This window comes from Phaenicophaeus curvirostris, chromosome 20 (assembly GCF_032191515.1).
Source record: "Phaenicophaeus curvirostris isolate KB17595 chromosome 20, BPBGC_Pcur_1.0, whole genome shotgun sequence".
Lineage (NCBI taxonomy): Eukaryota > Metazoa > Chordata > Aves > Cuculiformes > Cuculidae > Phaenicophaeus > Phaenicophaeus curvirostris.
Window position 1 is genome coordinate 13,106,589 of NC_091411.1, and position 125,533 is coordinate 13,232,121.

Genomic DNA, 125,533 nt, shown 5'->3' on the forward strand with positions numbered 1-125,533 from the left:
TACCGTGCTGCAGCAATGCCATTAGTTATATTAACTACCCTCCACCCAGAAATGACAATCCAGCATATCTCCAAATTAGCCTTTTTATTGAAATCGATAAATGAGAAAACACATGACACTAAACTATTTGGTGGCAGCTTTGTTATAAACTCATTACTGGAAAAACAGCAGTTGGACAGACCTTTAACCACTGTCATTGATTCCAGCACAGCGAGAGTGATCTATTGAGTTAATCAGTGAAGTCACTGCGGTTAGCAGTGTCTGTGCACTGTCCTGCTCAGGACTCAGCCAGATGTATGGAGCAACTTCCCACCCACAGAACGGTTGTAGGTCAGGTACAAGTCTCACAAAAGCAAAAATTACACCACCACCATTCCCCAAACAGTGGTTTTAAAGGCAGTATTTCACATTCCAGGAAAACTAAAACCAAAATAAATAAAAGCTGCCATTCCAGTGCCTGAACGGCTGGCAAGACTCACTTCGGCTTCGATGTCTGTTCAGTCCTGCAGGTGACCTGCTCATCATTTCCCCAGCACCACGTCTGGCAGCACTGCAGGAGCAAGAGCTGCTCCCCTCACACCAGGGCGCCCAGCTGACACCCCTGCACAGCTCATGAGGTCCTGGAAGGCAGCACGCAGGCGTCAAGAGCCAGCCCCGCACAGGCAGCTCCTAGTATGCTCTGCAGTCTGCCCAATTCTGCCAAGATGTGCATTAAGAATCAAGCAGAAGTTTCAAAGGATGCATTCATACAGGTGAGTTTTGCAGGACTGTCCCTTTCTAACCCTTATTGCCAATGCCATGCCAATAATTCCAGCCCCTTGAACGCTGGTATTGCTCAGGGTTATGTATCTAAAGAAAGATTAACATGTTTTTTTTTCCTCCAGTGACTAGACATTTAAGTTCCATTTGTGTTCCTCAGAATTCCTTTTTCATCAAGGTTGCTGAAGGAAAAGAGACAGTGTCAGTATTAATACAATGCTCTATGTCTCATTCCTGACCTCATGACAGAATTTAGACAGTAAAACACTTAAAATAAGATTTGTTTCACAAGAAAGAATGAATTGCATTTTTACAAGTATCCAGTATCTACGAGATTTAAAGAACCAGCATCTGATAACAAATTATTCTTGTGGGACCCTGGTATCACTTTATTCCTGAATTCCTAAATACATATTTACTTGCAGGCATTTGGCATCAAGCTGGATTTTGATAATGCCAGGATACGGTATGTGATGCCAAATTGTTTTTTAACATTTTTTTTTGTCCATGGTGCCTCGAGATAAGCATCTTCTCATAAGCACCTGTGCGGTTTGAAGAAACCAACGAAAGAGACAGAAAGCAAACTCGTTCTGCAAAGAAGAAATGTCTGAGAATAAGGCACGTTTTTGACACCCATGACACAGAATTTTCTTTTTTCCCCCTCAGAAAATCTATAACAACAACCACAATTTATAACTGAATTTCAAAGTGCTTCCAGCTACATTTACAGTTTATGTGCAGCCACCTTTCACTTGCTACTGAAACAGAGTGGGACGGGAGAGCCTATATCCCCTTGGCTTCTCCACAGGCCCTCTGGCATCCCACAGACTCGCATGGCAGGTGGGTCTGGTGCCTGCCCAAGTCATGAGTTTTGTCCACCTCCAGGGACAGGCACGGCAATCATATATTTGCCAAAGACAACATGGCAAGAACAAAGATGCACAGCACCCCAGACTGCTGTACTAAAATAGAGCTAAAATGTTTTTCTGCATTATAGATTTTATTTAAATGCATTTTTCCATTGAGACAATAAGTTCTTTCTACAGAATTTTGTGAGGATACTCAAATTCACCCTAGGGAGAATTTATTCTATTGACTCGAATGAAAACTAAATATTACCCTTGGGAACTTTCTGCCAGTTTCTCCCTAGGATGAAATTCTCTATTTTTACATGAAAACATAGTTAACCGGTGCCAAAGTTGTTAGGTTTGTTTGTGTTTTACAAAATAACTATTTTACATGACAGTAATTAATAAAGACAATAAAAAATGTAAATTAAAGCAGATGTGAGAACACATAGAATCATAGAATCATAGAATAACCAGGTTGGAAGAGACCCACCGGATCATTGAGTCCAACCATTCCTATCAAACACTAAACCATGCCCCTTAGCACCTCGTCCACCCGTGCCATACTTGTAAAATCTCCCGAGACCGCAAGTATTTCAACTTTCTTACACAGGAATAAAGGCATATAACCACAGAACGCTCCTCTCAGGATGCCAGAGATATGGAAGCTAAATCAAGACAATTAATTACACCACATTTCTCCAGGAAGACTTCATCGATTTCATGGACCGACAAGGCACAGCCCAGCATCGTAGTAGTATCATCTTCTTCTCCCTGTAAGGTTTTTCACAGAATTCTAACTGCTGCCACATGGCTGAAATTTCCTACCCATTTGAAAACTCTCTAAACAACACCAGTTGCTTTGGCAAACCAACACACAACCCCAAAGCTACAGGTATTCATGCAGCCACACAAAATTGCCTCCAAAAAGAGACTGAAGCTGATATTGGTAGAATAGGAAAAGATGCAAATCTGGAAGCAACAACATAGTGATTTTCAGGTCCTGATACTTAAGTTAGTAGAAGGCATGTAGGAGAGCCCAGGTGCTGAACATGATAAGCATCCTCAGCTCATCGAGCTGCACTGCCACACTCAGGGAAACCAGATAAGCACGGCAGTGCTGCAGCCAGCTGCACACCTGTGGAAGATCAGCAGGAATTTGATTTTCACAAAGGCAACACTCAACAGTCTGGCAAGTTGTTCAGGGACCTATTTCTGGATAGATTTCAAAGAACCTCATTCAGAATATCCACCATATATGAAAGAGCTTTGTAGACTCTTTCTGTGTGAGCATTCAACCTGCCTCAGTTTCCCCATGGTAGAAGGTGTCCATCATCAAACCTGAACAAGTTTTTGGCTTTTCAATACCTTTCCTGGAGCCAAACTTTCAGCATTCATTTCAAGAATTCTGAAGGAGGGAGTGCCAGATTCCAAGGGCTCCACTAAAAACTGTTCACAATTTTTTTCACATCACCTTTTAATGGGAAATACATACATGGACAACCACAGCCCTACTACAAACTGAGCTCCTCCCCATTACCTGCACCTTAGCACTCTTCTTCCTCCTCTCCATGTTCAAAAGCATTCCTGCCAGTCACTAGGAGCGCCTCAGACCACTGTGGGCGAGAACTGCACCCCTGCCCTGGTCCCATGCACTTCCCGTGGTGCTAACTGGGCCCTGGGGAAGAGGAGAGCTCTGCTGGCTCCCATTGCAAAATGCCAAACAAGTGGTGACTAGGCAACACTTTAAAATTCTGTTTCTCTGGTTAAATTAATCGGATTTTTTTTTTTCATGTTTCAGACTGCAAACACTCGAATTTGCAAGGCTTCCGCTTATCATGCTGAATAGCATCCTCTTGCTATATGAGATAGACATGATGTTTTTTCTCTACAAAATTCAAGTTTTAATGGTCTTTACAAACATAATTTGGATAAAAAGATGACTCAGGATTTCCAGCACTCTCGATAGCAACAAGTTTATGACTCACAATCAGGTCTTATATTGACTGAAGAGCTTTTCAGCTTATGCTACAGGAAAATCTTGCTTCCAGGCCATTCCATACTTTATCATGCCTAAGGTACAGGTACTGCAGTTTTATGGTAGCATCAGCAACAGACAGTCTTACTTATATGTACTGTGCTGGGAAGAGGTCCTCTTCTCAGCCATTTGTGCTTAATACAGCTCCTTCTTCAAATGTTCTCCTTCAGAGGGCCTGGCATTCAAAACTTTCAGTGGACTCATTTTAGTTCTTGACTCTCTGTCCTGAAATATTATTAATTTATCAGTTTGATTTTGTATATCCTCCATTCCCAATGATCAAAACTGCAAGAACTTAGGTCCAAACTGTATTAGACTTTTAAACTCTGCAGTGCTTTAGGACCCTCCAGAATCAGAGCGGACAGACCAGATCTGATAATACCAGCTCCTGAACGACCTTCCCTCAGGCAAACTACCAAACTCACAATGGAAAGGAACTTTGTCTTCTTCCCTTGAACAGTTAAACTGACCTTGTTGCTGAACATCAGTATTTGGCAGCTAGGAGGTCAAATAATTGTTTCAGAGTTGTATTTCACTCCTGAAAGGATGTCACAAGCAACTAATCATATATTGGGCCAGTATTCCCTTGAATATCCAGGAAACTGGGGAAAGACTCACAGGGTTCCTGAGGCTGGAAACACAGCCAACAGCAGCATACTGTGCATCTTGTTGATGCATGCATTTTACTTTAAAGCTGCACATTTTACTTTAAAATTATACCCGAGTTTTCGAGTTCCAGGATACTGGCTTCTCTGGAGACAGTTCGATGGTTTCATGCTTTGATCCCTCATTCAGTTCAGAGGAAAGGAAACATAAGACAAGGAAAAGATTTTGTTGAATGGCCAAGTCCCCCTTACTCCCATTATGTTGCGGAATCAACCACATCCCATTTCAAAATGAAAGAAAGGAGAGACTGCTGTAAAGTGCACAGCCTCAAATCCTGATTTAATATTAGAACAGGCTAATGTACTTATTCTGGGAAATATATAAACACAAAGCTTAAAATAGCTCATACAGTGCACTGTAATGTGAAATGCGTTCAGATATAAATATAAAAAAAAATGTTTTGAAAATACTGTGCATTCCAAAAACTCCTGAATTTTGGTCATTGCGTGATTTTTTTATCATCGATCCCATATCCAGCAAAATTAGATTTACTGTCCTTGCTTCTCATGAAATTACACAGAGGCTGCTGCTTTATTCCTCTCCAGGAGAGTAAAAAGCAATAAAATTCTTGCAGATTTCGACAGCAGGCAATTCAATAAAAGGCTATGTATATTTTATAAGTACAATAAAGACAAGTCTATAGCTGAATCATAAAAGGGGTTTGGGTTGGTTGGTTTGTTTTCTGTAAGCATCCTAGTTGGAGTTTGTTTTCAACACAGGTTGGTCTTCTCAAAACACAGCCTTCCGTTTTTGGGGATAAGCAGAATTAAATTTATATCTTTATAATGTATTATTTAAGTTTTGCTTACGGGATTTTGCAATATGTGTCTGTTTAAAGTTTAAAGGTGTATGGAACTCAATACTTTCCTGTTCTTGATTAGTTCTATAAAATTTTACACGTACTTTTTTGTTACATGTTAAAGTGTATCTATCTTATCATTGTGGCATTCTCTTTTTTATGAGCAAACAATAAGTATTTGAAATATACACAATTATTTCCTGGACTTGCATCAATTCTCAGATCTTTTTTAATTCTGCAGTAATATAAATTGACATGGAGATTAATGAACTGGTGTGTTTCTGAACAATAGCACTACAATGGGTTTAGTGACAGTGACTGTCTGCTGAAATATAACATTTCATACAAATGTAAAACACGAACTTAATAACATGCAAATGAGCTACCTTGCATAATTACAGATATGTAATTTTTTCCTCCTCACTTGAAGAAAGAAATTTTAAAACTATGAAAAAAATGGGCTCAGATTAAGTTAAAAATATGCTCCCTATTTTGATTCTCTAGGATAAGTTCTCTGGCACTGAAAATCATTAAGAGGTTTATCTCAACATGGAGTGTGGCATCAAAGCACAAGTTCCCTGGAGAAGGAAACTTTTCTGTGCATCTACATGGAACCCACAGGTACCAGCAGTTGTCTTTCAGAGTACTTTGCTAGCTGAAGTCTGACACCTACATTGTCATCTTATTAGACAAAATGTAGATACAGGCTTTCAGAATATCTGAACACTATGGGACAAACCCAGCTACATTTTTTTCACCATCATTGTACAGCTAAAGCCATTTTGGTGCTTACTGCAAGGATTATAAATAAAGGTATTTTGTTTATCAACAGAAGGTGATGCAGAGTATCTGCATTTCAAAGTCAAAATAAGCATGCTTTGGAAAATCACCTACATCAGCCCATCAACTGTCAATGAAGAGTTCCCTTTCAGCTGGCTTATTAGAACATTAGATTTCTTGTTATAAAAGAAAAAACGTGAAACCACCTTGAAAAAGAATTATTTAAATGAATGACAGCAGGGACTATAGAGGAAGAAAAAAACCACATGATCACACAAAAGAAGTATTCAAGAGAGAAAAATTATGGTCTCTAAGCTTAGAATGATCAAGATAAGAGCAGATTTGAAAAAATATGAAAAAAAAGGGGGGGGGGGGAAGAAAAGAATGAGAGCTATGGACTCAGATTTGTTTCCAAATTGTTGGTTACTTGAAACCTACTTCTAGTTACCATTCCTATCAGTGCTGGTACTCAGAGCTTGGCATGTATGTGCTAAACTCTTCCTAAAATAATTGGAGCCTTCTGCTTTCTGCCAAAATCTAATGATAAAATTCTCCTTCAGCATTGTCATTTAGCTATTTGCAGTCCAGTGACTGTATATTTCTATATGTTTGAGAACTTGGTGGTTAAATGTTAGGGGGTTTTATATCAGAAGCATTAGACCCAATTGCTTTTCTCCTTTCCAGATACTTTTCATCTGTTCAAAGCAGATATATCAGTGGGAAAACATTGAGTCCCACTGGGTTTGCACTGGCACTTGCATTCCGTACAGGACAGCAGTTATTCAGGTCCAGATCCAGGGGTGTGGGCATTGTCAGAATGGCTCACTATCTTGCCTGAGGAAGCAAATAAAACAGAGCAATTGAACCTACGCCTTGATAATTGGAAGACTTTTTGCAACCTAATTAGATTTTAGAAGCATAGCAACTGATAAATGGCGTTTTGGCCCACAACTGATGCACTGGGGGAGAGGGGAAAGAGGAGCTAGTGAAAGAATGAAGAATGCTTTGAAATTGCTGTCCTAAACATTGCGCCGGGCACCAGGATGCACAGCATCTCCCCAGGGCAGGGGGCTCAGGAGTTCTATTTCCTCCCAAGGACAGTTTTTCTGCTCACCTCTGAGAGAGGACAGACTGACTGCTAGCACAGGGACTGGAACTCTATGGAGCGGAACTGGCTACAGCCATACACCATATGCCATCAAGTGCCACTGCAGACTTTCATACAAGTTACGAAAGTCCTGCAGACATAACAGCTTCTGTCTTTTCAGCTGTGCTAGTGCAAACTCACTTTTTCCAAAGATTTTCCTGCTAGAGATGCCATGGTACAATACATGCAGCCTGCTGCTTGAGAGACCTTCTTCCCAGCTAAAGTTTCCTCAAAAGAGCAAGATCTGACTTTTCCTAGAAGGTTAGTATAGAACACAACTCAAAGTGCTCTCAGTCCTCCCCAGTGACCCAGCAGTGGAATGAAGAAGTCTCAGTGGCACCTGGGGAGCCTCCCAAAGCCCTTTGCCCAGCCCCTGAAACACTGGTGCCCACACCAAAGCTTATGTATGGCATACAGAAGGTAAAATAAAACATTTCTTTAGCTATAGTGTTTTCAGCAGAGGAGTTTTAGGGCATATAAGTGCCCCATGAAATACCCGACCTCGCACCTCTTTGAACTGCAACTGCCATAACTTTGCCCTCTGCTAGTGAGCACCCAGCAAAGGCATCGTCTGAGCTGGGGAGGGCAGTGCGGATCTGCTGCAGTTCTGAAGTTATTCATTTTTACTGGACTGGCTCTTGCAATGACTGGTTCAAATTCATTCATAAGGTTTTTATAACCTCTTACAAGCGCACATTTCCAATACTTAGCCATGGGTATGGAAACAAGTTGAGACGAGCAGTGTTACACTAAACTTATCATCATCATCATAAAATTTACTTCTGCTGCCTGTAGAGGATTCCACTGATTTAAACAACTTGTACCCAGTGCACCTTAAAAAGCCAGACACGAGAGGAGTAGCTCTGAATAGGAAGAACAAATAAAATCATGTCCTAGCAAGAAAAGGTGGGGTAAATGGGGGAAGAGGGGGCAAATAAAAGTTCCTCTTCTATTAGTAACCACCAGAGCATCAGGAAGTACTGCAAATAAGCCATGAATTTATTTTCTTCAGGGTACTGATGTAAACACAGCAACACAGATCCCGTCTGCCAGCTTAATACACCTGCCCCAATACAAACAAAACCTTCCATGCCTCTAGCGAAGTGCAATGATACTGTCCCTTCCCCTTTTCATGTTTCATGAATTGCCTGTCTCTCCTTGAAAAATGGATCCTCTGAGATGAAGAACTGTCCATAATGAATGACACCTCATGCCAAAGGACACAGCTACACAGAAGCACACGATTTTTCCCTACCTGGAGTTCAGCCATGGGTCTAAATTCCACTAGTGAAAGATGGAGGTAACAGTGATTTTTAGCCCCAGTATTGTCCCTCAACACTAAAATGACATCAGTACAACCGCATGCCAGGACACAAAGCCCTAACTCACAACTCACAGAAAGTCCAACTTAGTCCAATAATGGGTGCCAAGCAAATAAGAATTTTAAATCAGACTTCCCTTCTGGGAAAATTAATTGGAGATGGGGACAATGAGAGATATTGAGTATTTCCTTTAAAGAGCTAAGCCGTTGGCAGCATTGTTACACAAAAGGAGTATTTGAAGTATTTGGCTTTGGAGATCACAAGCAACACAGTTCATTTCTGTTTTCCTGTAGTTAAAGGAAATGCTGTACATTATGGTTTAAAAGCAGCCAAAAGCCAAAGATTCCAACTGTTCAATTCATTGTCAAGAGTGGCCAGATGGTGCCACATGGGAATAAAATAAGGGTCCCTTCAACAAAATAAGCTTCTGGGATGGTGCAGCCAAAGCCCTAAGAATGACATCATCCCTGGCTTCCTGCTGACCTCAGTGGGCCCTAGAGACCTATGTCTTCATCAGGACTCAGCACAAGAGCAGCAACCAGGCAACAACCCCAAAGGCTGCTGATAGCAGGAACAGCCAACAAGCAAACATGCTTTTAAATTAAGTTCATTCTTCTTAAAAAAGCATGAAGAGAGATAAGCTTATGAACCACCTGCAGCCTCCATGCAATTGGTATCCAAGGAATAATCAGTCTGTAAGCTAGGCTAGTTATTTTATCTCTGCAGAAGATCCTTGGTAAGAGAGAGGCTGGCTGAGTCGCCAGCCAGCTTTTCAGTCAGCATTCCGCTTCTTGCCTTCTCAGTGTGTTCATTTAGTAAGAGAAAACAAAACCAGCTACCAAAATAATCCACAAAAAAAGGAACCTGAATGGGAATCGGACATGGTTATAAAACATCCAGCTTGCGAAAGATATGAACAGTATTACAATTACATCTGCCAAAATAAGGAGAAAGCAGGGAGACCAAATATGCACTGTCAAATCTGCAAGCCCCAGTGCCCCTAGCTATAAGGAAACCTCTTCAGTCGGGCCTCTTAACACAAACATCTCGCTAATTGTAGCTGCATTTTTGTGCAATACTTTACAATTCTTTTATTCCCATTTTAATGCTGGTTATAAAAACCACTAGTTATAACAACCACCAGCCTTAGGGGCCTTGCTTGTGCTGCAATTAAAATGTGAAATAAATTTGGACAAGCTAATAAAAGACAATAAAGTTCTAGCATTTGGTTTGGGATCCGCTAGGCTTATATACTTTTGTCACAGCCTTAGATCCCAAACTGAAGCTTCACTATTTACAGGTGTCTGGAAACACAAGGAAGTGCCAAAAATGGTAATATATTTACTTATATTCATGAGTTTGATCCAAACTTTTATAAACTCAGGAAAAAGTAAAGCATACAAAAAAGAGTTAATGCTGTTGCTATTTGTTTCCTTTATAAAACAGAAATTTTGTTTTAATAAAATATTCTTGACCCTGTGGCTCTGCTCCTGGAGCCAGTGTGACTACATGCTAACTATATAGAATGATTTTGTCTGTATTTCAAATCACTACCACATATTCCTCACACCCCAATGGCCTTCTCTCACTTACCAATCCACTGTGTGTTCTGTATCCAGATGCCATGGTTTGCATTCCCTTTTTCAACAAATATTTGGGCAGGTACATCCTTTGTTTATTCATTACTCTGCAGTATGGGATCCTGAATCTAACAGGGACTGCCAGTGCTTATTCAGTGTAAACGCTGAGTTAATATAATGTTCCAGATCTTTCTCTGATAGCATCATGCCAAAGAGAAATGTAGTACACATTCCTTGAACTTAACGAAAATGTGAGACTTCCTGACTGGCAAAGATTCAGGTGGGTCATAGGACAAGGTGTTTTTTTCCTTCGAATCATGTTTAAGAATCTCTATCTCATAAATGTGGAAATAGAGACTAAAAAAATCCACTTAAAGCAAAGCATTCAGTAGATTCCAAAATAATGAGGAAGAAAAAGAGACTTTGAGTTTATATTCTTCACAATGACCTTGGAATTCTGCTCATTAGATCAGAGCTCTCAGACGTGTCCCATTCCAGCTGGCTTCCATTAAGCTATGCTGAGTCAGAGCTCCTTTCAAGGAAAGGGTGGGAGAGGAGTCAGGCAGGTGAATAATCATCAGCACCTGACTAATTTGGCAGAGAGGGTAGCAGGAGCTTTTAAGAATCTCACTGATGTCTCCGTTTGCAGTAAGAGCCTGGCATTAGTTGGGATATCTTCTGTACTGTGGGATTTGCTGGTGTGGGCTTCCTGCTGGGGAATTAACAGTGCTGTTGTAATCAGAGGATGAAGCTTGTTGAGTCACATATCAACTGCATTTGCAATGTTGTCTCTTTACAGAAATCTGTCATTTAAAAAGTGGAGTATGTGGCTGTTTTCCTACCTAAACACTTAGCAAAGGTACCTTGAAGTCCAAGCAAGCTGCGGAGTGAATATTGTCATAGTCCAGAGAGAAATTCCAAAACGCAGCCCTACAAAGTGGTTTGTGCAGTTACAGTAGAAATCAGATCACCCTCAGAGTAACACTCTGAGGCCGTGCCTGAAAAGCTTGCTTACCAGCAGAGAGTACTTAATTCCCATTCCAGGAGCAAACTGAGTCCTCTCTCCATCTGTCTGTGTGCTGAACATGCAACAGAGACTGCCAGGGCAGCCCAGCCTACTGGGGTGTGGGCTGCTGAAGGTTGGGCTGAGTTCTGTTGTGAGTTTCTTTCACATCTGCTCTATGCATCGTTACTCACTTTCTGCAACACTTTGCTCTTCTAACTGTGGGATCACAGCATCCTCCATGAAGGCCAAGACACAGGCTGCAGTTAGCTGCTTGCCATTTCACCTCTCAACTACAGTTTATTCATCACCTAAATGGAAAACTACAGAAGGTGGCATAAACATGTTTTTTAACAAATTTAGCATTTTCTGGTTGCAAATGAGCAAAAAGGTTTTTTCTTCTGTCAACTTTTTGTATCAAAAGAGTTCTCAACGGGTGGTCTGAGCAGCAGAACAGTGCCTGGCACCACTTGCTTCAGAAGCATATATAAAAACACTTTTCAATAAACAATTCCTTTCCCCTCGCTTTGTTTCAGAGCTGAAGGCATTGGCATCTGCAGACAACATCTGGAATTTGGTCCAGAACAGGTGATTCACTAGCTGTTCTGCAAAACCATAAGATGGGATGTCTGGAGATAATCATCCCAGTTATCTGAAATAAGTTTTGGTCAAGCAAAGAGCAGAGCAGGTAACAAGGACAATTTTCAATAGAGATTACAAAAGAAGGTAGGAAGCTTCAATTAGAAGCCATTTAAAATGCTATTGATAGCTTGATAGCCCATCAAAGATGGAAGAACACTATTCCAATAACACAAAGGGCCTCCTTTCTTGATAGGAATTTTCTCTGACACACAAACTGTTACGCAAAACCTGTTAATCTGCTCTGTCAAAAGCCTCAAACCTCCCACCAGCTGTTAGCATGGAGATTTGGTCCACACAACCGCCACTGGCAGCGAGGAGCAGTTCAGAGCTATCAGCTGTCAGCTACGTGCTGCAAAAATCAAAAAAAATAACTGGGGGGCAGGCATGATACCTGCATACGGCCTTTCTGGGCCATCAGCGGAATGGACACACAGTACAAACGTGAAAGCTTTTAAGGCTTCTTCACGTTTACTTTCTGATTTTTAGAAATACTGTAAATCCCACATAAATTGGAAGGGGACTGTGATATTCCCCACGCGCCATCCTTGTGCTGGACAAAGGCAATGACAATAAAGCTCAAAGTGTAGGGTCACAGCGTCCAAGCCTTACGAGGTCCAAGTGCCAAGTTAGGAAGAATCCACCGAGCCGGTAACTCTCCGGAGTTTAACTGATCCAGGAACTCCTTTTTGAGCTATTTCTGATGGCAGCGTTAGCTGGGGCTGCCCGCGCGCGGCAAGGCTCTCTGAGGCCTCGGGAGAGGGACTGCGCCAGCCCCGAGCTCCCGCGCGGCCGCTTAGACGCGGGGCTCAGGGCGGGGCCGCCGCCCCGGGAAACCGGGCGCGTGGTAGGGAGGCCTCGCGCGAGGAGCGACACCTGCTGGGAGAACTAAGTAGCGCAAGTACCCGCCCCGCGCCCCCCGGCCCCGCCCCGCGCCCCAGCCCCGGCCCCCCCCCCCGCCCCGCCCCGCGCGTCCAGCCCACGCCCCGTCGCCCCGCCCCCTCCGCGCCCCCGGCTCCGGCCCCGCTCCCGCCGCCGTGCCGCGGCCCCGTGCGGGCCGTTCCGCGCGCTGGGAGGTGTCGGTGCCCGGGCGAGGCTTCGCCGGCTGCCAGTTTGCGTCCCGCGTTCCGGCGCCCCGGGCCCATTCCCGTGTGGCCGCCAGGCGCTTAGTGAGGGGGTGCGCGGTGCCGCCTCCGCTCCAGGGCGCTCGGATCCCCCTGATCCCCAGCAGCGCTCCCAGCCCCGCGGACCGGCGCGCGCCGTTCGTAGCGACACCGGGTTTGGGCCGGAACCACCCAGGGGAATTCGAATTGCGCGGCCAAACCCAGGAGGGGCGGAGCGGGGCCGCCCGCGGGCGCCCCCTGGCGGGAGGGAGGCGGCAGCGCCGGCCCGTTACGTCACGTGGCCGGGATGCGGAAGCGCCGCACAGGAAGCGGGAGGGGGGCGCTTCCGGCGCGGGCCGGGCTGGGCGCGGAGGCGGCGGCGGCACCGAGCGCGGAGGCCGGGGTCTGCCCCGCTATGCGAGAGACCCCGCGGCCCGCAGGTGAGTCGCTGCCTGCGCGGGGACCGGTCTCCCGGGGCCGCTCCGGAGCGCGGTGCGGCGGGGCCTGCGGTGCCCGGCGGGACGAGGCGCCCGAGAGCGGCCGCCGGGCCCCGGGCCGGGCCGGGCGGGAGGTGGCCCGCGGAACCGGCCGAACCGCGTCCCAGTGCCGCGTGCTTCGTGTGCTTCGCTCGGGGCCGCAGCGCGGAGACCGGTTTTATCAGTAATATCAATAGAAAGACTTTGTTCATGATGAATTGAGATAAACAAAACGGAAGGTCAGAACGAATTGTAAGTAAAAGGAAGTGAAACCTCTTGAAAAACTAACTTTTCCTGACGTGTGAAGGCTTTGGTAGTAAAAAGTATTTCACTTACGTTTTGATGGCTTTGATTTTCATGAGAGCCGAGATTATCTGCTATAATTGTGTCTGCGGTCGCGTGTGGAGTCCATGCTCAGGCTGGCAGTAATGATAAAAGGTCTGCAGACGTGGCTCTGAATCTCAGCTGAATGTGTTCTGTGGCTTGTCTTTTCTCTAGGCAAGTGTTGAAAAACAGAGTCTTAAACCTGAGAATACTCTGAAAGGAGACAGAAATCTGCATAGAAAATCTGTTTAAAAAGAGTGGATACTTGATAATGTAGATAAGGTGGGAGAGAACTATTTGAAATGCTTCAATAACATTGTACAGTAGAAAGAAAAATGAATGGCCAGACCGGCAGGTGTAGTGTTCTGTTACTCTCTGGAAAACATCTGTAGCTGGTCTGGCTTCCTGGAGCAGACGGGTTGTGTGAGTGTAGAGTGGATCTGGGGCTTTGCAGAACAAACTGTGAGTGGTGCTGAGGGCAGTAAATTTAAAGGTGGTCTGTTGCCAGTCTGTAGGCGACAGCATGAGGATCAGCTGAGCTACAGGCTTCGCGAAGATTCCTGTTGCAAGGAAGTCATTTAGAAGTCTACTGTTTCTCATATTCCATTGGATTTACTTAATTAAGAGCCATTTGGGCTACGGAATGGTTTATCTTGAGTCAGCTAAAAGTGGTTCTGTGACAGCTGAGTTAAAAATGTAGTAGTATTCAGTCTAAATTCTACATTTACACTCGAGGTGTGGCAATTTGTGGCAATTCACTCCTGTTGGTTACTGTCTCTGAGCTTCTTATTTCACATGAAGGGTGGGGAATGGTGCTGTTTGCTGGTTTGCACCTTTCTGTGAAAACTCCTGTGTGCTTTCAGGAATGTGTCACAAGAAGCTTGTTCAAGGATATGCGTAATCATTTCTATTCTAGCTTGTGAGATCCTCAAAGCAAGCTGTGAGGGCTGAAGGCTGGGTCACTCTGGGGAGCAGTGCTTTAATGTGAACAGGGCTTTCTTCTTCAAGAACACTGTTGGTCAAAGCTCTTGAAAGCAGCAGTGTGATAGACTGGCAAGTGTTGGGCTCTTTCCTCAGCCGATGCTTCTTGGCTACCCTCCCAACGGAATGTGACTGCTCAGCACGGTGCATGTGGGGCTGTGTGCGCAGGAAAGCTAAAACACCAAGTCATAAAAAAAAGTGAAATAAAATTATAACCAATTCTATTCTGAAATCTGGTTTCCCAAGGTGACCGGTAAACAGTTAAAGAATTGTTTCAGCCAGTAAAACAGTGAAGATTTATGAAACATGACAGCGTGTGTGGCTGTGTAGAGCACGTTACAGTGCTCAGCTCCAATATTGTAGTGGCTTGCCCATCCTCCAGTGGGAGCTTTATTCAGTCTCTTCAGTTCCTCCTGCTGCCCAGGATTAGAAATAAGTGTCAGAGTTGAGGAAAGGAGGAAACTGTGGTCCAAAAAAGATACTTTTTTCATCTTGACTCTATTACTGTGAATATTTTTGCTTACAGATGGGTTTCATAAATAGCAGGTGACTTCCCAGTCTTTTCTTCAGTCCTTCATAAGGAAGTTGGACTGAGACCGTGCTTCTAGTGGAAAGTTGGAAGAAATTTAGAAGTGTAATCACCACAGTTCTGCAGAAGATGCCAGTTTCAGTGTTTACAAGGAGTTTGGGCATGTATTTATGGAAAAGCCTTGATGGCTTTCTGCCTGCCGTGCTCCCTTCCCTGTGGAACCCTATCTGCTCTTGTGTATGTTAACTGGAATAGTCTGTGTTCACCTGTGCTCATCATCCTTTTCTAGTCAGAAACTTTGGAGATGGAATGCTGAGGTTTTGGAGAGCTGGGGAGTGTTGTTGGCAGTGTAAGTGGGGAAGCAGACCAGAATGGTAAGGAAGGGATTATGTAACCGTGAGCTGTTGATTAAACACAGAGTGATTTACATAATCCCTTCTGCGTAGCCTGCATTGTGTAAGCAAATGCTGCTGCGTGTTCTGCGCTGAGCAGTTGCAGGTTTGTGCCAACACTATAATACTATGCATCCACTAAACAGTTTTCAGCTGGGGGTTACCTTACTGTGGGAAGCCCTGTGGTGACTGCACAGGCTCTCTGCAGCAGACACTCACAGTCAGATTCCATATTTCCCTGGAAATACTATCACTTCAGAGTACCTCAACTGTTTGTAATGCAAATTCTATCTTTACATCGTATTAACAAAGTGCTTTAAATTCTGTATGTGTGCCCTGTCTGCAAATGACTAAGTCTTCCCTCTCAGGTGTGCGGCGCCAGCACTTAAACTTTTCACACCTTCCCCCTTACGAGAGACAGGACTTGACAGAGGAAACTGCTAGCTACTCCATGGCACTTCTGGGATTCCATTGTATTTGATTTGCACATTATTGAATTGAAAAATTGCATAAGTGTAACTTACTCAGGCAGTTCATGTTGGTCTTTTGCAGTTGTGTTTAAATTTCTGTCATTAGTGACAATAACGTGCAACTTTATCTCAAAAACAGTTTAAAATTTACAGTAGACTTTTTAAAAGAATTGTTTGACTGCTTAAAAGACTGTTAGCTTTATAATAAGACATCTGGACCATGTGGGAATACATACTCTAAAATGTGTGAGCTTTTATCTGACATTCCAGCACGTAATTGTTGTGTCCTTACAAATATACCAGGTAAACACAGAAAAAAAAAATCTGTGTAGCAGGGGTGTCAATTTCCTGATTAATATTTTAAATTCAGTAAGGCATTTCTTAAAGAGAAGAATGTTTAATGATATCCGGAAAAGCTCAGAGTTTAAAGATTAGATCATCATCCTGTACCAGATAGTTCTATTCCGCCTTTCAGTTAAGAAAATGAGAGGGAGATGCCATTTGAGGAGCTACGAGCCTGTTCTCGCTGAGATTCTGTGCTGCCTCTGTCACTGTAGCAGTCAGTGTGGTGGCTGCTGAAAACTTCGTCTGCAGTGGGATGTTTTGTGAGGGCACAGTCTGTCTTTACTGGGATCCATGAAGTGGTTGTGGTTGCAGTCAAAATGCAGAATCCTTCATGTGCTGTTATAAACTGTGGGATATCTGGGAGTCAGAACTGCACTACTGTAATTTCATCAAATAACTGTGTGTGTTATCCTAAACTCATGTTTAAAATGCTTCATCTGTTGCAGCTGGGTGACAGGCTGTTTGTAACTGATGAGTCCCTGTGGATAGAGGAAACAACAAAATGTGCTGGTTTAGGAATTTGTGGACTCAGTACAACTTTTAGAGAAGAGAGGAGTGAGGTGAAATAGGAGAGACAAGTATAGCAGTGACATAGGTGCCAGAAAACTGTGTTGAGCTCCATGTGAATCTGTTTGTGTTATTTGTTGATGTGCAGAAGGAAATGGAAAGATCAGATTAATACTTTACTAAGCAGAATTTCTGATGGATGTTTGTTTGTTTGTTTGTTTTTCCCCTTGCAGCTCAACACTAAATCTGTAATGAAATGGAGTCTGGGTCAAGCTCTTTTCGAGTGGAATTTCCAGATTTTTCTAGCACCATTCTGCAAAAGTTAAACCAGCAGCGCCAGCAAGGACAGTTATGTGATGTATCCATTGTAGTTCAGGGCCATCTCTTCAGAGCCCATAAAGCTGTTCTTGCAGCCAGTTCGCCTTACTTCTGTGATCAGGTTCTCCTCAAGAACAGCAGGCGAATCGTCCTGCCCGATGTGATGAACCCCAGAGTATTTGAAAACATCCTTCTGTCCACCTATACAGGGCGGCTGGTGATGCCTGCTCCAGAAATCGTTAGCTACCTGACAGCAGCAAGTTTCCTTCAGATGTGGCATGTGGTGGATAAATGCACTGAAGTGCTGGAGGGGAACCCAACAGTTCTGTGCCAGAAGATGAACCACGGCAGCGACCATCAGTCCCCCAGCAGCAGTAGTTACAATGGCCTCGTTGAGACCTTTGAGCTGGGCTCTGGAGGACAGACAGAATTTCACAAAGCACAGGAACTAAGGGATGGTGAAAATGAAGAAGAAGGCTCTAAAGACGAACTGTCGTGCCAGTTGACAGAACACGAGTACCTTCCCAGTAATTCTTCAACAGAACATGATAGACTCAGCACTGGAATGACAAGTCAGGATGGCGAGGAAGGGACTAGTGACAGTGCAGAGTACCAGTACACCAGGCCTTTGTACAGTAAGCCCAGTATCATGTCTCACAAGCGGTGGATCCATGTGAAGCCAGAAAGATTTGAGCAAGACTGTGAAGGTGTTGATAATCCTTACGATGAGCATCAAGTTTCTGAATCCATGAATGCTATCCAGGCAGATCATTCAATCCAGTCTTCGGGTGTTGAAGACTTTCATATAGGCGACAAGAAGATGGAAGCAGAATTTGATGAACAGGCAGATGAAAGTAATTATGATGAACAAGTTGACTTTTATGGCTCTTCTATGGAAGAATTTTCTGGTGAAAGGGCAGATGGAAATTTAAGTGCTCACAGACAGGATCTTATGATAGCAGCCGGCTATGGCGAAGGCATTGAAATGGCTACGGGAATTAAAGAAGAGACGTCCCTCACGGGATTCTCACATGCTGATAAGCTATATCCTTGTCAGTGTGGTAAAAGCTTTACGCACAAAAGTCAGAGAGATCGGCATATGAGTATGCACCTCGGTCTTCGACCTTATGGCTGTGGTGTCTGTGGTAAGAAATTCAAAATGAAACACCATCTCGTAGGCCATATGAAAATCCACACAGGCATAAAACCGTATGAGTGTAATATCTGTGGGAAAAGATTTATGTGGCGGGACAGTTTTCATCGGCATGTGACCTCTTGTACCAAGTCATATCAAGCTTCTAAAGCTGAGCAGAGTACTACTGAGATGAGCTAAGACATTAGTGCTTACGTTTGTTTAGCAGGGTAAGCAAAATAAACTAATTATGCAAATTGTGTCTGGTACTTGCTATTGTTCATGCTTTAAAAACCACAAGTTTTAATGATTATGCTGGTATAAGCAGACCAAACTTTCTTTTTCCACAGTATTACTATAGGTGTTCAGTGTGTGAAGTGCAAATGGTTAATCTGAAAGGTGCTTGCAAAATGAGGTCTGTAAGGTCTTTGTGAAGTTGACTGTTGTTACAGCAGTATTTAGAAGCCCTCTTGGTTTTGAGTCTTATAAGTTCACAGTAAAACACAGCTCTAAATTGACCCAAATCCTGCAAGTACTTAAATGAAGCAGGAATTGGAGTAGCCCTACTTAATGAAAAAGAGAACTAGGGTGCCCAGTCCAGGTCTTATTATTCATGTTTTAATGAAAAAAGTAAGAATTCCACCTCAAACTGGAGACTACCCACATACAGAACACACATTGTAACAGAGTCTGCACCATCAAACAGCCTTTGCTGCATTGCTTGAGGAACAGATGCATAAAAGATGGTTTGGTTTTCCTTTATCTGTCTTCCATTTCTTATCCATCTTCAGTAAAACAAATGTTGTCTAATATGTGCAAGTTCCTATTTGGAGCCTGGAAAGCACACACATGGTTGAGCACTCTGCAAACTTCAGTCTGTATCGCATGTAATTTGTCTTTCCTCCCCTGGGATCTAGTGCTGTGTGACTCTTGCCTTGACTCAATTTTAATTGCTGCATTGTGAGAGCTTCTAGAAGTGTGTGTGACCAGTACGTCTTGTCAAAAAACAGGACGAAAGATGTAACTTTTGGAACTTGGTCAAAATAATCATGCATTTCAGCTATAGTTTTCTGTTCAGATTGCTGTGACTTACTACAGTAGCAAGTACCAAACTGCAGATTCATTAATTGACCTTTTATTGGTACAAAGTCGTCTTTGAGAACTTCTATCTAGTTTTAGAAACCCGCTTTAGGAGAAAATAACTTAGTCATTGATAGGTATTTATACTTTTAATTCTTTTCTCTTTGGATAGTAAGAACTATAATACAGATTGTTGGTACTGAACTACTGTGACGGATTACAAGTAGCCAGAGTTGTCACCTCCTCAAGGGGAGCTGCTTGGGGAGAAAAAAAGTAGAAAGTATGGTATTTGGATCAGTTACCAGTACTGCAGAACATGATACCGTGCTCATGTCCGCAGCCTCGATTTTTGGTGGAAAGATGGCACTTTTGCTTTGTTAGGCTGAGGACCTTTATGCTGAGCTCTCATTCCTGGAGACAGGTGGAGGAGCGTTTGTAGTTCGGAGAGATGCTGCCAGCTCTGCAGGTAGAGTGGATGCATCATTTGTAAAGGTAGCAACAGAAACTGGGGGTAGAAAGCTTCATGCAGTCCTATGCAAAAGCAATCAACCCTTCTTTATAGTTTACTGATACATTGTAAAAAGGAAAGAGCCTTTAGAGTGTACAGAGATTGGAACAGAAAGAGGTGATGTCCAAGTACAGGGCTGCTGACTTGGGGAAAAACGCTAACCAGCATTGTGTAAGTGTAAGCCTGTCTGGCCCCAATTGGTGTATTGGAGACTGCAGTGTGCAGGATAATGGACTTAAACGGATGACCCTGTACGGTGAAGCAAAACCACACAAAAGAGAATTACTGTTAAGATGCTTTTTGAGCTCCCAGTTACAAATTGTTGTAAGACACCACCAAACTGTATCCTGACTACAGATGTCTGCTACAAGCTAGGGCCTTACTGCCCAGTGGGCTGTAGTTACTGTAACTTCTTTTCTGGCATTCTACTTACCAACTTTGGTTTTTTTAAAGAGGCTCTTAATTCCTAATCTTCTAATGCTTCAGATATTTTTCATATGGAATTTTGTTAAAACAGATATTCCCAAATAGGATGAACCCATTGCTGGCAATGGGCACAAATGGTCAGCACCACGGAGTTCCTGTGCTTAGTACTTCACCGAGCTCCACAGTATTCCATGGTGGCCATAGATAACCCTTGGAATCAAGGTAACTAAACAGGGATTTGCTCACTAGCACTGTAACCTGCTTAATGTATAGAAGCACTTTGTATTTAAAAAAAAAAAAGAAAAAAAAAGCGCAAACCATAAAACTTTATAGGTATGTTTTTTAAACTCAGAAATTCTATTCCCCTTTATGGTTTGTTTCCACACTGCTAACACTGTCTTTTGTAATACTGAAAAGAAATTATAACACTTGCTTGTTTACACGAGTGTAGAGGAAAGGGTTCTTGCACTCACTGGCCCTATTTTTCCATTCTCCAAGGCCTTACTACGCACAGGGTGTCATTTCTGCGGGTAACATCATCATGTTGAGAGGAGGTATTCTTGTATTTACTTCAGGAATGATCTTGTATATTACATTAGTGCTCAGCCCCCTTCAAACTGACGCTTTGGTGTTGCATGAAAAGGGTAAGGATGCCTCTTCCCATTCCACCATGAAAAGTCTGGTCAGAAACGCCAGGCTGAAAGCCACAGTTAAGCAAAAAAATTATTTCTGTTAAACCCAGACCACCCTACAGAGCTGCCAGCAAAGCTGTTTCTTTTGCCAGCTTCAAATGACTTTTATATGGGACATTTCTAAGTTAAATGTGACTCCTATTTGCAGTTAGATTACTTTGAAGTAAAGCTTTAAAATAAAATGTACTGCGAGAGACATTTTAAGGGTTTTATAACAGGTCCAGTAGATCATATTGTAGAACTGTGTCCTTTTGTAACGACTTAGCATGAATAGTAACTTTTTAATACTTGCTTATTGCTGTTCTACCCCATATTATGATGTCTTGAATATCCAACAAATGTTTCTCCACTGATTCTGTAGCACTTGGCTTTCTGATGTTACTGTACATGAAACCAGTTGATAGCAGGAAAATACTGGTATGGTGGTCATGAGATCTAGTTGAAAGGATCGATGATTTAAGGGAAGCTTGAGTGTCTGAAATCCTTACTTTGTTTTATCACAGGCAAACCAGTTGGCTTGTGGTGTTTTTCCTGAATTTAATTTATTGCCCTTTGACAAACTTCTAATCACTGATTCAGGTATTGTTGGGAAAAGATAACAAAAAATTACTTAAACACCTGAGGAAACATCTTTCTTTCCCCTTCCTCAGGCTCATTGTTAGGTCTTTAACACCTCTCCTCCCTGCCTCAGTGATCTCCATTTCCCTTGTTTTTACCAAGAGCTGGAGTCAGCCCAGTTCTGTTTCTGAGACCACCTCTAACCCAGGAGGTTGGGCTCTCATGCATGCTGGCTTGTCTGACACTCGCCATTTCTCCATGGTCATCCTCTGCTGCTCTGAGTTGGTCGGTGCCACAGTTCAGTGTGCTGGGCCACGGGTCCTTCAGGGATGTGCCTCTTCCAGCTTGGGTCTCCTGTGGTCTTTGGGCATGTTAGAGGTCTGCCTGCACTGGCATGGCTTAGCTGTAGGCCACAGTCTGCTCAGCGGGGAATCTCCTCGAGCATGAGAATATCCTTGTGAGTGTGGCTCTGTACACATTCTCAGTGTCTTCTCCATGTGTTTTCCCAGAGTATCGTTTCTCCACATACGTTTCTTCCCCAGGATCTTCTCCTTACGTGTCTCTCCATACCTCTTGCCAGCAGCTGCCAATCTTTCTTACATACGTATGCGCAGAGGTGCTGTGCGTGCCTCTGGATGAAGTTCTGGCATGCAGGGGGTGGTTGACATCAGTTTTGGCACAGGCTGGAGCCTGTTTTGACTGGCACAGGACTGCTGGCAACTGCTTGCCACATGTCACCTTGCAGTCCCCTGCTCCATGCCCCTGTGGTCTGTGGCCAGCACAGTCATGCACAGTGAGCCTGGATCTGCAGGGGCAGCAGACGCCAGGCTCTTCCGCTGTGCTGGTGGGGTGGACCTGTTCGAGAGACATCAGTTCTTGTTTCTGGGGAGGAGGGGAGAATCCGTATATATGTGTATATATAGTATGAGTGCACAGGTACACAATTAATTTCATTAATCTTCCCTTGAACTTCATCACCTTTAATAATACAGCTTAAAAATCTCTGCGTTCTGTGCTGCTTGCTGTTGGCTGTGGTGAAGTGAACATCTGCTGAAAACCAGAACCATTGTGTGCACAGGAGCAGGAGGGTTTTGGCATTTCCTGCTGCCGTGCAGCTGCTCACTGTCCTGTCAGTGGTTGGAACACTCAGTGACGCTACAGCAAAGTTCCTTTCCGTTCCATTTTGTAACTATGATGAGAATGGAATCTGTGTTACTGTCATTCTGAAGAACCCAGCTGGTAGCAGGGGGTTTTATGCATCTCTTTGGAGATGCATATCTGGCCCTTTAGAGGGAGAAGGCTCATATTTCGCACACCACTCTTAGGGGCCTTTGCCATTTTGTCTGGCTTTTTAAAGATGACCTGTGGGTGAGCAGGCAGACTGCAGAGGGTACTGCCAGGACAATGTTTGGTCTTGGCTTTTTTTCATCAGAGGTTTCTGGGGTTGAGAAACTTCGTCCTGTTGTATCAGAAGGAAGGTACATGACCAAAGGCTGGCATATTGGTTTTCTCACTATAAAAAGCATGATTGGTGTCCCTGTATTATTGAGCCTGAAAGGATAGAGGCACCTCAGGTCTTCTGCTTTGGGGTCAGGAAGGTGACATGTCTCTGAATCCTGAGGGCATACAGCAGAGCATTGGATGTTTTCCTTTAAGGGAATCAGAACTTTTCTCAAAACAACACAGGAAGGTTGGAGGGTTTTGTCATATTTAAATGCTTCACTGGATAGCTAGGCTTCTTCGGTTCCCTTGGGGAAGATGCTGGGAAACAAAATGGTATATTTTTAATGTGATTAAATTGTAAGTTTTGATTTTTGCTTGAAGCCTGTGTCTGTCGATTGCTGCTCCTTTTTTTTATTATTCACAAGATTCCATATTTCTTCCAGAAATGTAACTGTTTATGCAAGTTGAGTGAATCTTCCTTAATGAGCTATAAGTTTTTATTCTAAACAAGTCATTTATAATAGTAAATTTGCATATCTTGATATTTTGTGAGATGTTATGCCTGTATTGCAGAGGTTGGATAGTTTTGTCTATAAATATTGCTGTCCTCATTGTACAGCATGGTTTTAATTTAATGTTACCGTTCAATATTTTCTTCTTATAGAAGAGACCCATGCCCCTTTTTTGTATAACATGTTTTAATAAATGTTATCTGTCAACTTTGTAAATGTTTTCTTAAGCCTGAATGAAAGGAATGCATGTCTAGTGCTAGTATTTAATATTTCACTTCTGCCAAAATGATAAGTGCTCAAACAAAAGTACCAATCCAAAAGCTGTTGATATATAACTTTATTAAATATATGAAGAAAAAGCGTGTCTAGTAATGTGTCTTCTTGAAATACCGGGAGCGTGCCAGCCCAGCCTAAGAGAACACTGAACTAAAACACAGGTTTTATAACACAGTAAGTTGACGAATTTGCAGAATCACGCACATTTCTTTGTTGCTGAGTTCATTAGTTCCCATGTTAGTCCAGATTTATCAAACAAATATTTATTATTGTGACTTTTGTTTTTTGCAGAATAGCGATCTCCAAAAGTTACGGCCCAGCATGTGTGGGCGATGGGAGGATTCCAGAGCAGTCGCTACGTCCTCACTGCCCCCCTGGGGAAACCTGAAGCAGATGCAGAAACGTGTAGGGGTTTTTTTCTTGTCTTGAGTATGAAAGAAATTTCATACTGTGAAAAAGGATTAAAGATTAAGTTCCCAATTGGTTCCTGCGAGGAGTCCTCTCCGCGCCCGAGTTCGGGGGCTCTTCCTGAGCAGCCGGCTCTGCAGCCGCCCCGCGCCCGGCCCGGAGCTGCCGCGGCGATGCCCAGACCAGCGGAGCTGCTGCTCGGAGTCGCTCCGAGCAGACCCCGCCCGCCGGCAGGAACGAGCCCCCGCCGCTGCCTCCGCTCGGAACCGGCCCGCTGCGCCGTTACGCCCGCTCCCGTTATCCGTACGCTCCTTAGGGCTGCTGCTTTCCCACCCGTGCCCGGCGGGGCTCTTGCCGCTGCTCCGCCGGGGAAGGAGGCGAGGCAGACCCGAGGAGCTCCCGAAGCGCCGCGGCCCCGCCCCCCTCGCCGCGGGGTTCCCCGCCCCCGGCCCCGCCCGCGCGCGTCACGCGGGCCGGAAGCGGCGCGCGCTCAGTTCCGGGTGCGCGCGGCTGCGGGAGCGGCGGGAAGCGGCGGCGGGCCGGGCCGGGCCGGGCGGGCCCCGCCATGTGAGACAACCCGACACCGGGTGAGCGGCGCTCCCGCGGCTCCGGGCGGCCCGGCCCGCGCCGCCCCAGCCCCGGCCGTGCCCGCGGCGCCCAGGGGGCGGCCCCGCACGGCGCTGCCGGGGCCCCGCGCCGCCCGGGCTGGGGAGGCGCGGCGGGAGGGACCGGTGGGGAGCGGCAGAGTCGGGGCGGGGGCCGGGGAGGGCCGCGGTCGGGGTGGCAGGGGCGGGCAGAGCTGGGCAGGGCGGCAGCTGCCGCGGGCACCGGCGCTGTCGGTGCTGCCCGCCGCGGGAGCCGGGCTGTGCCCGCGCGACCCCGCCCGGTCCGTCCGCTCAGAGGCAGCGGGGAAGCCGGGGTGTGTGGTTTGATGGGGAGTGACTGAGGTTCACAGAGACATAGATAGGTTAAAATACGTAATAGCGACCAACTCCGACCTGTAAGAAGCCGCTTGGAGCTGTCATAGAAGGTGCGAACGCGTTCTCCCCTGCTCGCCCCGGCTCGCCCCCGCTGTCACCGGGGGTTTGTACCCGCAGTGCCTTCCAAAGCTGCCGGGTGTTCAGAAAAGGTGGATGGTACCGATTTAGGGTCACAGAATGGGTGTATCCTGAAATCTGTGCGCAAAATAAAAGTTTGTGATGATCTTGTAATATCTTGCTAATTTAAAGTGAGCATGCATCATGAATATGCCCCGTAGTTTTATTTATCTCTACCAATACTTTTGTTGATCTCAGTCCTTTCCCGTTTGCCTTCTAGTAACATTTTTTCTGTATTCAGAAATAAAACATACCTGTCGCTGCTTTTGTCGTAACTCACTTCTCTTAAGAGGCAAAATTTAGAGATTATTGGCATTGAGGTTTTTAATCATTGGGTGAAACTTTGTACATCGATAGTTATTTTATTTTCACTCTTTTAATCGCTTCCATACAGGCAAGCAGTTGTTGGGAAGACCATTTGAGAATAAGGGATGAAGGTGGCCCTTGGACTTAAGTTTTTCAACTGCTTGCTTTGGATATTTGCCCAAATAAGAGACTCTTGGGTTTCTTCAATGAAATGCTAAATACACAGTTGCAATCATTTCCCTGCTGCACTGTGCTAGTCATTGAGAATAGGTCTGTGATGTTAGCGGTATCAGTGTGTGTGTGTATGTACACAGATTAATTGGATTTAGTTTTGATGTTGTGAATGCCAGTGAGATAAAAATAAATCCTTTTCCATTTTTATTGGACAGAAGTCTGAATCAGTAGCAGATTTTCTGCAAAAAGTGCGGAGAATTTCTGTCTGAAATAAAGGTGATGCAGACCCGTTTTCAAAGCTATTCTCCAAGGAGTAAGATGACATGCATGCCTTTTATTGTGTGCTTTGATGCAGGTAATTCACTTTTCAAGTTTTGGCCAAACTTCTGTACTGCCTTTGATTCCAATGGGCACTTTTTCAGCTTATTTCACACTTTCCTGAAACATAATGTCCCTCCTAAGTTAAATCTGTGGGTGATTTGTGAGCGGTTAATGTTTGAGGAAATGAGGATTTGAAGTCCTGTTTTTGTTCAGAGAGGAGTTAATTACCTCCACAGCCATTTCTGTTTGAGAGACGTGCTTGTTTCCATAACTTTTTCATGACTCTATTATTAGACCACTAGAAATGTAACTTCCTTCTCATTTAGGGGGTTTTCTGGGTTGGCTTTTGAATCAGTAGTCAGCTGTACTGTAGAGCTTTCAAAATGATACTGGGCTTAACAAAAGTATGGGCAGGGAGTTTATACATAAATGTAGGCTTGCGCTAGGTGCTTCTAATCACATTGGCAGTCTTACTTACCTGTTAGAGGTGAAGCTAACAGAATGATGCATTAGACTGAGCTGGAAAGGGTTTTGAGATCCCTGTAGATGTAAAAGAAGCCATTAATAAAGTACATTTTATCCAACTGGAGAAGCTGCAATGGAACTTCGTGCTGCAACAGAAACATTAACAGAATGTTCTGTTGCACTGCAGCATCTCTTAGGATCTGCATATCAGCACTTTGTTAAACTTCCACCTGAGTCTGTGACATCCACTTACTGATTGTGAGAGATCAGCATTTCATGTTCATGTGCAGCAGTCTCTCCAGTTGTGCTCTCCAGCGTGCCTAAGCTTAAATGCATTTGGGTCAGTTTGAAAACAAAGAATACAAGTTGACCTCAGCAAAGACTGGTTTGTTCTTCCATGGGTAATAATGCTTCTAGAAGTCAGCTCTGTAATTCTCTGGAAACCAAGAGTTCACAGAAGAAGAGTGTAAATGAGAGTGGTTTAGGAAGTGACCTCGTTTGACGGGGCAGACATGAGCAGTAAGACCGTGCACATTTAATGTTCCATTCAAGGGACACTCTGAAAGAAAATGGATGGAACTGTCACTTGATGTGGCCAAGCAGATTCCTGCAGTTTTGCCATCAGCTGTAAAGCCTGTTGCTTTGTGTCCTTACTGTTTTGGTTTTAGCCAGCAGTCGTGTGCGTGAGTTACTGCAGTGAGTGCATGGGGGAAGCATGTTCAGAAAGACAAGAGCTTTCAACAGGCTTTTGTATATACTGTAGTGCTATTATTTATGTGATACCTGTTACGTTAAAGAGCTTTTATTAGTGCTACATGAGGTAGCTTAGAAAAATCTATTTAGTACGCAAAGACTTATTTTATATATTCTTCCATTGGGCTCCAGGAGTTCCCTTCAGTATCAAGTGGAAACGTTCCCCCAGTCATCCTTTCTGTGGTTTAAAGGAGTTGGTTTGAATTTGTAACCATGTATGTCTACCCGTGTCTAGGATTTTAGTGCATAAATTGCATGGAGAAGTGTGAGGTCTACAAGGATCTGGTTTTATTATTTATTATGTGTGTTTCTGGAAAAAGCCTTAGTGCAATAGATTTTATATCTGATTATCTCACTTGAGGTAAATATAAAATAGTTAGGTCTCCTTCATGATCTTTAAGGGCTGGAGAGTTCTTAATAAAACGGCTGCTTGAATTTGGGAAGAATTGATGTGAAAACCAGTGCTACTTATTTCCATCGTGCTGCTTATGTTATTGTGTGTTGTAGTTCCATACCAAATGACCTCAGGTGGTGGGAAAGCAGCTTTTTCTTCTTTTGTTTTTGGTTTTGTTCTTTTTTTTTTTCAAACGACTGTGATATTACAATCCATTTTCTGGCTGTAGGGAAGCTTCTTGTACCTAGGGGGCAGCCTTGCTGTGTGCCAGGATGCATGGGGATGTCCCAGGGCACTCCAGGTTGGCTTCTACAAGAGAACGTAATGCTTTACTGTTAGGAGAGGTGTCAGCTGGTAAAAAGGTAAAAGATTACACAGTCGTTTTCTTCCCTGCTTTCAAGGATTATTTAAAGAGGACTGCCCCTCAGCAGGGCAGTTTTCCTCTGGTACAGCTGGCATTCCTTATTGTGGCCCCTGCAATCCTAACGCCAAGGCAAATGCAAACACAAAGGCATGAGGGTGATGGAGATTTTAGCCCAAGATCTTCCATGGTCGCAGCTGGTGGGTTTATGTTCCTAGGTTAAAATTCTCTAGGATGGTGACAAGTTTTTGCAGTGATGTCTGAAGTTCTTGCAAATGGGGCAGTAAATACAGAGTCCTGCAGAATGCATGAGAGGAGTGCACTGATTTATACACAAACTTGTATCCTTGCTTGCTTTCTCCTATGTTCTGCATGGTGATCTGTGAGGTATCCATCCTTGTGTCAGGCAGCCGTTTCTTTTTTTTAGCCTTAATTTAGGTTATGACCCTCACTTTTCTGTTTTCAGATCCATGCTACAGCTGTAATGGTTTGTGTGTGTTTTTCCCAAGGAACGCATATTGCTGAGCTAACAAAAGAAAACGCAAGGTATCTTTGCTCATACCCTTGTGTGAGTTAAACCGACCATAATTGGTGCCATCCACCTGTTTGAGAGCAGTGAATCCTGCACCCACAAGCAAATGAAATTAAACAGGTGCAGACTTAGAAGCAGAAACCAATACGGCATTGGCAGACACACAGCTCTGTGCTGTAGTTACACGATGCTTCCCTGCTGCTACTGTATGATGTCAGTAAAATTAAATGCTGTGTGTATTTTGTCACCATCTATTCTTGGGGTTTTAAGTGAAATAAGAGCTTCCATAGAACATAATTTTTAAAGTAAGTTTCTTTTGAAGTCTAATGAGAAATACTGAATGCGCGTCACTTTTTTTGAAGACATAGGGCAGTGATCCACTGCTAGTGAATTTGTGCTATGGTCTATGTTTGCTGTGTGAGACCCTGACCAATAAATGTAATGCAGACGCAAAGAGAATTGATATGATTCTTTTGAGTGTGACTGGATCATCCTCTACAGAAATAGACTGGAGACTCAATACAGAGCCCTTCTGAGGCTCAGTGAACGTAGGGTCTAGTCCTGGCCTATACTTTAGAACGAGGATGCATTCAGACATTTTCCTGGATATACGGTATCTATGACAACCTTAAACTCCTTCATCTGCTCAGGCAGGAGGTCTGGGAGAGGAACTATTCATAGACCTGAGGTGTGCCGGACCTGAACCTAACATGACACTGTCCCACAGTCAGGGATAGAAAACGCATTGCTTGTTAACAGTGAGAGCACCTCGCATTGCGGTGAGTTGTCTTCATTCTCACTGCCCCCAAATGCTTGAGTTTGTGTAATACCAATAGAATTGTCTTCATTCTGAACAACTACATCGTGGGCTTGGACCTAAAGAGCACCAGTCACCTCCGTCTGTGGTGAAATATCATGGAAGGTCCTGGACCTGACTTTGGACCATGCTTACATTGTTTTTTCTCCACCTCTGCTAATTCTATAAAATATTATGATATGTGTTAAAGTCATTACATTCTTATTGCTTCGGGAAGCAAAGCTTCCTTATGACTGTCTGGTTAACCGTAGAGATCATTTTTGCATTCAGAACATACAGTGGATGTGTCTAAAGTCAGTTTGTGTTTTAGAATACCTTTCTGCTTCAGTCTAATGCTACTTGCCTCACCCCAAGAGAGAAGAGGTTAGGGAGGTGTTTCAGCTTGGAGGAAGCTGTTAAAAACTGGGAGCAATTATTTGTCTTTTCAAACTGTACTGACCTTCAGGCCTGTTTCAGAAACACTTCAACCATAACTCATATTGTCTTGAAAGGAGAGACAGGATTTTCAAGACAGGAAACTGCCCCAGGTAGCCTGTGATGTGTTACAAGGATCTGAATTGGGAATGTTGCAGAGGGATGACTCAAATTATAGAAATGCAAGAAGTTCTTAAGACTGTACTTTTTGTGTTATATCAATTATTTATACGAACTGCTTTATTGTTGCGTACCTTAAACAGATCAATGTCTTGATTTAACTTCAACGTATGCAAACATTTTTGAAGTGGAAAACTCCGTATTCATTCTCTGCTCTAAACCTGCTTTTTCTTTCAGATTACTCTTTACATCAGTAGAAATGGACAGCAGCAGTTTCATTCAGTTTGATGTGCCGGAGTACAGCAACACTGTTCTGAGCCAGCTAAACGAACTCCGCTTGCAAGGGAAGCTATGTGACATAATTGTGCACATTCAGGGTCAACCATTTCGAGCCCATAAAGCTGTATTAGCTGCCAGTTCTCCGTATTTCCGTGACCATTCAGCATTAAGCACCATGAGTGGCTTATCAATATCAGTTATTAAAAATCCCAATGTTTTTGAACAGTTGCTTTCTTTTTGTTACACTGGAAGGATGTCCTTACAGCTGAAGGATGTTGTTAGCTTTCTGACTGCAGCCAGCTTTCTACAGATGCAATGTGTCATTGATAAATGCACACAGATACTGGAGAGTATCCATTCGAAGATCAGTGTTGGCGATGTTGACTCTGTCACTGTTGGTGCTGAAGAAAATTCAGAAAATCGCAATGGAGTTAAAGACAGCAGCTACTTTGCTAATCCCATTGAGATATCCCCCCCCTATTGCTCTCAGGTGCGACAGTCAACAGCAGGCAGCGATCTTAGGCTGGAAACTACTCCAGGCAAAGCTCTGCGTAGCCGTCTGCAAGAAGAAGGGCATTCAGATCGAGGAAGCAGTGGGAGCATCTCTGAATATGAGATTCAGATTGAAGGTGATCATGAGCCAGGAGACCTGATAGTAAGGGAAAGTCAGATTGCAGAGGTGAAAGTTAAAATGGAAAAGTCTGACAGGCCAAGCTGCTCTGATAGCTCTTCCCTTGGAGATGATGGATATCACACTGAAATGGTGGATGGGGAGCAAGTGGTGGCCGTAAACGTTGGTTCCTATGGGTCTGTCTTACAGCATGTTTATTCGTTTACCCATGCCTCAACACAGGCTACAGGCGTGTCTGAAACCTTCGGAAGCTTGAGCAATACGAGTCCTTCAAGGTCAATGCTGAGCTGTTTCAGAGGGGGCCGTGCACGCCAGAAGCGGGTATCCACAGGTCACTTGCAAAGTGATGTTCAGGGCTTGGTGCAGGGGACTGACAGTGACTCCATGGTGAGTAACCCAGGATATGAAAATACTCCACGGGAAAGGAATACAAGAGGTCATTGGTATCCATACAACGAGAGGCTGATTTGTATTTACTGTGGGAAGTCTTTCAACCAGAAAGGGAGCCTTGACCGGCACATGCGATTGCACATGGGAATAACTCCTTTTGTGTGCAAGTTTTGTGGGAAGAAATACACCCGCAAGGACCAACTTGAGTATCACATTCGTGGTCACACAGATGACAAGCCCTTTCGCTGTGAGATCTGTGGAAAATGTTTTCCTTTCCAGGGTACTCTAAACCAGCATTTGCGGAAAAACCACCCTGGGGTAACAGAAGTAAGAAACAGGGTAGAGTCTCCAGACAGAACAGAGGCATTTGTGGAAGAAAAAGGCGATAATGATGCTTCAGCTTCTGAAGCTATGGATTCTGGTATGGAAATTCATGCCATGTCTAACACATCTGATTAAAATACTACATTCTAAGTGCAACGCAAACAAGCACATTACTAATGTATTCTTAAAATATTTTATTCTTTTAGTAATCTTCAGTGCAAGTATAACAGCCTTTTCCTTTTCCTGGCCTTCTGAAAATCAGTTAGAAATGGTTTCTGGAGAAGATCACATGAATATTCTTTGCTTTTGAAGGAGGCTGGGTTGGTTTTTTTTTTTACTTTTGAAGATGCTCAAAATATAAAGGACAGTGTGCTGGGGAAGGGATAGGAAGAGTCTGCTGAGGTGTCTGTACTGGTTGATAAAGCAAGACACAAATTCCAGTGGACAAAGGTATGAGAACAAGATGGGCAGCTCTGATGGGTACACTGAGGGCTGTAATCTCCTTTATTTTGTTTCTTAAATCCTCTTGGTGGCAATGAGTTACACAGCAGTGGGGAGAGAGAATATTAGAGCTTTGATTCCTTCCGTGTGTCATGATTAAATCTGTTTGCTTTTACTAACTGGTTTTGGTAGTTAGTCTGTTTATATATATAAATTTGCTTTATATATATAAAACACTTTCACTTTTCCTGTTCTGGTTGAAGTGAATGTAAGAGTATGTCAAGGTTTATACTATGTACCACTTTCTCAACTGCTAGGTCTCCACTTAGGATTTAGGACTTCAGACTCTGGGAGGATGGTTTTGGTTTTAAAAGAATGTTGTTTGATTTTCATTTTATTAAGCTATTACTTTGTGTCCAAAAGCGAGCAAAGTAAATTACCTTGTTTTAATAGCTTTGCTTTATAACATATAAACCAAATGCCATAAATCTATTAAATTATGGTTAAATTGTTGAAGGGTTTTGTTAGTTGTCTAGAATGCAAGCTGGACAACCTGTGGTGCTGACCTTTTTATATATATAGAGATAGATATATCTATATATATATGCACATATATATATAATAGCAAACCTAAAAGTAGCATTGTGGTTTTAAATGTGTTTTTACTGGCCTCAGAATCTACCTTCATTTCGTACTGTAGAACCATACCAGGTAATTAAATTTAACTTCATCACTCTCCATGGTTGGTTAGGACCTGAGAGAGGTGATGTCGTTTAACCTACAGTATTTCCAAGCAGTGTTTTAACAGGTCTTTTCACAGAGAGCTGTTTTCAGGTGCACATTGACTTCCTACTTAAAGCTCCAAGTGACGTGTCAGCACTTGGAATTTGTACTTTTTTTGTATAACAAAAACAAATACTCTATGGGAATTTCAAGCAATATGTCTGTTATTTCATGTGTGAGTGTTACAGAGTTGCTCTGACTTCCCTACTATTTTCAGTGGTTGTTTTCTGCATAAAGGAACTGCCAACAACTTTAAGAATACTCTAAATCTTTTTATTTCACCAAATGTTTTTTTAATATGGTGCTAACTTATCATTTAGGTCAGTATAATATATAAAATGTGAAACATGATAGTAACAGTTAAGCAAAAGCAAAAAAAAAAAGCAAAAAAAAAAAAAAACCAAAACCCAACAAACAAGCAAACCCACCCCAAACAAACCAACTGCAACAAAAAAACCCAGTAGCTTAAGAGACCTCAAAAGCACGAACTGGCAAACACTACTGTGTAAAATTCTAAGTGATGAACAGAATTAAATTAATCACTTGCTGCTTTAAATACAGGTTTCATAGAATTGGGCCTTACGTGTGTTTAGCAAATATTGAAAATACGGCTGTGAACGTGCTGTTTAACTTCTGAAATTTAGAAAACGAAAGCTCCTTACTAAATTACAGGAAAGCAAAGAGATAGATTTGCTGTCTTGTAAGGCTTTTCTGGCTACTGTGAAGTTTGGGCCCCCAGGTGCAGTAGCTGTGTTAAATACACTTGTTCGTAATCTTGTGACAGTCTGCAATAAGAATTAGTTTCTCTAAATGCAGATTTGCAGTGTGAGCCCCTGCGGCTCCGCTGGAGTGGCTGCAGTTAAACTGAGTACACAAAGCTCACAAACCGCCGGACCAGTGCAGGGTGGGGAGCAGTTCCTCTCTGTGAAGCTGCAGCAGAACTGTTGTTCCATTGTGGGACAGCGAATGTCTGTGTCTAGGGAAGGAGGTCTGTGTGTTTACCCACTTTAAAACAGGTTGGTGTTTCTCATACTGTTTTTTTTCTGAATGTTTGTTTTAAGTAATTAAATGAATAAAAACAAGTGTTTTGATAAATTAAGTTTGAGACATGCAAAATCCAAGAAATATACCATTATTCTTAACTGCTTGTCCTGGCCCTGTGCTATGGTGCCTTTGGCATGGCTTTTTACATGGAAGTATGACTTGAGGACTGCAGGATATGGGTACTGATTTTATATTTCTTGAACTTCTGTGTCACAATCTTAACATTATTTAAATCTAGTTCTTTGTATTTGTAAATGTATTACAATGGTTTGAGTTTACCAAAGAGTGACTTATCCAAAATTGTCTCTGACAAAAGCAAACAAAACCAACATGGCGTTGATTGTACAGGTTCAGGTTCAAAACATGGTGATGGGACTGTTAAGGGGCAGGAAGTGATTGCTTTTCCTACAGAACCATGGTTCAGCAGTTTGCAAGTTCTGCTGGCTCCGCGTCGCGGTGATTCGCCATTCCCCCTGTCCGCTGCCAGCAGTGTAATAATTCCCAAGCCATAATGCAGTACTGTAGAATTCAGCTGTGCTTTGGAGGACACACCTGCCCGCAAGCCTCGGGCATTGTCGAGCGTCATATTCACACGTACAATGTTTGTGACTCTGGTAGAAATTGAACTGCAAAGCTGGCAGCAGCAATTGCATTGTGCCTTGCCACATAACGGTCTGCCAGGACTACCATTGCCATGAAACACGGAGCACCACCTGATGGGAGTTCATTTCACAAGCCCACCAGAGCAGAGTTCACAGGGCTGTTCTGCGCCGATGGTGGAAGCGCTGTATGGTGTCTGCTCTCCATACAGGCCTCGTTAGCACAGAGCTGTTACACATTTCATTTACAATAAATGCAGAAATCAATAAAATACGTGAAGGAATATTTGACAGCAAAATAAATCCTAAAATTTATATAGGCTGGTTCATAGTTGAGTCTCTTCTTAATCTACCTTTTTAATTCTAGACAAATGTGAAAGCAGTGACAGTGTCCTTCCCTCTAGATGTTTAACCTGTTATGACAAACTGTGAAAAGAAAGGGTTTTATACCTTTGCTGATGTTTGTGGTTTTTAACAGTTATTTTAGTTTTCTTAATCAGTTATCTTCCACATCATTTCTTTTAAACTTGTAAATACATTTAGACAATAGCTTTGTAAATACTTAAGAGTGTATCAGAAGTTCCATTTGGTCAATAAGGCCTCCAGATGAGCTCTGCTCTTTAGTGTGAAGGTTTTCAATAGCATAAGGACACTGTCGGTTCACTGCCCAGCAGAACACACCGGAGGCCTGGTTTGAGGGTTCTTCATGCAGTCTTCCCAAGCATAAATTCACGTTCCATGCTGAAGCCTTTGGTTTACTTTTAGACAACACAGTAAAGTCTCTTAATACTTGTAATATGTTCAGGCTGAATTATAGAAAGAACAGCAGGAATAAAATCAAGGGCTGGGAAAAGATTGAATGAGCTTTACCTTTAAGTATATATATATATCTATCTATCTATCTTATTTGAAGTTTTGTATTAGTTTACTGTGATTCTTTTATTATCATTTTTCTAAACAGGTTTCACGTGAAACCATTGAAAGGGACTCAAATATGCAACACCTAATCTATTTTCCAAGGGAATTTTACCCTTGAATGGTGCTTTTTGACTGGTCAGGGTTATTTATTAAATTTTATATTTGAAAGTATTTGGGGAATTATGTAAATTCTTTATATGAATCTGTTTATTTCATGAATTGTAACTTTCATAATACTCAGTGATTGAATTGGAAGTTCAGTAAAGTCATTCAAAATGTTCAAAGTTTATAATCTGTGTGCATTTTACATATATTTTAACAAGTGCCAGAATGGTCGTATTTAATATTGTAGATTTAATACTACTTGCACATCCCTGTGACAGCATTAACTTAAGTTTTGCAAGTTTACATTTTAAAAAAAAAAAAAGCTAATCAAACAAGTGAGCCTGGGCTGCTGTTCCTGTGTTTCTTCAGGGGATGTGAAGCCAAGTGTCAGGACCTGAGCGGGTTTGTGTATCATCTGTGGCGGTGGCTCTGGCTGTGGCAGACAGCTGCGGGCTCCTGTCGGCAGTGCCACCAACAGCCTTCGGACTCGTGCTGCGAGCTGCTGGCTGTCCCAGTAGAGGTAGAGCTCTTGCACGATTTTAACAGTGTTGCTGACTGAAAAATTGTATTTTTAAATAACTTCTATTATTTGTATGGTTGTTCTTCATGATAAATAATTGAACAGTTTGAATGACTTGACTTGGTGTTATTATCTTGCAATATAAACCGGTAACCTCACAACTCTACACTTCATCACCATGTGAAGTAAATGAAGCTAGCTAAGCTGATGCTGTAACAATTAATAACTTGCCATTAAGGATTATTTTATAGCATGTATTTTAAAATATTTATTCAAATGATATTTTACTCTTGTATTCACTTTGTTTTTAGATTTGTGACATGAATATTTCAGTGCTGCTTTATTTTGTTCTGATGAATTTGTTTCTTGCTTGTAAATTGCTTTTTTTATGGTATAAAGTCAATGGGAATTGCTGTTTGTAAATTAAAATGCTTCTAGAGCAAATCCGTGGTGTCAGTGTCTGCATTTTGGTCTCTAAACACTAAAAGACTTGCATTTTAGATGCTTTTATTGAAGTGTTATCAAAAGTTGTAGTTTAATACTTATGAATGGGGCAGAGTTTGGTCAAGGTCATTAAAGAAAAATTGTACTTTTATGACAGCTCATGCTTCTATGTCCGCTGTGTGAACTAGCTGGTAGCTTCACAGGACACTTTCTCTGTCTGTGCTTTCCATATGAAGCTGCAGAGATAAGAAAAATGGTGGTAGCATAACTCAGATCGTTTTAAGGTTTAAAAAATGTCTACAGACGATCAGAATAGTTCTGATATCTAATTATCACGTAGAAATTATTCAGGTTTTTCTTTAACTCGCTTTTTTCTAGCTACCCTTATGCTGCATTTTTACTGCATAGTATTCTAACACCATCCAGTTCTGCCTGGGGTTGCATCACTGCCTTCGGGCAGCTCTGGTTTGTTTAAAGTTGCCATCCACGGCAATAATTAGAGTGCCATAGTACAGTATGTGTGGTTAAACTTCAACTGGCCAGCTTGGTAGGAGTCTGTCCCAAATAACTTGGAAAATAGTTCAGGCTATTCCAGCAGATTCCAACAGAAGAATTGTGTTGCGTAAACTAAACTTCTTTTCAAAGCGCTAACTTGGTAAGGCCTGAAAAGGGTTTCCTCTAAATCATTTTCAAGCAGTGCTGACAGACGATGTGCACTCATACATGTTTGGTTATTGAAACTACTTCATAGTTCATAATTTTAAATAAAAAACAGCTTTTTGATCCACGATAACACTCCCTGAACTGTATTGGAACTACTTTCATTTGGTTCATTTCTGTACTTTAGTACCCAGTGTAACTTGCTTCCTGTAGTTTCAGTAGAATAGATATTGTAAGCAGGGACTTATCTCTGTTTTGTGGATACTCACCACTCTAAAGCTGCTCTAGCTGTAGCGTGTAGATGCTCTTGTGATGCACAGATTGAAAGGATGTTGTCAGCACTGCTGCATCTCCTTTGCTGGAAATTACCATGTACGTAGCAGAGTCAGCAGAAGGAAAGATGTGGCCATTCCCATGCAAAGCCCTATGTGGGGATGGGATAAATGTCAGAGGAGAGTAGAATTAAAAACAACAGTGGAAATGTTGACAGAAGTTTTCTCAAAACCCTTCAAGAGATGCAAAGTTCTGTTACTCTGAATAGAATATTAATTAATTACTAACAATTTCAGTGTCAATTTGTGCCCAGTGCCAGTAAGTATATTGTTGATGCATTTTGACGGCTTGCTATTTTTAAATGCTGTTTATAATAATTTATAATCTCCAGTATCCATACAGGATGGGGGTGAATGAACTGAGAGCAGCCCTGTGGAGAACCGTGGGGTGAAGAAATTCCTTACTGTGAGGGTGTGAGGCCCTGGCCCAGGTTGCCCAGAAGAGTTGTGGCTGCCCCGTCCCTGGAGGTTTTCAAGGCCAGGTTGGATGGGGCTTGGAGCCCCTGATCCAGTGGGAGGTGACCCTGCCCATGGCAGAGGGTGGAACTGGGTGGCCTTTCAAGGTTCCTTCCAACCCAAACTGTTCCAATTCTGTGATTTCTGTGAATGCCCTGAAATGCCTCAACTTTTCTCATCTTTGCTGGCACATTTGAATTCATCATCAAGGGAAAAACAGACTCTGAGATGGAGAACTTGTTAAAAAAAGTTCTAGAAAACACCACTTTTAACAAAGCAAGAGATTGAAGACAAAGATTTTGTAAAGAAATTTTATTAAGAAGGGTAAGGGGGGAAAAAAGGGTTTAGGTTATAAACCCAGTTCTGTTCCAGTGAGCTGTGTGTGCATGCAGGCGCGCTCCCTGTTGATGAACTTTTCATAATGCAAAGGTCTTGATAAAGCTTGAGGGGAAGCCAGAACAGCCAACGGTGACATAGCAGGGGATCAATTTACTTTCAGGTATGACCATGCAGGAAAAATTGAGCCTGTTCATTAACTCCATGAAACAGCGTATTACAATTGTATTGCGCATGGATTTGGGAACAATTTAAATTGAATATTCAATCGAATGTATATAGACGGGGGCGTTCCATTGAAGCCCGGGGCAATCACACGGCCTGCGGCGCTGCCTAAAGCGACGTTGGGGGCTGCGCGGTTCGCGGGCCTTTCCACAGCCCGGCGCCCGCGGCGTCCTTGCGGAGTGTCCGCCAGAGGGCGCTGCTGCTCGGGGTCGGGTCAGGGCGCTGCAGGCCGCAGAAACTGCATCAGGAGCCCGGGAAGAGGTTTCCGATGTCGCTCGCCGCGACGCCCTCGCTCGGCAGGCCCAGCCCGGGCGGTGCGAGCAGCCGCGGGGCCCGAGGTCCCTGGGGTCCCGCAGCGGCCCCGCGGCACAGGCCGCGTCCGTTTGGGAGCTCTTGACTCAGAATCTCATCATTATTAGGATGAGAACTAACTGGCTTTCAGATTGTTTTTTTTCCTGAGTCCTTGCAGCAACATCAGTGGCTATATATATATTATTTTAAGAGGCCTGTCGCCCCCAGCTGCTATTTTAATGTCCTGACGCAGTGAGATACGGTGGGGCGGGTGGCGTTTCGCCAGCTCGGCAGTTCGGACGCGGGGCTCTGCGGAACGACCGGGAGCTCACGTGGAATTCATTGTATTTCTTCAGCCATTCCGGGCGGAACGCGTGCAGGGAAAGAACCTGCCCTGCGGCGCCTTTAGCTCGGTGTGGGCGTCGGAGCCGTGAGCATCCGTGCTGAATGTTACTTTTATAGTTTACTCTCGTAGTGAATGTTCCCGCTTTGCAAAGAGAGCCCCGCTCGCCGCCTGGGCCGCGAGGCCGCTCCGCCCGCCGGCTGCGGAGACCGCGGAGACCGCGGGGGGGGGCGGGGGGGGTCCGCGCACCTGCGGCGGCTCCCGCGCAGCGCCCCGCCCCCCGCGCCCATTGGCCCGAGCGGCCGCGCGCGGCGCCCATTGGCCGTTGGCGCCGTCGGTCCCGCGGCGGCCTGGGCTGCGGCGGGCGGGGCGCGGAGCCGCGGCCCTGGCGGCGCCGCCCGCCCCGGGCCCCGTGAGCGCAGGAGCAGGTGAGACGGGGCCGAGCCCCGCGGCGGCCCCGGGCGCGCCCCCGCCCCGCCGCTCCCGTGTTATGGTGTCAACGAGAGGGCCCCGGGCCGGGGCCGCGGCCGCCGCGGGGCCCCGGGAGCTCCCGCCGGCCCGGGGGGTCGCTCTGCCGCGGCCGCTTCTCGCGGTGGCGATCGGCAAAGCCGCGCCGTCCTCAAACGCCACAGACTGCGGGGGTTTGACTGAACGTCAATTTTCAGCAGCGTTTCGCTGTCTAAAACTTATATTCTGCGAATTTTTAATGCCGTTCGTTGTCGCCCCCGGTCGCGGCCCTCGCGGAGCGGGGGCGTCCGGCAGAGCGTTTGTCCCGGTGGAGGTTCACGCGCTCCCGGTGCCCGAGGAGCTCGGGCTGAGAGAGGTCGAAATTGGGGCGGTTTAGTTGCCAAAAAATGGTGATCTGGCAGTAAATGTGTTATTTAGGGATCTTAGCCGCGGCATTCGCGTAACTTGATAAAAACGCGAACGGTTAAGACGGAACCGGGTGAAGGAGAGTGCTGGGCGAGCCGTGTGTGTCGGTGGAGCTTGTGTTAAGGTCAGGCTGGTTTTTGTATTGAGGAGGAGGAACCGTAGGCTTCATTTGGACTACAAGGGGAACTGTGTTGAGGAGCAGACGTTCTGCAAGGGATACAGGCAGTCAAAACAGGCAAGCAGCACATCAGGTACTCAGTGGAGCACCACAGGAAGAAAAGGATTAATTCTATGTCTTCACAGACAAAGGAGTAATGAACGGAATTGGGAAGAAGATTTTAAGGTCTAAAGCAGCTGGTGAAATTGGTACTGGATTGTAATGCACAATTTTTATATCCTGTTTTTAAAAAGGAAGGTGAAAGTTCCAAGTGCCTCAAAATTAGCAGTAAAAATGTTTTAAGAATTTGTGATGAGAAACTTAGAAGAGCAACATCTGTCTATTTTGTTAGGTAATTGCTATCTGATTTATTAGATACAGGGTCAAGGAGAGTCTTGAACACAAAAGAGAAATGTTTGCTGCAGTCAGTCTTTTCCAGATAAGCTAGAGTGATACCTGTGAGAACATCAAAGCGATCAGAAAAGTGTTGGGGGATAGGAATTTATGAGATGAGCAAAGAACAAATACACTGTGTTATATCTTGAGTAGTGTGTGGTGTTCTCCTCTCGCCATCCTCAGCAGGGTGTGAGAACAGGTACCAGGAGATACAGAGAGGGGTAGTGGGGCTGAAGTGGAGGATGTGGATGACTTGGAAGGAATAAATGGTGATTAGGAGCCCTCAGGCTACAGGAGATATCGGAGAGAGGGTATGGCTTATCATCACCTATGATAGATAACTGGATAAAGTCCTGAGGAGAACAAAGTGAGAATGAGTAGCATTTACCGTTCCTTAAGCACCTTGAAATAAGTGCTGATAGACAAGCCTGTGTCATCTTGGATGTTTGCTGGTTGACAGAGCGAGAAAGAGGTATAGGTACATACTTGGAGAACATTTAGATATGAAGTTCCCATTAGGGTGCTCTTCTGTCTTTGGTTTTTAGTTCCTTTGAGTTTGGGAATTTGTCACATACTGATGATGCTGAAGTAGGAGCTGTCAGAGCAAGGAGAGAGATATAAGGATGAAAATAGCAGGGTATGCGTTGCAGGTAAGGGATGCACAGTGTGAGAAGAACAGAGGAATGGAATAAATGTCACCGTAATCCTGTTTCCTCTTAATTTACAGGAATGTCATGCCTTTAGATGAGAGAAACCTGCTGAGTGGCCAGACCTAGGCACAACAACGGACTCATGGAGATGTGCAGCAAAACGGGTTGAGGGGTACACAGCTACCTTATTCCACTGTACGTATGCGGCTGTAATTAAAGCAGCAGATTTTTCCCTGTTTGCACTTACATTTGATACCAGGGATTACAGAAGCGTATGCCCATTCTCTTCAGTTTAGAGAACCTAGAGTCGTGGTAGTGTCATACTGTAACAGAGCAGATATTTCTTTCCCTGGGATGGATTTATTGAGATTCCCCTAAAGTGTAACCCTGCTAAACTTCTGTCCTGCCCTGCCCTGTGTGAGTCAGCAGACTTGCTTGAAGGGTGATGGCTTTTGAGGGAGGGCTGGAGAGAGACCTGCAGCTCTGTCTTGATGTGGGTCAAGATTGTATTGGTTTCTTAAATTGTGTTTTTTTTAATTTATTATTTGTTCTTTAAGGACTAGTATTGCTTTTGTAGTTGCTGTTGCTAAACTAGAAATATTTTTCGCTTTGTTCCCTTTGACATCATGCAACAGTGCTTTCCCACTTTTTCCCTCATTTTGCACAGTAATCTTTCAGTCTCTCAGAATTTGCTAGGATGGAGTTTGTGTTTCATTTACATGAAGGAATGGCCAGGTGACATGAGGTGACTGTGTTCACACAGTTATCAAAGTATGAAAGCAGTTTAGAATGATGGAAACTGTGAGGGATAAACTGTTGTCTAGCCCTGAGTAGATTCTGTTCTTTAGAACTTAGTACAATGCAATTTAGCATTGTCTTCTGCAGGACCTCACTTCAGTCAAGTTGTGATGCTTTCTCTGTATTTATTTCCATAATTTTTCTGAAGGATGCTGAAAAATGGGTTCCTAGAGTAATTGCGTAAAACCTCTAAAACCTAGAAAGCGCTTTTTTTCCATTTTCATTTCTTAACTTATCAAAGAGGAGTACCTGTTCTTTCCCGAGTTGTAATTACATATTCAAACGAAAGAATTAAGACATTTTGAGAACAGGCCTGTGCTAAGTTAAGAGTCAGTGCCACCTATAGGGATGCGGAAAGCTCCGAAGTGTTCTAAAACAATTAAATACAAATTGGAGAGGAGGCTTTCATGGCTGACACAGAATGAGGGATTCAAGTGGCAGCAAGTTGGGTTTTCAGAAGCAGAAAATATGTCCCAGATGCCAAAACCTTCTCATAAGGCAACTTCTGTCTCACCTGGGGAGGAGTATCTGCACCACTGTGGTGTGGGTGTGTTGTATCTGGCAAGCTAGTGGAGAGCTTTAGTCACCTTGCCATTCCCCAGCAAATCCGTAGTTGTATGGCAAATGAACACAGTGTTTACTGCCCTATGACAGTGAGTTATTTTGACACTGTAGGATTTGGACTGTTGTAGGGCAGCTGGCTGCTACAAAGGAGCCTGCAGCAGTCTGGTGTAATGTGTGACTTGCCAAGGAGGGCATATCCTAAAAGCACAGTCCGAGTTTTGGATGTATTTAGCCTACTGTTGGGTGTAATTCAGATCAGTTGTGTATTCATAAAATCCCAAGAGTTTGGTATCTGGATTCTGAAGCTTTTTCTTAGTTTCATCACAGCAGCTTCCTGTCTCCTCATGGTAGAACTTATTTAAGTGTCCAGGAAGTTAACTTAGAATCTGCATTTTCATGAGTGAGATTTGACTGACCAGCAGCTGTTGGAAAGGGCTGCAGGGATAACTTTTTCAGCCTCTGGGCTCAGGAATGATGCATGTTGTTGAAGAATAGTTTTCTACTGCATTGATTTCAGTTTGTGGTCAACTACATCCATAGGGTTAACACTTAGCTAATCCACACCCATGCCTCACCCCCAATAATGTTTATAGTGGTTTTGATTAAAATCCTGTTTTGGTCTGTTGAAGATGGACAAATTTAGTGACCCTGCATCTGGGACATACTTGCTTTGCTAGTTCTGCCCAACTTCTGTATCTGTGCTGGTGGTGTAACAGTGACTGAAGTAAGATGCTGTGCTAAACTTTGGAGTACTGTTTCCTTTCAGAATCTGTGTCGTCATTGGATCCGATCACAGCCCAATATAGGGATCGATAAATGAAATTAGAACTGTTATTTCCATTACATGTTCATTATTATTCATTAACTATACTAACAAGTTTCTCAGAAAAGAATGTGCATGAAACTACTGGATTGTTAGTAGCATGTTTTATCTATAGGTGGTACTGTTGCCTAAAGCATAATGAAGTATATTAAGGACTTCCCAGTAGAACAGCTGCTGGAAATATGAAAGACAGTTTTCACTTAGGAAGGTCTTTAGTCATGTAAGTGTAACAGCTTTTTAGTTTTCTATAGCATAATGATTTTTTTCTCAATAAACTGTTGGTGGGCAGTTGTTATTTCAATCAAGAGTTTAAAACTCTTTAGAATTTGTCATGTTGTACAAAATGGCCACCAGGTTCTAACATTGAATTATTTCAAAAGGACTTCTGAAAAGAAAACAGCTTTTTCATATAAAGTGTTGTGACTACTTAGACAACTCAACTGTCTGGTCTCACGTGTATGTTTATGTGTGGATTGTACGTCGGGAAAGGGCTCTGAATGGCTACAAAAGATTGCTATTTTTGAACGCAGCAGGGTTCATGGATCGTTTCTGTCTTTGCTGTGAGAGACATGGCTCTTTTCCACTCCACTTCGCAGGAATCATATGTGAGCGGATGAGAAGTGGGATTTGAGTGTCAATACTTGACTGGACGGACACGCAGGAGAGCTAACCTTGGATGTAGTGTCCGAGTGTGCCAAGCCTTTGGGAGGGGATGCTGTCAGGAACAGAACGGTTTTACCCCAGGGTTGCTCAGTGCTTCTGAGGTTTGTGTATAGACTTTAGGTGAGCAAGTACCCACACAGTGCTCAGCAGATGCTTCTTTAAAATATTTAAAGAACTTCCTCTCTGGAAATCCTTCCAGACTGGCTTGCTCTATCACTGTGATGACAAAGCAGCTGTAAATTGCTCAGACTCAGAAGGATTTTGAAAATTTACTTTTTTTTTTCCTAGTTTCAGTATTAAAATGAAGATACTAAAGAGAAGAAACTTTGTGGGGTGTGGGAAAGAGGGTGTGTAAATATCTAGGTATGGAGAACGAGCAGCACATTGGCTTAGACACCTGGATACTAATTGCCTTTGCCTCTTTATTCAGCAGTAGCACAAAAAGATGGGACATTTTTGCCATCTTACAAGCCTTTGGGCTGAAGCTCATGTGCTGTAGATGGTAATGCGAGTTTCACATCAGTGGCTAAATGTAAGCAGAGGGGCAGGAGTACAACAATAATATTGTTTCATCCTGTTTTCATAGCACAGCCCCATTTTCCTCTGTCAGTACATTAATTCTGCTGTCGTATTCTCATTTGTACTCTACACCCGCAGCATCCGAGTATGACTTTGTTCATGATTCATCAAGGAAAGAAACATTCTAATGGTGAACATCTGGAGGAATAGTTTTGGAATGAAGAAAGAGGAGAATTAGCGCAGTGATGAAAAACAGTTCAGAATAGAATATGGAGCTCTCTGTGGTCTGTTGGAAATAAGTCCTTCGGTTGTGGCAATTGTGTACATTGTTGATCTTGCTGGAGGTAGAAAGCGGGATGGTCAATGACAGGTAACCATTCTGATGTTTGATACCTACTTCTGAAAGGCACATCCACTGAGGAGCGGCTGAGGACTTTGGGTTTACCTAGTTCGCAGAGAAATGGGTAAGGGGCAACCTCATTGCTTTCTGCAGCTGCCTGAGGAGAGGATGTGGAGAGGGAAATTCTGAGTGCCTGGGATCCAGGGACAGGACATGTGGCAGTGGTTCAATGTTGAGTCAAGGGAGGCTCAGACCTGGTACTAGGAAGCATTTCTTTACTCAAGTGATGGTCAAACCCTGAAATAGGCTGCCTCGGGTGGTGGCTGTTTGGACAGTGCCCTTAAGATCACGATTTAAGATTTGGTCATCCCTGCAGTGGTGAGGCAGTTGGACCAGATGATTGCTGTAGGTCCCTTCCAACTGAAATAGTCTGTTCTATCCTATTTAAAAAAAAAACCAAAGAAACCTAACCGGTAACTTTTGTTGGTTCCAGCCAAGTTTATCAGTGCCCATGTGGGGCAATACTGCTCTTTAATTGTCTCCACTGAACCAGTTGTGCAGCTGAATTAAGGTTAAGAAAGAACACTCATCTTTTGGTAGAACACTGAGGTATGTTTTCTTAAAAGCGTGCTGCAGCCATCAGCTCATGATTCAGTGGTATTAGGGAAATCGTAATGAACTAACGAAAGCAGTAAGTAAATGGGGTTTGAAATCAGCTAAGACAGTTGACTTTTGGAGCCCATAATGGTTGTACTACCTCTGATCAAAAGCCTGTCTACAGTGGTCATCGGTGTTTTCTTACGTGGTTATTCTTGTATTCTGCCACGAGCAGTGCGAACAGTTAGTAACTTCCCCAGATTGTTCTGCCAGCATTCAGAAACTGGGGCACAAAGTCTTCCTTGGCCAGAGGTGGTAACTGTGCTTCAGAGATAACAGAATTAAATAACCAGTAATGAGAATGAACTTATGGTCACTGTAACTGGATTACATGCCTGTTACTAATAGCAATTTGCATTTCTGCTTTCAGAGAATGTCACTTCTGTGTCATCAATGACAAAATTAGACAAAAGTTGGTAAAATAATGGCTGTAGGGATCACTTTTATGCCCAGTTTTGATGGTGGTGGGTTTTTTTGTTTATTTCCAGTTTAGTTGTTCTTGCATTGCCTTCACTTTTGCTTCAGAGGTAATTATGTATCTAATGGGTTTGTTAAGTTGGCAAAGAAGAGCAGCCAGCCTCTTGTGGTACGTTTGTATCCTGATCTACACGCTTTGATTCTGGTAATCTATGAATAAGACTTAACTGTGAACTTGCTGTACAAACAGATAAGGTGTTTTCTTGGTTTTTCTTTTTTTAGCACTGTTTGTATAATGCATCACTTTAATGATTAATCTGAGCAAGTCAAAAGAATTTTTAAGAAGCAAAAGCTGTGAAAAGAAATTATGTATAATTTTACCGCCTTTATACCTTCTATTGCAACTTGTTGGACCTTTGATAATTTTCAGAATTTCAAGTTTCTTTTTAATCTTTTTTGAGTGAAATATTTCAGGTACAGGGGAGTAGCTTTCATATGAAATATTTTTAATATCTTTCTGTATGTAGTCTGACAGCATTTTGTTACCGTAGGATTAGTACTAGCTGCAGTGTTACTTAATTTGCAGAGTATAGTACCTTTCGTGGTAGCGGGTGTGGAAATACTTCAAATCAGCAGTTGATTTTGTAAGAATAAAAACTTTTTTTGGATTTAACTTGAAAGGATAATGCCTCCCTGTGACTTTGCTCAAGGCAGCCAAACAAATGGATATGTAGAGAAGTGTTTCTTCATAGGATATATGAATCTTGGAGAAACCTATGCGCATAGGAAGAAAGGGTGCATTTTTAGTGCTTGTGTTTATATTTGAAACATTTCTGGGCAGAAATTGGTCCCTTTTAGATTGAAAGAATCTGGCCTTGTAGGCTTTTTCTATGTACTGAATGTTGAAAGGCAAAAGTATGTTAGTGCTTTTGTTTTCCATTATTAAAGTACTTTTGTCTCTCTTTCGTTTACTGAATGTGAAAACTTGGAGTAAAACTGAGCTTGGACAGGGTACAAGATCACATGTGGGATTTTTCTTTCCCCTTTCAGAGCATTTTTGAGCCTCTGCACACTGGAAAACCTAGTCAGAAAGGCAGAGAAGGAGGAGGCAAGAATATTTTTGTGGCCTTGATGTAGATGCCACGTTTTAAAGATATTGCCTCATGAAAATTGCTGTCCACTTCAATATCTCTAAGGACTATTAACAGGAGCAACTCCAGACCTAGAAATACTTGGCAGTCTATTAGTGGTCAAAATATGAGTTAATTCTCTCAGGACACAAGATAAAGGAAATTTGCTTCTGGACAAGTTAACTGAGGAGTTTCTGGCATTATTTATAATGCAGTTACTGATTTGATGCGTGCCCTTGAGATGGGGAGGGTGGAGATGGTGGAGTAAGGCCTTGCAGAGATGGCAGGTGGGGTGGAGACCTCCTCTTTCTCAGGGGAGTGAAGTAAGAGGTTATTTTCATTCCCAGCTGCTTGCTTTTCCAGCTGGTGAAGGGGCTGGAGAACAAGTCTTATGGGGAGCAGCTGAGAGAGCTGGGGTTGTTTAGCCTGGAGAAGAGGAGGCTGAGGGGAGACCTTATTGCTCTCTATAAATACCTGAAAGGAGGTTGTAGAGAGGAGGGTGCTGGCCTCTTCTCCCAAGTGACAGGGGACAGGATGAGAGGGAATGGCCTCAAGCTCCACCAGGGGAGGTTCAGGCTGGACATCAGGAAAAAATTTTTCACGGAAAGGGTCATTGGGCACTGGAACGGGCTGCCCAGGGAGGTGGTTGAGGGACAGGTGGATGAGTTGCTGAGGGGCATGGTTTAGTGATTGATAGGTATGGTTGGACTTGATGATCCAGTGGGTCCTTTCCAACCTAGTGATTCTATGGTTTTGCTGTCTTGTGTGATCAGAGTGTACAGGAAAGGGTGAGGACATAAAGGAAGATGTGGCAGTGCCCCTAGTTGCACATTCAGGCAGCTGCAGGTTTTGCTAAGTGACCCTGTGCAGCAGCCCAGGACTGTGGTTGCTGCATGTTCCTCTGTGCGTGCTGTGGGGAGTGGTGACACAACCAAGCTGTTTGTTTTCCCAGTTTGGAGTACATCAGAGCTGGAGCCGGCTTGGTAATCCATAAGCAGCCTTTGGTGTCTGTGTGTGCACACACTCGTACCCATGCAGACGCGCAAATGGTTCTGCTCTTAGTGATTCTGTGCAGGCTATGTCTGAAAGATGTTGACTGTCTGATAGCAGCATGCTTGAATTGTGTGTCAGCCTTCTGCAGCATTACCAGCTTGTCTCACAGTGAGACAAAGCTGTGCAGTGTATTGTAACCTGTCCCTAGCAGCTGGTTTAGGTTTAATAGTTAGAAATAGTCAAGTAGTTCAGTTTCACCCCATGGGCATAGTACTGATTATTTCATTTGGGAGGAAAAATTCTTCTTTCTATTGATGAGGCAGATGTCTGAACTTAGTAGTCTCTTCTGTGCAGTCCTGCAGGTCTGAACCACATTAGCTTGATTTTATACCCGTCTTAACAAGCATTTGCTTGAGGTTTCATTTGGATTCTCAGAGTCTCAATTTCTTATTTTAAAATATGTTACAGTAACCTGTGGTTTCCAGATGAATACTGCCTAGCACGGTCTTCAGATAAAACCTAGCCCCACATAAATGACAAGTAATGTACTTCTATTCCTCTACATTTCTTGAACTGATTGGAAATGGGGATAAGGACTTGTCCTGGCTTTAGCAATATTGTTAGACTCCTTCACATCTGGTACCTGAAAGAAAAAGGATGATCTGGCTCCTACGATCATCTTGTTCCTGAAGTTCTTTTCTCTGAGAAAGAACAGTGAAGTCTCTTATTGTTGGTTCATTTTTCATTTTGTTTTTGTATTTACATGAACATTTTTGTTTTGCAGGAATTCTGTTTTTGTCATGTTATCTCACCAATGCTGGAGGAGCTGAAACTTCCTGCGTCTCAGGGAGAGCATGTATAAAAGGAATGACTTCATGGCCAATGCGATGGTCACCTCTGCCACTCCAGAGGTACAGTTCCTTGGGTTTTGTCAGCTCCAGTATCAAACTGGAAATTTTGGCTTGTTTCAACTTTCAGACCACCCTTTTCCACTACCAGTCATGTCAGCCCTTTTTCTTAGGAACAATGTAGTATTTGATAACAGAGTGACTTCAGAATATTCCGTGGTTCTGAGTGCTCATAACCTATCTGTTTATTGTTTTTGATGGTGATTACTTATTTAGATTAGTTTTAAATATCGTTTTGGACCTGTAACTCCATGATTTACAACAGCCTTTTATTACTAATGAGTTAAGAGCCATGTAACCTACTATCTAAGTGGCAACAGTCAAATGTTCCAGATGATTTTTTTTTTTTTTTTTCATTTACTTGCCTACAAGAGGGAAAGTATTCTGTAAGATTTTGTTCATTTTAACCCTTTGTATCCTTTGGAAACTAGACAGCTCTATTATGATGCTTCCAAAATCCACCTTGTTGCTTAACTAACGCCTGTGTGTGTAGGTCTGAGACAGCCAACTAAGGACTGCTAGACCCTACTGAGTCTTCTGATTTTTAACTTTCTTGTAGTATTATGATGAAATGTTATAAATTTGCTACAGTAAAGCTTTCCCAGTAAAACACGCATTTTAAATGTATGATTTGAGATACTTTTTGCTTTTTAAAAAGATACATTTTTGGTCAAATTCTTTGCTGGTTCAAAAATTCAACTGTCCTAAGAGATTAAGAAGAGCTGTGCGAAGCAAGTTTTTCCATTGTAGTGGTGCCTTTGCTTGCACAACTTGAACCTGTCAGAGCAGCTGTCCTGATTTTCATGAAACAAATCAGCTGTGAGCTGGTCTTTAAAAATCTTACAAGAAAATAATAATACGCAATACAGCTGTGCCCTGCATAAGAACATTTTCTCAAGCATAGTATGAGTGCCCTCAGACTAACATAACCGGTTTTCCATTCTCTCAAGATGGAGGATATTTTGAATCGGGAATGTAAATGCACAGTTTTGAAATTCCTCTTAAAAATAATTTTTTTAGAAGAAAGGCTTTTGCAAATTATTTCCTCAGAACAGAAATATCTGTGATAGATCAGAGCTCAAGAAATCTCCAGGGTCAAACCAAAGATTCTTCTGATCTGTTATTCTGCCTGTGCAGTGGCCAGTAGCAAATACCTGGAGAAGGGCACAAGAGGAGTGCAAGCACAGGAAACTTCCTACCGGTACCATCCTGGCCACATCTGTTTGCAGCCCAAGGACTTCCTGAGAGGAGGTCCCTGTTTGCTCTCTTTCAATCTATTTGTCTTCCATAAATTTGCCAAGTCCCCTGTATGAGTCTGTGTAATCTTTTAGTTTATACAGAATCCCTAAATGAGCTGGTTTTCAGCCTAATGGTATGCTGTGTGAAGAACTGTATCCTCTTATCTATTTAAAATCCATATCTAATTTAACCAATAACCCTGTCTTGTGGTGGTAGATGAAGTAAAGAGAGACCATTCCTATCTTTCCTCTCACTTCTGTTGGTTATTGCACTTCCTTCCCATAGCCCCCTGCCTCTTCTCCAAGTTGAAGGTCTCTAGCATAGCCAGTCTGCCTTTGCCAAAAGCCATTCCATACCTGTGATCAACCTTGTTACCTTGTTCTGAAACTTTACCAGCATTTTGGTATCCCTTTTAACATGGAGACTAATACTGCATATGTATTCCAAGTTTGCATGTGCCATGGATTTATAAAGGAGCACATTCGTACGCTGTTATGTTTCCTGTTTTCCAGACTTACCAAATCTTGTGAAGTCTCTTCTCAGTTTTTCATTGCCAGATTTTTTCTTTTGTGTTTTAGCACATTGAATAAATAAAATGAAGATCTGTAGGCGTCAACAAACTGTCACTTCATTGTTCACTGTCTTTCTTTTCTAGGTTGATGAATATATAGTAATCATCACTTAGCATGATTCTCTGCTGATTCGTATATTCTCAGTGCTTGGAATAGTATATCATTGCAAGTATATTCTCTGTGCTGAGATTGCATACTTTCCTTAATGTCTTTGGAGTGAGAAACCACATCAAAAATCTTTTGCAAGTCCAGCAAGCCTGTATTGTTCGTGTTGGTTTACCCACATATCTGGAGATACTGAGGCAGTGCTTCTCTTTCTAAATGGCAGTTTCATGATACAGCACACCTATCCCTGCTTCTACTCATTCCCCTTTATTCTCTTCCTAGGTTCACCCAATACAATTGTCAGGTTTCCTAGTCAGCAGCTCCCCAGATACTTTATAGGGGGAAAAAAATGAATCGGCAACTCATTTACCACCTTCTAGTTCTTTGCTACCAAGTCAGTTTTGAGTGAGAACTACGTGTCACAGTAAAGATGCCACAACATCTTGTTTTCACAACTGTAAGGGCTTCAGATTTTATGTCCGTATAAATTTTTATTTGATATGTAGTTTCAAGAAGAGAAATCAGAAAAAAATGGTATTATTACTATTAAATCCCATTATTACTGAAGAAAGGAAAATGAGTCACAAGTGCCTACATCTGAGCCCAAGGACAGAAACTTCAAGAAGGCAAGGCACCAATTTTTAACATGAGACACAATACTGTTCTAAAGTACCCTTTAGCTGACATTGGGTTAAATTTCAGGACATGGCAGTTTTTCCTTTTTTTATAATTTTACGGATACAGCAATGTGTTTTGAATCTACTTGCTCCTTACCTCGCTTATTTGATTTAAAAATTTCCATTGAATATAAATCTTCAAAATCCCAACATGTTTCCTGTTGTGTGACTTCTCTTTTACCTAGTCTGTAATTGCTAAAACTGCTTTCTAAAGCTGGAAATTTCATAGAGCTGCAATTGTATGTCAGTGTAGTTTTGGTAGAAGCAAATCAGTTGGAAACATTAATGCACCATACTTAAATTTTTTTTCATTCAGTGTCTGAAGCTTTTTGAAGCTTATACATTTTCTTGTTGCTTCTTAATATTTTTACATGTATTTGTTTTCTGAATTTGCCATGAAATTAATCATTCTGCAGATAAGCCTACTGTTTTTTCCCTGTAGGGTAGTAGCAGCTCAGATTCTCTGGAAGGGCGAAGTTCAGATTATGCCAATAAAAGCTATGATGCAGTTGTCTTTGATGTGTTGAAAGTAACTCCTGAGGAGTTTGCTGTAAGTAGAAATGTTACTTTTGCTTTTAAGCTTGTATAACATTCCGATTTTTTTTTTTATTATTATCAAGTCTCTTAAATGAACTTACGGTATTCTTGAAAACAAATTTCTGATTATCTAAATTTAACAAAATAAATGTGTCTTGGTGTTCAGTCAGTGCTGATCTGTCACAGAGTATTTGTAATTTTTTTTTTATGCAAAGCCATTGGAATTTTTTTTAGTGTTTTAGAAGACTGTAACGTAGGTTTAAAGATGTTAGTTATCCACAGTTGGGATCATTTGTTAAAAACAAACCACAATTTCTCATCTTTTCTGCTGAAACATCAGTTTCTCAGAAAAAAATCAATTTCTCAAGGGCAAGAAGGAAGCTTGTAGAGAGGAAACAATTTGCCTTTCTCAATGACAAGTTTTAAGTAATAAACCGAAAGCAGAACTGCAATTTGGCAAAAGTTCAATACAGTTCTCATGCTTGGCCCCTTTGTATTTAATTTATTTCTTAAGTTCTGGGGAGCAGGAAGGCGTGTGGATTAAAGCTGGTTTTTAGGTAAAAATATAAGAAATACTTGGTTGGCAAATGTACATTAACTCTTTTAAGAAATGACCTGATGCTTTGGCTCCTGTTCATCCAAGTTCAGATGATCTATGGTTAAAGACTCCGTTCAGGAATGAACAGAGCCGCAGTTGAAGCAGGCCTGTAAAATCACACAAAAGTAGAGATGTAGATTTCATCAGATGAGGCTGAATATTAAGTCCAAAGAGCTGTGGACACTGGGCTGGGGTGGAGGTTCTGCTTATAGTGTGTCAGCCTGGCTAGGGGAGGCCATGGTCAGGACTGGTCTGTGGAGAAAATGTGGTGAAGCGGTTTGTAGCTGCTGCAGAGCTGGTGGAAATGCGGATTGTGAGCAATTCTTATGCACTGTTTAAAATTTTCTCTTTATTGCAGAGCCAGATTACACTGATGGATATGCCAGTGTTTAAAGCTATACAGCCTGAGGTAAGTTTTCATAAACTGTTTACATCTTTGGAATTCTGTGCTTGAGGATATGTATCTATTTAAATAGTGCTTTTTAATTAAAAAATGCTCAGCTTCTTGCAATGCACTAATATTCTTCTAGGCCTATTCCTTGTTAGAACCGTGAATCTGTAACCCAGCCTCATTTGCTCTTAATTTGTCATCTCTTGCCAAAAGAGGTGACTGCTTTTCTGGAAGACTGGAAGTGAGGAGAACTATTAGACATTCTGGGGGCCTGAAAGGGTCAAAGACAGAATAATGAAAGCCAAGAGCCTGGAGAGCAATATTCTGTCTGGCCTGAAAGGGTCAGGAACAGAGTATCATGCCAACAACAAAGCTGCTCCTCCTGAAAGGGAGGTTGTGGACTATCAGGGCTCTTGGCAACATGCTTAGTTTCTCATCATTCCAGGGCCCGAGTTAAATATATTTCCAGGGCACCTGCAGGTCTAAGATAAGACCAGCACAAACAGAAGAATGTGTGAATCCTTGAACAGACACGTAGTCCCTCACTTGTAGAACTTACATAACTTGTATTCTCACGGTAAGAACAGCCGTAATGTAAACAGTGCACTCAAGCTTGGTAGAAACTGACAAGCTCTCCCAGGAGAGTATAAAAACTCTGGTTGAGGAATAAAGATTTGCTACTTGCCACCAGAGCAGTAGTCCGTCTAGTCTCTCTTAGACGTCCCTGTGAGCTGGTCTCCGTCATGGAAGAAGAAGTTGTGACTTCTAGAAAACTCAGGGTTTTCTTGCACACTTGATTGGGAAGTTTCTTGTGACTTTGACGTTGAGGAAACTGCCTGTGTCCTTCCTTATACAAAGATGAGGTGTAGTTCTAGAACACAGTACACTTTAGCAGTATTAAAAAAAATTAAGCAGGTGCACACTGGATCGCTTACTATGAGCCTTCCTATTGATGAGCTTTCCTATTCAGTTCAGATTTTAAACCTAGGCAAATGATTTTTACCAGGCACAGGATTTTCCATTGTTGATCATTAGCCCTCTGACAACTCCTTAATATTCCTAGGTTTCTGACCTCTTCCACTCCTTTGACAAGTGCAAATCCTGCTGTCCCTGGTAAAGCCACTGAGATTTTTCCACATACATGTGTAATTTCCAGACTCTTAAGACCAGACGTGCACCAGTTGTGGAGAATCTGTGTCTTGACAGATGAGAATTGGCAGTTTTGTCTGCAGAAGGCTTAACTGCTGAAAGATTGGGATATAATATATGTTTGGAACTGGGAATATTTTTCCTGGTGCTCACACAGGAACATGCAGACCTCCACTTCTCAAGAGTGTGTTCTGTTTATCACAGTGTACAAAGTGCTCTTCAGAGGCAGGGTTCTCTTTTTGGCTGACTGCCCTTTCATCCAAAGTTGTCTAAGTTAATAGCATACGTTTGGGAATTTGAACAACACTTGGATTGAAACCGAAATTTGTGGTTCTAAAAACAGAAGACTGATTTAGAACCGGTGTTGCAGAGAATTTGTCTCCAGTATGTATGTATCTACCACTTGTAGATCTGAATATAAAGGCCGTATAGATATGTGGTAACTTGAATCTGTAATTAAAAAGAGCCAAGCTGTCTAAATATATTTGGAGTTGCCCAAAATAACTAAAAGAAAAGGGATACTTTCTTTCTGGCTAAATCAAATTTGTGGTTATAATTTCAAATTTCTTTTGGTGCCTAATTTAACACAGTTTATTTAAGGAGAAAATAATTAATCTGCTTTTTAGCTCTTCTGTTTACTTAGTATTTCCCACAGGAATTTCTACTATTTATTTTGCAGTTTAGGTAAAATATTATTTTTTGCCATAGGGCACTGGGATCTTATTTTGTATTGGAATTCATTACTTGTTAGGTGTATACTACAGAATTTGTGATTTTTTCTTACTGTTTCGAACTGATTTGACTTCGAAGTAATCAGTGAAGGAGCATAAAAAATGTTTCATATGCTCTGGCTGGGCTATGCAGCCTACTGGCAACTTTTTTCTTTATTAGCACCACAGTAGCAATCTATATTTTTAAGTACGCGCCACGCTTCAGTCAAGCCAGTCCAAACTCTTATGGCTTAAAAAGCAGCCAACAAACCAAATATCAAAACCCAAAATAAAATAGAGTTCTAACCCTCCAACCCTCTGACCAGAAAAACTGCAGAATTTAGACTATTGCTGTCCAGCCTTTTTCAGGTGATTCTTTTGATCTGAGTGTCACTTGCAGAGATATTGGAGTTTTTAAAATTATTTTGTAACTATGGTAAGCAATAATATTACTGTTCCAAAATTGCATTTTTCAAATGCTTTAGATCTCACGTTTCAATTAAAAAAATTGGAGATTGGCTATTCTCCGCTGTGCTGCGTTCATGGAATTTTTACTGACTGATAAGGAGGGTGACGTTTAGGCATAATAGCTAGGTCACCACCTCTAGATGCACAGCTGTATTTTGTCCTCTTTAACTACTTCTGATATTGCTTATATGTTTATCTTTAGCTTCTGTTTTGAGGCAGAGATTATATTCTAGCAAACCTTTACTCCTGTGTCTGCTGATTTGATCATACAAGGGAATCCTGGACCAAACTAATCAATGCAGAATGAAACTTTAGGGACATCAGTTTTGTCTGATTGCTTAGTTTTTCTGTATCTGCATATTAATAGAAGTCTCTGTTAGTTCTAGTATCAGGAGAATATATAAAACACATCACTTAAGCACAACAGGAAGACACATAAGAGTTGGGTTAAATTGGTTGCCATTGAACCAGTGCTTTACGTTAGATTTAGCAGTTACCTGACAGATGCTTCTGTTATGTATCAGTTTTTACACTTCTAAATGTTTTTAAACAGTCCTGATTTTTTAAAACAATTTTAAAATGTATTTCCTAGGAACTAGCAAGCTGTGGATGGAATAAAAAAGAAAAACATGTCCTCGCTCCAAATATTGTTGCCTTTACTAGGAGATTTAACCAGGTAAATTATTTCATTACTGTGATGAACTGCTACTGTTTGACAGTTGTCTTCAAGTATAAAATTAAATAGAACCTATGAATTAAAACTTTAGAATTTTTTTCTAAATGAAGGTTTTAAAATGGCAGTTCCTGTTTTCAATTGCTTTGTCCACATTTTTGCATTGTTCCTCTAGACCATTGGGTCCTAATTGTTATTCCTAATGATTTTTGCTCATGTGTCATGGTAGAGCATTAGCAATTATTTTCCTTCTTTTTTTCCCATGTTTCACCTGCTCATTCAGTTATCTTCATGTTGCCTTGCTTCTCTACCACCTACTTATGTCTAGTGGTGATGCTTCTGGGTAATTGCAGCTATACTGGTGATAATTTGTGGGATTGGAAGTCTTTTCTTTCTTCACCTGGCTTTCTCCTTGGAGCATCATGAAAGTTTACAAATATTTCATCTAATTAAGTCCTTTTTTTGTAAATAAATTCGATTGTATGTGTTTACTTTATAGGTCAGTTTTTGGGTTGTACGAGAAATATTAACAGCACAGACCTTAAAAATAAGGGCAGAAATATTGAGCCATTTTGTGAAAATAGCTAAAGTAAGTGCAAATTTCTTGTACTATCATTCAAAATCTTATTTCCTTTTTATTTGTTTCTGCACTACTTCTATGAACCGTTGTTGGATTACAGAGGGTAATATTCTTTTTTAGCATATCTACTATGTTGTTGCACATGAATAAGATAAAGTATGGCTTCTCTTGTTATTACTTGGTTAGGTAAAACTACCTGGTTCAGTGTGACTTGCCTGGTAGCTTTGCCTAACAAGTTTAAAAGTGGTTTGTCTTTTAGATGGCCAGCTATGTGGTGCCAACACTGAACAGGGCTGTAAACCATTCTTTTTTTTTTTTTTCTTCACCTATTCAAACTTAACCTTATCTTTTATGAAAAGAAATCTCTCGCTTCTAAAACAGCTGTTGTGATACTTGTATTCTTACTTGTAACAAGTAGTTGTTGGTATAAAGTACCACTGTTAAAGCTCAGTTATTTTGAGTTTGAGCGCTGCATTTTAGAAGTAATTCTTAACTTTTTGAAAGATATATATATTTTTTAAAATATTTTTCTGCTTCGTGACCTGAGGTCATTCTGTTCTGTGTGACCTTGTGTGGCACTTATTGATATTGGTAAGAAGACAGCGCTGGGATTAAAGACCTGAGTGCTAATCTTGTACGTGTGAAATCGTGTGTGTAGGTAACCAGAATAATATTTTCCATGCAATACAAAGCAAATTCTTTTGTATTGGAAATATTTACAATGAGCTTACTTAGGTGTTTTGTGCTTGTGCAGGAGGGAATGTATCTGAATTAGTTGCTGGCATTAATGTGTGGCCCAAGTACTGGGAGAATGGCCAACATGAAGGTGCTGGGTTGTTCTGAGAAATAGCAGGGTGGAGGGTTCCACTGCAAAAAGAAAAACACTGCCCTCTTTTTTCCTTTTTTTTCTTTTTTCCCTTTCTTTCTTTTCCCTCAATAAAATACAAATCTTCCTCAAATGCTCCTGAGTAATGAGTAAATTGATCACTTGCAGATGAATCCAGCCGCCTTTTAAGATTTACAAAGAAGCTATGTGGCAGCAGTTGTCGCTTTTCTGTGTCGTAGGAAACATCTAGGACAACTTTATTCCAAAGTGTTATCTCTTTTGAGATCACTGTGTTTTGAGTAATTGTCAATACAGCATGAATTTAAAGCATAATGAAGTGAGGAAAAATTGCCCTGTAAAACAAATTACAAAACAAAAAATTACATTCATTTTGAAAGCGTCATCAGCATCATTGGTTGATGTTTTTGACTTGATGACATTTTTAATTTCCAAAACTATACTAATTTTTAAGAACAGTGCATCAAATAATTTTCTCATATTTTCTGTTCCTGACCAAAGAGCCTTAGAAAATAACAAATACAAATAAAGTACAGTTTGTATTCTCACAACTGAAATGCCTGCTGGTTTGAGGGGTCTGTTTGGAAAACCTGCAACCTTCAAACTGGTCTTAAGAATTTTGCACATTTGTCAGCATTAGATAATGTTGCTGTCTGTGGTCATTGATGAAAACTTTGGTTTTTATTAATAAAAAAATGTATTTTATTAATGCAACTTTGAGATTAAGGGGACTTGAGATGAACGGATTGCTTCCCTTTTCAGTATGCTGAAAATTGTTATTCCCTTTTTTTCAGAAGCTTCTGGAACTGAATAACCTTCATTCTCTTATGTCTGTGGTGTCAGCACTGCAAAGCGCACCTATCTTCCGACTGACCAAAACCTGGGCTGTAAGTTATTCTTTGACGATTATATTTTCTGTCTTGTTTGAATTCTGAGGTTTTCTGAAGTGCTGAATAGCATGCTTTGGGAGAAGATTCCTTATAGTCTTGATTTTTGTCAGACTACCACAGCAGAAATAAGGATCTGCTACATGTTTGGTGAAAGGAGAATTTAAATAGCTGCATATTTTTAAACTATCTTTTTCCCCTGTAAGAATTCCCTGTTTTCCCATCCGTTCTAGAAGCCACTGATTTATATGCTCAAGCGATCTTTAGTTGATGAGTGATCTTAGAAAGCCATCATATAGAGTATTGGTATCCCATTATCCAAACGATTGTGTATTAGTAATACATTGCCCATAAGAAAAGGATGAAAAAGCACCTATTACAAATATAGAGGCATCAATTTTGTGATTATTGTACAATGCACTTCAATTTTCACTTGTTCTAGAAATTAAAAGTATTGGTTATTCTATTTTCAGAAATTTGATTTCTTTAGAATTTCTCATTTAAATTTACTGTAAGTTTTGCTGTTTATTTGGAGTACAAAATTATAATGTAGTCCTGCTGTGTGTAATCTTTAATATACAAAGAATTACGTAATTCTCATTAATTTAGTATTCTATCCGATATGGATCACACTAACCTTTCAGAACTGATAAAGATAGCTACGCTTAACTCATTTTTAACCCAACTTTATTATGTCTTTAAAATGCCTGTAACTTTTGTATGGTTTGCTTACGTGAAAATAGGCTGTAGTCTAATAAAAATGTAAGTGGCTGCTGCTTGGAACAGGTTGATGAAGCTGGTACTTAAATGAAGAAAACCATGTGAAACGAGGAATGTGGGTAATTCATGGCAGGACGTAGCCCTGAAAAGGCGTAAGGCTTTTGGCAGGCACAGTAGTGTTCAGGAATTCTCAGTGCTGCTCAGTAAGCAAACAGCAAACTTACTCTGAGACCTTTTCACTCACCTTTAACGTGACTTCTATTAGCAACTGTTGTTGAACTGTGATCTGGTACACGTGGTTCCAGCGCTGCTGAGGGCTCCTGTTTGTACCTCTCCTGTTGTGCTTCCAGCACCTGTCAAGCCCATCCTGGTCTGAGCAAGACCAAGTGAAGCAGTTAAACTCATGCCTTGCATGGCAGTGGTTTTCTGACAATGGGCAGACTTGGGTTCTCTGGACGTAGAACTGGGAGGCCTGGGAGCTCTACAGGACAAGGGTGGGAGCTTCACAGGGAAAGAGGGGCGTTAAGAGCTGTCTGATGGAACTGCTCTTTGGTCAGAAAGCACAGCTGCAAGAAGCCGGGGTACAGCACCATAATTCTCTCATTTCTGACTCCATGGGCTTTTAATATCATCTTAAAAATATTGCTGGTGTTTCTAAGAACAGCTGAAATGGCGGATGTGTTTTAAAGCTGCAGTTGCATGTTTTGAGTTTACTTTTCAATCTTCTGTCACTCCAGGATCTTTTGCATTGCTAAATATTTTTTTTTTCATTTTCTGTAGTCAGTCCAGTAACAGAAAATAGAGATTTAAATATTGTAGTGTTTTACTTTCCCTACATTTTTTTTCCAAAAAGTTTTGCCATACTTTTAATAAGGTACTGTTGAAATGGCACAGATTGTATTTATTTAGAGCATTTTCCATTGCTATTCCTGCTTTCAAATTCAAGACTATTTTTAGCAATTCTCATAAACTATGACTATGTTGGTGACTGTATAATAATGTATTTTTCCTCTAAAAAATTAATATTGCTGAGGCTGTTCAAAACTCTGGGGTCAGGATACGTAGAACCTTAAACTATTCAGAAACTATATCCGTATTTGTTCATAGCTGAAGACTTGGGCTAAATTGCCAGGTTTTTTTTCTTAGCAGGTAGCATGTTTCCAAACGTTGTGCTGGTTTGGGTGATGAAGGTTAATGTCAACTTGACTATGTTTTCCTTTACTGTGGGTGATTCAACAAACTATTATTTGCTTTTGTCTTTGTGCGAATTAGTCTTTTAAAATGTTATGATCTTTCTTTTCTATGCAGCTTTTGAATCGTAAGGACAAGGCCACCTTTGAGAAGTTAGACTACTTACTGTCTAAGGAAGAGAATTATAAAAGGACACGGGATTACATCAGAAGCTTAAAAATGGTTCCTACGATACCATATTTAGGTGAGTGTAAACAATTAGCTTATTTATCCGTAACTCATTGTGATTGATGAGTGCTAATGCAGCCTGTTGTGCATCTGAAGAACACTATGGATAGAAGGTATGGTTCACTTCATCTCATATTTAGAAAACTTAAATCTGGTGAAGATTTTTTTAGCTATACACTGTCTAGCATCTCTGACTTGTAGATGTTTGTGCACTGCTGACATCTGAAACTACAAGTATGTCTGTTTACTGTCCTTCTGATGTCTTCAGAACTCACAAGAGCATTGGGTTTCAGAAGTGCCTTTGTGTACAGTGTGATTTAACACTGTATGGTTATTTCCCCAGCATCTCTTCTAAGAAAATGTAAGGCTTCTAGGGATGATACAAACTGTATTGTATTGAGAGAAGGCTCTAACTGAGTGATTATCTGTTCTTTGCTATGAGTAATTGGAACTAAAACAGGATGAAATCTCAACATGTCAAAATAACATTTGTCGCTTTATTAAAGGAATACAATATTACAGGGGTAATTAATATATTAAAAAAACCTAGTTTCAGTTATATACAACACATGCTACATCCCACGTCAGTTTAATGCACACCATACTGTTGTAAAGAAGCGATGAGGTAATAAGGGAGAAGTGTGCAAGCACACACGCACAAACACACAATAAGTGTCTCTATAGGCTTACTGGAAAATGTATTGAACTTGTAGAGCCTTTTGCTCTCCTTCTCATGTGCATCCTTTAACTTCAATTTCGTAGTAGTTGCTGTTTTGAAATGGGTGTAGTAACAGTTTGCTTTAGACACCTACCTCAGAATAGTAGAAATATCCTAATCAGCATTTCATAGTTGTGACTGACTCTAAATATAGATGAGTAAATCTGTTTAATAATTTGACTGTAATATGTTAGAATTGCAAAATGCGGTAAATATAATTTTATAACTTTTTGCTACAGTAACTTCTTTATATAATTTTCATCTCCTGGCTAAAGATATTAAATAGTTTATATATCGGTATCCATCATTTGCCTGCAAAGTTGGATAGTCCCTTTAATTTATATCCAGCCATTTCTGATTACAGAGGCTACACAGCAGGTAATGACTGAAGTCAGGTACAAAATACTGTGATGGTTGCTGTGTAGTACAAGATGTTGGCTGTATAGCATGCTACATCTGTTGTAAATCTGGATTAATTTCCATGTACAAGTAGCTACCTCATTTTGGTAAAGAAAATCATCAGTGTTTTTAATATAAAATATTTTAATTGAATATGAAGTCTCATTTATAGGAGCAGATTATTAAAATGCTTTTCACAACAGTAATGGTTTGAGTATCTGCTCTTTAAATGAAATTATATAGCACTAACTTTATTCATGGCAGTTAACAAAGATTAAATTAGACTAATCACACTAATGTACATTTACCAGCTACACAGTTCAAAGGATATGATTTCCTGTGTCATATGATTGATCATAATAATAATAAAACTCTTGCTGTACAGTTTGTAATATTTCCTGTATTTGAGAATATTTATACATAATATAACATACAAAAATATTTAAATGTTATGGCAGTATTTTTACCATTCAAACTTAATTTACAGGGAATAAAAACCAGAACGTTTATCTACAGTTCATTTAAACTGCCAGTTCTAAAAGGCATATTGGTACTCTATATATATATATATAGAGAGAGAGAGCTACTTTTAGTACCAAGAGTTGTTCTGAATGTTATGTCATTTCAGTTCCTTTTTTTATTCAGCTTTTTTTTTTTTCCTGGAATGATTTTTGAAAATACAATATACAAGCCCTCATACCTTAGCAGTAAATGTACAATATCTTACATTCCTCATTTCTGGAAATATAATTCCAGGTAATTTCATCATAGCTTTATGCAATTTTTAGAACAGGAAAGCAAACCAAGAGAATTGTTTCAGTGGAACGTGTTGGGGTTAGGTCTTATCATCATAACAACTTTCTTTAGTGAATATGATCCCCCCCTGAATTCAGCCCAGTAAACACCGTCCTGGTACCGGCTACGGTAGTGTCCTCCACGATACCAGACTCCATTGAGGTTTGAATGAGCACATGCGTTGTACCACCATCCTCCCTTCTGGTAATGAGCACAATTACCTGCAAAAGAAACCTCCAATTCAGTCTTAGGAGTCAAATCAAAAATCGCACAGCAAGCAACCAAAGCACAAAGCCATTGTTAGGTTTTTTTAAACTGTGCATTTAGCACGCAGATGCCATGTGATACAAAGTGAATTTAGACTTCTCCAGCAACCAGCTCTGTCATTAGGTTCTGCAGATGGACTCATTAGTGTTGCTCTTCCTTGCTGGAAAACTTATTTGCATTACTGTTTCAAATAACCTCCCCATAGCATGTTTTACAGTCCCTTGTTTAGTGCAAATGGTAAATAATTCAGTGAGAATTTTTGTTTCAGTGTTAGTGCACAAAAGGCTTGACACGAGTTTGTGCTTTCCGAGTTACTGACAGATCTCTGAATGTTGTTTTTGTGTGTGTGTGACCATAAGTACTTTTCTTTTTTTAAAGAAAGAAGCAAGGGTGCAGGCAAAAAAGGCAAGGGGACAGAAAGGGACCTTGTACCTGTGTAGACATCATGGTCCCGGTCCAGCGTGGTGAACTGTTTGCCATTGTGCCAAGTGAAGGAATCTCCCGCGTTGCCATTGTAGCGTCCCAGTCTCAACTTGTAATACTCGCTTTCAGGCTCCACTCTGAAGCTAGCATACTCAGCAAACACTTTGCGACCTGACCAGTCTTCCATGGTTATGAGCAGTTTGTAGTTGCCTTGATTTGTTAACCAATAAATATTTTCTAATCCGAGCCAGTATTCTCCATCTATATTACCAAATCCTTGCTGTAAAGAAAGCAAGAGAAGCATGTTAATATCACGCATCCATTGTAGTGGTAGATTTGAGCGTATTCTTAAGTAGAATACCACAGTAACTTATTTTATGGAGCCTTCCTCCTCCAGAAGGGTAAGCACACAGCTCCTTTTCAAGTAAGCTGTTGTCCAGGCTCTAAAATCACCCTTTAAATTAGCTTTACCAATAATTTTTAGAGGGTGGAAAACTGCTCCCTTGTCCTAACCTTGTATGTCTCCCAGTTCCTGAAAAAGTTGACAGACCCATCCAGCCGCCTCTGAATGACTGTCCAGCCGCCGGGGTCGTGCCGTTGATCACACCAGACCTGCATCAGCCGGTTCGTGTTTTCTGGTTTCACAAGATAGATGGAGCTTGTGTCATGGCCATCTTCTAACGCTTGCAGACAGTCTCGCCAGGGCCCTGTGCCAAAACAGAAGGACTCTGCTTCAAAAAGCAAATGAGCATTTCTTTAATGCAGGGGGTGTTTGCATTGGTAGCTTGTTACGGTAGATTTGCTTCTGCTGAGTACCGTGTGTGTTTTATCTCTTAGTGAACAAACAGTGCGCACCAAGTCTTTTCTACCTGGTGTTTCTGGAACATTTCACAGTGATTTTCTGGTAAAGGTAGATGTCTAAAATTCATTTTATTTAAGGCATCTGCACTTTATAACATTGATTATAATGTTATATGAACTAAATATGAACAACTCCCTAGATAAGTATTAATAATTTCCTTTAGAAAAGAGAATGGTAGGTTTGACTTTGTTTCTGTCTCTGAGATTCAGTTTTTTAGATCCCAAGCAGCAGCATAAATCAAGAACGTAGGTGTTACTGTTGTCACCTTAATAAATGATGACAGAAAATAGAAATTACAATGTGTAACATGCAGTGTCCACTTCTACAGAGAGAAATTTTAGATAAATGACAAGACTTTTAAAATACTTCTCATTCACAGGAATTACAGACAATGCTCTGCTATTTTCAGGAGGAGAATGTATTTTTTTTCTATGAGTTTAGGAGAGTCCATAAAAAGCTGACTTGTTCTGAAAGTATGTTACATTGATGACTTTTAAAGAAACTGTCTCCCAGGGGAAGATAGATTCCATTGTAGCAAGTCTGAGAAACTTCAATGTAAGCAGTTTTGGAATCTGTGAGTGAACTCCCCCTGATACTTTGCTGCTGTCCTCGTGCTGCCTGAGCAGAAGAGTGAAGCCTGTGAGACTCCTCAGGGTTAGAGACCCTCAACTGAATCCCCCCACACCCACACACTGAAGGAGTAGGGCTTCTCAGATCCTCTCCTGAGGACTTTCTGAAGTGTATGTTGCTACCAAGAGTAATTTCTCTTTTAAATTTTTTCAGTTCACCTGCGCTTTTCAATAATTCACTATCCAGCACTGGCAATGGTGGAGCTACCCTCATACTCAGTAAATGAGTTAGGAGTAAGTCAGTTTTATAGAAATTTATAGAAACAACCTCACTGTTTTAGGAGATGGGTTCTTTTGATGCTTTTAACTTGATAATACAGAAGTCAGTGTACCAGGACACAATACAAAGTTTTGGCCTGTGGCCGTGCTGTTTTGTTCTTGATTCCTTAGTCATAGTCACAGACTGTACCTGGAGGGCTGCCTCTGAGACCCTCCTCCGTTTTTGTTCAGGTTAACTTTTTTGGATTTCTGGCAACGCAGATGTAGGTGCAGTGTTCTCCGACACAGTCGTATGGCTTATTATGAGAGGCAGAAGAAGACAAATAATGAATGCTGATAATTTAAGTCACCCTTGTTTATTTTATCACTGTGTGTATGTAGTGGGAGTTACTAAAAACAAGAAAGAACATCTCAGTTCAAAGTCATTATTGAAGAAACTCCTAATATAGTCAACCACAGATCTTTGATCTTGTCTTCATAAAAAATATAGAGCAGTATATGATGTAGTGTTTGCAGCTTTCTAATCTTGCATGTGGCAACTGCGCAATTCTTTTCTCTGAAAGTGCCTTAAGATCAAGATAAACACTTATAAATACTTCATAGCAGAGTTTGCTACTACTTTTCCACAATGGGTGTTTTTTTGGCAGATAACAACTTCCTGAATTTTGACTAAAGTGTGTGGTCTGAGATTTGTCATCTGGCATCAGAAGTGAAAGGGAACACACTGCAGGTGACTGGGCCCAGCACAGATCCCTGTTATGACACCATGGGTAACTCTGCCTAATGAAAAAGATAATTAAGGAATTTTTACATTTTGTTTATGTGATGTTCTTTCTTTACACTTTGTAGCAGCTTAATTTAAACACTTTTAGTAAATAATCCGTTCAGGGCTTTCTGGAAATGCATACGGACTGCCTGTCGACCAGAACTCCATCTGCATAGGCACTGAGATCTGCAGAGATCTCTAATAGTGATGCAGAATTGGTATTACAAAACCCAGGTTGATTCTTATTTAAGGTGATTAGATGATGGTACATACAGCCTATTTTCAATCAATTAGCGGAAGTTGATTTTTTTTTTTTATTTTGCAATGTCATGTTTGCCACCTCTTGTTCCTGATGCTGTAAGACACAATTTACGATTGTAGGATACAATTGTAGTTATTTTGAACAATCTCCAGTGTTGACATTGTTTGGTGACTTACTGGCTATTTACTGATTTTATTTTTTTTTAAATTTTTCTTATTTTTTTTGTAGAATCTTGGTGTTGTTTACATGTCCAGTATTTCACAGACAGAATTAAATTTACCCAAATTATTCCTTCAGGCGTGAATAGAAAACAAGAATAGACTAGTAAAATTGTGAAGTAAACAATTTATGGATAAAACTGCAAATTCTTGGAGTCAAAACCAAGTGTTTCTTACATTCTCCTTTATTTTTACAAAACACTAGCAATAGGAACCTTGGGATGTTTTTTATGCCTCAGTCTAAAATAAGACTTTCTGGGAAATGCATGGATCAAAGCATGACACCAGTCCTCAGAGAGGAATTACCTTGTCTGTTGTAATTTTAGAGATACACACTTCATTTTTGTTTAGCCTGGAGAAGAGGAGGCTGAGGGGAGACCTCATTGCTCTCTACAACTACCTGAAAGGACGTTGTAGAGAGGAGGATGCTGGCCTCTTCTCCCAAGTGACAGAGGACAGGACAAGAGGGAATGGCCTCAAGCTCCGCCAGGGGAGGTTTAGGCTGGACATTAGGAAAAAATTTTTCACAGAAAGGGTCATTGGGCACTGGAACAGGCTGCCCAGGGAGGTGGTTGATTCACCTTCCCTGGAGGTGTTTAAGGCACGGGTGGACGAGGTGCTAAGGGGCATGGGTTAGTGTTTGATAGGAATGGTTGGACTCGATGATCCGATGGGTCTCTTCCAGCCTGGTTATTCTATGATTCTATGATTTTATATTCAATGAAGATGCCTGCATTTTAAAATGCATCCTTTCATTATCCTTTCTCTAGAACATTCTACCATGAGTCTGGTGTTCTTTAATTTATCTGCATAATGTTGTTATGATTTACTGCAAATGTTATTATGCAGTCATCAGCTCTTCTCCTCTTACAGGCAACAGACTGTGGTGGCTCTGAAATACAACCACTTCAAATATTCCTACTAAATTGTTAACAAGACACTGTTCTTCTGTGCCTTGCCTGACACGTTATCTTTTGTTATTTGGCCAGTCATTTTTCCTTATCTTTGTGAATATGGAGAAAATAGTCATTTGTACATTTAAATCACACTGCACAGTAAGTCTGTAATAGCAGGTAAGGAAAGACGCTTCAAACATGAAAAAGAAATTGTTCTAAATGACTGTCTTATGTTAGATCATAGTCACAATAATGTTCTGTTCTGAAGTACCTTCCTTTGAGTATGAGTGTAAGGGCCTGGTATCCTACTACTGCATAAAGCGAGCACTGCTCTGGAGACTGTAAATTGTAAGTTATGAAATAGCTTGTTTCAAAAATATGTAGAAAAAATGAGCATTTTATTTTATGATAATTGATGTGTATTGAACTCTGTCAGCTGCTTAAATTCATTTCTGTGGCAGTTCTTATGCACTCCAATTCGGATTCCTGTTTTTGTGCTGCGTTAAATGTGACTGCGCCAGTCATATCACTGGTGGGCCAGCAGCAACAGATGCATGTGACATGGGAAGCAGTGTAGGCGGTCTTGATCATGAAGCAATAGAGGCCACAATTATTAAGAAAGGAAAGTGAAAAGCAAAACAAAGAAAATAAACTTAAACATAACAGACTTCAGCAAATTCGGAGAGTGTGCAGAGAAAGTGCTTTGGACAGTTGGTCCAAGTGAAGAGTTTACAAGTTTGTTAAGAGTCTCTGAGGACATGGCAAGTGCCCTGTGTGAGGTACAGAGCAGATACATATTCCAGAACAACAAGCTTGTAATAACTTCATAAATGTTTACACAAAAAGTGTCAAACCCCTTCATATGTCATGCATTATAGCAGCTTGGTCTGCGGCACGGGTAAATAAAAAACAGGTGATTGCCTCCTGATGAGTTGGGTTTTTCTGCAGCTCTTTTATCACATGCATCTCATACAAATGGTGGTTCTGTCTTGGCAAAGTAACATGAAAAAAGTCTGTGGGGCTCGTTTGCCTGAATCTTCTAGACATGCAGAATTCAATTTTGCTTTCTTTCTGTGCTTGCACTACAACATGTATATTAAAAATACACAAGCTAGATATAAAGACCACATCAAATCTGAGAAATTAAATTAGTTCAAAATAATTCATTTGCATTTATTTTGCTAAATAAATAGTCTGCATTTTTGATATTAGAATTAAAATGTTGCCCACTGCATATTAGCATAAACTAATGTAGACATATCAATAATATTACTTACCAGATGGTTTATCAGTTGAAGTCGGAATGCTAGTAACTGCAGGCATGGTTGGTAAGGTAGGTGGCAGAACCTTTAAGTTCTGATCACTCTGAATCTCATTAGTAGATATCTGGTTAATGATGCGATTGTAAGTAGGAGGCTGGTACACTTTATTTGGTGGCTGTGGAGTTTGTGGCAGTGGCTTTACAGATGGCATTCTTTGACAGTGTTCCTCCAGCTGGGCAATTATTATTGACTGATTATTGGCAATTGACATCAAATGTTGGTATTTGTGCTCCAAGTCTTTGTATTTATTTGCAAGCTGCAACATATCTGCAGTTTGGTTCAAAATCTTATTCTCAAGTTGAGAAAGTTCTAAGGCGTTGTCACGTTTTCGGATAATTTCATGTAGTAACTGCATATAGAGTTGTGTGACACGAGAATTCATATTTCTGCTCTCTTTTCTTAAGAGTTTCACCTCATTAACAATTCCGCCATCTACCTCTACCAGTTGCTGCAGAGTTTCTATTTGTCTCTTTTGTTTAAGAAGTTCATTGTTAAGTAACTGTAATTCTTGTTTATTTACCCTGTTTTCAAGTAGAACGTCAGGCTCCTTAGAATTAACACAAATAGCACCCGTCACTCTTTGCTGAGGTACGATAAAAGTGTAAGTGCATTTGTCCTGTGTGTCACTGGAACGCTTGTATCTGTTCAGATAAATGAATTCTTGTTCCGTTTCCTCATCATTGCCTTCAAATTCTTGTGTTTGGCTTGCAGTAGCTCCCACAACAGCTATTAGCATTAAACAGATGAATCTTGTCATCATGATCCTCTAGTTCTAGTCAAATTTTCTTCTGCAGAGAACGTGTCAAAATCTGTTTTAAAATATATTTAACAGTAAGTAACAAATAGGAAATCAATGCAAACTTACAACTGATGATCTGTGGTAGAACTTAGAAAACACTACCTAGTAACTAGTATATCTGTGCACAAATGAGGTATTTTCTTGTCCAGCATGAACTTCTGTTGGCTAAAGGAGACATCATGGGAAATAGTTGTATCGTTCTATGGCCAGACGGTGGTCACTAGTTACTAGTTTATCTAAATCCTGCCAAGAACCACAAGAAATTAAGTAATAAATACTGGGATTTGAAGAGCCCTTTCTTCAGGAATTACCACAAGTTTCCAAGATAGGTTTTTTCATTTGAATACGAATTACATTTTCATTTCTTACGGTTACAAACATAACCTTTAAATGCAAACAGAATGTAAGTTAATATGTGCTGGTAGAAGTTCTAAAAATATCAATTAGCAATATTTCATAACTGCATGTTTAATGCTAAGGTGAAATGGAACCATTTTACTTCAGTCAGCAGTCCTGAACCTCATAGTTCAAAAAAAAAAAAAAAAAAAGAGAATGCCTTATTCTACATTAGTCTTTAATAATTGTAAGTTAAAAACTTACTGCACAAATATCATAGGCAGTAAAATCGGGCGGGGGGGAGGGTGGAGTTTCAGACTAGTAGAATTTATAACTAGAATATTTATTGCAACTCTCACTGGAGACATTGTCTTTACACTCAGCCTACAACTACCTGAAGGGAGGTTGTGGAGAGGAGGGAGCTGGCCTCTTCTCCCAAGTGACAGGGGACAGGACAAGAGGCAATGGCCTCAAGCTCTGGCAGGGGAGGTTCAGGCTCAACATAAGGAAAAAATTCTTCACTGAAAGGGTCATCAGGCAATGGAACAGTCTGGAACGGCCTGCCCAGGGAGGTGGTTGACTCGCCTTCCCTGGAGGTGTTTAAGGTGCGGGTGGATGAGGTACTGAGGGGCATGGTTTAGAGATCAGTGGGAATGGTTGGACTCAATGATCCAGTGGGTCTCTTCCAACCTGGTGATTCTATGATTTCACTTCATGGTGTCTTCTCCGAGGGGGAAAGAAACATGCATGTGTATGTGTGATGGTATTAAAATCAGCCTCCAGCGTTCATTGCCAAACTGCAACAGAGCCCTCTGGTGAAATCACGCTGCCTTAATTCTCAGAGTAGACTCATGTTCAAGGTGGAAATGTGAAGCCATCACTGTGTTTTAAAAAAGAGTCGCTACCAAAACTTTATAGGCAGCAGTCTTCTCGGAAACATGAACTTTGCATTGTCGCTTCTGCCAGGAATGCCATTGTCACAGATCACTCTTAGAGCTGCAAGAACAGCACTTGATACCATGAATTTCTGACAGCTTTTTGTTGTTGCATATTCCTAGGCATGTGTATATATAACCTAGTTTTCTTAGCATAAATAAAATGGAAGGAAAACCACAGTACGGAGCCTTTCCAGTGTAAGGAGCCTGTGTGATGCTTTTTAAAACCAGGGTGGTGTTACCATCACATTTTTCTTTGCTTGTAAAACATTTCACATGGAATAACTGTTCAGTGTTTAAACAGCTGTCACCTTACGGCTTGGTCATATGTAGTGCAGCGACATTTTTTAAATTACATGAAATGATGATGGTAGCAGCTGTGAGGAGCTGGAATGGATCCAACTGGGTGAGGACACCCACCATGAATGGCTAGAGGCTGGCTGGCTGACACAGTATATGGGGAGCAGCAGAAGGGGCTGGGGTAGTTTTCACCTCCAGAATAGAAGGTAAAGGAAAGATCTTACTGCTGTCTTCAGCTACTTAATGGGTGTTGGTAGAGAAGACTGGATTCTTTGGAAGTGCAGAGTGAAAGGGTAATGGTCAATGGACACAAATTGCCTCAGGAAAAATTCACTTTGGGTTTTAGCAAAAACCTGTTTCCCAGTGAAGGTGACCAAGGATTGAAGCAGTGACCCAAAGAGGTGGTGGAATCCTCATTCCTGGAAATACCTAATGTTTTGACTCAAGCAAGGCTCTGAACAGCCTTATCTCATGCTGAAATTAGCCTGCCTTTGCAAGGTGACGGTGCGATCCCATCCAGTCTCAGTTGTTGTGTAATTCCAGGCAGCTGCTGACTTCTAAGAAACTTTTTTGTTAGAATTTCAATGTGTGCTTAATTAGTTCTTCATACTGAAAAGAGATATGGTTGTCAGTCACATTTTTCTGCTGTTTTGAAATAAAACATACAACTACCTGTAAATGATTCAAACAAACGTGACCAGGACTTGATGGATCCTACAGGTTTTGTATATAATTTTTTTGCCTCAGTTTATTTGGAATAAACTAATTTTCATTTTGCAAATGGAAATTAATTATGCTTTATAGAATTTGTCAAGGGTCTTTGAAACTCGTCAGATAAAAGTTTAGTGTTTGACATAGTTTCTGTAAGTAAAGGAATGTTATTTGGAGCCCTGGAAAACAGGGAACATAAATTCACCCCAGACAGCTTTAACTTGCATAATAAGCATTTGCACAGCAAGTCACACTTGGAAACTCTGGCAGTTTTCCAGGCCTCATATTTCTACACAGATGGACTGTTTTTGCAAATGTCTCCTGCATATAGGTGTAAAAAGGGTTTTATTTCACTATTTGCATTGAAATATACACACACACTGAAAAGAAACTAATTTTTTCCTTAGGGTTCACTTGTGTCTTTGTTACAGCACCTCCCGTCTTTGAGCGCAGGGGCTGGGTGTCCTGTCATTATCCTCATGCACACTGACAAAACTTCAGCAAACAAGCACACAAATGAAAAACAGGAGCAGTGGAAGAGGCACGCTTAAAAAGAAAGTTAAGTGTCATTTTAATTAGAGATCAAACAGAACTTCTACAAATAGCATGGAAGTTTGAAGTAATTTAATCTCTAGATTCTGGCTGTTCAAGTTTTGTGTATTTTTAAATGCACTTTTCAGGGTAGTTGAGTTGGGACCAGCTTGCCCATGTGCAGATGTACCTAAATACAGTTTTGTGTATGTTTGCCCTATCTGGCAGTACATATCGCTTTATATTACATGTCACTTTATTCAGGCACAATAACATTTGTTTTCTGTCTCTCTTTTGCCAGTATAACCACATCCGTATAAAAACTTTTGGTGGCACTGCTGTGGGTTATAATCACAGTATTTTTCATACTCTAAACAAGCGTAAGTGCTTTAGTTAAAATTTCAGTTTATAGACCAAGTGTTGGCCTATCTGTGTATATAAGTGGAAGTAGGGAATAATAAGTTGCTTTGTTTGCTCAACTGAGGAAGTTCCCATGATATGGTGAAAAAAAGAGGAAGCAAACTTTCTAAAAGGGATATCGGATGTTTTGCCATTTGATTGCTTTTTTCCTGTCCCTCAAAGAGATCACCACTGTAAAGTGAAGGAGATTCCCTGTGTGACCTGTTACACTGAAACAGGAGTGCTCAGTTAAGCTATCCAAATAAAACAGGTTTCTCCATTTATGTTATTGTATCTTTGGGTAACTACTGTTTTTTACAACAGACTGCTACCATTTTCTCTCATTGTCACTCAGCCTCCCTAAAAAGGCTTCCAGAGTGTTACATCCCTTAGAAATTTGATTCCAGAATTTGGGAGGTTATTTTTTATTGTTTCACTCTGTTTTCTCTATATGGTTTTATTTATGTGTCATATTTTCTTTCTTTTTTTTCATAATGAGTGACTGGACAGGCAAGGTCCAGCACTGACAGCTGATTCCCATCCCTGTAGGCTGCTCTTGCTTGAGGGCTGATAGAACAGAGGCTGAGTCATTAGGCATGTGTGCAGAGCTGATGTGCCCAAACTGAGTGCAACACCAGAATTAAGCTGATACTGCAGAACCTTTTAGAATTACCCAGATGGGTGAACACATACCCCTGGTCGTATAGCACTGATATTTTCTGACGTTTCCCTACATAGTTGTCTTGAAGGAAAAAGTGGCAGCAATATCCTACACACAGATGAGTTTGTTTTGCTATGTTAAATTGCTGTTACAAGATTTGGTCCTGTGGATTAATCAGTTCCTGTGTGCTGGCAATATTTGATATAACGAGGTCCGCAATCATTTGATGGGCTGGCTTTTCTTGCCTGCTGTACAGGCTCTGGGACCTTTAGCGCAGTTGCTCCAGCAGGCACAGGAATGAAGGCACCTTCACCAGAGGTGACGTGTCAGCTCTTACAGCATTCATTCTTGAAAAGCTAAACTGGTTTATTTGGTAGTGAATTCATGCATAGTTTGATCATTGCTCGTTCTGAAGAAGTGGTGTGAAGAATTAGCAACAAGCTTTCACTGTTTCTTTAGCACTTTTATCTTTGATATTAAAAGGGGGCTTTCGATTAGTGCAGTTTCACATTTTAATGGAATTGTAAAGGCAAATGGAGCAAGGGTGTTAAAAATGTACAATCTTATAAAAAGATCAGAGGTTTTGGTTATTGTTAAAAAACCTTCGTTTTGCTTCTGCAGAGTCCTTTGACAGTCTGTGGTTGCAGACTTGCAGTTAGCTGGCATGTTCCAGGCACCAGGCCAGTAACATGATCTGCATTTCTCAACACTGTTGTGATAAAGATAGATAAGCATGGATTTCCTGAATCTGTTTTCTTCATTACTCCCTGCCCCTTTTCTCAGAGCTTATGTTCTGTTCTTACAGTCTCTCCCAAACATTAGCTTGCATGGAATTATATTAATCCATCCTCTCAGTTATTCAGGGAGGCTCCATGGTTAATGTGATTTATTAATTTTTGCTCTTTATAAGCAGCAGGACTTCCACTTACTGTACTTCTTCTAACTCATGTAGTTTGATTTTTAGATGAAGAGTACTGCTGTGATAAACCTGAATGCTTTTTTTGGTTTTTTTGCAATTTTGTAAAAGCAAACAGCAATTCACAGTGAAAATAAGGCACTGTAATATGCATGCCACACGTACTGGGAAAAGCTTTAAACCTATTTGAAGTTTTAAAGTAAATATCATAGGGGATAGGGAAGGGCTGACATGGAATAGCATGCAGTTTCGGCTATGAAAACATGATGTAAAACCAAGCTGAAAAATTTAACTCTAAACTAATGGGGGAATGACTTGGGGTTTATTGCCGCCAGTTCTTGATTCATTGTAAGCAGTGCCGGAGTGACCAAAACCAAGGGATTGCCTTGGGTACATGTGTCGCTGTGCATTCCGTACCTAGCTTTTCTGTCCATCTTAGACCGTGGTGAAGTTCGGTTCATTCTTAAAAGGGAAAACGTCTTTCACTGAGGGAAGTGATGACGAAAGCAACGCTTCAGAATGAGCGTCTTCATTAGCTCTTGGAGAACTTTTGTTTTGAAATACTATCAAGTGCCACAAAAGACTTCAAAAGATCTGCTGTCTTTTGCTGCCATGTAACTTTTTTAAAGTTTCGGCAGAAGGTAGCATTTGTAGTTACAAGAAGTACAAATTTTCCTTCTGGGCTACCAGGAATTTTAGTCACGTTGCTTGCAGATCGTTCTTTGTGCTTTACTGAAGTTCTGTCATGGATGCGGAATGTAATTATTGAGAGAGCGCAACTGCTTTTGTTGTCGCTTCCCAAGAGCGGCCTCACCTTATTCTCGGTTAATCCAATCGTTAGTAGCGAAGCGCTCGCCCCGCGCACCGGCCGGAGCGGCCCTGGGGGCGTCACGTTTCGATCAATGTGACTCGTTTTGCCCCAGAAACGCAGCGGCGAGGGCGCCGGGCGAACGTGCGGGGCTCGCACAAAGGCGCTGCCGTTCCTGCAAGCTCTTTCACGCGTTCCTTCTCTCGCTCCGCCACCGCCCACGGCCGCTGCCGCGTCTCCCGGGCGCCCGGCGGGTGTCGCGGGGCAGAGGCGCCCCGGCTCCGCTCGCTGCTCTCCCGGGAGCGGCGGCCCCCGCCCCGCGCCCCCCCCCGCGCCCCGCGCCTTACCCGCTGCGCTCGGCGCTCCGCTGCCCGCGGCTGCTCGCAGGGTCCGGCGCTGCCCGGCGCGGCCGGGGCGGGCGGGGCCGCGGGGCGGGGCGGGACCCGGAGGGCCGGGGGGCTGATCCGGCGCAGCCCGCCCTGGGAACCCGCTGCGCTCCGGTCGTTAGTTACCGCGTCTGCGTGTAAGATGCCTTCTTGAACGAATATAAAATCTGGTTTTAAGATGTGTTTGTACCTTGCTGGCAGTCCTGCAAAGAAATTACCAAAATTCAGGCAGAAGTTGCGCGGAGCTTCGCCGCCGCTCTCTGTGTCACGGGCACCGCGGGGCTGGGTGGTGTGAGCGCCGGCCGGGAGTCCCCGGTGGCCGTTCGGAGCCGAGCGGCTTCTCGGGGCCCTGGTGACTTACAGAGCTCCGGGGGAGAGTCCCTACCCAGACTGCTGCTCGAGTTGTGTGTTTCGTTTTCGTTTAAAAAGGAGCGGGTTTGGATTCTTTGCCACTGTAGAACAACGCGCGTTTCTGTTTATGCCCTGGAGCACCAAGGTTCTGGGAAATACAGGATTTCCCAAAGATAAAGTTCTTTATTTAGAACCACATTTATAAACTATTCATAACCACTTTTAAGCTCTTTAACGTGTACTCTAAGCTCCATTGATTTTAGGGCCCTTAAATAACTGTAGTTAAATGTCTAAAAATTTTACCTGATGAAAGAGGCCAAATAGTGCGTTCTCATGTGGTGTTTGAGTCATTAGCGTTCTCTTACAGATAATCCTCTTATATATCAGAATATTTGAAAGATCAAAGATAGCCAAACCCTATTGGTTCGATCCTTCTCTTTTCTGATTAAGAAACAATGTACGAATACACAGAACAACTTGTGATTGAGTGCCAAGTGCTTTTTTGTCTTTATAAAGCTGTCTAAATAGCCTGTTCCTGGAAACTTTTGCTTATCAGTCAGTCCAAACTGTGCATGGCAAAGCTTTCTTATTTCTTATGTCTGTTGCAGTTTTATCTAGAGGGAAAAATAAAGTTGTGCCAACGTGATGCGTTATGGGGAGCTTTTATTTGGATGTGTCAAGTGTTCGTAGGATGTCTGAATTGTTCACATAACACTTGGTGTTTGCCCTTTGGGAAGGACTGAGGAGAAAATGGAATTAGCCTTCATATGGGCGTTCTGCTTGGGCCAAATGGGAATGCCTTTCCCTTGGATTTGTAATACTATGAAGTGGAGTTCATTGCTTTTGTTAAAGGCTTTAGGCTGCATGATATGATTTTCAGAACATTTCATAGTCGTTCCGTTTGCTTTTCTGAGAATCTCAGAGATCAGCTGTATTTAAATCCATGACTGAAGAATAACAGATCCTACTAATAGTAGGAATCCAATAGCTAGTTATTTCTGGCTGTGAAAGCTGACGGTTGTCTTCACTGGGGTAGTTCAGTTAGGAAGGAGTGGTCTAATGTCAGGCTTGGCTTTGGGAACTGGTGAGAATGCTGTAAAACAGCTGGTCGGGGATGTTGTCTTTCAGGCAGTGATCAGAAGCTCAAAGTAAACAAAACAGATGAGAATGTGCCAGGCTTAAAAAGGCAAACTTTGAGGAATCAAATGGATTAGTTTTTTGGACAGCATGCAATTCGATTGCTGAATTCATTCATCACAGGGTCTTTTGAAACCAAAAATTTAAAAAGAAAAGTGCGCATGGAGGAATAGCGGGAAAAAAAAACCCCAGTAAACAGATAGATACAGAGAGAAACATAAAGAAAAACACCACCCAGCCTCAAACACAGAAGTGTTTGTACAAGATGTGTCTCAGGAAACCCGTGAACCACAGCTCACTGCTGACGGGAAACTCCATCTGGAAGACAACTGCTACACTTTTGCCTTGTTCCTGTATTCGGTTTCAAAGCATTCCCTACTTTCTGACACTGGATAACACATGTTTGAAAATGTTGAAATTAATCACTATTGCAATATTTGATCTTCTGTAATATGTTTTTCCCAATTAATTGTGAAAGCATTAGGAAATAGTTGGGATTTAGGGAAAATGGAAAAACAATTGGCTGTACTCTTGAGAAAGCCTGTTCTGTTCAGAGGGAGAGCTTTGCTAGGAAGCTTCAGAATTTTTTAGACTCATTCCATGGATAAGAGGATGATTTGCACCAATCAGAGGTGATTTGGGGCATAAATTCCAGCATATAGTTCCAGTTGAACTAGTGATAACTTTTTCTTTCACATACTACTGTTTTGTTTTGAAAGTTGCTGGGTTTACAGTGGGCTTATTTATCTGTTTTTCTGTATTAGGCTTTGCTACAGTGACAAAGGTGGAATGATTCGTTTAAATGATACATTAGGGTGAGGTTATTCAGGAAACACCACGAGATTGTTTCCTTCTTTTAGTTTTCAGATGGCTCAGTACGATGCAGTGATAATATTTTATTTCTTTCATTAAATAGACAAGAGGAATCGCTGGAAGTGAGTTAGTGGAGGTGAACGGTGTCTTTGGTAGTCCAGGTGATAGTGACTTTCTGAGATGTCTCCGCCACGTACAGGCAGGAGTGAGTGGTCTTGCGAATTTGCAGCCCTACTTCTAAAAGATTCTCTTTTGAGGACATCAGTGCGCTCAAGTGAAGCAGAGGCAACTTCATTAGATCAGCGACAGTCTGTGTGCATGAGGTGCAACGTGAGATTAGGCTGCTCAGTCAAGGGTTTGATATTTCAAAAGGTAAGAAATAATGTCTTTTAAGAGTTCTTTTGTTTTCTCTGAAACACGTTAAGTCAGCTGTCAAACCAAAAAGTGAGCTCTCCAAAATTGTATTACTTTCCTTTTCTTTAAAATTTGTGAGGTTTTAGCTATGCTGAAATGTCACTGCAGAAGCACTAGTATTTCCATCTGTCGCTAGCGAGCATTTGGTAGAAGGTGCTCGTTCATATTGAGTTACTGTTATGTTCTTTGTATTTGTAATTCCAAATAGTGATGTTACCCATTAGTCTAGTTTGAAGTCTCTTTTGAGAACAGGACTCTGTACAAATAAACACAGCCATGGCAGACCTGAGAAACCATGGGGATGTTAATACAGGTTGAGAAGGCTAGCAGGGTCTGTGACACTTGCAGAAATTGTACTGCTGTGACTGAAAGCAGTGCCACTTCCGTACCTTCTTTCACAGAAAGACTATTTCTTTTCCATTATTTCTAAGAAAACCCCTCAAAACTATATAGAACAACATTAAATATGAAAAATGAGGTGCAGTTTAAACGTTTATGTAAGCAGAGTGTTCTGCTTGAGGTAAATGTTTTAGTGTTGAGTTTTGGATTAGCAAATTACAGTTATTCTTCTGATTAGCAAAGGAAGGTTGGTAAAATTAAAACTTCTCTTCCATACTGCTCAGTGAATTAAACTCAGTTCACAAATATGCTGGGGAAGAGTAAAAACACATTTTAAACTAATTCATTTTTTGGTGAAAAATAAATAATTTGCTTCAATATGTAAAAGAATTGAAGAGTTAGATTGAACAGCTTGAGACACATGTACTTCTGTTGTGCTTTGGCTTGGTTCTTAATCTTTGTTCTAATGACTCAGGGCACAAAACAGATCTGACTGGGAAAGAAAAATGTAAGCATTAAGCAATCAATTTTGTTGACAGAGCTGTAATAAGGAACAGGCCATTATCACAGATTTGGACCAGGGGAAAAACTAATTCTTTCTGAACTCCTCCAAGAACTAGAATGTTCACAGCTTCCAATTTACTAGCTTTCTCAGAAAAAGAATTTAATGAAAAAAAATTGATTTTTTTTTTTCTGTTTTACACGCCTGCTGGATCTTCAGGAAGTAGGAAGGAAGCAAGCTACTACATGGCCTGGAAAGGATTTATTGTGTTTTAAGAGTGAAACTACTGTTTCTAGAGTTTCCTAAAGGCTGATTTACTTATTAAAAATACTTAATTCCAGAGGTAATAAAAGACAAGTAAGCAGCTTTTCTTCCACTAACGACTTGGCAAGGGATGTGGGCTTCAGGCAGGAATGTCTGCTGGCTGTGTATTTCCTCATTTGCTATAGCTGTTACTGGTGGGACAGTTCTAACTGGGAGTGAGGGCAGGCCTGGATACGTGACACACTTTATGTGGCCTTAGTAAGACCAGGGACAGTTTGATGAACCACCCAAGTGAGTAGCTCAAGGAGGCTCCCTTGATTTGACCTGTCTTTTTTTTTATGTCGGTCTCTGTTAAATGTTGGTTTTCACTGATACTGGTTACAGCTTTTGTGTAGCAAAATGCGTGCCCTTTATTACAAGATAATGAATTCTTATTCTTTGACTCCAAAAGCGGAGAAGGAGGGTTGGTGTGGGATTGGGTTCTGACTAACCTTAACCTCTAGAGCGTAAGGGGTAGGCTGTATTTGATTTCCTTCTTATTCTTATATGATGTATTTGCTATTAGTGTAAGTGTTGGTTGTAACAAATCTTTCAATACTTAATGGAAATGTTGTCTTTTGCAAAATTATAGTTATAAACTGATTTTAGATTGCATTCTGACAGAGGTAACATACTACAACCATTTTTACTTTTGTTTTCTTTTTTTAATTTTTTTTTATTTATTAATTGTACATAATACCAGTTGTTGTTTGCAGTTAGACCTTCTTCTTTCAACATTCACTCCAATTGTCAGGGGTTTGGGTTTGATTAATGGAGGTAATTTGTAAATTGGATTCATGCTGTGTGTAGGGGTCCCATTGACGCAGTTTTTGAACCCATGGAGTACATTTCCCTGAGGGAACTCACAGTTTTACTCAGGTGACTGCTGCCTACACTGAAAACTTACTGATGTAGTTATTCAAGGGAATGTCTCAGTTTAGATGTGATCACTCTTGAGGAATGCTGGGCCCGTAATAGATGATCTGTTCCAGAGTAAATACTCCAAAATAGTTTGTCTGTGCTTTCCAGGTATAGAAAAACCCAGAATGGCAGTGTGGCCCTCCAGTAGAGTTTTCTGATTCTGAAACCAGAAAAGGGAGAATTTGCTGTTTATGTAGTAAGCAAATACGGGATTATTGTTATGAGAAGGGGTTAGTTCGATTCAGTTAAGAAACTACATATAATCTAGAAAACAGCCCAGTGTCTTTGGGGTTCTAGTTGATACATTCCTTTTTCAAGTCAAAAAACACTGCAGGCTTGTACAGATTACAGCTTCAGCGTGAAAGCAGTTTTGGTCCATATTTTCATGTCAGGCTATTTCTAGCCACTTCCATTCTAGCAACCATCATTAAAATGCTTTAAAGGTATTTAAATAATTATTTACGGCTCTAATTGATACATGTTTTATTTATTTAAGTAAGGTGTCTATTTTAAAAATATCCATTTTCACTTTACTTATATGAAATTTCTATAAGGAGAATTCTCTTCCTGATGCTTTTTTAAGATGCTTCGTATTGCTATCTTTGGAAGACAGGAGTCGTGTGGTTTGAAGCTGTAATTGTTTTCCCTTTTGTGTAGATAAGTGTTCATAGAGCAACAAAACCACCACCGACAAAATAACTGACAAATACAGAAAATTTATCTTGCCATTCATCCTTGTATTGAAAAAATCACGTTCCAGAAAGCAATCAGTTTAGCTTCTTCCCCTCTTAGTGGCTTCCTAGCAACATCATTACAGGCATCGCTGCTACCTGTGTGCTTTGAAAAAGCTGTTGTGGTACTGTGAGCGTTGCACTCTCGCTAGGCTGACACTGTGCCAGGAGAGATGCTGGAGAATGGCAGGAATAGCTGCTTGGAAATTTGAATCTGTATTAGTAAAAGCTATGCGTAACTTTAACTGAGAAAGTTTTTTGTCTGTTTGACTGCACCTCATTACAGTTCTGCATTTGTGTGTATGTGAGATGCCAATGCTGATATTCTGGCCGGCATTAGAAAGAAGTGATAAACCTGGTCGTGACCCCACTGTTACTTTTCTGTGAGTTGACCCCCTGCACTGCGCTGCTGTGCCAGCAGTGCGTATTGCAAATCACATGCTGTTGCTTTGGCAAAGATTTGTCCTCAATTGTTTTTAGAGTACTCCAAGTCCTACCAAGGTTAACCAGGATTTAAGTTTGGTTTTGTAGAAAATTTTTCCAGCCCTTAGTCCATGGAAAATATCCAGTCTTCTTGAAACCAGTGATACCACAGAACTGTTGGCTTTGCTAGCTATGAGCTAATGTCCCAAGAATGGTGTCTTTGGTTTTACAGACTGCTGACTGTAGGGATTTGGACTTTCTACCACTTAGTTAATTGATAAGTTGCCTTCTCTCCGTCCTCTGCTTTGTTTGGTATGATCCGACCACACTGCTGTACGTGGGAAAAGGCTTTCATAACTACAGCTGACTGCAAATTGGAAACATATTTTTGCCTCTTCTGGTTTTCCTATCAAACTAGTGTCATTATTGAACGTTTGGAGAGAAAAAAGGGAAAATAGTTACTTTCCATAGGTTCTCCTCTGTTCTGTGTGCCAGTTACTGTGTGTCCTGTAGACACCGCATCCTGTTCTGAAAGAATGCTCTATACCCAGACATCCACGTTATGCTGCAGCATGTGTGCATTCAGGGGCTTCTGGGTTGTGACTGTCTTTAGAAAGTGTATATGATAGTAAGTAGGGAACTAAATTTGTTCATTAAAACATTTAGCTTCTTTTTTTTTTTTCTCCTCTTACAGAATGAGTTTGTAGTTGTCACAGTAACAAAACCATTTACCAAACAAATGTGGAAGATTGCTGTAGACTTGATAAAAATGTTAAGTAAAGATAAAAAAATTGAGGTCCCCAGCTCATCTGAAATACTTCCCCATCAGCTAATTATTCTTTGTTGCAAAACAGTGAATGTCTGACAAACAAAAGTACCAGACAGCAGCTGTTTCCGAACTTATTTGCATTTGCAGAATTCCACAGACTCTTACAGCATTGTGCACTAAAGGGTATACTAAGTGTACAGTAATGCTGTGCTTTATCCATTATAAAAAAGAGTAAAAAAAAAATGTAAAAAAGACACGATTGAGAATGATGCAGGTTTTTAGTCTTTATCCACACCGTATTTTTTATGAGCAGTTTTGCAGCAGTGTGTATTTGTGAGACAAGTTTAGGTACTGTAAGTTTTGGGTTGCACCTCGTGCCTGCTGATTGCCATAAACCCCCAAAAGAGATTTGAAATCCTGAATTGTTAAGGATAAATAGTGCTGCTACTCCTACAGGCTGCACATCATTATCTATGTTCTATCAGGAATTTAAACCTCACTTTTGTTAAGGCTTCCTGGTCATAGTATTTATCTTCGTTAAGTCTTTCCAACAGGGAAATGCCCTCTTTCACTGAACTTGTGGAAAGTGGAAGGTAACAGTAAGTTTCCAAGGTCAGACACATCTATTACAGAACAGAAGATTTGAACCCAGATTTTCTGACTTCCAAGCAAATGCCTTACAAAACAGACTTCCATTTGTTTCCGCTGCTGCAGTTGAAGTGACACCATCCTAGCTTTTCTCACTGGTTTATCTTTGTACATGTGACGTACTCAACTGGAAGTATTTTGTCTAATGAGGACAAAATCATATATCATGGCTGTTCGTGGAAATTTTAAAATTTGTATGTTTGACCTGAATTTTATCAGAATCAGGTGAAGCTGAGTAACCACTGATTTCAGGAGGCTTGGGATTGTTTTTCCTTAAAGCATGTTGTTAGTACCCATCTGCTCCCAAGTACGCTTATTTATTATCTGCCTCAGTGCTGTTTTCTCTTTCTGAGAAGCCTTGAGTGTTGAATAAAGCAATAATAGAAACTTAACTGTGAATCAAGGCACAGATATACAGACTTAGGTTCACGTTCTGCTGAACACTGCAGTTCTCCATAAATACTTTCTCAATAAAATTTAGCCTTTTAAGTTGTTGTCTGGTGGACAGCACACTCAAAATGCATGGTCTGGGCGGCACCAACTGCTACATTTCGAGGTCACTTTTTTATTGTACTTCAGTTTCCCCATCTTTTAATCTGTTGGTTATATTGCTGCTTTGTTTGAGCTCTACAAGAAAAAAATAAGAGCCAGGTATTATAGTTCTTTTTGCCAATTAAAAACTCATCAGTACCCTTTACACTTTTAATTCTGGATTATTTGGCCATGCTTTTCCTCGGTCTGCGTTATTATTTCCATGATACCATAGACTAATGAATGCTGTGTTGTCCACATACAATACCCAGCTGCAAAATTAGTTCTAGTAACAATGGAGAAAAATCAGCATCACTGGAAAATGTTTTGCCTGTGGAAGCAGCTGCCCCATGAGCTCACCCTCTGGAAAATATCCTGATAGCCTCACATCTTAGAGAGCTTTTTTCAATGCACAGTAGCACAAATGTAAGCCAAAATTTGAAAAGCTAGTGCTGTGTGTTTTCTTTGGCATATGGCAACCCTGAGCCTTGCCTTGAGAAGCAGATCTTAAAGTTTTCTGCTTAAAGGGAATACTTTGGTGATTTCTCTGGGCAAAATAAACTCATCTATTCCTATTATCACGTCATATATATAGAAAAGTTCAAAACGCCACTGTCTGGATGCAGGCTGGTAACACTAAAAAAAAAAAAGTCATAGGACACTCATCATCCTTCTTGCTTTAAAAGGAGGGAGGGAGAAGAGCACCATGGAAAAGGTGTAGCGTGATGTGTATTTACAAAGAATATGTTCTGTTACGTGGCAGTGTGTTATGTTTGGGGGGAGGGGTGCTATTGGCATCCATCAATTTGGATCATGACGGTTCAGTTATGGCCTTATGGTTTCCTCACAAAGCATTAAGAGTTCATAACAAATCAAGTTTGGTTTTGCTTATCACTGCCTCTATGTCTGTTTCTTCATTTTTCAATGACAGTTCATATAATTTCTTTACCCATTCTTCCCTAAGCAGTGGAAGGATTTCCCAGAATGCACAAAAAAATAAGCTAAAAACTACAGAAATGAGGTAGGCACTTGGAGCCTGACTGTTGGTGACGTGATCTGGTGTGACCTAGTGAGCCACTGATCTGTCAAGGTGGTGGAGATCTGAAGAAACAGATAGGTAGGAAACACAGCACTGGTGAGAAAAAGTCTTGCAAGGGATTTCCATAAGTATTCCTAAATCCCAGAGCAGGAACATTGATGGGAATCTTCCAGACAGCACTTGAGATATGTGGAATTCCATGGCAAAACCATGTGAAGTGTGGGAAATACTCTACATGTGAAAGAGATTTTGCTGATGCAGATATTTGGTGCTTGTTAAAATCTAACAAAATTTCCAGGTCTGTCTTTTTTCAAGAATCACTAGTGGTCTGTAACTTCAACTTCTACATTTTGGTAATGAGACATTACTAGAGAACACGTACAAACATTTTAATTTCAGGAAAGAATTTATGTTTTCCCAGATGGAAATACTGTTTCCAGGTTTTTCCAGGCTCAGGTTTTTTTCATCTGAGTAAGTTTGGGGCACACTTACTACTGGAAGAGTATATGAAAACAATTTATTTTCACAGCACAAACTTAATACACTTCCAAAGATCTGAGTGTTTTCAGAAATTAGTGCAAGCATACTGAAATTCTCTCAGAATTGTGTTGCTTGTATGTGCTCTATGTCTTTCATTGTACTGGCTTTCCTTCTGTCTTAAAAAAATTGTGCTTAACTAGCAGAGTTGCATTTCCTGTTGTTTTAGTAGCCGGAATTTATCGAGAACATTTAATGTTCTAAAGCTCGAAGAGTGGCAGTGAGCCAGCTCACTGTTTCCCTGAAACTCAAAGTGCTGTTTTCAAGGCAGGGCAAGGAAACGTGGGGTGGACGGGGAGTCATTAATTATAAACAAAAAAAAGGATGGAAAATCTAATGTGGAAATATGGCAGATTTTTATGCTGCATACATTATTTTCCTGCTCAAAAATATATTCCTTCCTTTGTTACGCGACAATGAATCACTAACTTCCCTGCACAGCTCTTAGAGTAGTTTAGGAATATTTTAAATGAAAGTGTGCCTTTTAGCTGACCCTAAATGTTTGAGCAATCCTTTAAACACAAATCAGAATTGGATAATGTTTTTAGCACACTGTAGCAATAGCTGCAGTGATCCCTGAGCGGAGCACATGCAGAGGTTTCTGTTCAGCCTCTTTGAATAGAACAAACTCGGAGTGTTCCATACTGCATTTTCTCCCTGCATTCATAAAGGGTTTCCCTTCCAGGGCTACTGGGGTCAATAGGAGATTGGTGAATGGCATCTGAGACTGGGAGATGATGCTGTTTGTTTAATTAAATTACAGAGCCAAAAAATAGCAGCATTTAACCAGGCAAAGGTGGCTGTGATGCCTATCTTTGCTATGGCCCATCATCTTCTAGTGAATTTTCTGAACACTGACTGATGAAAAATACTTAATCAGTATATCATTTGTGCTGTCAAAAGATACTGTGTGTACTAACCCTTTTCAAGCTTTGGAAATAAGAATTATCTCTTTCAAGGAAAGAATTCAGGGTTTATATATTCAGAGCTTCAGGCTGGCTAAAACAGAGGTGGAAGAGCAACTAGCACGGTGACATCGAGTCTCTGACACCTCTTGGCAATCTGGGAGTATTAGTCCCAGGACTTGGACAATCCATAATATCTTGCAGTCTGAACAAAATACACTAGCACAAAAGTCTTTTCTCTAAGGGGTATTTTAATTTGAGCTGCTTGCTAACATAAGAGGAAGTATTATAGAACCATCTTTTGTGTTTATTTTCTGAACTGAGTAGCAACTATAAACTTGCAATGCCTTTGTACTCTGCATTTATATAAACAGTAAAAAGATGTTCCTGCTATGGATTTTTGGAAAGATGAAGTGCACCAGGTGCCATCCTCCGTGCAGAGCTTCCTGGGCAGGAACTTCCTCGGGACCATCCTGTGAAATGCACTGAAAGGCTGGGTGGCTCTTAAGGGTTACAACACAGTTCTGCCACAGAACTGCCACTTACCATGTGCCCCTGTGGAAGTTCTCATCTAAGGTGGATAGATGGAATGAGAAACAACAGTGAACAATCAGGGGGGTACCTAGTTGCTAGCTGTTACATTAGTTGAATATTATGCAACTATTTCCATTTGAAACACTAGATCAGTTGGTTGATTTGTTTGTTTCAGGAATTTATCTCTTGGATTTAATCTACATTGATTCTGCATATCCCGCTTCAGGCAGCATTATGGAGAATGAGCAAAGATCCAATCAAATGAACAATATTCTGCGAATAATAGCTGATCTGCAAGTCTCCTGTAACTATGGTAGGTGAATTTTGTTACACCTATTAAGCCTTAACCAAAATTACTTCTGTACATCATTGTTAAAGGGAGTTTCAGCCCTGAGTAAAGGCAACACAAGGGGCTAATGCTGGTAAGGTTGAACTAGTGAGTGAGGTAGCTTCCACTTTTGTGCAGTTTCAGTCCTACTGGTAAACTAGGGAAACAAGTGTGTACACCAAATGGTAATAGGTTTTTTTCACTGACCCTCTCCTTTCACAGTTTTGTTCACTTCCTGCATTGCTATGCATTAATTTTGAGTGTTTTTGTTAAAAGCAGGATGAAAGTTAAAATATGGCCTTGAAGAAACAATGTTCTGGAATAATGAGTGCCTTTAAAACAGTTGTCTTTATGAGACCATAGAAGTTAGATGCTACAAGGTGTGTTTCTGTCCATGCGCCATGGGTCAGAGGACTTTTTCTGTCATTCGGAACTTAGCATCTTCCTTGGTATTCAGCATTGGAATTTTTAAGCCTCTTCATTTCATGTTGTGGTGGGTTGATGATGGCTAAATGCCAAATGCCCACCAAAGCCACATCCTCATCAGATGAGCAGGAGAGAGACTCCTCGCACTTTTCACCTGCCCCAGCATGGGGTCCCTCTCATGAGAGACAGTCCTCCATGAACTTATCTAGTGTGAGACCCTCCCGTGGGCTGCAGTTCTTATTAACTGCTCCAGTGTTTTACTGCAGTCCTTCAGAAACTTCTCTTGGAAGCCTTGGAGCTGGCTGGCATTGACTCTGTCAGACACGGGAAGCTTCTAGCAGCTTCCTACAGAAGCCACCCCTTCCAAAACCTGGCCACACAAACCCAGTACACATGTTCATATGAGAGTCACTAACAGCCATGGCTGTAGGCTTCTAGTTTCCCCCAGAACAGGGAGCACAAAATTCAGTCAGGGTTTGGAGAAAAATCAAATCTTTAACAGCTTCTTAGAGTCAAAGTAATAGTTCTGCCTGCTTTATTCCTTAGGAAGGTTTTTTTTTTTTTTGGCTTGAACATTCCACAGGTCATCTTACAACCCTGCCCCACGTGCAGAAGTATTTGAAGTCTGTCCGTTACATTGAGGAACTTCAGAAATTTGTAGAAGATGACAATTATAAGTAAGTACTGTTCTTTTCTCCAAGTTTTGGGGAATTTAATGGAAAAATCACTTGGCTGTTAGTTTGATTAAGAGTTGAACAAAAAGCCATTTGCTGAAGGTGTTTTGGTGTTTATCTGGTGTTCTTAATATTTTATTAATGGAGCTGATAATACCAGGATGCCTGAGGAAAATCCAGGATTAGTCTTTTTTATGACTAACCAGGTTTCCAAAATGGTTTGTAAAAGCAGATGAAAATTGCGTCTTTATTCTATTACATGATTGTAAAAGAATATTGTTCTGTTGTTGTATTCTGGAAATTTTGTTTGGGAACCCTAAAGCCATCTCTAAGATGTCCAGGATTGGCTCTATGTTGTTGTAAATAATACATAAAAAACATCTTTCAATTTCAAGTTACCATTTTTAATATGCTGGTACTTAAGATATAAACCTGACAAATTTGAGGGTTTCAGCGTGTTAAAGCAATGCTTACAAAAGTGGTGGAGAAGAGCTAACCCACACAGTGGTGTGAAGTAGACACCGTAGAGCACATTAGTGAATCTGTGACTGTGCTCCAGTTAAAGGAGGTGATAATCCCTGGGCAATAATTTTGAAGGAGCTAGCACATTAAATTAGACGTCTAGCAGCCAAGGTTTTAAATATGTCAACTAAGGTAAATGCATTGCTGTATAATAAGCTGTTGACAAATATAGTACCTCTGCTTAGGTGAGCAGAAATACATATATTCAAAGCAACCAAGTTCAGTAATATGATGGTGGTATGAAAGACTTTAGAATATGTTTTGGAGAGCAATGTTGCTAATGAACTTCTTTAAAACCAGTCTTGTTACCAGTTTTATTAAACACTTCAGTTAAGAACTTTGCTTCAGAATTTGTGTGTACTTAGACTATATACTAAAAAACAGTGCTGGAAGGCTTCATTAAAGTAGAATATGATTTGAATATCACAAAGGAAGAATCAGGTGGCTTGGTGATTAAAATGATAGTAGCACAAAACCCAAAATGTTATACGTTTATTCTAACAATTACTTGTAGTGTTGATCTGTAGAAGTCTGTTAGAAGTGAGATACAGCCATGAAAAGACAAAATCATCCCTACTCCCTTTCAAATAGAGTGTTTCTATAAAAAATTGAATTGTTAACACTGCATCAGTAGGAGCTGATGAGTCCTTCTGTTGAGAACTGTACACAATTCTGGCCCTCCATGCTTGGAGTGGGTTTAAAAAAATGCTGATGCAGTCAGCTGAATAAAGTCTGTCTTGTAACACCAGCCTTTAAAGAACTATTGTGGCTTTAGCCTGGAAAAGGAAAAGTTTAGGTAATAGAATCACTATTCATAAACAGAATTGGAAGAAAATAGGGAGGGTGAAGAGCAGTTTAAACTAAATTGTAGTGGTAGTACAAGGATTAATGAATACAAAAATTTAGAGGCTGAATGTTGAATTATGATTCCTAACCACCAGAGTAATGGAATTTTAGAACAACTTCTTAATCAGAGCAGCGAGACAAATAATTGAATAATTTCAAGTTGAAACTTGATCACTTAATGAAAAGAGCACATCCAGGGAATCAGAAGATTATATTACCAGCATGGGGCCATGTACATATTAGAGTAAAGAATGACCTATCCTAACCGTTCTACGTTTCTTCGTAATTACAGCTGATACTGCTGGCATACAGATGCAAAATCCTACTGAGACAATTCAGGAAAAAAGGTGTCATCATAGCATAGATAAAACCTATGTGGTTTGATAGGTTTGTGCTTTTATGTCTGGTTGATCAAGGACCCTAAGAATAACGATGTTTCTGTGGGGAAAATTATGTGGAAAAATAGGAAGTGATGATTCAATGCATATGTTCTCAGTCTCATGACATTGCACCTCTATTTGGGAAACATATACATTGTGCAGCAGATGCAAATTGAGTATTAGCTTTGCACACAGCCTTTTGAGAAGGCCGAATGGTCTTATGCTTGTTTTTAGGATAGTCTGAGATTTAAATCTCTATGTTAAAATTTAACAAGTGGTCAGTATTTACCAGTTTCCCAGATCTTCCATGTTTCACAAAAGTCACAAAAATAGAGCAAAATTAAACTGAGTAGGAACTGGTAAAGGTGAAAAATTGTAGTTTCTATAGGCTTTACAGCCCCTGGGTTGGACTCAAGAAACTGGTCATGTTGCTTGATTTTTAGATGGAGTTTCCTGATGATGTATCAATCTTAATATCATATGTACAATAGTTTTCATGAACTGTAATATCTTAAACAGATTAAACACGTGGTTTCTATAGGCATGCGATACTATAACATAGTATTTGCACAAAACCTACAAGTCATAAATAATTTCAGTTTAAATTTGAAAGTCATTTTAACTTCAACAGGAATCTTGCTGTTGTGCTGAAAAGTATTTGATGTATCTCAAAGATCATTTAGTACTTTTTCTTTTGATTTAGTTATTTGTGAGAGTATTTCAATCAAATTTAGCAGTTTTCTTTCCAGGCTTCACTATGGCAAGGAGAAACTGGACTGAAGTCACAAGGGGTATTAAAAAAGAGGCAAGGATTTGATTTTTTGCATAGTAAAGTTGCTGCAGTTTATATGTCTTAGAGAATTTGGACCTTTCTTTACCATGTCTGTTTCAGCAGAATAAAGCTTTAAATTAAAGTATGGATTCATCAAAACTCATCACAACTACCCTTAAAGAGAGCTCTCATTACTCTTCCATCTTGTATTTGATAAGAAGTTTTTTGAGTTTTGTTTTGAATGTTTGATTTCACATTTTCCTCTCAGTTTTCCCTAATGGATCTTCCGTTTCATAGCATTTTCTCATCCCATGCCAGAAGAAACCGTAACCCTTAAAAAGGCAAAGAGTACTGAGTTTTTATAGTGGGAGAGAATCTCCTCTCTCTTTCTCCAGTGACTGCTCTCTCCGACACAGGGACAGTGTTAGAGTCTGAAGAGATGCATGTTTGACCTTTGGCCAGGAGTGCAGAGCTATCTCAGTACCAGGCTGTCAGGGAGGGAAGCTTAGATAGTTGCCCTAGAATGTATTGGCAGGATCTCAACACACGTTTCACCAAATGAGAACCTCAATTACACTGAAGAGGAAAATTTGGCAGCCACTTTGTATAAACAAAGCTTTTCTCTGCAATTTTTTATGCTAGTCCGATTGCTTGCTTTAAATTTGTGCTTGTCAGCAAGTAGGAACACTCCAGAAAACCCCTGACAATGATGTAATATCCTAAAAATATTAGAACTTTAATGCTCAGCCTGTATACAGTTTTCTGCATTTATAATATTTTATTATAACATTTGTTAGCTACAAGACTAAGGGGGTGAAAACAGAATCTAAAGCATCAGGATTTCTTTCAGTTATACCCAAAATGCATTGCTGATTGTTGTTATCTCAGGGCACCACTGGCACCCCATGGGCTTTGGACATACCATGATGCAGCTGCTGCTGGACCTTCTTCCTCCTCCAGGAGTGTAAAAAGTGACCTGAGGAAAGTGATTTTCCCCTGAGTTAGACAGCACTCTCCAGATGTTGTGGCCCCGTGCCAGTCTTTAGTAATCTGCCATGCCTTGCAGCTGTTCCGGAACGGCTGTTCTTGCTGACCTTTTGGTGTCTTTAGGTCAGGCCTGGTATTCTCTCCATTGTTTTGGGTAAATATAGTGAATTACAGGATGAGTTTCTGATCATATACAGGTGCAAACACAAAAAAAGAGACTGTGTATGAGTTAGGAGTGCTTTCTTGGGCGTCCTGGAACAAAGGTAACTTTTTACTCATAGTGATGAGATTAGCACTGGGGAAGAATGAGCTGTGAGAATATCATCTTGTGTGTGATGGGTGTGAACAACGAGTGTCATTTGTGTTGAAGTCTGCACAGATTGTTGACGTTCTCACGCGGAGCCTCTGAGGGGCCCAAGGTTCTGGCTGAGGGCTCTTGGGGAGGTGGGGCTCATGCTTCTGGCTCAACACAGGTACATGTGGCAAGGAGAGACCAGCCAAGCATGCATGTGCAGGCCTGCAGCCTGTGCTGCTCAATGGAAAATGCAGTGTCAGAGGAACTGCAAAAACTAATTGGGGTGGTGACAAACAAGACAAGACTAGTTGTAACTGTACTGACTGTCAGTATCTCTTCTGAAAAAAAAAAAATGGGCTTGACTGTTTCCAACCCTCCGGGGGGAAAAGGGAAGGGAGGTGGTGGTCCAGGAGTGACATCTCACTGTCAGAATATTCCATTTTCTCACAGGTTATTTTAAATATTTTGTTAACCATGTCAGCATGAGTATTTTAGATCTACCAAACCTCAAATTTAGTCTCATATTATTTATCTATTGTTCTTTTAAAACATCCTGTATTTTCCTAAGTTGAATTGCGTTTTTGTTTTTTTGAAAACTTTACAGAATTCTGGCTCTCTTGCAGTTAATGACCAAACTGTCAGAGGCTTAGCAGGGGCTGAGATTTCAGAGTGTACTAGTGACATAACCAAACAGATAAACAACATTATTTAACTTTATGTTTTCTAGAGAGACGAGCAGTGGAGGGTGATGTAATCTCATTTTACAGCACTGAAGACTCACTTGTGGCTCTGTCAGTGAACTTTCAAGTGCAGCACCCACCACAGGTGCCTTCTCGATGGTATAATTTTACTGTGCCTCTTTCTAAAACCTTATTAAAAGCATAAAGGTGTTAGCTCTTACCCTCTGCTGTTATCTTCCTCTTTTCTTCTTAGCAAAGATATTTTTAAAGAGAGAGAAATTGTGCAGTACAAGTAGTTGCATGGAAATTCATCTCACTTGCTTTTGCCAAAAGAAGGTATTCGAATGCCCTTGCCTCAAATGTGATAGCAGGTTGTGGCACTTCCCCGGCATACATGTTCGCAGGCAGTATTTCACCTGTGCTACTTTTCCGGGTGTGTAAGCATTGTACTACTTCTCAGAGCCTGATACATCGTGAGCTCCTTGAGTTGATACAGAATGTAAAGTTGGACGAGTAATCTGTGACCTCCACTGGTATATGAGGTAGTCCTGACATAAATGCTCCGAAAAATGGCTGGTTCTGTAAATAGTTACCTGAAACAATAGACTGGTCCTGCCTAATAAAAGCACCATCCAGTTCAGTGTCCTTAAGAATAAGAGTCTAGTCTGTCATCCTTACAGATAAATTCCTTTTAGTCTAACAGAGCAAGAAGGTCTCAGGAGGAATGCATTACAAATCACAGCACTGTAAAAGGGAAAGGCTGCTGGCTTACATGGACTGGATTGCAGTTGTGTCTTTTTTCAGTGGGCTTATTAGATAAATGTTTCTACAGTGACAAAATAAGTTGTGGCTGTTTCACAGGGGACAAATAAAACTGAATACTTTATTTGATGACAGGATAAGGAAAGAACACCAGAGGTGAGTTCCTCAAAGCTGACAGGCACTCAAAGGTGCAATTATCACATGTGGGGAAGGACGGATGACAGCTCCCTTGTACGTACAGAAAGAGAAGAAGGAAGTTAGCCATTGTGGAACAGTGACGGGTTTGTTGTCTGCTTGTGTTTGGAGAACAACTGTTACGTGAAACAAGTTGAAATGAGTGTTCTGTTTTGTTTAAAGACCTTGGCTCGTCAAATATGAGCCAGCCCAGCATAATGAGCTTAATACCCAAATTTTTCAATATCGGTAAATAGCACAGTTCTGCAGGAGAGGCTTAAAACCAAGATTTTTTAAAAAAAAGCTTTCTGTGCAAAAATCAAGCTCGCAGCATGGGAACAGTAAACCTCTAATACTGTGAGGAACAGATCTGTCTCAGCAATGAATAAAGGAGCAACTGCTGTGCAAGGGATGCAGCCAGAACATTTCTACAGGCACAGAAGATAAATTTATACTGTAGGGACCTATTTATAGGGAAAGACTTCATTAAGGTTTTTTGCTTTTTTTCCATACGGAAAGGAATTACTATGTGATTAAAGTTTGAATTGTGCACTGGGTTACATTATCATAACTTTCTCATTGCTGGCTTCTAGGAGAGGCATGTTGCTGCTTCCGGGTTGTGAAAATTATATTGTCAGAGAGAAAAGGTGGTCTGGAAAGGAATGATTCATTACCTACTAGAAATGCATTGCTTTAGATAGTTAAAGGAATCTGGTGCTATCAGAAGAATAGAAATTCTGAGACATGAAAAGGGACTATAGGTTTATTGGTTGACTTCACACTAAAATATAGTTGGCAATGTTTGGATACTGTGGAGAACGGACTGGATGGTATTCCCCATAAAACTCCATGTACGTGAGAGACAAGGTAGTAAGGAAAGTGATAGTTAAGTTGTATGCGATAATTTGAAATGCTGTCCTAGGTTACTCCCTGCTCTGCCCCTTTGCAGGTCTTTATCTGACGCCCAGGTGACTGCCGCCAGTGTCAGTGTGCAGCAGAGTGCCGCCAGCTCTAGCGGGAAACGGCGCTGCTGTTCTGCGTGGTTAACACTGTGCAATGACAGCAGTTATTTCCTTTGGGTTTACACCTATTCCGTTAAAGTTTACTTAACATTGTAGCCCTCCATACTTTTTTGTCAAACTAGTACTGAACAAGGACCCATGCATGCCGTGTTAAGAGTGCGTAAACTTGATAGTGGACAGCACGTGCACTCGGTGGTCAAGATGTGTTGGAGTACTGAGATTAAGGCAACAGTGAGTGCGTCGTAAAACACACGGAGTAAGGCAGAGGGTTATGTAATATTATAACTTTCTTCTAACTATCTTCATGTACTGTTAAGCGTTGGTCACTACCCAACTAAGCTCCTTTTCTGTAGGTCATAGTAAGTAATATCTCAATAGCTACTTCTGAGTGCACGTTTCCATGTGGTAACAGAATACGTTCACTTGTCATGCACAGGGGGAATAAAATATCTGCTATTAGGTTTGTGTCTAAATTTACTAACTTTTGGTGAGTTATTTCTATTTCTCTTCTCGTAGACTCACAATTTCTTTCTTGGATCTAACAGGTAGCATTTTACTTTAAACTGTATTGTTTTCTTACATAACAAAATAAATAACTACAGTTCCAAGGAAGTAAAATTCCTGCTTATCACTGCCAAAATAATTTCTTTCTTCAATTTCTTTCAATTTTTAATGAGAAACTTCTTTTGTTAATTTCTCTAAAATTTGTTTTTCCAGATTATCATTAAGAATCGAGCCAGGTAACATCTCTCCTCGACTGGTTTCCTCTAAAGAAGATCTTGCAGGTATAAAATTTCATTTAATAATTTAAGTAAGGAAATAATTTTAAGTACAGAAATCCTCCACTGAAGTGTATGAGAAAACCCATTTTATATCAGAGGGGTTCTGGAGGAACCAATCCCTTTCAAATACAGGCTTTTGTTGTAATACAGACTTATCTTCTAAGGGCTGTCACAAGTAGTTTGCAGGAGGATTTATTTTTTTAACTAGATAAGTTCAAAACGAGTTCTTAATTCACACTTTCTTTGTACGGACACATGTGTTGGGCCTGGCTGGGGTGGAATTAACTTTCCTGGTAGCAGCCCTCTGGTGTTTGTATCTAGGAAGGTGCCAATAAGTCAGCAGTGTTTTGGCTACTGCACTCACAGTATTAAGGCTGTCTCTGCAAACCCACTTCCTCCTGAAAAAAGGCCAGTAGGCTAGCAGTGGGCAAGAGCTTGGGAGGGCACATAGTGAGAATGGCTCACCTGAGCTGACCACAGATATAGTCCAAACCTATAATGTGCTCAGTGATGAAAGCCACGAGGAAGGAGCAGGACCTGTGTGGCTGCAAAAATGCTACTAAAGGTAATCCAGTGTACTTCACTGACTAAAAAAGATTAATTCCTGGAGAAGGCTACATAGGTAAGTTAGCATGCATTCAGATTGGAATTTAACTAAACATGAGGGCAATAGTTGATTGTTATCTCACAACATTAATAAACAGAAATGCAGCTATATGTTAGTCTTGGATAATTCAGAGCTAAAATACCCGAATATCAATAATGAGGTATTTGACCATGGAGAGTTAAAGGTAGCACATTTGAAGGTATTTGAGTCAACTTTATTTGGATTCAAATTATATTTTGAGATTATTTCCTCTTTAGCCACTGTCTGCCAGGAGTAAATCCTTTGCAGCCAGCAAGCTATAATGATAAGAGATTATCTCAAAATAGTTTAGGCAGTAGTTCAATGTTCCAGTCGACAGTTTAAGGCATAGAGCTCTGACTATAGTGATTTTGAGGGAAAATAAAGGTTCTTGGCCCATAAAGGCAGTCATTAGTTTGGTTCTCCTGATAGTCAAAAAGTTAACACACTACCAATTGCAGTAATTCTGGTTGAGTTCTGCGTGTGTTTCCAAACCTAGAGAAAAAGCTTCATATTGTGGTAATAATTCCAGCATCTTTAAAGGACTTAAGTGCAGGGAATAGTGTCTTCTTCAAGTCCTAAAGTATAGTTACTAGTGTTGATGATGGAAATGGATTTTCCTTCCCAGAATTGTGTCTTTATCTTCTACCCAACTTCACTTTTCTCTCTTCCAAAAGAAGATTAACAGTTTCTCTAGACAGGGACATTGTGGGTTTGGGTTTTTTTCCCCTTAAAGTACCTTTATGAGTGTGAGGCGCAATAAAAATGGTTAAATCCTTCAATATTTCTATTTGCAAAGTACTGGAGAAAATCATGTCCATTTTCTGCTTTGGTTGCCAGCTGGTTTTCCAGTAAATTCATACAGGAGGCAGACATCTGATTAAAGCAAACGTCTCACAACAAACTATGTTTTGTATATTAGTGGCTAAGATGGTCTCATTTAATTACCAAATGCATATATAATTGTGAATAGTGCTTTCACAGGAAGATTTCATGCCTTCCATAACGCTGCAGAGATTCTGTCTCTTGCAACTAGTAGTTAAAATGGAGTTTTAAACAGTTTGATTGTATGCTTTCAGGAACTGTGTGATTCACACAACTTCCTTCACAGCAACTGAAGTCTGTTCATTCTGCCTTGCTATGGAGTGACAGAGAGAAAACATAGCTGGAGAGCTTATAGTGTGCTCGCTGTTCACAGTTTCCAGCTGAATTAGGTGTAAGAGACAGCTGTGTTCTTGCAGCATTTGGCTGGGAGGTGCCTAGACTTATGGTACAGCTATCAGACAGATTGCTTTGAATAGTGTAACTCCATACATTTTTCCAGAACAAAAGAAAAGATTTAATGCGATATGTGGCAAATAAGTTAGCCTTCAAGGCAGATGAGGTTGCTTAGAATTTGCGCATCAAGTGTAGTTCAGTATAAAAAACTTTATGCATGTTCTTTATCACTTTGGTGTTAATTTGGGAAGTTCAGAGCACAGTGCTAGTCAGCGTATAGAAAAGGGTTACTTGTTCTCTGAAACATAGTGAGTTTATCCTACCTTGGAAAACAATATTAAAAGGTAAAATGATGTTAAAATAATTACCGTATCCAAAAAATTATATCTAACACTAAATGACTCAAAGACTGATCTTCATGATTTTTAATGGACCCCTTCATTTAAGTTGGCATTTAGAAGTCCTTTTTAGGAATAGCTAGGCCTCATTTTTTGTGGTTTTGTTGTGCAGTAGTCAGGGATTGACCCTCGCCCCTCCGTTTTTGTTTGGGTTTTTTTTGGTTTTTTTTTCCCCCTGGGTTGATCTTCTTATAATTCTTGAGAGGAGAATAAGTCGGCCGGAGGCTTTATGTTAGTGCCCTACCAGGAATCTGGAGTAATGAATCTGAAACACTTAGGGGGGTAAAATTCAGCCCATTATGCCGAATCCATTCAGCTTTGAAACCTGCTGAAGAACTGTTAGTATTTATTTTAATTAGAAACATTAGATTTATCAGATGTAAAGAACGTGATAACACAGGAGCTGAAAACATAGAAAGTGTAGAAACAGAAGGAAGAAAGATGGGGCTTTTTGCACCTTTGTGACCCTTTGAAGGTAGGCATGCACAGTAATGTCTGCACAGCAGTCCCAGCAGTGCAGAGTACAAAAACCTCACACCATCACTTTCTGTGTAAACAATGAGTCTGACATTTAGTTTTACCATTTGTTTTACTGGTTGCTTTGGCAACTAGTAAATAGTTTAAGCTAAGTGGTTTAGCGGCCAATCATTCTGTAGAAATGAGGATTGTCTAATCCTCTGCAAGTGCTTGGTTATTGCTTCATGTTCACAGGGTCGGCTTTTCTTACGCTGTACTTAGGGCAGGGGTGGAAGTACAAAGACTTTTTCACAGAAGTTTACAGAACATCCAGAAAACTTTTCTCTTTAGTTTCAGACTTAAACTCATTTCCAGTCTCTTCCTCTGTGATACTTTCCCTACAAATTTTTACAACTCATTTGAGTATTTTTGAAAGAAATTGATACCGGCCAAATATGTGGGATTCACGTTGTTATGAACTGCTAAATCCAGCTGGAATCAGTGTGATGTGTTTTTTTTCCTTAAAGAAAAACCTGTGACGAAAGTGTCACAAAATTGTAGAAGAATACTCTACCAAAGCACATACAAAGTTATCAGGGACAGAACAATCGTGCTCAATTTTTAACTTTATCACTTTCTATGACTTTCTGTGACTTCCTCTTTAATGTCCTAGTTTACTGATGCTGAATTACCGAGTTGTTGCTCCCCAGGAATGTTAAGAACAAATAAAAAAGCCAGACAACAGGGGATTTCTCTGCTTTTTTTTTTTTTTTTGTCTCTTTCTTCAGAGTAGTCACCTGAAATAATTTCTGCAAAGATTTGTTTTTCTGAAGGGTTGGTTAACGTATTTTGTTGAGTCCACACTTCAGAGTTCTCCCACGCATATGCTCTCACAATGGCTATGTCTTCTCTGCCAATATGGATGCTGTCCAACTTCAGGCACTACCCCGCAGACCCAGCTGCAAGAAATGCACCGTTTTGCCTGAAGTTCCACTGGTGCAGTATAAATAACACAAATGCTGACAATTAGTCGTTCCAGAGATGTGTAACACCTGAAATTGAAAGTGTCACCTCTGTTCAGGAAGCATTTGAAGGCAGTGCACTCAGGTGTGCTTACTGTGCAGTCAGAAGTCCATTAGAAGTATGGTTGATTGTACTTGATCGAGTGACACAGGTAAAAGTGCCCCAGGTTTCTGGAGTACTTGTCTGGTTTGCTGCTGCTCTTCAACAAGTATTCAACTTGTGATCTTGCCAGTGTTGAAATTTCATCTTTCCCTGCATTATGAACATATGTGTACAGTCCTTCTCTGGGAGGGTGGCTTGGGGGAGCTCAGAAGTGCAGCCAAAGACTCTGATTCTCCTTATTAGTTTGCTCTTGTCTGAGAAACAGCCATGAGATAGGTTTCTTTTATGTTGTGTGCATTAATAGGCTTCAGTTCAATTGTAAAGCAAAACCCTGAAAATTAATACTTTACATTCACTATAGTCATCATTCTCAATTAAATTTTTTTGTGTCCTTCTTGATTCTATGCACAAAATTCTTCTTAAGATAATTATTGTGTGTTTCGTAAGTAGGTGTTTCTATTTGAAAGTTTTAATTATCACCCACTGACTTTGGTTACAAAAGCAACAGAATAGTAAAAATTTACAGCAAAGATTTAACTAGAGAGTCTGCGGCTTGGAATGTCTTGAGTTTTAGAAACAGAACTGGTAACTATCATTTTTACTTCTTTTCTGCTCACCAAAAAATAGTAGACCATTTTGCCTTCCTGAAAAATCACTCCTGTTTTCCAGCATATAATACGCAACTCATTTCCAGTTCTCTGTTTGGATGCCTCGTATTGGTTTGTTGAGAAATTTTTAGTGGAGAAAAATTGCGAACTGTAACTCCTTCACCTTGTTGCTTTTATTAAAAGCTCTGGAGATTGTAAACGTTCACATGTTCTGCTGAAGGATTGCAAAAGTAACATTCATTTATAACATTTGAAGGATTATTCATGGAAAAATTATGCAAAGGAAAAAACCAGTGAGATCCTTTGGGATATGTGTAAACTTTTCCAAATGTTCTTGCCACAGATCTCTGAGCAGCACTCAGCTCACTCTGATGAAGTTGTGTCACATTCCCTAACACAAACAAATTTTTAATAATTCTTTAATATTTTTATACATTATTTTTGTGCATGTCAGCATAGTCTTGAAAATGATGCTGAGAAATAATGAAAACCAAACTAACCCTTGTTCATGCCAGCTGACTGGAAAATCCTGCTAAGAGTGCTTTGTCTCCATGAAAGGCAAAATAACCGAATAGCAATCATGGTAACAGTATGCACTAGGAGTGGAGCCAGGAGGGTAAAGAAGAGAGTTAGCAGTAGCAGATGACTTCACTTACTGGAAAAAAAAAAGAGGGAAAATAACTCAATCTCAAATGAATTTAAATATCAGAGTTTTGTTATCGGCAGTATCAGGCCTAGCTTCCCCAGCTAGTTGCTCAGCAGTCTGGTATGTCCATAAACATCTCTTGGTCTGTACACTTTTCATCAATATCTCACCACTTGTCCTCTTTGTCATCCTTCTTGGCACAGGCACTCTTGTCTCCTGCCCTTTACAGGACTGAGCTCATCTCCCCTGTGCCCCACAACTCGTTCTGACACCCTCTGCACTCCAGGCTTCTTGCTGAGCCAAAGGTACTCTGCAGCACAGGTGCTGCCTAGCAAGAACGCTGAGCGCTGCAGTTCTGAGACATTCGACTGCAGAGCATATGCAAAGATGTTGTAAAGGGTTTTAAGCTCAGATTCTTTTTACCTTAGTCCAGGGTTAACAGAGCCAAACTGTATGTGTTTCCTTCTCTTGCCTTGGAGATGAGGAAGATGCAGAACTACATAGAAAATGGCTACTCCAGACAGAGTGATACCACCACAGGCGATATTTCTGTCTTCATCTTATTCCACAAAGCATTCTGTTTTCTGTCATCAGGATCCACTAACAACACTTAACTAGGAATTAGAATTAAGTCCTACCTCCTTTCACTGGATTGATGAAAGCAATTGTGATTGCCATGTATAACAGTAAGGAAGCCAGGCTGGAACTGTCGGCTTAAGTTGTAAGGCTCCTGTAACTATTTCCACATATTCTGTCACCGCTGACACATCTCACCGTAGCCAGGCAGTATCTTAACCTGAGCTGAAGTCTGATTCTGCAATCCTATTTTCAGTCTGAGATATGTGGTCCTTTTAGACACATTACATCATTTGTTTCAGAGGAGTTAACAAACTTTTTTTAAGTTCTGAAGCTGTCCAGGTTATAAAATCTCTTGCTAAAATGAGGTTACAAGGATCAATCTTTAAATATTTTTGTGTTGTATTCATATTAGTGCAAATTTCACTCCACACTTCTTGAGTGTGGGTCTGATTTCCACAAAAAAGGGAGCGTAGAGTGAAAACTCCCGAAGAACTATTTTTGTTGGTAGACAAAATCTCTTAGTTTTTGTAGGTTTTGATTGCAATAAGGCTTGAACCTATAAATACTTTAAAACACCTGGAGTCAAATCCAGCTGGCACTGATTTTGTAATGGCTTGATTGTGTCAGCACTAAAGTTGTTATTTTGCTGTTCTTTTTCTAGAAATAAAGTAGGTTTGGTGCAGTCTCTATGCTTTATTTCAATGAACATTGTCTTAGAATCAAATTAATCTAACAGTCTTAAACCTTTAAACTCCTGTGTATTAGAAAATTTAAGTTATTTTGACGTGAAGCATAGCGTCTGTGTGGAAAAGCACTGCACCATCCTTGTTCTTCTTTAGGGCTGTGCCTTGAGATTGCCCCCCTCTGACTGGCTGCACTTTCAAGAGGTTGTTAAACATAATGTTCAGTAGCTCTCAGTGAACGGTAATGTCATCCACTTGAACGGGCACCAGAGACAAAGGGCTGGGTGACACAACAGGAAGCGATAAAAACTGAACCAATCCTGCTGCCAGTTAAGGGACAAGTAGTTACCCAGTGCAAGGGGTGATGATAACCTCATTGTGTCCACATTAACACTGAGGTTTATGCTGAGTTTCACACTCTTGCTGATAACGTGCCTATAATTTTCAGGAAAATTCTCTTTCAGCCACCACTGTCTTCATGCTGGGTCTCAATTTCAATATATTTTAAGTTTCTTAGCAGGTAGTAAACACTTCAGGAAAGGCACTACAAACAGCATGTAAAGAGAACTCATTTTTGTGAATGTCAGAAGGGCTGGAGATTTTCAAATAGAAGAACTTTTAATCATTTCTGAAATTTCTGAATGCATTTTGTTTGTATAAATTTTAAGGATTTGCAATGAAAACTTGTGGTAAAAGGCTTCAGTGTTTTTGCTAGTGTTCTTGCTAGTGATGCAACAGACAAGATTTTCAGGTTATATACTGTTTCAGTTTTTACACCAAACTAGTCACCACCTAATTGTGCTTAGATTCACCCTTTTTTATGTTGTAACTTGTGCTTAGCCCCCGTGGCAGAAGAGGAAGTTGAACCCTATTGTCTTCAGAGAAGAAGCTTCTAATGTCATCCTATAGCCCAAATGCAACAAATTTTAATTGAAAATGCAGCAGAACATTGTACTCGTCCCTCTTCCTACCTCCCAGGCCTATGGTTCACATTGAGTCTCTGGATCGAGTGATGATTACAGGTGCATTTGTTTCAAACTGCATGTGGCTTTTAAGCCTAAGACCTCCTCTGAATTCACATATGCCAGTGACTTGTGCTACTGGTGAGGTGTTTCACAAGTTCTCAATTGTATGAGGGTAGCAACAACAGGCAGGCAGAACCACTGTCCTGGAGAAGATTGTACATAGGAATAAGGTAGAAAACAGGATTACAAACTGTTTTCTCTTTTTGTTCTCCCACTAAATTGATATTACTGAAGGTTCCTCTAACGAACTTCTTTCCCCTCTCACTCTTGCTAGAAACGGTTTCCTCTTTTTCTGTTTGTCTTGAGGCTCCTTGCATTAGTTATACAGCACAATGAACAGTTTGCTCAAATGTGCAGAACAGTGTGGGTAAGATTTTTCACCTTACTGACAGGGGAAAACTGTTACAATTCTCCATAGTAATGACCCAGCTCATGGTGAAATTCCTGAGCCTGAGCTGTGGAGAAATGAAAATAATTTGGAATTAATTCCTATATTTCATACAACTTGATATACATCCATATGGCAGAGTGGGTAGGAACAGTAGGACATCTTCCATCTATTTCTAGTATTTTTTGCCTCTTACTAGGACAAAGTCATTACTGGTTGTTCTGTTTCTTCTTGTGTCTCATGAATCCTCTGTTCAAGGCAGAAGAAATTGATGGCTCACTTCTGTGCTTGGGGAGAGATGGAGTGGCCTGTATAACAGAGTTTCATAGACTATTGCAGGTTGGAAGGGATAAATAAGGATCATTGAGTCCAACTCCCTGCTCCTCAGAGTTCTACCTAAAACTAAACTATATTGCTAAGAGCGTTGTCCAGTCACTCCCCGTACTCCGACAGGCTTAGTGCCATGACCACTTCCCTAGGGGCCCTGTTCCAGTGATCAGCCACCCTCTCAGAATTGTTTCTGTTATGAGAGTACCTTCACATCCTTTTGTCACACTGTGCCCTGGAATGCTGGTGGTTTGTTTGGGACTCTTTTCAATTTCTGTTTGTCACCTGTTTAACGCCAGACACTTTTGTAAGGATTCTAATCGTAGTTGTGTGTGGTTTTTCACATCACAAAGTGTCTGTATCTGTCGACTTCTTAGTGGGTGGCTTTAGGTCAGAGGCCAGAAGCTGACTAAGCTGAGGTCTCTGGAGCCTCCATAAAGTGGTTTCTGTAACGTAGAGGAAAGTCCGCTTTGCTGCTACCTGAACTGTACCAAGTCTGGAGATGGATATGGAGTAGGCAGCCACTTAGTGACCACTATTACCCTCTGCTGTCACAAGCACCATCCCACAACTGAATGTTTAAAAGTGAAGTCTCAGCTATTTGTTGTGAAGCCAAGAATACCCTTGCATTCATGGAAGGATGATGATAGGCCATGTTGTTCTCCACTGTACTGCGAAGTTCACTGCTAGCCAGCCTTTTGCAAACAGCATCAGGGAACTGGAACAATAACAGCTTGTCCATGTTTTCTGTGAGGCGTCATAAAATCTGTAAAATGAGAGGAAGAATATTTGCAGTGAGACATCTCTAGAGCTCATAGATGACTGAGAAGCAGTGCATCTGTGTGGCCATTAGATCCATGAAAAGCCCCTGCTTTCTTTTACGTGCTCAAGGAGTGAGTCAGTGTGAGCAGGTTGTTTACAGTTTGTTCACAACATGGAGTTGTGAACAAAATTCAAAACATGTGTGAGCATTCTTGCTCACACCCGAAGTACAAACTGGCTTTGTTCTTCTGTTTATTGCACTTTGGCACATCCAGCTGCTGCATGGATGCCAAGACTTTTTGTAGGAGTTCATTGTTAAAAGTATGTGCAAAGATGTTTTTAAAATTACTTCCAGACAGCTCAAGATTATGGAGATGAATTCATAACAGAAATGGATGGTGTAACCCTAATGTGCAAGGAACAGTTCTTCATTGGCTACCTGTAACAATTCCTTTCAATCAGTAGCAAAACACACCAGCCCGTGCCATTTTCTGGGTTTTGCATTAGTTCAGTGGTAAAGGATCTCTGTCTTTTAGGTCCATCTGACGTGTCAGCAATTATGAAATTCAGCAGGAGACCCACGTGTCCTGATGCTTCAGTAGCAGCAAGTCTACCTACGCCTCCTGTACCACGGCACAGGAAGAGTCACAGCCTGGGAAACAAGTCAGTACTCGTGTTCAGGCAGTGTCATGCATCACAAAAGTTTAAGAAGGCAGCAGAACACTCTGGTATTTGAGAAGACTCTTGTATTTGTGCCTTGCACTGGAAGAGAGCTTCAGGCTTTTCTGTGTATTTTCTAGGTTTTCTCTTGACACGTTGGTATTTTTGCTGACTGTTCTCTGCCAATGCCAGACGTTGGCAGTACTCGAAAGCTGTGTATCTACTTTGGTCTGTGGATTCCTGGTGTGCATAACTGATTTTTTTTTGTTGTTGTGTTTTGGTTTTTTTTAAACATCTAGGAAACTTCATAGCTGCTTGGCACATCTTATTCAGGAAAGATGTGACCTTCTGCACTCTTTTACCTGGGTAATATGGGTTAGAAACACTACCATTTACCCATCTAAGGGAGAGCGTATGCTTCCTGTTTAAGGTTTCGGCACCTAATAAATTTCACAGTTAATGGGTTAGAGGAAAAGAAGTTCATGTGAGAGTGTTGATGTGTTAGTTCAGCTTTGTGAAAGACCACAAAGCAGTGCCTTAGCTGAAGTTGTCTTTTCCTGTTTCTCTACTTTGCCTCCACTCAGGGTGTTCAGGTTTTGTATGGAGAGGAGTCAAAAAACTTAAAACCTTCCATCTGCAGAAGTTTAATAGTTGTTACTCACAAAGACCTCTAAAATCTGAAACCTGTTTTGGTAGTCAAGGAGCATATGTTAAGCAGAGGGAGATGGTGAGCAGGACTGTTTAATTGCCTCTGTTTAATAACCTATAGATAAGGCGAAGTCTGAGTGGAAGCATTGGGAGCCAAGGGTTGCTAATAGATGGCATAAGAGGAGTTCTGCATTTTTCTCTTTCCATTTTTCCAGCATGATGTGTCAGTTCAGCGTAGTGGAGAGCAAAAGCGCCACCTTCCCGACAGAGAAGCCACGGCACCTCCTGGATGACAGCGTCCTGGAGTCCCACAGCCCAGACCGCAGCCACCTGCTGCCCTCACTCCTCACCAATGGCCTTTCCATAGGTAGAGTCTGTGTGGGGAACTGACATTCCTGCTTTTCTGTCCCAGTGCTCAGGAAACTCAAATTCATACCCACAAGTAGGGAATTAGGAAGATCAGCAGCTACTGTGCAAAGGCTGGTTGCTTTCATGGAAGCAAGTGGATCAGAAGTGCGACTCAGTTACATCTCCACTTTCCTCAGTTGCCTACTGATGGTTTTGATAAAAGTGGCATGAAGGAAGTTTGGCTTTGTACATGCTCTGTTGTGACACAGAGTGTTTGTAAGCTTTCAGCAGGAAAAAAACAAGTGCTACTACAAAGTGGGTATATATTTTGAAAACTCCCTTTTCACAGTGAAAACTTTAATGATATATTTTAGCACACGGGAGAATAGTTTTGCTGTGCTCTTTGAGCCTTCAAAGGAAGCATAAAATGAACTCGTGAAAGAGGATGATCACAACTACGTTATGGTATTATAATTAATCAAATAGTTATTACGATGAAAAGAAGGTGATTGAGAATCTGTATTCTAAGCAAGGGAAGGCCACCTTTTAAGTGACTTGGGCTATTTCTAGAATAGGAAGTGGACTGTGAAGGGTAGCAGGTTACTGACCAAGAAGAGTTTGTCACCGAGACAATCTTTGAACTTCTGAAAATACAGGCACAGCTCACTCTGTTATACTGAGTGTTAGATCTATCAGTCCTGGGCAAATTAAAACTCAGACTTAAATAGCTGTGCCAAGGAAGGAGGGACAAATTGGTCACAGGCTTGGAGGAGAAATAGAGACTATCACTGGGAGTACCATCATATTGATATGTTATGGCTCCTAGCAGCAGCATAGAGATCACATATCATCTGTTACAAGTGTACTTGCTTGTTAAAAGCAAACAATGATATCATGTCTGATAACTTGAATCAACTTACAGATGTTGTGGTAGAAATATTGTCTTACAAAGTAACTGGATTTTGTGTTCCTGAAGTGCTCAGCATTTGAAGGGAAAGCAGCACAATGAAAATCAAAGTAACATGTAGGTGTGTGGTGTTTACACACAGCATCAACAATGAGTTCATTCATCAGTGAGATATTATAAATGGAAAGGCTCATGTAAGCCTTTTCCAATTTTAGACTTTACTGTGAACTCTAAGGACTTCAACTTTGAAGGATGATTTGAGTAAGCAATTTCCATGGTACTGTATAAAGATTTTTCTGTTGATCCATGTACATTGGCTTTGCATTTTCCCTTGGGTGGTTTTCTTACTCCTTCTCTTTACTGCTCTTTCTCTAGATAGCAGTGAAAGCTCAGAATTTAGTGAGGAGCTGCTGTCAGGGCTTGAAAGGTGAGTTAGTCTTCCTGTATGCTCACTGAGCACTCTACAGGCTTAGCTAAGAAATTCATTAATGATCCCTAATGTAGGTAAGCCCTAAATCAATAGTTATTTTTATCAAATTATTGATTAGTTAGGAAAAAATGGCAAATGTTTTGAAATAAAGCACTATCAAGTTATTGTGGTTTTCATCCCATGGACATGAAAGGATTGGGAACTCTGTCTGTCATGTTCACCAAACCCTAATTGTTGAAGTCTCAGACTAGAGTTTCCCTCATCGGATATTTGCATTCACAAACAGGGGTCGTTTATATGCTACGCTGGGGCCTAACTGGAGGGTACCGATCCGGAATTCTCCTAGGAGTCGAAGCTGTGTCTACAGGTACAGTTCAGGGTCTACCTTGCTCAGTGTATGGTGCTTAACTTTCCTTTGGGTCTGTACACTTTCCTAGCATAATGTATTTTGTGTCCAAAAGTATACCTGTGTGACCATATCAACTCGTGGGAGTCTTCTGCTTGTCAAAATCCCCATTAATGCTGAAGCATGAGTATGGCCCATTCAGTTGAAACTCAGTTTAGCTATTGATTTGACTAATTTTATCTGGCTTCCATATTGTGGAAGACTAGTGTCTGCTTTGGGGGTATAACATTGTAGAAGCAGGTTTGTGATGGAGGCCATCTTTGTCTTCTCTAATGAACGGTGCTGTTAGAAGGATACCTTCTTGACCTTTTCTCAATATTTATTTACTGGTTTGCAGGACAGCTACTCATAACATCTGTTTGTGTCAGAGAGCTGTAATATGGTGTGTTGACTTTGTATGGTAAAGAGGTGTTAAAACATGTAAGAAAGTGAACATCTTGCAGGGCCATGTATAGCAGGCACTCCCAGTGTTGCTAGTCACTAAAACCGAGACTTTTCAGAAAACGGTAGTACACCCGAAGCCCAAAGAGAGGTGACGTGGAAAATTGTGTGTAGTTAGAGGGGCAAAATCATTCATTGCATCCATACTTGACCTGGACTTGATAAATTCTGTGGCCGTGGGAAGTCAAGAAGTATAAGAAAATAGGGCCCTGAAACAGTATTGTGCAGATACTGAGATTCAGTTGGAGTTTAAATCCAGCCAGTTATTATTTTGTATAAATTAGTTTGCTTCAGCTACTGTTAAAATGTTGATACAATGTGGAAATATAAATGTAGATGTTTTACTTGAGCTAGTAGTGTTTGATAGCACTAGAAGAAGTTAGACAGGAATAAAAATACATACGTTATAAATAAGTAAGGGATCAGATTTTGGAACAATATTTCAGCTATTACACCTGCTTCTGGATTTGGACAGGTCCATGGTAGCTTTCTTTCAAAAATGTGTTCAAGCTAGAAATATAAAATATAAGAAGAGAAAAATTTGAAAAGCCTATTAAATCTACAAAGAAGAATTATTCTCTAAAATACATTTCTTACATTTATCTGCCAGCAAGTAATTCTAGTGCTTGTGTTCATTCCTCCTTCTCTGGAATCTTCTACTGCTTTTATCAGAAAACTAGAATCAGCAGGAATACAGATTAGCACAGACAAAACAGTTCCCTTTAACCGAAGAAGATGCTTCTGCCGTATAAAGTGCTGTTCTGGTGTAGGTGGGTTCTGCTGTGTGTTATTTTCACCAGCGTGTGTTTATATGACACTGTCATCCTTGGTCAGAGACAGAGTAGTCTTCCTTGCACAGTGGAATGGTACCTCATACACATGTCCTTTTCCTTGCATTCATTATTAGACATGATTTAGTTGGCTCTGGTAAACTTCACTGGCCTTTACATTTGTACGACTACCAGATCTGTGATCCCATGGAATGAAGAGAGCTTAGCAGCAGGTAGTTCCAACAGATCACTGCCTCCAGACCTGCCAGTCACTCTTTGGTAATGGGTCGTTGTTTTTCTAACTTAGCCTCTTCTTGGGTTCTTTCAGGTGTAATGCTTTTTCACTGGGAAAGGAAAAAAATATTTTAATCACTGTACAGTTGGTGGTTTTATATAGTTTTCCCAACTTGTTTCCAGTTAGCCAGTGTGATTTCCAACATTATTTTTTGATAGCCAAAGTTTATTTTTAGATAAAATTACATTTGTGGGGGCTTTTATTGCCAAAATTTAACCTGTACATTCCCAGAAATCCAGGTAATTTGTGTAATTATCCAGAATAAAACAGAAGATGGTCTGTTTTCCCTTTGACTTTGAGACTCAGTATTTAGTGTATTTTGTTTTATTTTTTCACATCTAAGTCCCCAGAATAGAACCTTTCACAGATTTGCTGTTTCTCAAAGATTCTGATTCCTATTTGATATCTAGGTCTGGAAAACGCTTTATCAAGTCAAGTGTTAAATGATACAGTGTATGTAAGGCAGTGCAGGAATAATATATTTAGAGCTAAATTGTATTGCTTGCTTCTTATCCATATTTGTCTGCTCAAATACATATGGCAACATTTTGTCTCTCCAGCCCCACAGGGGCCTGCAGCTGCACCTTAGGTAGTTCCACAGGAGTCATTACCATGGAAGGGCCGCTAAAACGAAAAACATTACTCAAAGAAGGCAAGAAACCTACAGTAAGTGATTCTAATTCTTCCTGTGATTCTAATTTAGTAGTGGCTGCTTAAATTTCTGTGATGAGATTAAACCTGCAGCTTGATACCACACAAAACAGCGTTCCTTGTTATTATCAACTGTAAAAACATTTTCTGTTTGAAGTTATATCTGGGTTATAATATAACCTTTGTGTGCCCTTTGATCCACAGCAGTTATGCTTTTTCCTGCATTTGCAAGTAACGTCTCTAGGTTGTGAAAACAGAGCAAGGGTACAGCAGCTCTATAAACTAGCATGCATTTCTTTGAGGGCAGAAATTTAGTATTGTGGTGAAATTGGAAGGCTGCAGGGCATCTGCCCATAGCACCAAAGTCACAGTAATTCATACTTAATCCAAATTCAGAGGTTTCACATCATTCTGGTCCTACGTATTTGGTATTTTTTTGTTTTCTGTAGAGTTCATTGATTTTTTTTTTATTTGCAGCCTTCCTATTTATGGCTAAAAGATGTGAATAATTACGGAGATGTCATCTCAATAAATAGCATTGATCAGATGTGGAAATATAAGCTCTCTCCAGTAGAACACAGCACACTATTTTGCTGTGAAGCAATCAGTCGTGGTGTTTTTATGAAATACCCAAGTAAGATGGATTGAATTCACAGTCAGCCAGCCAAATGTAGGTAGCTGGGATGGTTTACAGCAGGAGACGCTCTTTACCCAACTCTCCATTCCTTGCTTCTGAAATCAGCTTTGATAGCGCTTGGACTTGCTTGTGAATAGATTTTTGAAATGTCAGAGATATGCAGAGTTTTTCCTAATTTTTTTTCCTTTCTGATTCAGCTCTCTTCATGGACAAGATACTGGGTAATGCTTTCAGGATCAACTCTTCTGTACTTTGGAGCAAAATCTTTAAGAGGCACTGAAAGAAAACATGTAAGCTTGAAATTGCGTGTAAGCTTAAAACCAAAAATTGCATATTCATAAGCAGATCTGGAAGAGCGTTTGAAGTACACTTCCTGTTCCATGCTAAGCCGTACGTCTGCACAGCTTTTATGGTCGGAAGGTAACCCCTAGCGCGGTCCAGCTGTGACTCACATGTCTGTCTCTTCCAGTACAAATCTACCCCCGGTAAAAAAGTCTCTGTTGTGGGCTGGATGGTGGCGCTTCCCGACGACCCTGAACATCCTGATATTTTCCAGCTAAATAACCCTGACAAAGGTAGTTGTCACAGGATGGACCTTGTCTGCTTTATAGTTCTGTGACAGGAGGTAGATTAATCTCTATTAATGAGTTTGTAGATTGCAGAACTTACAGTGGCACTTACTTAAAAGACCAAAGGAGAGACATATTTAAGATAGACTTTCCAAGAGGAAGCCTTACATATGAAATTGCACATGTATTTACAATATCACAGAATCACAGAATCACAGAATAACCAGGTTGGAAGAGACCCACCGGATCACCGAGTCCAGCTTCTCTGGTGCCTACAGAGGCATTGCTATATCTTGGCAGTTACTGTAATTTTTGCAGAAATTGCCGATCTAATATGAGATTGCTCCCTGCCCTTGTGCCCACATGTGCTGATCTCCAAGTTTCTGAATAGCTTTCTTAAAATTGGTCAATATCAAATCTTGTCTTTCACTGAGGCCAATTGAAAATTCTTCAAACATCAAACCATTTACCAAAAATGCTTTTTAAGTACTCAACTTAAAGCCAAAAGCTTTTTAATACTCAACTTGAAGTACCATGATTTAACTTAGTAGTGGACAGGTGTGGTTGGATCATCTCAAAGGACTTTCCCAACCTAGTGATTCTGTGATTCTATTCTATGATTCTCCTGCCTTGATTAAACTCCATAAACTTCAAAATATAAGAAAGCCCATGCAGTTGCTTTGCATTTTGACTGGTTACATAAAGATACTGCAGGCTTCCTTCACTTTTCACGGTTTCAGCTTTGGTGCTGGACTTGGATTTGCATCTACTGTGCAAAGTGCAGCTCTTGGGTGTTGTCTGAAACGCATAATGTATTTGATTGCGAGACACAATTTACAAAATAACAAGGCATGGAGGAAACTTGCAGTAGGAAACTGAAGAAAACTAAGTTCATAAATATCAAAAGCGTTCATAAGAGTTTGGGCAGTAACCACAACAGTCTTAATGAGAAGAAGGCAGAGGTAAATTAGATGTGACCTAAGTGGTCTTTTCTGTGGCTGTAATCCGGCCTCTCTGCCAATATGCTTCTCTTGGCTTTGTTGGCCACACGTGTTCTTGTGTTCCCTTCACCCAAGAACACTGTTGGAGAACACACCTCACGTAGCCTCTGTTACATGAGCAACATCCTGTTTGAGCATTTGAGGTGCAAATTAATTTAACAGTTCACTTCAGGACCTTGGCTTCTGCACAGAAATTATAATCCCTTGGCACTACATGTCTGTCTGCAAATTTCAAGCCTTTGGTTTTCCTGGTTTTGTAGGCAATGTTTACAAGTTCCATGCTGGTTCGAGGTTTCATGCAATATTATGGCATAAGCACTTGGACGACGCATGCAAAAGCAACAAGCCTCAGGTAAGGCTGTGAAACTTATTTTTACTCACTTTTTTGTTTACAGTCCTTACTAGAAAAGATACCTCTTTTCAATCTGTGCACAAGCAATCTTGGAGAGACAGAGAGACAGAGAGAATTCCCTATTTTGTACATTGATCCAGTTTTTCAATAGAAGGAATAAAAAGTATTTAAAACTACAAAATTCCCACCAAATCAGGATTTGTGCAGGTCTAGCTATAGGTTTGGTTAACTTAACAGCATAAAACCTCTACACTTACTGCTTCAAGTGAAGTAAGCCCATCTTAACTTCAGAAGGGGATTTCTCATGGACAAAGAAAGCAACCGCGTTCACATTTACTCCAGTGCCTGGGTCTCTAGGTGCCATTGAAGAATGTCCTATAAAGTGTTCTTTGTCCTTTGTATAGGAGCCTCATTCTTCTCTTGAGGAAAATGTTCATTCTTAAAAGGATTTCCAAAGGTTATTTTAATAGGATACTGATCCATATAGGACTTAAAACAGGATGCAGCTTGAGAATCTTCTTTACACGCACACATCCCCCCTCCCTCCATGCATACTGGTGATTTCTTAGAATACTTTGGCTGGATTTGGCCCATGAATAGAAAAGTCACTCGAGTCTTTATCTTTCTGCGCAGTTACGGTGTGAGCCTTCTTTTCCCAGTGCCATAATAGGCTCAGGAGCATTATACTGCTGAATAATTTACGTTCTTTTCCAGGTACCTGCTAACCTAATGTCATTCGAATAATTTGCTCTCCTACCTGGTGCAACTTCAAGTGCCAAACTGAAGAAACAGGCTATTGATTTCTAAGGAGGAAGAGGAGAATGGTTTTCCTGACATGAGCCAGCCACAATTATTTCAGCACTTTCCCATGTAACTTGAAAGTTATTCTGATTCAGCTTTTAAAAGCAGAAAGTGAATGTTGTCCTTAGGACCAGTCATAGTCTCATGCACTGAGTGAAAGCAGACAAGTTAGATGGACAAAACATTAATCCTGACTCCTGCAGGATTCTAGAACCCTCAGCTTTTTGTGGTCAGAGACTGCCATGAACTGACGTTTGACCACAAACTGAGCATCATATCTTCCGCCTATTCTTTTTTAAGCAGTTCTTTTTATTGTTAAGCTGCTTTGTGTGACTGAAGAATATTTGGCCCACGTTGGGTTTCAGTTCTTTCTAATGCACAGAATGATTGACAGTGTTAACTTGCTGCGAAGTGTCAATTAGAATAGAAAATTGTGGAACAACATTTTTATAATCTTAAGTGCACTGAGTCGCTTGGCAATGTGGCTGCCTCAGATTTTGTATCAAATCTTTGGACAATTCTGCTGTTCACATTTGAGCTATTTGGGAAAAATTGTATTTTGGCACAGGACAGCTACTTTTCTTTTCGCTGAGTTATGTTACTCAGGAGTGCCCTGGTGATGGATTTAAGGCTGTTTAAATTTATGTTGTACAAAAGGTCATCTTTCATCTCTTACTAGTGGCATAGTTGCTTAGTTTTTTTCCTTCAGTCTGAGTGTTCTTTATTTTAGATCTCATGGTACAGGGAAGCAGGTAGTCATATGTTAGGTATCACATGGACCTGGCCTCTCAGATTGACTCCACATCATTGTTTCTGTTCTGTCTTTCTGTGGACTGCTCACCGCCACTCAATTCCAGTGCAGATGCATCTTTTTGACGCAGCGTTCTGGCATGTGGTACTGGCATTATGAATTCATTATGGCAGTGAAACCTAGGCAAGACTGCCTGACCATGGAGCAAGTACAAAGTAGCCTGCACACCAGTGTCTAGGCAACAAAAAAAAGAATGTAGGACCTTCTCTGAAAGAATTCTCTGCAGCCACAGCTGTAAGCCTGCTGTGCCCTAGCATTGCTGTGGTCATAGTCTTTTTCTGTTCCCACGTTAAGTTCAGCACTTTTTATGTTTTAAACTCTTTTGCCATAAGACACCAGTATTCACACTTCATCAGTCACTGGAAAAACTCTTCTGAGTTTCCAAAAATTGCTCTAGCTTACAAACTGTGGGAAAAATGGCAGTCATTTTAATTGAACAGAGTCTGTATAAGAACAAGCTCCCAGGCAGTAGGAGTATTTGTTCTATGGACTGGCATGATTTTCTACATTTTTATTTTAAAACTTCTTTAACAACAACAACAGACAAATACCTGTGTGGAAGAGTATGTAAAGTTGACAGAGTTCCTTTGATAGCTCAAGAGTTGCATGAAAAGAGTGGTAATGCAAAATATATTTATATCTTTTTTTTCTCCTTTTTTGCCAAATTGATACAACTTTGAGCTAGGAAAAACACTGGTATCTCAGGAAGCAGAGCATCCAATGCTATTAGTGACAGCATAGAAGCTTTTGAATGTGGTAAAATTGTGCCGCCATTAAATGACTTCAGACTGTTAGAATATGATATAATCTGAACTATTCTGCACCTGTGGACTGTTGTGCTTAGTTATCAGTAAGATTATTCACGTAGATACAAGTGTTACGTGGATGGCCGTTCTAATGCTTGTGCCACCTATGGCCACCTGTATTGTCTGTTACTGGCACTTACAGGGTTTGAACCATGTGCAGAACGGTGACTGACGCAATGACATACTAACCAAAACAGAACTGTTGAGTCGAGAGGTTTCCTTACGGTTACTTTATTAGTAGCCCTGTCCCCTTAGGAGGGAGTAACTTGATCTGTCTTAAATCTAAGCTAAATTTAAAATGGAACACTAATTGACATGAAGTATACAGACATTAGAAGTATGTAAATACCTACTAATTTTTGATGTGAGGTAGTGGAAGTGAACACCAATGAAGACTCATGACATATTTTCCAGCACATTGCAATTGAGATAAACTAAGGATGTTGTAACAGCTTTCAGTTATGTTTAAGAAGCCTCGCTTGGAAAGAACAGTAACTGCTTAGTGAGACAGTACCAACAGAATGAGCCTGGACTGACTCAGACTTTTAGAATTTAAGGATCTTAAAGTTTTATAGATGTTATCGTATGTACAAGAGGTAGTGTTCAAAAATATACTTTTACTCAAAATTATGAGCTATGGAGAAGATACAAAAGAGTGAGTTTTCACTTGCTTATAAAACAGATTCCCAGCTAGAAAGGAAGCATCTTTGCCAGAACCCATAATGGTGCCCGTAAAAGCGTGGCATGAATGAAAGGCGATATTTCCGAATGATTCTTAAATGCAGTCATTTGTCACTGGGAGGTGATGAGTCTTTGGAGAAATTAAATCTTTCAATCCTACTCAATCCTCAAACTCAAATCCTACTCAAAACCTTGCAATTTGGAAATGCATCAAAAGGAACTTGAATTCCTTTACACTGCTCTTGTTTGAATTTAAAAAGCATTATGTAGAAGAAGGATGAACATAGCAAATAATAGTTTTACACAATAGTCAGATAAACATCTTTTGAGTATAGTGCAATTGTGAAATTGCTGCACAATATAAAATATCCAGAAGAATGGCAGTGTAAGAATATTACTGAAATACCTTGAATGAATTTAAAATGAGTTTTTAAGTGTTAAACAGTTCATAGTTGCTGATTTGAATTTTTATGCTGTCATTTGGTACCATTTGCTGTCAGCTGGTACTTTTAATACAAATGGAAACCTGCTATTGAAACACAACATATTGCATATTAGTACTGATTAATACAGCATTTTCACAGAAGTATCACAAACCATACAATGTTTCATCCGTCAAAGAGAAAACTGCAATAGTGTAAAATTAAACATCTCAGAATTAGTATTTTCGGAATTGTGATGATATAAAATGTATGTAGGCAATATAATTAATTTATTAATGTGCAATATTAATGTAATTCAGTGCCAAAATGCATGTTTTTCCAAATAGCACTAAAATGAGGCAAAGAAAGTAGTTCTCAAATTGACAATAGTGTCACATTATAACATAAACCAATTTCAACATTTTGGTTTGTTTTGTGTGAAAACTGTTGCACTATTTTTGGCTGTATTTTCCAGCAGTCCACTGCATGCTGTTTGTGTAAGGATTCTTTCTATAATTCTTGTGAACTGTCTCACCAGTAATAACGCTGTCATTGGAATCTAGGTTTTTGGCAAGGTATTTTGTTACCTCAGTCTTGTATCAAGTTGCTGTATTTTTCAGTTTGTTACATTGATAATGACTGTTTCACTAATTAAATACTTTAATGTAAAAAAAAAAGTTTGTTTACTTCAACAGCAATTATAGTTGGTTGTAAGTTTAAAAATGTGCAGAGTATGTATGCTGTGAATAATAAAATATTCTGAAAAAGAGTAGTTGAGGTATAGAAGGAACGTTTTAGCTCAAAGGCAGCAGGCATGTTTTATTTGTGAAGGAATGGTAATATAGTTGAGCAGACTTTAGCACAATGTGTAGCTGTTTAATAGTATAAAACCAACAGAATCCAAATCTCCTACAGAAAACTGAAAAACACTCCAAATTTGCAGTTCTTTCCAGTGGGGTTTGGGACGTCCAAAGAATTTCAGATGAACCTATCCTATTGTTTTCCTAAGAAATTAATTTTATCAGTGCTAAACTTGCACATTGACTTGGATAGCATAGCAAGGTTAATTTCTTTGTACTTGCAATTAAACTTTATTTACACCCTTGGATTCTCAGCTTCACCTGCTGAAATCGACAGGAAAAAATAATTCCATACATTAATGAAGTGATCTGCCCTCTGTTACACAGTTATCATTGTAGACATGTGTGGTAATACCTTCTGATAGTAAAGTCTGAAATTTCCTTTCTGATTTCAGTGATGAAATTGAGGTTCAGTCAGAACCTTGAAATGCTGAGTGCAGCTGGCAAGGATGCCCTAGTAATCGGACAGTCAGTAGAACTTCCTCTTGGAAAAGATCAACGTGGAAATGTTGACCAGTGTCAACTTCTTTGACAACCTCTCTTATTACGTGTATCATTTTTCTCTCGATCTCCAGGTGTAAGAGATCAGGAGAGGAAAGCAAGAGACCAGCATGGCCGAGTCAAGACCTGCTGGTCAAACAAAAGGGCAAGGAGGAGATGCACAGTGAAAGCAGGGACAGGTATCCTGGGAAGAGCATAGGGATGCTGCTTGGTTATGTCGGGATGGGGTCAGGAAGGCCAAGACGCAGCTGGAGCTGAACTTGGCAAGGGATGCAAAGACTACCAAGAAGGGCTTCTACAGGTATGGCATACGCTCCCCCCCAGTGAACACGACTGGGAAACGGGTAACAACAGACAAGAAAAAGGCTGAGGTGCTCATCAGCTGTTCTTGCTCCAGTGTCCTCTGGGAAATCCTTCTTCCCACCTCATGAGTGGATGGAGCACAGGGCAGGGATTGAGGGAGCAAAGTCCCTCCCACTGTAAGGGAAGATGGGGTACATGACCACCTGAGGAACCTAAACATACCTAAGTCTGCGGGACCTCAAAAATCCTCACCAAAAATCTAGCAGGGCTCATTAATAGAGCTTTAAACTAGATGTGAAGGGGGAGGGGGATGAAGCCAGGCTAGTCAGGAGTGAGCCTGGAAGTGGCACTCCAGTGCCTGAGAGATGGTGTGCTGGCAAGGACCTCCATTATATCAACTGAGAGTGAGTGGGGGCAAGTACATATAGTGACAGAAAGGATGTAATTGGCACTGGTAGGTTAAATAATCCAAGTACCAGTCATTTGGGAGCGAACACTACTCCCTTTATGAGAGCTGAGGGATTAACAGCCCAGCTGAAGTGTATTTACACCAGTGCACGCAGCATGGGCAATAAACAGGAGGAATTGGAAGCTATTGCAGGGCAAGGAGACTACGACATAGTTGCCATCACAGAAACGTAGTGGGATGACTCGTATAGCTGGAGTGCTGCTATGGTGGGATATAAACTCTTGAGGCAGGACAGGAAAGGTAGGAGAGTTGGTGGGCTAGTCCTCTATGTTAGAGAGTGCTTTGATTCCCTCGAGCTCGATTATGGTGATGACAGGATCGAGTGCCTGTGGGTACAAATCGGAGGAGCCCACAAGAAGATGGATATTGTGATAGGAGTCTGTTATAGACCACCCAGCAAGGAAGAAGAAGCTGATGAGCTCTTCTATAAACAACTGGGAGAAGTCTCAAGATTGCTAGCTCTTGTCCCTGTGGGAGACTTCAGTCTTCCGGATGTCTGCTGGAAGTACAGTACAGCGGAGAGGAAGCAGTCTAAGGAGGTCAGTGGAAAATAATAAAAAAATCTTTCTGTAAATACGTTTACAGTAAAAGGAGGACCAGGGAGAATATTCCGTCCTTATTGGATGCAAAGGGAACAGTGTGACAAAGGATGAGGACAAGGCTGAGGTACTTAATTCCTTTTTTGCCTCAGTCTTTAAGTAAGGAAAGTTATTCCCTGCGTGTACATACCCAAGAGCTAGAGGAGCAGAACAAAGCTCCCATGATCTAAGAGGAGGTGGTTAGAGACTTGCTTGCCCGATTAGACACTCACAAGTCTATGGGGCCAGATGGGATCCACCCAAGAGTATTGAAGGAGCTGGCAGACGTGCTTGCCAACCCCCTTTCCATCATCTTCCAGCAGTCCTGGCTGACAGGGGAAGTTCCACTTGAATGGAGGCTGGCTGATGTTATACTCATCTTCAAGAAGGGTCGCAGGGAGGACCCAGGAAACTACAGGCCTGTCAGTCTGACCTCAATGCCAGGGAAAGTCATGGAACAGGTGATCTTGAGTGCTATCATGAAGCACATGCAAGAAAAAGAGGTGATCAGGCCCAGTCAACATGGGTTCGTGAAAGGCAGGTCTTGCCAAACTAACCTGACCACCTTCTATGACAAAGTGACCCAGCTACTGGACAAGGGAAAGGCTGTGGATGTTACCTTCTTGGACTTCAATAAAGCCTTTGACACAGTTCCTCACAGCATTCTGCTTAGGAAACTAACTGCGTCTGGCCTGGACAGGCGCACACTATCCTGGTTGAAAAACTGGATGGGTGGATGGGCCCAAAGAGTGGTGGTAAATGGAATTACCTCCAGCTGGAGGCTGGTCACAAGTGGTGTCCCCCAGAGCTCAGTGCTGGGCCCGGCCCTGTTCAATGTCTTTATCAATGACCTGGATGAAGGCATTGAGTGCTCCTTTAGCAAGTTTGCAGACGACACTAAGCTGGGTGGAAGTGTTGATCTGCTGGAGGGTAGGGAGGCTCCAAAGGGATCTGAACAGGCTGGACCACTGGGCTGAGTCCAATGGCATGAGGTTTAACAAGGCCAAATGCCGGGTCCTGCACTTGGGGCACAACAACCCTGTGCAGTGCTACAGACTGGGAGAAGCCTGGCTGGAAAGCTGCCAGGAGGAGAGGGACCTGGGGGTGTTGGTTGACAGCGACTGAACATGAGCCAGCAGTGTGCCCAGGTGGCCAAGAAGGCCAATGGCATCTTGGCCTGTATTAGAAATGGTGTGACCAGCAGGTCCAGGGAGGTTATTCTCCCTCTGTACTCTGCACTGGTGAGACCGCACCAGAGAGAAATTAAATGTTACCTAATGTGAAGGTGAAAGCAAAACATGCTCACATAAAATGGCTACTTTTAGAGCTGGCAAAGAAAGTACATATCCCTTTTTTGGAACTCCTTTTCCTGTTATCCCCAGAAACAGGAAGTCTGTTTCCAGACTTTTTTATTAGTTTGTAATCTTGGAACCAAATCATTTGATTCTGTCCAGTTTTCCACTGGATAGGTCATGTCCAGTGCTTCATTGTAAATATTTTATGAAGGAAGCATCAGTAAGTGTCTCACATCTACCAAATGGTTCTTTTCACTGATACCATCAGTTTAAATGGGAACATTGATTGGAATTCCTCTCCTCCCATTAAGTCCAAGCCTCTTGTTTTATAATCTGGGAGAGAAAAAACAAAATGCAGTCTTCAGTAGCTTGTCTACTTTAGACATCAGGCTGTGCAAGTGACAGCACAAGTAAATTGCATTCTTTCTTCTTCCAAAACCAGTAGTGGTTGTTGTGGTATTTCCATAGCTGTAATCTGTTACTATGATCATTGGTTTATCAAAATCTGAAAATACTACAAACCTTTCCTTGGGGGAGGCATAAAGAGAAAAGAAGTCAAAGTTTACATGTCTCTGTTGTGAGAGCAAGTCCAGTAAGGGAAGGATGAAAACACCGATTTTGTATTAACTGAAACACAGCATAAAAAGAATAGGAGGAAGTATCCTTTACATTTCTGGCGCAGTCATGTTTTTACTGCCAGAAGTTAGCTTTTCAGCTTTAAGGAAGAGGAGGTTGTGTTACAAGGGATTACTTGCTGCAGATGATCCATGCTTTGGGTTTGTAAGCATGATGTGACTATAAGGCAAGTGATCAAGGTCAGAAACCAAATAGGTTGTTCTGGTGTGTGTATGGAGAAAAGTCTGCCAGTTCTGCAGAATTAAAAAAAAAAAAAAAGTAAGCAGCAAGCTACATTTTACATATGGTTTGTTAGTTGGTAGCACTATTTTAATAAAAAGGTAAATGTAAATTTTGAACACATAGGAACGCCCTAGAGCCCTGGGAACACTTGAAGGTAGTTGTAGCAAAATAGTTACCATTTCTTGTAATAATACAAAGCTGTTGATGTGAACCTGTTTGACACAAACACAATGCATGTATGCCTTGTGTTTTAGAGGATAATGTTATATAATGGGGCAAAAAGACAAAAAAAATGTAAAGTAAGGGAAGAGGCAACTAGCTGGTGCAGAAATGAGTAGGTGAATAGTCAGAAAACAAACCAACCACTCTCTTAGGTTACAAGAAGTTCTTTGCTGCTTGGAAGTACAGCATACTCTCAAGTCCAACTAAGTCTGTCTGCATTGTTTAGTAATACAATTGCTTTAATTCTTTCAGCAGCTGGGAGAGGAGGAGTTTTCATTACACCTACCAGCCTCAAAGAGGGTACGTTTGTAACTGCTGAGAAGATGAGACTTGATCTTCAGATCCTGAGAGTGAATGCAGATGGCAGAGTAAAGGCATGCTTTAGCACTAACTTATGAGAGTTATTTAGACAAAAACACTGGTTTTGTTGCCATTTTTTGGATCACTGTGTGAAAGTGAGCATCTTATATGTTGTATCCAAGACTTAATATAATCTACTATTTCGCATAAATTGTTTGTTTTCTATAGAAGCATTGGATGTACTGAACCCCTCCACAACCAGAGAGAGGTTCCTAGGTCCTAGAGCAATACAAACAAGGACTTTCACATTATAGTTCAGATTTGTAATTAATTTTTAAAGAGCTGTCATGAGATGACAAAAACATTAAGGTAACACACAATTAAATTCTTCTTTCAATAATTACCTTTCTGGAGCAGTCTCCAGCTAGAATAGGATAATGGTTACTCACCTCTAACAAAGTAGGTTGAGCAGATTCATACAGTTGTTCTGAATTTATATCACAGGAACTATGCCATTGTCTTACCCCAAGATTAGAGGCAGGAGATTGCTAGCAATAATACAAGCCCTACAGGTAGCAGAGACTGTTCTCAGCATAGCCTGACCTGAGGCTGCCCTTGGCTCTGCTCTTGTCTTAATGCCTAGCCTGATTCCATGCTAATGTAATCTCTTATGGGTATGCTCCATCTCCAGGGATGCAGAAGACTGTGAATCCAATGGGATAATTACATTCAATTAGCAGTAAAATGGGTAATGTTAAGAGGAGATTTTAGCAATTCCTCAGCAGTGAATGTGCTGATTTAACTGTTAGGGGAAGTATTTGTGGAGCACATATAGCTATCCAGTTCCTTAGACATCTTATGAGCTCAAGCTGCCTGTCTTGCTGCCCTCTGTATGTTCTGAGGAGGCAAAGAGTGGGGGAGATCTTTAAAATCTGAGCTACTGACTTCTGAACCAGCTCCTGACTCTTGGCTGCTGTATAGCAGGAGCACATTTGTTTCAGTCAAATGTTTCACTTTGGAGAGAAGACAACGTAGCACACGGCAACATCATAAAAGGTAGGAAACAAAAAAATCGTTGACCTTAAGGTAGAGGATGTATGACCCAGGGAGAATTCAGATGATGGCTGATTAAGCCAAGGCTGACAGTTAGTACTTCAGATCACTCTATAAAACTGGAATCATCCTAGCATTGTTTTAAACCAGTATGCTGATACCTTGCACTTTCCCCTCTAGCTATGTAAGCTTGCTGAGCTTCTGTCTCACTGGCATATTGTTTTAGGACAACTGTAACTTCACTGTAATCCCTTAGCACTGTGATATACAGGCGGTCTAGATGAAGCTGCTTGCAAAACGATAATTTTTTTTCCTAGTTCTTCTGTGTCTGAAATGTTGCTTCAGTAGTTGGAGACAACTGAGTTTAGGCTGGTGTGAATTTTGTTCTATTAAATGCTTGTGATTTTATTCATGTCTCTCAAGATTGATTTAATTTTTGTTGTTACTTATATTTCTGATGGTGGCTAGTTCCCTAGATGGTTCCCTAGATGGTTTAATGTTTACAACACAGAGTGGGTGATATTTATACTTCTTTTTTTATTATTATTTCTCTTTTCCTGACTCATTTTATTTTCTTTTAGAGCTGAAGATCAAGAAAATCATTTGCTTTTCTCTGTTACTTTTCGTTACCATTCATTGAGTGTTATGCTGCATAGATTGAGCTTTATTACTGGATCGGGATTTTTTACCCAAAATTCTTGCAAAAGTATAGCAAAGTGGTAGCACAGTCCTTGACTTACTAAATCTTGGGAACCTGACAAGTTTTTAGCTAGTAATTACTACATGGGGAAGATCACGGAAATCCTGTTCTGTTTCTTAAGAAAAAAAAATAGTTCATCAAGTCCTTTAGGTGGACAATAACAGTGTTTTCGTAAAAAGTAAGCCTGCTGTTGTCTGATAGCCCATCTTTATTAGTGGCCGGGCTCAGCTGCCTTCTAAGAAGCAGCAACAAATCCTGTACCTGCCATTAGGCACCATTCAGATGGCAGGGTAATTCTCTCCTATGCTGTTATCTGGTGCCCAGCTGATACTTTGCAAGAAGCTGGAGAGTACTTTTTATAATTTATCTTTGTTGCATTAATTATTAATGAAAGTGTATCTTAATCTCAAAGGTATATCGCAGTCAAGCATTCTGCAAATTTTTATAATGGTAGCAGGATTTGTAGATAATATAGGGCAGCATTCCAAGGTGATTTAGATGTCATGGCAAAAAACTATTGGACGAAACCAAACCAGAAACAGCAAGGCCAAATGAGAAATGAGGCAAGAATGTACTATTAAGCAAAGCATTTGTGAGTATGTACATGGCTTTTAGTCAGATTTCTGTGCTAGACCTTTCTAGGCTTTAGCATCCATATATCCACTCATATTTAAAAGTGTAAGGAACGCATGTAAACTGCAAGACAAGACTGTGGTCTGTAGCAAGCTTATGCTGTGCAAATTGCAGTTCTGATATCCATATGTATTCCCTGGTTACACACATACACACTGAGTCTGGTGATGGGGTCACACACAGACAGTGAACAAAACTAGCACTCGGGCTTATGCCAAGCTGCTGACCTAGGCACGCACTGTGAGGGGCGTGGGGCTCCATCAGCCCTAAAGAGACCATCAAGTGATGGTTATGTCTGAGTTTAAAACTTTTCTAAATTTTCTGAATTTTTGAACTGAGAAAAGAGGGAATGAGAGAAGAAGGGGCCTCAAGGCAGTCTTGGTTGGTTTGTTTATTTTTCTCCTCCAGTTTTTTCATGTAAATCTTTCTCATGATCTAATGTCTTTCTCTGCATTTTAAGGTAAATGGGCCAAGCGATTCCTTTGTGTCTTGAAATGAAACCTTTAATCTCCTTTCTTACCTGTTTCTGAACATCTCTATTTCTCTCTTACTGTCTACTAGGCAGAATAAGCAGAAATACTCAGTGAACTTTCTATTACCACAGAAACACTGGAAACTTGGCAGTGTATTTCAGGATTTTTTTAACCTGTTCAAACATTTCTCTCTAGTCAAATAACAATGTAGTCACTAAGGAAAGCTATGCCAGGAAAGAGGGACATATCTGTACAAAGTCCAATTAACAATGGCCTAGTTCCTTCTGCCAGTTATTTACACAAAGTCACGATGGCAACGCCTCTCGCTGACTGCCATGCTTCCTTCAGCTCAGTAATCTCCTGACATCACCATAGGGGCCAGGAGAAGAGACCTCCTAGAATGAAGATTTCACAGAAGAAACTGGAAGTCAAAGGTAAGTATAGAAGTTTGGAGTCACCTCCATCTATGAGGTGACACAGTTTCTTTAAAAAAGGAGAAAGTGTCCCCAGGCATGAGCACAAGCTCTTTGGAAAATCCATAGCACCCAGGGCAAATTGATGCAGCTCTGGTGGTGTGGTACAGTTGTATGAAAGTAAATGTGAAGTCTTAAAGGTTAAAGACTTCTTTTCTGATAATTTTTTTTGTTTGTTGTGGTGTTGGTGGTTTGCTGGGCTTTTTTTAAAAGAAACTGCCCTATATGATGAACATGTACATCGAGTTCTTGTACACCAGTTGAAAAGGAAGCGCCTTTTCAGAGCATTCCACCCGGGCCCTGCGGGCACTAATTGTCCTGACGGCCCTGTCCGGGGCCCGGCAGCCCATTTAAGCTCAGCTCTGGTCCTGCCTGAGCTCTGCTGGGGGAGGTTCAGGCCCTGACCCCACGGCTCCTGCGGGTCCAGCCCACACTGGCTCCCTGCCCTGGCCCTGGGTCGGCTTCCCGGCTTGGCGTCGGAGTGGCCTCATCCCGCACGGACTTACGGATGGTCTGGTCAGGGGCTGACTGGCCGTGGCCCCGCTCCTGGCCCTGACTCCGACCCTGGCCGTACCTGCGCGCAGCCCAGCTCGCCTCGCTCCGCTGCTGCGGGACGGCCGCGGCCGCTGAGACCCCCGCCCCGGCAAACGCCTTTTCCCCTCTGGCTGCAGAGCCGCCAGCCCTCGCCGCTCCCCGACACTGGTGGTCGTCTCTCAGCTGAGATGTGGAGGCTCTGAGTTCTAGGCTCGATTTATGCCTTTTCTGAAGGAAAGAAGATAAGGTGAGGAGGAGGGAAGCAGAAATGTGTGTTTCCCCCTGGGAAAAATATTAAACATTTCTGAAACTGCAGAGTGGCATAGGAGGATTTCACAAGAACAGGTTGTGAGTATGAGGAAAGAGCGGGCTCTAGTTACATACAGGAAAACAAAACAGTGACGGAATGGTGATAAGAGGTTGCTTAACTATCTGGAAAAGGTTGTTTAGCAAGAAAAAGCACACATTTTTGCTTAAATAAAAGGCAAAGAATACCAGAGAAAAAGATGACAATTAATTTTGTGGAATCTCCTTCTCTGGAGATATTCAAAACAGACCTGGACACACTCCTGTGCAACCTGCTCAGAGTGACCCTGCTTTAGCAGGGGGCTGTACTGGGTGAGTGCCAGAGGATGCTCCCAACCCCCACCATCTGGCATTCTGTGATAGGGAGCTGCTGCCCAGCTGCCCTACTCAATACACCTTGATAATTTTGTAAGAGACATGTATAAACTAATTTCACTTTTGTTTCTGCCAGTTTCCTCTGTAGTTCATATGTAATGGTTGCAGTCAACAAAGAATAATGTCTCACTAGTGTCAGAAATTCCATTGTCATTATTACCTAAAAAAGACCTTTTGGTACAACTAAATAAAATGCACAAGAAGAGCAAGGTGGCATAAAACATAATAGAGCGTATAAGATAGCACCAAGTATTTAATTTCCTTCTGATTTATAGAAATGCAAATTATTAGTGTGAGGAAATTGCTATATTTGTTTATTAGGAAAACACAGTTGGCAGCCAAATTTAACTGACAAAATTATGTTTAATATGAATCTTTCATGTGCACAGAAAAGCCACAAACAGCTAGTTAAAATTGTCTTGGTGCAGACTTTTCTAGTTCTCACACTAAAATCCGGACACTTGTTGATTTTAAGATTCCCGGTCGGGTAACTTCAGTGTTTGCCTGAAAGTTCTCTGGAAGAGACTGTGTGTACACTGCAGCCCCGGCTGTTGGAGTGCTTAACAACCTGAATCTGCTCAGGAAGGAAAAAAAAAAAAAGCCAATTGTAGTGCTTCTAAGGCGGG

General features: G+C 41.0%; 4 protein-coding genes across 9 annotated transcripts; 3 read left to right on the plus strand and 1 right to left on the minus strand.

Annotated features, from left to right (window-relative positions):
- The first annotated feature begins 13,019 nt into the window (after window positions 1–13,019).
- On the plus strand, window positions 13,020–18,415 carry ZBTB43 (zinc finger and BTB domain containing 43). Its single transcript, XM_069872963.1, has 2 exons — window positions 13,020–13,124; window positions 16,942–18,415. The coding sequence occupies exon 2, from the start codon at window positions 16,965–16,967 to the stop codon at window positions 18,357–18,359; it is 1,395 nt and encodes a 464-aa protein (XP_069729064.1). The 5' UTR covers window positions 13,020–13,124; window positions 16,942–16,964; the 3' UTR covers window positions 18,360–18,415.
- Window positions 18,416–25,194: 6,779 nt separating this feature from the next.
- On the plus strand, window positions 25,195–36,022 carry ZBTB34 (zinc finger and BTB domain containing 34). The gene is made up of 3 exons (XM_069873457.1): window positions 25,195–25,993; window positions 28,399–28,478; window positions 30,053–36,022. The coding sequence occupies exons 1-3, from the start codon at window positions 25,988–25,990 to the stop codon at window positions 31,572–31,574; spliced, it is 1,608 nt and encodes a 535-aa protein (XP_069729558.1). The 5' UTR covers window positions 25,195–25,987; the 3' UTR covers window positions 31,575–36,022.
- Window positions 36,023–39,235: 3,213 nt separating this feature from the next.
- Window positions 39,236–115,651, plus strand: RALGPS1 (Ral GEF with PH domain and SH3 binding motif 1). Of its 6 annotated transcripts, XM_069873453.1 has the most exons (21): window positions 39,236–39,364; window positions 41,090–41,207; window positions 48,701–48,827; window positions 51,860–51,967; window positions 52,911–52,961; window positions 55,863–55,946; window positions 56,443–56,532; window positions 58,162–58,254; window positions 60,283–60,409; window positions 86,024–86,161; window positions 87,186–87,279; window positions 94,434–94,501; window positions 103,875–104,001; window positions 104,862–105,013; window positions 106,277–106,328; window positions 106,618–106,698; window positions 108,804–108,909; window positions 109,729–109,821; window positions 110,001–110,106; window positions 111,362–111,453; window positions 112,168–115,651. In XM_069873453.1, the coding sequence occupies exons 3-21, from the start codon at window positions 48,771–48,773 to the stop codon at window positions 112,195–112,197; spliced, it is 1,749 nt and encodes a 582-aa protein (XP_069729554.1). In that variant the 5' UTR covers window positions 39,236–39,364; window positions 41,090–41,207; window positions 48,701–48,770; the 3' UTR covers window positions 112,198–115,651. The 6 variants fall into 6 exon arrangements, with proteins under 6 accessions (XP_069729554.1, XP_069729553.1, XP_069729552.1 ...); XM_069873452.1 differs by lacking the exons at window positions 39,236–39,364; window positions 41,090–41,207 and adding an exon at window positions 45,854–45,962; XM_069873451.1 differs by lacking the exons at window positions 39,236–39,364; window positions 41,090–41,207 and adding an exon at window positions 45,860–46,048.
- On the minus strand, window positions 60,871–74,979 carry ANGPTL2 (angiopoietin like 2). The gene is made up of 5 exons (XM_069873461.1): window positions 74,913–74,979; window positions 68,125–68,978; window positions 63,509–63,702; window positions 63,005–63,275; window positions 60,871–62,526 (listed from the first exon to the last, which is right to left on the minus strand). The coding sequence occupies exons 2-5, from the start codon at window positions 68,927–68,929 to the stop codon at window positions 62,327–62,329; spliced, it is 1,470 nt and encodes a 489-aa protein (XP_069729562.1). The 5' UTR covers window positions 68,930–68,978; window positions 74,913–74,979; the 3' UTR covers window positions 60,871–62,326.
- Window positions 115,652–125,533: the final 9,882 nt, after the last annotated feature.

Excerpts from the sequence above, each read along its gene's own strand:
- RALGPS1 (XM_069873453.1), top strand. The coding sequence starts at position 48,771 with ATGTATAAAAGGAATGACTTCATGGCCAATGCGATGGTCACCTCTGCC. Across the intron at positions 56,533-58,161 it reads ATTTTGTGAAAATAGCTAAA|AAGCTTCTGGAACTGAATAA; the intron begins GTAAGTGCAAAT and ends CCTTTTTTTCAG. Across the intron at positions 108,910-109,728 it reads AAGAAGGCAAGAAACCTACA|CTCTCTTCATGGACAAGATA; the intron begins GTAAGTGATTCT and ends TTTCTGATTCAG.
- ZBTB43 (XM_069872963.1), top strand. The coding sequence starts at position 16,965 with ATGGAGTCTGGGTCAAGCTCTTTTCGAGTGGAATTTCCAGATTTTTCT.
- ANGPTL2 (XM_069873461.1), bottom strand. The coding sequence starts at position 68,929 with ATGATGACAAGATTCATCTGTTTAATGCTAATAGCTGTTGTGGGAGCT. Across the intron at positions 63,703-68,124 it reads TTCAACTGATAAACCATCTG|GGCCCTGGCGAGACTGTCTG; the intron begins GTAAGTAATATT and ends GTTTTGGCACAG. Across the intron at positions 62,527-63,004 it reads GGACCATGATGTCTACACAG|GTAATTGTGCTCATTACCAG; the intron begins GTACAAGGTCCC and ends TTTCTTTTGCAG.
- ZBTB34 (XM_069873457.1), top strand. Across the intron at positions 28,479-30,052 it reads CTAACAAAAGAAAACGCAAG|ATTACTCTTTACATCAGTAG; the intron begins GTATCTTTGCTC and ends TTTTTCTTTCAG.